The sequence below is a fragment of the Rattus norvegicus genome, chromosome 1 (genome assembly GCF_036323735.1).
Source record: "Rattus norvegicus strain BN/NHsdMcwi chromosome 1, GRCr8, whole genome shotgun sequence".
NCBI lineage: Eukaryota > Metazoa > Chordata > Mammalia > Rodentia > Muridae > Rattus > Rattus norvegicus.
Genome location: NC_086019.1, coordinates 144,341,585 through 144,485,763, shown reverse-complemented (window position 1 = coordinate 144,485,763; position 144,179 = coordinate 144,341,585). Strand labels below are relative to the sequence as shown.

Sequence of the window (144,179 nt, the reverse complement as noted above, 5' to 3'; positions counted from 1 at the left end):
AACACTCTGTCCCCATAACTGGCTGAAAGAAAACAGGAAAACAGGTCTACAGCACTCCTGACACACAGGTTATAGGACAGTCTAGCCACAGTCAGAAATAGCAGAACAAAGTAACACTAGAGATAATCTGATGACAAGAGGCAAGCACAGGAACCCAAGCAACAGAAACCAAGACTACATGGCATCATCGGAGCCCAATTCTCCCACCAAAGCAAACACGGAATATCCAAACACACCAGAAAAGCAAGACCTAGTTTCAAAATCATATTTGATCATGATGCTGGAGGACTTCAAGAAAGACATAAAGAACTCCCTTAGAGAACAAGTAGAAGCCTACAGAGAGGAATCGCAAAAATCCCTGAAAGAATTCCAGGAAAACACAATCAAACAGTTGAAGGAATTAAAAATGGAAATAGAAGCAATCAAGAAAGAACACATGGAAACAACCCTGGACATAGAAAATCAAAAGAAAAGACAAGGAGCTGTAGATACAAGCTTCACCAACAGAATTCAAGAGATGGAAGAGAGAATCTCGGGAGCAGAAGATTCCATAGAAATCATTGACTCAACTGTCAAAGATAATGTAAAGCGGAAAAAGCTACTGGTCCAAAACATACAGGAAATCCAGGACTCAATGAGAAGATCAAACCTAAGGATAATAGGTATAGAAGAGAGTGAAGACTCCCAGCTCAAAGGACCAGTAAATATCTTCAACAAAATCATAGAAGAAAACTTCCCTAACCTAAAAAAAGAGATACCCATAGGCATACAAGAAGCCTACAGAACTCCAAATAGATTGGACCAGAAAAGAAACACCTCCCGTCACATAATTGTCAAAACACCAAACGCACAAAATAAAGAAAGAATATTAAAAGCAGTAAGGGAAAAAGGTCAAGTAACATATAAAGGGAGACCTATCAGAATCACACCAGACTTTTCGCCAGAAACTATGAAGGCCAGAAGATCCTGGACAGATGTCATACAGACCCTAAGAGAACACAAATGCCAGCCCAGGTTACTGTATCCTGCAAAACTCTCAATTAACATAGATGGAGAAACCAAGATATTCCATGACAAAACCAAATTTACACAATATCTTTCTACAAATCCAGCACTACAAAGGATAATAAAGGGTAAAGCCCAACATAAGGAGGCAAGCTATACCCTAGAAGCAAGAAACTAATCATCTTGGCAACAAAACAAAGAGAATGAAAGCACACAATCATAACCTCACTTCCAAATATGAATATAACGGGAAGCAATAATCACTATTCCTTAATATCTCTCAATATCAATGGCCTCAACTCCCCAATAAAAAGACATAGATTAACAAACTGGATACGCAATGAGGACCCTGCATTCTGCTGCCTACAGGAAACACACCTCAGAGACAAAGACAGACATTACCTCAGAGTGAAAGGCTGGAAAACAATTTTCCAAGCAAATGGTCAGAAGAAGAAAGCTGGAGTAGCCATTCTAATATCAAATAAAATCAATTTTCAACTAAAAGTCATCAAAAAAGATAAGGAAGGACACTTCATATTCATCAAAGGAAAAATCCACCAAGATGAAGTCTCAATCCTAAATATCTATGCCCCAAATACAAGGGCACCTACATATGTAAAAGAAACCTTACTAAAGCTCAAAACACACATTGCACCTCACACAATAATAGTGGGAGATTTCAACACCCCACTCTCATCAATGGACAGATCATGGAAACAGAAATTAAACAGAGATGTAGACAGACTAAGAGAAGTCATGAGCCAAATGGACTTAACGGATATTTATAGAACATTCTATCCTAAAGCAAAAGGATATACCTTCTTCTCAGCTCCTCATGGTACTTTCTCCAAAATTGACCATATAATTGGTCAAAAAACGGGCCTCAACAGGTACAGAAAGATAGAAATAATCCCATGCGTGCTATCGGACCACCACGGCCTAAAACTGGTCTTCAATAACAATAAGGGAAGAATGCCCACATATACGTGGAAATTGAACAATGCTCTACTCAATGATAACCTGGTCAAGGAAGAAATAAAGAAAGAAATTAAAAACTTTTTAGAATTTAATGAAAATGAAGGTACAACATACCCAAACTTATGGGACACAATGAAAGCTGTGCTAAGAAGAAAACTCATAGCGCTGAGTGCCTGCAGAAAGAAACAGGAAAGAGCATATGTCAGCAGCTTGACAGCACACCTAAAAGCTCTAGAACAAAAAGAAGCAAATACACCCAGGAGGAGTAGAAGGCAGGAAATAATCAAACTCAGAGCTGAAATCAACCAAGTAGAAACAAAAAGGACCATAGAAAGAATCAACAGAACCAAAAGTTGGTTCTTTGAGAAAATCAACAAGATAGATAAACCCTTAGCCAGACTAACGAGAGGACACAGAGAGTGCGTCCAAATTAACAAAATCAGAAATGAAAAGGGAGACATAACTACAGATTCAGAGGAAATTCAAAAAATCATCAGATCTTACTATAAAAACCTATATTCAACAAAACTTGAAAATCTTCAGGAAATGGACAATTTCCTAGACAGATACCAGGTATCGAAGTTAAATCAGGAACAGATAAACCAGTTAAACAACCCCATAACTCCTAAGGAAATAGAAGCAGTCATTAAAGGTCTCCCAACCAAAAAGAGCCCAGGTCCAGACGGGTTTAGTGCAGAATTCTATCAAACCTTCATAGAAGACCTTATACCAATATTATCCAAACTATTCCACAAAATTGAAACAGATGGAGCCCTACCGAATTCCTTCTATGAAGCCACAATTACTCTTATACCTAAACCACACAAAGACCCAACAAAGAAAGAGAACTTCAGACCAATTTCCCTTATGAATATCGACGCAAAAATACTCAATAAAATTCTGGCAAACCGAATTCAAGAGCACATCAAAACAATCATCCACCATGATCAAGTAGGCTTCATCCCAGGCATGCAGGGATGGTTTAATATAAGGAAAACCATCAACGTGATCCATCATATAAACAAACTGAAAGAACAGAACCACATGATCATTTCATTAGATGCTGAGAAAGCATTTGACAAAATTCAACACCCCTTCATGATAAAAGTCCTGGAAAGAATAGGAATTCAAGGCCCATACCTAAACATAGTAAAAGCCATATACAGCAAACCAGTTGCTAACATTAAACTAAATGGAGAGAAACTTGAAGCAATCCCACTAAAATCAGGGACTAGACAAGGCTGCCCACTCTCTCCCTACTTATTCAATATAGTTCTTGAAGTTCTAGCCAGAGCAATCAGACAACAAAAGGAGATCAAGGGGATACAGATCGGAAAAGAAGAGGTCAAAATATCACTATTTGCAGACGACATGATAGTATATTTAAGTGATCCCAAAAGTTCCACCAGAGAACTACTAAAGCTGATAAACAACTTCAGCAAAGTGGCTGGGTATAAAATTAACTCAAATAAATCAGTTGCCTTCCTCTATACAAAAGAGAAACAAGCCGAGAAAGAAATTAGGGAAACGACACCCTTCATAATAGACCCAAACAATATAAAGTACCTCGGTGTGACTTTAACCAAGCAAGTAAAAGATCTGTACAATAAGAACTTCAAGACACTGAGGAAAGAAATTGAAGAAGACCTCAGAAGATGGAAAGATCTCCCATGCTCATGGATTGGCAGGATTAATATAGTAAAAATGGCCATTTTACCAAAAGCAATCTACAGATTCAATGCAATCCCCATCAAAATACCAATCCAATTCTTCAAAGAGTTAGACAGAACAATTTGCAAATTCATCTGGAATAACAAAAAACCCAGGATAGCTAAAGCTATCCTCAACAATAAGAGGACTTCAGGGGGAATCACTATCCCTGAACTCAAGCAGTATTACAGAGCAATAGTGATAAAAACTGCATGGTATTGGTACAGAGACAGACAGATAGACCAATGGAATAGAATTGAAGACCCAGAAATGAACCCACACACCTATGGTCACTTGATTTTTGACAAAGGAGCCAAAACCATCCAATGGAAAAAGGTAGCATTTTCAGCAAATGGTGCTGGTTCAACTGGAGGGCAACATGTAGAAGAATGCAGATCGATCCATGCTTATCACCCTGTACAAAGCTTAAGTCCAAGTGGATCAAGGACCTCCACATCAAACCAGACACACTCAAACTAATAGAAGAAAAACTAGGGAAGCATCTGGAACACATGGGCACTGGAAAAAATTTCCTGAACAAAACACCAATGGCTTATGCTCTAAGATCAAGAATCGACAAATGGGATCTCATAAAACTGCAAAGCTTCTGTAAGGCAAAGGACACTGTGGTTAGGACAAAACGGCAACCAACAGATTGGGAAAAGATCTTTACCAATCCTATAACAGATAGAGGCCTTATATCCAAAATATACAAAGAACTCAAGAAGTTAGACCGCAGGGAAACAAATAACCCTATTAAAAAATGGGGTTCAGAGCTAAACAAAGAATTCACAGCTGAGGAATGCCGAATGGCTGAGAAACACCTAAAGAAATGTTCAACATCTTTAGTCATAAGGGAAATGCAAATCAAAACAACCCTGAGATTTCACCTCACACCAGTGAGAATGGCTAAGATCAAAAACTCAGGTGACAGCAGATGCTGGCGAGGATGTGGAGAAAGAGGAACACTCCTCCATTGTTGGTGGGATTGCAGACTGGTAAAACCATTCTGGAAATCAGTCTGGAGGTTCCTCAGAAAATTGGACATTGAACTGCCTGAGGATCCAGCCATACCTCTCTTGGGCATATACCCAAAAGATGCCTCAACATATAAAAGAGACACGTGCTCCACTATGTTCATCGCAGCCTTATTTATAATAGCCAGAAACTGGAAAGAACCCAGATGCCCTTCAACAGAGGTATGGATACAGAAAATGTGGTACATCTACACAATGGAATATTACTCAGCTATCAAAAACAACGAGTTTATGAAATTCGTAGGCAAATGGTTGGAACTGGAAAATATCATCCTGAGTGAGCTAACCCAATCACAGAAAGACATACATGGTATGCACTCATTGATAAGTGGCTATTAGCCCAAATGCTTGAATTACCCTAGATCCCTAGAACAAACGAAACTCAAGACGGATGATCAAAATGTGAATGCTTCACTCTTTCTTTAAATGAGGAAAAAGAATACCCTTGGCAGGGAAGGGAGAGGCAAAGATTAAAACAGAGACTGAAGGAACACCCATTCAGAGCCTGCCCCACATGTGGCCCATACATATACAGCCACCCAATTAGACAAGATGGATGAAGCAAAGAAGTGCAGACCAACAGGAGCCGGATGTAGATCGCTCCTGAGAGACACAGCCAGAATACAGCAAATACAGAGGCGAATGCCAGCAGCAAACCACTGAACTGAGAATAGGTCCCCCGTTGAAGGAATCAGAGAAAGAACTGGAAGAGCTTGAAGGGGCTCGAGACCCCAAAAGTACAACAATGTCAAGCAACCAGAGCTTCCAGGGACTAAGCCACTACCTAAAGACTATACATGGACTGACCCTGGACTCTGTCCCCATAGGTAGCAATGAATATCCTAGTAAGAGCACCAGTGGAAGGGGAAGCCCTGGGTCCTGCTAAGACTGAACCCCCAGTGAACTAGACTATGCGGGGAGGGTGGCAATGGGGGGAGGTTTGGGAGGGGAACACCCATAAGGAAGGGGAGGGGGGAGGGTGATGTTTGTCCGGAAACCGGGAAAGGGAATAACACATGAAATGTATATAAGAAATACTCAAGTTAATAAAAAAAAAAAAAAAAAGACATGATTTTATCCCGTGGTGGCCTGGAACTCACCACGTAGCCAAGGATGACCTTGACATTTTGAACCTCCTGCCTTCAGTGCCCTAAGGCTGGGATTACAGGTCACCACCATGCCGGCCTTGTGAGGTGCAGGGGCTCAAACTCAGCCTCATCCCCGAGAGGCAAGCACTCTACCAAATCACGTGGCCCATTTGTACACACTGCCATATTCCACGTTGTCATATCTCATCACCTAATTCCCTCAGTCCCGTGACTAGGAGAGCATGTAGGTGAACCCGGCCACCTCAGGGCTAAGCGCTGGCTTGGCTTACAGGTCAGCAGGCTCCTGCAGCTCTTCCGTTAGGACAGAGCCAACTGCTTCCTCCCAGACAGACGAGAGCTGGAAAATCAATGTTCAGGATCAGGGACAGAGAAGTTTTGTTAGTTGCTGTCCTACAGGAACTGAAGAACCAGTGTGTGTGTTTGGGGGTGGGGGGTGTGGAGTGGATGGGGTGGTCCTGAGACAGATCCAGGAGATACTGACAACCTCAGAGCTCTGCCTGCAGTGTCAATGAACCCTCAGTCACAATCACTCAGTGAAGCAAGAGTTGGCCACCATCTTTCCGGCTATCCTCCACAAAGGTGTGACAGTGAACGAGTACACCAGTGGACTGACTGCTTGGAAGGGAAACAGCCTGAGGTGGACTGAGCAGGCAGCTTAGCTGGGATTCGGGGAATCTGATCTTCTCCTGAGGTATCTCCCGTGGTTCCATTTTGTCTGCTGCTTAGGGGAGGACAGGATGGATTCTGGGCCCAAACTTGGTGAGTTACAGTGTCTGCTCATAATCTGTACTGTGAAGGACATTGTGTCCTGGAATGCCTCTCCAAGCGAGCCCCAGTGTGAGTTCTACAAGGCATGACTGTACTGGGCAGTCAGCCCAATATCCTGAGTAAGAACTCAGCTACTCCAAGAACACAGTTCGCCTGGGTGACCTGTATGACATTTCTGTTCTCGAGACAATCAGTGTAGCACCATGCCAGCCAGGTCTGAGGTGTGCTCTGTCGCCTGGGATGGGGAACTGAGTGGCGCACTGGGGGGTGCTCGTGGAAGACTAGGGAGGGGTGCAGAATCTGGGGAGGGTGAGAAGCCAAAATGTACTCTCAGCTGGAGCCTGGCCCTGGTCAGACTACTCAGGGGAAATGTAGAACACATCCTGCTGCCTGTCAGACCCTCTGACAGCCATTGGCCAGCAGTAGGGGGCGGGGGTGGAACTGATATTGTCTCCCATGTGACTTTGCTTCTAGCCAGTTTCAGTGTATGCTTCAGAGAAGGGCAGATGGGAGCCACCACCTTCCCTGTCACGGTTGAGCACAGCAAAGGGGTTTGGGTTGTATGACAGCAGCTCAGACAAATGGGAACCAATTGCTTCTTTGGCATTTCTGGCTCCCTAGGAGCAAGAAGCAGAGTACAGGCTCCCATAGCATAGGCCAAGATCAGACAGTCTCTTCCCACAGGGAATCTCAGAGAGGACCTGAATCCCATCTGCTCCTTTCAGAATCTTTATCAGGAATTTGGTGGGACCAGGGTATTTAATTTGGTCAGAACTGTCAGCTAATTGAATTCATAGAAACATATTTCACTATAGGCCTGGATATATTCTATCATCATCATCATCATCATCATCATCATCATCATCATCATCATCGTCATCATCATCGGTTTTTCAAGACAGGGTTTCTCTGCGTAGCCCTGGCTGTCCACTCGAATGCAGAGATCCATCTGCCTCTGTCTCCCGAGTGCTGGGATTAAAGATGTGTACCACCACTGCCCAGCTTACTACTAAATTCCTAAAAGGCAGAATGGAGCAGTGGATGAGACCATTACCTCAGCTCAGAAATCTATATAATCTCCTATTATAATTCCACCATCTACTCCAGGCCTCAGTTCCAGGGTAAGGGTCCTTCCTCATGTGCAGTGCATCCCTGAGGCTGTGTGGAAGGGAGTAGCCACTACCTCCTCCACCATTCAGAAACTATCTGTAAACTCTAGTGATTCCAGAATCTCCAGTACCAATAGAAGGCTCTTCCTGCCCAGAGACAGTGGCAACCATGAAGCCACAAAAGGCCAGGTGACCTCAGCATGCTGCACAACAGAGCTCTCTTAATTTTATAATTGTCTGGGTTTCTGGGGGTGTGCACACACATGTATGACCCTGCGCATGTGCATGCAGAGGCCAGAGGATGGTGTTGGGCTACCTGTTCCATCACTGCCCCATCTTATTCCCCTGAGACAGGGTCTCTCACTGAACCTGGAGTAGGGCTGGAAGCCAATGAGCCCCAGTGATTCCTGTCTCTGCACCCCCCCCCCAAGAACTGAGGTAACAGATGCGTGCTTTTGACCACACCCAACTTTTTTTTGAGATTATAACTTAATTACAACATTCCTCCTATCTCTTCCCCTTCTCCAAACCCTCCCCATTCTCCTTCAAATCCATGGCCTCTTTTCTCATAAATTGTTATTGCATGCATATATGTGTATGTATATATATGTGCATATGCATATGTATATATGTGTATGTATATATGTATATGTGTGTATATGTATATGTGTGTATGTGTATATGTATATTTGTATATGTATATTTGTATATGTATATGTGTATATGTATATGTGTATATGTATATACATATATATTCTTAAATAAGACCTGTGTATTCATGTAGTGTTAGTTGTATGTTTTTTTGGGCTGACCATTGGGCACTAGACCATCAATTGGTGTGCTCTTCCCTGAGGAAGATCACCTCTCTCAGTCCCAGCTTTCCTTGGTAGCCTCAGATGCCTGGCCTACAATTCTCTCTGCAGGGTTGAGGTCTCACAGGCTTTTCCCATCCAGTTTGACACATCCACTGGTGTCATGCCTGCTCAGCTCACCTTTGGGCTGTCCTGTTAGTGAGACTTGAGGGTGTAGCTGTTGGTGTTACTAGGAGACACAATCTCATAGTAACCCCTCTGGTCCTCTCTCTCTGCCACAGCGATCCCTGTGCCTTAGACTTGGGAGCGTTTTGTAGGTGTATCCATTGCGACTGGGCTCCACAACTCTGCCCTTTGATTGGCTGTGGTTTTCTGTAGTGCTCTCGTCTGTTGCAAAGAGAATTTTCCTTGAGGGGTGAAGACACTGATCTATGGGTCTAAGGACAAATGTTTATAGATTGTCGTTAGGGAGTATGCACATTAGTGGCTGTAGATTCTCCTCCAATGACCATGGTGTCTCTAATTCTGAGTAGTTAGCTGGGGTTCCAGTACCAGGCACGGTTGCCCTCTCGTTGGGTTGGTCTTAAGTCCAATTAGGAAGTCGTTGGTTACCTCCAAGGTGTAACCATGCCATTTTGTTTTTTACATGTATGCTGGGGATTCAAACTTAGGTCCTCATGATAATACATCGAGTGCTCCTTCCTGCTGAGCCAAACCATGTGCTTAGCCCCAGATGGCTTTGTCGTATGAGATAAGCTCTTGCTCTGCAGCCTCACTATGTGTTTTAAGGTGACCTTGAAGAGTTCTCTGCTGTCTCATCCCCCTGCGTGTTGAGGCTGCAGGCGTGTACCACCATGTCACTACTCTCCAATGCTAGACAGCTTTGTTACTGTGTTTAGTTCTTCCCATGATGCCACATGTGAAACCCCTTCTTTCTTGGGACCAGCAGGACAAGCAGAAAACTGAAGAAGCCTCGGTCTCAAGGACTGCATAGGCTGTTTTGCCAGCTCTGGGTGGACCACATACAGATCTCCTCCCTCCTACAGACTCTTTTCTGAGGAGAAATAACTCGATCTTAAGACTGCCATCACCAGTGTTAGATACAGCCCGTTGTTCCTAAGGGAAGCGTGCTGCTCTTAGGATCATATCTGTCTCAGTCTTAGTCTTGGCTCTTTCTGAGCCTCTCACTGCAACACCACAGCCTTTTGATGACCGTGTCCTTGACAAATGAGCTGTCACTCCATCCCATCCTTCTAAATAGTCGTGTGCCACATAACCGCATTTCGGCCAGCAAGGGAACCGAACACATGGCAGTATGTAACATTACAGTAGAAATGGACAATTCTCACCATCCAGTTACATCACAGCTGCTGGGCTGTAACACACCTCATGCTGCGTTTGTGGCAATGCTGGTGTCAGTCACTGTCAGTTGTATGAGAACATAGCACATGCATGTCCCATACATAATACATGATGACGACTACTAAGGACCACGTGAGAATTACTGCAAAACAGCATGCTGTCTGTCACGCCAGCCACAAAGCCCTGTGCCTCGTATGACTAAGTCAAGAGGCCCCAGTGAGCCAGGCATGGTGACACATGCTTTTAATCCCAGCTCTCGGGAGGCAGAGGCATGCAGAGCAGTGAATTAGAAGCCAACCTGGGCTACACAGGGAGCTCTGGGACAGCCAGGATCACATACGAGACCTCTGATGTCCTTGTTAAGAGGCCACTGCAAGGGGCTGACATACACTAAGTTCTTTGGAGAGATGGCTGGAGGTTAAGATTGCCTGATGTTCTTCCAGGGGACCCAGGAAAAAGAAAAGCAAAACAAAACAAAAAAGCCCCACCAACCGTGACATCATCTAACAACACATGTGTCAGAACATGTCCCCTGTCAATCAAAGTGAAGCTGCAGTTCTCCCAGTGTTTACCCCTGCTCTGTTTCTTCATTGCACTTCTTAGTGTGTTTGGTAATATATGCTCTGTGATATTTTCTTTTCCTTTGAGACAGAGTATCGTGTAGCCCATGGTAGCCTCAAAGTTCTAGGTAGCCAAGGATAACTTTGAACTTCTGATCTTCCTTCCGTGTTCTGAGACCTTGGGCAGAGCCATCTTACTAGATTATTGTGCTGTGGCTTTGATTCTTCCCTCCCTTATGGGACTTAAACTTATAAACCCCTTGAGGGAGAAATTTGTATCTTTCTTGAATGCTATCATAAATGCAGCACATACAATTACCACGTAGTGTAGAGAGAATCGAGAGGCTAACAAAGACCCAAAGTCAGCAGAGCCAGGAAAGCAGGGTCTAAAGCCAGGCTTGTCTGTGTTGTTCTGAGTCCACTGGGTCTCCCAGTCATTTGGCTTCCCTTGGGCAAGCCCCCTCTATAGGGGAGAGCTCGCCTTCTGGGTAAGCACAGCGCATGACCGACTTCACTCTTCTCACTTTTGAGAACTACTGAGGGGAGTTCACCATGTGGAGGTTCTACTTCCTGGGAAACTGAATGGAATGTGGCAGCCTTCTTAAGTCTGAGTTACTACTGGGACCCAGGTACTAAGTTACAAAACTGGGCGCCTAGACTCTGCCCTGGTCAGATTTACTGAGACAAGGCCATACATCAGAGTTCTTGAGCTTAACATGAAGTCTCTCCAAGGTGATGACTCTGGGCTAAGACCACCTTGCAGATATCTAGTGGCTGCCTCTGGGGTTGTCTTACTTAGGGTTTCTATTGCTGTGAAGAGACACCATGACCACAGCAACTCTTCTGAATGGCAACATTTAACTGGGGCTGGCTTACAGCTTCTAAGGTTTAGTCCATTATCATCACAGGAGGAAGCATGGCCGTACGTGGGCAGACATGGTGCTGGAGAAGTAGCTGAGAGCTCTACATCTGGGTCCACAGGCAGCAGGAAGAGACAATCAGCCTCTAGGCCTGGCTTGAGCTTCTGAGACCTCAATGCCTATCCCCTCAGTGACACACTTCTTCCAACAAGGCCATGCCTACGGATAGTGCCCCACTTCCTTTGAGCCTATGGGGGCTGTTTTCTTTCAAACCACCGCAGGGGTGCAGAATGCTAAGACTTTGTTTTTTTTTTTTTTTTTTTTTTTTTTTTTTTTTTTTTTTTTTTTGGTTCTTTTTTTCGGAGCTGGGGGCCGAACCCAGGGCCTTGCGCTTCCTAGGCAAGCGCTCTACCGCTGAGCTAAATCCCCAGCCCCGAAGATTTATTTATTTATTTTATGTACAGCATTCTGCCTGCATATGTGACTGCAGGCCAGAAGAGGGCACCAGATCCCATTATCCCATTACAGATGGTTGTGAGCCACCATGTGGTTGCTGGGAATTGAACTCAGGACCTCTGGAAGAGCAGTCAGTGCTCTTAACCGCTGAGCCATCTCTCCAGCCCGAATGCTAAGACTTTGAAGGAAGCCCTTGTCCTTACACCTAGATGCATGCTGTGAGACTTCCTTCCAACCCCGTAAGAGATCTGTGTTACATCTGTGATTTGTAGGACAGCGGATCAGAAGGACGAGGGGATCAGCAGTTTCCCCAGATGCTTTAGTACAACGTATGATATTCACACATGTGCTTGTGTGTCAGAGACAGTAATCCATGACTTGACAATGTAGGCAGCAGACACTTGCTCCTTGAGAACGCTGGTGTGAATGTCTGTTGAGGTCAGGGCACTCCTTTGCTTCATTTCATTGTCTCATCTCTTCGTAGTGTGGATCAAACTCCTTGCTATGAAGCCCCAGCTTTTGACTGATGGATCAGGAAGGCCCCAGGTCCCGGCTGAGAAAGTGTAAGTGCAAGGTCTCTGTCTGGAAAGCTACTCGTGTAACTAGCTCTGCCACCAGGTTTCCAGATCCAACACTACTTAAGGTGACTACCTGTGGCACATTGGGAAATTACATGGAGCCTGTGCTAGGCAGCCCTAGAGAGCTTATGGTTAAGCCTTATCAAGAAAAATGTGGTAGGAGTGTCCAGAATTTGAAGCCAAGAGATGCTTTGGCCAACAGATAAATCTTATGCTTCTGAGAAAATCCTCTCTGGATGGCCACTGGGTCCCCAAGGAAGATACTAATCCTCAAAGATACAGTAATAGCTCAACTGAGAGCCAAGGCAGCCACCTGCCATTCAGGGCCCTTATACCCTGAGCACTGGGTAAAAAGCCGCAGCTAGCAGAGCTTTATAGCGGAAGAACGGTTGCTACCATGTCACGCAGGGCAGGACTAGGGGCGAAGCACTTTCATATCCACTGGCACACAGGCAAGATTTCTAAGGGGCAAGACTTGAAAACCAAGTCCAAGAGACCGAAGGAGATATATAATTATGGTTGAATTTGGTTAATCTTACCAGTTAGTTCGCAGGGTACAGGATTTCAAAGTGAGATTACGACTAAACTGAAAACCGTAGTTGTGGCTCCTGACTTCGGCAAAAGCCTCTTTGTTACCATTGGACTTAGTAGTTGGTATTGGGTATGGCCCTTTCTAAGCAGGGAATTTGGTTTGGGCTGAATGTGGGCGCCCTAACAGAATGGACGGGAAGAAGCCTTTGTGTCTGTATCTATCAGGGTGTATCTCTCAGCTTTGCCCACCCAATCCTTTATGCCCTTCTGTCTCCGTTCCTGTGAGAAGAATCACCCCGTTAGCCTGGGTGTGGGAGTATAGACTTCCGATACCAGTACATTCGAGGTTGGGGCAAGAGGGTCAGGAGCTCAGAGCTAGCCTCTCAACTATCACATCTAGTGAGTTTGAAGCTAGCCTGGGCTATTTGAGATGCCATTTCCCCAACTTTTGGAATACTGCCTCGCACACCCTGTGGGTCCCTGAGCCCCAGACTAGGAGTAATAGCAACACCTACTGGGAGCTGCCCAGGCTTCCGCCTTCCCCAAGGCTGTTTGACTATTCTTTTGGCTCTGTGAGCGAGCTACCAACATCCTTTCCAGGAAACCATTTTCTTGATTAAGTTGGTCCAAGTTATAGTTTCTGTTGCTTAGAATCTGCATCCCTGATGATGCACATTCTCTCCCTGAATGATGGGTATTGTCTTTCAAAAGCTGCCAGTCTGGGGTCTGGCACACAGTGGGTGCTTACTATTTATTGGCTGAATGATTAATGCACAAGAACGACCCAACTCTCACTGGATACGCAGGCTGATATAAGTGGGGGCTCACTGAGAGAAGAGGAAAAAGTGAGGGGTCACCTGAGCAGAGAAGGTAGAAGTTAGAAGCATCCACCTAAAGGGTCACTTTCCCTGGAAGGGGAAGTGTCAATCAAGGGAAGGGGCGGGGCGGGGTAGAAGGGGGAGGTCAGGACACTTGCTGAGGAGGAAAGGACCAGCAGGTAGGTGGAAGAAAGATGTTCTCCTGCTGGGCTCCTTGTGCTGTGGCAGTGGCAGTGACAAGGGAGTTTCTGCTTCGCCCCTAGTTCTGCTCTTCCTTCTTGGATTCCTTCCTCCCAGTTCCTCTTCCAAATCGAAGGCTTAATTCCAAAGCGGCTGAGTTCCCGGCCGCCCTGCTGTAGGACAAGAGCCTTGAGCTCAGTTGCAGGAAGCACTGACTTTCCGGTTGTGACCACAGACAACTGAGACTGAACCTCAGGCTAGGAGCCAAAATCAGATCCAGGTTACCCTAGGCCCAGGGACTACAGACTGCCTGCTTGACCCTTCTTAATCAATAATCACACCACAGGAGGGCAACAAACAGGACACACAGCTGCTGCCTTTATTGCACAGCAAGGGGAGCAGGCTAGCTCCAGACCACCCCATCCCATGTCTCAAGGAAGGGCATCTAGAAAGGGTATCCAGCACAGAGATTCCCCGGGAACTCACACCGGAGCATCTGGAGTTGAGCCCCAGGACCAAGAGCAAATGGTGGGAGGTAGGCATCAAGATAATCTTTTTCTACACAAGCATGTGAATGGATCTCGACCCTCTAAGAACACCTGTGCCCCACCGTCCCCCCTCCCCTGCATGAGGAAGAGTCCCGGTCTTCTAGTCCTTGAGGACAGAGCTGTGACATTTACTGCAACCTCACTTTTTTCAGAACAGAGGACAAGGCACCTCAAGGTCAATCCCCCGCCCCAACAGCTGCTCACAGGTTCTCATGCTGTCTCCCTCCTCCTGAGCAGAGAACCTGAGAGAACCAGGGGAGTGGGCACTAGGGTAGGGTGAAGCCAGAGAGGCTGTTCCTCACCCAGCATTGGTGGGTAGGGTGCAAGGGCAAGATGGAAGGAGCCCTTGGACAAAGAGACCAGCACAAGCCAGTGAAGGGCAGGCAGCAGACTGAATTGGGCTCAAAGCCTGTGGGGTGGGGGGGATGGGCATGTGTGCAAGGCAGCACGGGAAACAAGTAAGTGCAAAGTGACAAGAACATGTACCATCAAAAAACACTGCACAAAGACGTGACGGGCTCCAGAGAGCTCTGGGGCCCAGGGACTCAGGACAGGTTAGTGGCAGGATAAACTGTGATGAATGAAGCTGAATGGAGATGAAACCCTGAGAGTCACAAGGCTAGACCCCACAGGAAGTCTAGGGCCCTGAGGACAGGGAGAGGGGCAGGATAAAAAAGCAAGGGTAAAAAGGTAAATGCCCCAGAGTGCAACATTTGCTTGTGTGGTGACTGGGGCAAGGGCAGAGTGCAGAACTCATGCAGAGGACTCAGGAGCCCCCAGCAGTGGCAAGTGTAAACTTAAATGAGGGCCTAGGCCACCAGGCACTTGGAGGTGGGCCCCGCTTGGGGCCTGGGAGCCCTGGGTGATAAGGGAAGAAGAGGAGGCCAACAGGTCATGTGCCCAAAGCCTTCCAATGAGGTAACTACTCAGAGAGGTCCCCCAAGATAGGCCTCCTTCGGGCACCTTCTCTGGTTAGTCCTGAACTGAAACCGTCTCCATCTGGTTGAAGCTGCTTCCTGGTTGGTCTGCTCTTGGGTAGAGGCCCCCAGCCTCCTGTTGGGGCTACCGCATGCCCTGGGCCTTAGAGCTCCCCTCTTGGGCAGGGGGCTGTCCCAGTAACTGAAGAGTGGCCTCCTGGGAGGCCTGAGGCGTGGCTCTGGAGCTTGGAGCGCTCTTCCTGGAGCCCTGAGGACTGGGAAGACCTTTCTTCTGGGGCTGAGGACTCAGCTGGGAACCTTTTCTGCCAGCAGATGGACTTTTGGAGCCTTTGGCCTTGGTTTGAGGGTGGGCACCCTCAGGGCCCTTGAGGGGTTTCAGCCCCAGCATCTCACAGTAGGTGTTGCACTGGTGGGAAGAGGCAAACTGGTCCAGCAGGGCAGGAAAACAGCTCTCCTTGAGGCCTTGGTATCTGCAGCCAAACATAAGAGCTGAGTGGGCCCTACTATGTGCCACAGGCCCATGGTAGCTGGCTTTGGGTGGCTGACGTCTGAGTGTTGTGACAGATTGCACCTCAGTGGCTCCCTCCCAAACTCGAATTTAGAACACATTCATTATAGCATGATTTACACATAGGATTGATTCATCAGGTGGGCCATTCTTTGAAATGTAAATTTCTATAGTCTGCCCCTCCCAAACCCCCATCTAGGGATCAGGGGTATGGGATATGGAGGATCAGTGTCCCCAGGGTGTTACCAGTTACCACATGGCCACAGGTTCACGTGACTGGTGTCGTGCAGGCCCAGCACTTTGGGAATGAAGAGTCATTAGGAGTTGGGGTACCCCAAGGAGACTCTAAGACGTTCTAACCTCAAGAAGCACTCACCCTCGGAGTTTGGTAGCGATCTCTACATCAGTCATCTTCCAGTCAGCCCCTGGGGAAAGAAGGAGGGGTTGGTGCCAGTCTGGCAGCTCCTAGGACCCTGTATCTCCAGCACAAAAGTCACCCAAGAAAGGGACTTCCTGTAGTCAGCTATGCAAGTCCACCTTATAGGTCAGACCGCCTGAGCTGGGCTATCCTTGGGTTCTAGATTGAAACTTTCTTCTTCCTCCTAACAGGGTAGCCATCCATCCAGGACAGAGAGGTAGGAGCACAACACTGGGAGAGACGAGCTTCACATCCTCGTGAGCATAACACATGCTCTCAGAACCCAGGGAGCATTCTAGGTAAGGCAGCCTTGGAGAACACAGCATGGCACAGTGGGGATGGGGAGAGTCCACACGTGTCTCAGCATTCTGGTTCTGGCCTATGATCATCTTTCCTCACTTCTAAGCTGAGCATCTCTCTAGGGAGTTGCCTTTCTCTTGTGGGCTGGGGATCCTCATGTGCCAGAGTGGAACAAATATGGGACTCAGGCAGATCTAGACTTACACTTCAGCTCTATCTATCACTCCTGAGCTGTGTAAATGTAATAACTTCATGTCTAACCCTCAGCTGTAGAAGAGAGGACAGCAGGCCTATCCTGGTCTAATCCTCAGCTGTGAAGAGAGGACAGCAGGCCTATCCTGGTCTAACCCTCAGCTGTGAAGAGAGGACAGCAGGCCTATCCTGGTCTAACCCTCAGCTGTGAAGAGAGGACAGCAGGCCTATCCTGGTCTAACCCTCAGCTGTGAAGAGAGGACAGCAGGTCTATCCTGGTCTAACCCTCAGCTGTGAAGAGAGGACAGCAGGCCTATCCTGGTCTAACCCTCAGCTGTGAAGAGAGGACAGCAGGCTATCCCTGGACATTAAGAAGCTCCTGCATGGAGGACTCTAACTTCATGTTCTTTCAGTGCTTACTCTGTCTTGTGTTATACGAATGATCCCTTACACTTGCATGGAATGTTAATTTGCCAAAGGCCTCCCAAAATGTAGGGTCTGAGCATTATAAAGACACCGTCTGAGAGAATGAAAGGCAGCTCCAGCCAAGAAAGACTGAATGACCTGATCTGCTTGGGCTCTGGTGCTTGTTGTTTACAAGAGCGTCTGACTATATAGCGCAGGCTAATATCCTGGCTCGGTGTCCCAAGTGCTGTGAGTTAATGTATTGAATAACAATGGCTTGGTATGTCACCTAGCTACACACACACACACACACACACACACACACACACACCCCTCAGGTAGCCCAGGCTAACCACACACCTCTCAGGTAGCCCAGGCTAACTTCAAATTCACTGTGTAGCCAAAGATGACCACAAACTCCTGCTCCTTCTGTTCCTACTTGCAGATGCCGGGACAGTTGGCCTGTGTTCCAGAAGGAGTCTCACTTGTTGCCCAAGCTGACAGAAAACTCAAGACTCTTTTGGCTTCATGACTCCTCGGTTCGATGCACGTAGCACCATGTATGGCACTGACGCTCTTTGCTCTATGGTAGTGCAGAGTTTTGGAGGTTTGGGGGTGAGAAAGTCAAGAGCGGGTGGCAGGCAGTTCGGGAAAGCTGGCTGTGGGTTTACATTACATTCCACGAGGAGCCCGAGAAAACAACTTCCTTTTAAATTGTAAGCGGCCTGAACTGCACTTCTTTACGTGCAGTTGGGAACAGGGTGCCATTGGGGACCCCAGTGCTTGGAGACGGAGGCCAGTCTCGTCTACATATTAAGTTCCAGGGCAGCTGGGGTTGTACAGCAAAACATGCCCAAAAAATTAAAACTATTTTATGTAACTTTGTGTAGGGTGATGTCATACAGGTGAAGGCAAGTACAAGATAGAACGAGGTCTGTCATTGGACGAGAAGGAAGGATGGGCGGGAGAAAAGTTTTAGAGAGAGGAGGAAACTGGAGGGAGGAAGAAGAGGCAGCGGAGAGAAATGGAGGCTGAGGTTAAGACTCCTCTCTGCACATTTACAGGTTATGAATGTTCTTAAGGGATGGATGTGTACAGGGCTTTGCATGTGTAGGTGGGCAATTATATCTAATCAGTTGGATCAGAGGTTATCGTGTTGTGCGTTCTTTCATGCGGCGATTTAAACTCAAGAGAGTATGTGGTGGCTGGAGACACTGGGCCACCACGGAATTGGGATGTGTGTGTGTGGCATGGCGGCAACCTGCCTTGGGAACGAGAAATCGGGTGAGAGGCTTTGCTGCCTGAGATGAAGATATCTACCAGGTATCTTGGAGCACTATGGTGCTGGATCTAGTGTGGCATCAAAGACAGCTTTATTATAATTTTACAGTAACAACTTTGCATAATAAAAAAATCGAAATCTAAAACAAAAGAAATCTTTTAAATTTTTGGCCAGTCTGGACTCCTTTAAATGTAACTACATTACTAACTGGCTGCAAGAGACCGTGGTGTATCTCAGGGAGGCATGCAAAGTGGCCTCTGTCCAACCTTAGACACGAAATCCTCGTGGAACACACAGGAAAATAAATGCTCTGAGCTCGAGAGCATGCTCTGGGCTCTGCCTTCTCTATATGCTTCCTCACCACTCACCTGTGAGTCCCCCACCCACGTACCTGCCAGATCTGTGACAAGGAAGCTGCCGTTCGTCCACTGATACAGCCAGTGCTGGAAGGTTTGGCATTTCTGCACAGGCTCCAAGCTGCTGGATGCTGCTGGGGCCCCAGCACAGCTCCACTGCCTGGAACAGTAAGTCTGCAGGGGCTTGCCCAGATCTTCCTCCAGGGTAGCATACGGTATATTGTTTGCAGGCCGATAGATCAAGTAAAGTGGGATGATCCTAGAGAGAGCAGAGCCTATGGTAAGTGGGAAGAGTGGCCACAGGAAGTGCACCCTGTCCTCGCTTTCCCTAGAAGAAGGGACCTTCCTGGAAAGAGTTCTCAACTCTGAGTATGAAGGACTGAGGGAGGGTAGAAAATGGGCACTGACTTCAGAGTCAGTAGGGCTAAAATTAAACCCTGATGTGGCCGGGGCAGCCCGCATTTGGGTGGGAGTCCTTCAGGAAGGACTCAAGGGATGTCAGCTCGGCTTGGTGCCAGCAGGAGACCAGACACACACGGGCATTTACAGCTCATGCCACACTGACCTACCCTGCCCCCTGCCACTTCTGGATCTCACCCAGCTGCCTAGCGTACCCACCCTGTGGCTGAAGCTCTGCAATAGGCAAAATCTGGACTAAAGGTGATGGGAAGGGATGGGAGGGGCGGGGAGGGGAGGGGGAGACAGGGGGAGGGACTTTGTAAGTGGATAGTGAATCTTACGTTGTTACTTCCAAATGTGGGATCTCCAAGCTGAGTGTGGGGTGGTTACGAGGCTATTGTACCTGGGAGGAACTCTGAGATCTCTGCCTTTACACAAGCCCCCTGTGGTGTACTCACTCAGGAACCTCCCCGAAGCCAGAGGCTGCCCGGGTTTCAGCTGCAAAGATTTTGCAGTACTCTCGACTCATGTTCTGGATCTTGCATCCCTGTGGGTAAGAAGAAACCAAATCTCATTATCAAGGAGGCTCACAGTCGTCTGGTGTGCCTGTCTGAGAGAGGGGACTGCAGGGAGATTTCCAGGCGGCTGCGAAGGGGGCTGGGAGGCTCAGTTATTCAGGCTTGGCTCTCTGTGCCTAATGCTCTCTTCTGAACCACAACAGGCTGTGGGCTTTTTGTCAAATTTAGGTTTCCAAAGTGGTTTCTGAGCTAGGCTGACTGGATCGTTAATGCTAGCGAACACTGCCCAAGGGACCCTTCCACAGAACTGCAGCAGACTGGCTTCCCCGCCCACATTACTCTCTTTTACTTCACATAATAAGACTTCAGTGAGTGATCTGAAGCAGGAGAAAAGTTTCTGCTACAAAAATGGTTTCTTGGGGGCTGGAGAGATCAGTCAAATCAGTAGTCTTCCAGAGGACCTAGGTTTGATTTGAAGACTCACATGGTACCTCACAGCCAGGCTCAGGGGACCTAACACTCTTCTCTCGTGTCACATACGTGTTAAAAAAAAAAGTAATGTGTGGTGGCCCACACCTTTAATCTCAGCATTCAGGAGGCAGAGGCAGGTGGATCTCTGAGAGTTTAAGATCAGTCTGGTCTACATAGAAAATTCGAGACCAACCAGAACTACACAGAAAAAGGTAAAGTGTTCACTGGGTGAGAGCTTTGCTGTGCAAGCATGAAGACCTGAGTTCAAATCCCAAAGACCCATGTAAAAAGTCAGCCTTGGCTATGTGCAATCCTGTAGCCTGGTTGCTAGGGCTCACAGAGGCCAGCCTGGCTGCACGTTCAGTAAAACCCTGTTTCGAGTGAATAAAGCAAAGAGTGACAGAGCAGGACACCCAGTATCCTCCTGTGTCTTCTGCATGGGCACACACATGCATGCACACATGCACAGGAATTTGAAAAGTAGGTTCCAAATGGTTCGAGACTCTGTAAAGTTCTCTGAGGCCAAAGGTCTGGATTCACAGCTGTACCTCAGCCAGTCCTTGAAGCCCGCCCTAGAAGCTTCATGAGCTTGAAATGGAGGTGGCTTCTACCTGTGCATGGGGCTTCCAAAAGCCAGATGGGGAAGGGAAGAGATAGAAGAGTACATAAGGGGCAGAAGGGGCGTGAGGTAAGGAGGAAGGTGGGACAGTACCTGGATAGTGACGTCATAGTTTCTGCCCAGAAGAGAAGTCTCACTGCTGGGTCCGAACACGAGCAGGCTGGATACCTTGATGATGCACGTGCGACCAGATTCGAAGATGGGCTCCAGCCCATAGATGACCTTGGCCCGCGAAGCCTTCTGAAGGCCATGTCCACCCCCTCGAAGCTCCTCGCTCACCAATCGCCCAAAGAGCTTGTCCCCCCAGCAGCCAGAGTCAGCCAGACCCTTAGCAAATACCATGGGGGTCATCTCAATCTCTTCTCCAACTGAGAGGGAACAGGAGAAACATGGGAACTTGTATCTCCCTCACGGCGATACAGGGTCCACAGGGAAGGACAGGGCTCAAACAGTCCTATGCTGTTCATCTGCTGAACCCTTTTTTTTTTTTGGTTCTTTTTTTTTTTTTGGAGCTGGGGACCGAACCCAGGGCCTTGCGCTTCCTAGGCAAGCGCTCTACTACTGAGCTAAATCCCCAACCCCCTGAACTCACTTTTTAATCTGAGATTACTCTTGGGATGCAAAACTCCGAGACCCCCTTCACACAGTAGGGTGCTTTCCCCCTGTCCCTTAGTAGGGTGCTTGGGGCAGAAGCTACCTGATTAAATTCCTACCACTTAACAGTGTTCCTATGGTGGCCATCATACTGGGAGTGCTCAGTATGTGCCTGCAGAAGGCCTGTGTCTTCTGTGACATTTGCGGTCAACACGGATTACCAGAATTACCTCCTACAATGACATGTTTTCAGGAAACAAACCAATACCTCCTAAGCACCATTCCCCACTAACTGGAAGCAGAGCTCATTGAAGAAATGATTGGTTCCAAGGCTCAACAGGAAGTGCATGGGATGGATCCAAACCATACGGCACCAGGACACAAGGAAGTGACCATCAGCTCCTGGGAAGCCAGGCCTTTCATCCTAGGTACTTAAAGGCTGAGGCAGGAACACAGAGTCGAGGTCTAACCTAGGCTAATGTGGGTGAACTTGAGGCTAGTGTAGGCAACTTACTGAGACTCTGTCTCAAAATAAAAGGTAAGACAGAGGGGGTTTAGAGAGACAGCTCAGGAGGAGGGCACTTGCTTAGCATAGGCCAGGCCCTGGGTTCAATCCCCGCCACTGTAAGACAAAACAACAATGCAGACTACCAAAGAATTGTCAAAAGAGCATTAGAGCCAACCTAAGGGATTTCATTTGGCCAAGAATGAGGACATTTTAGCAATAAAGAGAATTAGTATAAGGTACTGAACATATCATATATGTTAAAAGCCTACTAGTTCATAATGGTGATTGTAAAGACAAAACAAAAAACCAAAAACCAAAACAAAACAAGAAAACCTCCCAGTGTCCCTAGAAAAAGAAACGAGCCTCACCAGTCACCCTAGAGGCCTCCCAGAGATAAGCTAGTTCCGAAAGTAGTAAGTATGGGGAAAGCAAGCGCTTCACTTTCACCTTCTCTTAGAAGGTCTGTGTCAAGGCGACCGATGCTCCCTTCCTCTCAGTGAGTGCAGATGGAACGGTGGGACGTTATATCTCCCAAGAGGTGAGAGGCTCGGGCACACTTGACAAAGCAGACTGGGGAAGAGTACTTTTTAACTTTACACAGGGTTGCTGAACTCAGTGTGCAGACAGCATTACTAAAAGTGGTAGATGTAACACTGCTGCCTCTGGGCGGGATGAGAAGGAAATAGACAGTATGCCGTGGACCACTGCTTCCTTTGGTGTTGGTTTTGGAGACAGTGGCTCACTATAGAGCCCAGGCAAACCTTGAACTCGTAATCCTCCTGCCTCAGCCTCCCAAGGGTTAGGGTTACAGACATGTAACCCTACATCCAGTCTGTGGATTACTCTAGCCAAGAAAAACAAAAACAAAACAAAACAAAACAAACAAACCAAAAGCATTACCTCTGTACCTGAATCTGACACAACTTCTAATGTAATTGGTTTGGAAGAAGCATATGGATGGAAGGATTTGGTATATGAGGATAGCGTGAACAAAAGCTAGACTGTGAGCGTTTCACAGGGGCTGGGAAGATGGCTCCATCCATTAAGTGCTTGCCACTAAAGCAGAAGGGCCTGACTCCGATCACTATCATGGTACACTACCGTAAATCCTGGCACTGGAGACACAAAGACAGGAAGAGCCCTAGGGTTTGCCGAGGTGGATAGACCCAGGTTTCAGTGAGTGAGCTTGTCTCAGAAAGAACAGTACTCCTGAGGAGCAATCCTCAAAGTTGATCACTAGCATCTACATACATGCATGTACAAGTATCAACTCACATATAAACATGCACACACACACACAGAGACAGACAGACAGAGAGACAGATGGACAGAGACACAGAGAGACAGATGGACACAGACAGACAGAGACAGAGAGACAGAGAGACACAGATGGACAGATGGATAGACCAACAGACAGAGACACAGAGAGACAGATGGACAGATGGACAGACCGACAGAAACAGAGACACAGAGAGACAGACGGACAGACCGACAGAGACAGAGACAGAGAGAGACAGATGGACAGATGGACAGACCGACAGAAACAGAGACAGAGACACAGAGAGACACAGAGAGACAGACAGACTGACAGAGACAGAGAGACAGAGACAGACAGAGAGACAGGGAGAGATCTATGTATTAAGTGACAAACCAATGGCCATAGAGAAAACAAAGGAGGGAGGAACAGTAATGTATACACAACACAGGACATGTATCAGACAAATTAACTAGTGGCTCCTGACTCAAACCAACACATGGACACAACTGAGGAAAGTAGACATTGGATAATATTAAAGAACTCCTACTAAGTTCTTGATTTGGTTGAGATTCTAGTTTCTTTGATTTTGTTGTTAAGACAGAGTCTCGTTCTATAGTCCAGGCTGGGTTGGAATTCACCATGCAGATCATGCTGGCCTGAAGTCTGTGATAATTCTCTAGGTTCTGGCTCCAAGTGCTGGGATTACAGGCACGCACCTCCATACCTAGCCCGGATGTGGGTTCAGTATGATAGTGATAAAATGTCACCAACACAGACTACTGAACACGGGGGCTTTACAGCAGACTCTCCCCCAATAGGCAAACCCTCGAAGTGCTTGTCAAATGTTGGGGGTAGCCAGGCATGGTGGCACACACATTTAGTCTCAGCATTTAGGAGGCAGAGGCAGGTGGATCTCTGTGAGTTTGAGACCAGCCCCGTCTATGGAGTGAGTTCCAGGGCAGCTACGGCTACAGGGTGAACTGCTAACTCTGAAACAAATGACCAACTTGAGGGTATATATCTCACAATTACCAAGGAGCTTCGTTCGGAAAATGCAAATTTCTTTCCTAGACATTTGGGATGCTTGAGCAAGGGGCTGAGAAGCTGTCGGGCTCATAGCAGACTATCTGTGACTGGACTGCACACAGAGCACTGTGGGAAACGCGGGGTCTTGGTCTTGGTGGCTGTCCTGCCCTTCAAGGACTTTGAAGAGGACAGAGCACTGCATTAACTCCTGGGAAGTGCCTGCCCTTCACCCCCGCCCCGCCCACTTCAGTTCATTTCTTCCACAGTCTTTAGAAACACCAGTCCTCCATCAGCCCTCCCAAGCCATTATCTTAAACTGGAGCCAAAGGGGAACCGCATGCAGATCTAGGAAGGATTGTAAACCCCTAAGGTCAGAAACCCTGCAAAGGGCCGGGCTGGAGATGAAGACTTGCCCTCCCCCAGAGGGCCAACATACCTTCACCTTCCTCTCTGGAGATGAAGCCAGACAATACTGTGTGGAGAAAAAGAGAGCACTGCTGTCCAGTTTGTCTGTCCAGGCAGAGCCAGACCCTGCACATCACAGTGCTGCCTCCCACAAAGCAAGACCGGGTCGGCTAAGATCCTGCCCACCAGACACTCACCTTCCGGGCTGAGGCGGAAGTCAGTGGAAGCGGAGCCATGCTCGTTTTGGATGGTACAGCGATACAGGCCACAGTCCGTAGGTGACGCCTGCACAATGGCCAAGGCCGCTGGCCCCTCGTCCCCTGCACTGCAGAGAGTGGAGACCCTTCTCGTGAGGGTCATCACCCAGGGCCTTCGACCCAACTCTCACAGGCTGCTGGGAACCCAGGCTCGGGGAGCCCTGGGAAGGTGGTGAGAGGTTCCAGGTCAGAAACTGGTCCTCAATCACACAGGTGACACTTACTTGCTGTGTGACTTTAGACCCATGATTTAAGACCTCTGAGTGAAATGAGGGGATGGGTTTATAACGTTAGTCCCCAGCATGACTGCAACTGGGGAGCCCGGTCAGGTGATGGCGGTACTTTGCAGACAGCTTACCTCCTGCTCACTTCGCCCACTAGATGCTGATCCTTCGCCCATGTCAAGACTGAGTCGCTAACGATATTGAAAAACTGACACCAAAGCTTCAGACTACCAGAAGAATCTGGAAACTGTTCTACCCGAATTTTCCGGATCACCTGTGGGGCTGAGAACAGGAGATCTGTTACAAGACAGAAGCAGACTCCTTACCTCCCTTGCCCTCTCTGGCCACGCCCATTGTATCCCAGTATCCTTAGGGAGCAACCTGAGAGAAAACAGCACATTATAAACCCAGCATTGCATAGCCCTGCCTGTCCACCACCTGTTTCTCAGGCTTCTGCTGTGCCCCTACCCTGAGGGCACACATCTTAACCAGCATGGGAGCCAGGGAGACAGGACACAGGGACTCAAGGCTAAGCACACATCACCAGTGACAAGCAGTCAAGAAGGCTTTTGCATTTGCTGCTGCTAGCTCTATGAACCTGCCTTTGAGTCTGCTCTTGACCGTGGGCTAACCTTGGAACAAGTCTTTAAAGGGGGAGATGACTGTGGGGCTAAGATGCCCGTGAAGCCGGGGCCTGTGCTGAGCGGTGCCTTTGTTTGCATGCTTTGTTCTTGTGTGATTTGGCTTTTCAGACAGGGTCTCCCTATGTGGCCCAGGCTGATCTCAGTCTCCAGCCTTAGTTTCTGGAATGCTGGGAGCAAAGAAGTCCCCCACAATAGCTCACCCGTCACTAGCTCTCTCCTAGGCCTTTATCCCTCATGGTGCCACCCTGCTGCCACCGTCATCTCCCTTCCCATCTAGCAGGGAGGTGCCCCCTCATGGTAGTGCTCACAGTAGGGGTGCTAGGTTCACTGCAGCTTCCTGGCAGCCCTCCCCTCGCAGCACTCACCTTTTAACAGGTCTTTAGCTTTCCTTGGCTTAGCCAGTGCTTCCTGCTTGCCTTCATCCACCGCAGGCTCTGATTCCAGACCACTGGCCTTGGGTCTGGTGACCAAGTCTCCCGATGCAGGCTCTTCTTCTGTCCCAGGCACCTCTAACATGCTGGCCTTCCGGGCCTGGGTAGGGGACCGTCTCTCCCGCCCTGGAGTCCCGGGTGACCCAGGTGCCAGACCCTTCCTGGGTCCCCGGGGGGAGACTGTGGGACTCTCTCTTTCTTCAGCCTTGTTCACCTCACCGTCTGACCCTGCTCTCACCTTAGGGAGGAACCTCTTCCTCCGGGCCCCTAGAGCCAGTTCCTCAGGTGTAGCTGCAGGGAGACCTGTCAAAGCCTCCCCTGGGATTGCTTCTTCTTGGCAGGGCTCCTGGGTTCTGCTCTCTACTGTTTGTCCGTCCACCTCCCCTAGCAGTCCAGCCTTGTCACTTTCCTGGGAGGTCCTCTCCCTGGAATCCTCTCCCTCACCAGTAGCAGATCCTTCCTCACCCACCACAATGGCAGGGATGGTGAGGGGGCTGGGGCTAGGGCATGGGCCCCGGGAGCACTGGGCGGCAGCCAGGGCCTGCTGGCCAGCCTGAACCTCACGGTCCAGGAGGCCAGTGAGGCGGCGGGAGGTGCAGGGGCTCAGCAGCAGGGTCTGTGCGCTCTGCACCAAGTGGTTGTTCTCCACACGGTCCAGGATGCGCCTGGACGTCCTGGGACTCAAGCCAGCCACTTCCACGGTGGGGACCAGAGCAGAGGAGGAAGTTAAGCCTCCGGTGGCAGGCACTTCCTGGGACTCTGCCCTGGCTTCGCCTGCCTCTGGACTGGATAGCTTTAGCAGCAGGAGCAAGTAGTTCTTCAGGGAGTCTATAAGGCCAGGGTCACAGCTCCGGGTACCTGAGGACCTCCCGTCCACATCTGGCTCCTTGGCACAGGCTCCCTCACTGCTAGTAGCCATGACTTCTGGTGGGTGACTCTGAGTCGGGGACCCTGGTCCCAGTTGCAGAGTGGGAGCAGAACTGGGCAGGTCCTGGTCCGGGGAGGGGAGGGGGACATCAGCGTTTGTGTGCTGAGAAGCTGTGGTGCTGGGTAGCCCCTCCTGCAGACTATTGGTTAGGTCAGTTCCAGGAAGAGAAGGCAGACTGGGCACCTCCTGACTCAAGTCCGCTGAATGTCCAATAGCGAGATCCACATACAGCGTCTCCTGGAGCTGCTCCTTCTTGGGACTCTGAAGCAGGCTGTCCTCCTGCTTGGCCTCACCTAACCACTCTGGCCTTTGGTGTGTTTCTCCTACCAGATGCTCTGAGTTGCCCTCAGTGGGCAACTGTGTTGAGTAGGTATGGTTCCCTGATGGGGGCCCTAGCAGAGTGTTCTCATGGCTTCTGAAGTCTGCCTCTTCAGATCCAAGCATCAAGCCTGACTTTTCTTGGATGTAAGATGCTTCTGTGCTCCTCTCAGAACATTCTGTAGCCTGAGGCTCTGTAGGGCACTCTGACGGCGAGAGTTTGAGGGCTCCTGGTACTGAGCTGAGACTGACCACAGACGGTTGTTCTGGTTGGGTTTCCAAAGCTGTGGGAATGCTGCCCACTGACTGTGTCTCCTTTTCCTCCTGTATCCTTGCGTCTCTCGGGTCTTGCTGCCACCTCTCACCTGCCTGTGTCTGTCCTACCTGTGTATCCACCCTTCTCTGTGTCACCAAATCCTTCTGTGAACTCCTGTCTGACTCTGGCCTTTCGCTTCCTTGTGTTACAACGTTCATCGGTGCCTTCTCATTTGTCTGTGTCCTCTGCAAAGTTTGTGCTTCGTCTCCCTGAGTCCTCCCATCCACTTGCAACTTTCCGTCTGTCTGTGTTTTCTGCCTGCCACTGGTTCTCCCATTGGCAAGTGTCCTCCCCTCTTCCTGAGTTTCTGTATCCATGGGCTCCGTGACACCTTGATTCCCAGAGGTGCTGTGACCAACAGAGATGGTATCGGAACTGCTGCTGGCAGACGTGGCAGGGGCCATGGTTGCTGGGGACTCCAGAGCCTGAGAACACATGGCCAAAAGCACAGCCTTAACTACACATGTGTTGGACTCTGAAGTATGGCCTCCCAGCTTTCTCTGATCTCATCCAGAACTGCCCTGCAGGGAATCTTGCCACTGGGTTCCTCAGGCATGCTGAAACCCAACAGAACCCAAGCCTCAGTCCTCATCCCAGAAACTAGATTAAGGAATATCTAGAACCCAGGCCCATCTGGCCTCCTGACCTCTCCCTGACCTGACCTGTTCTTGAAAGGCTCCGTTGGTGGCCAAGTGACCCCTCCTTCACTTAGAGAATATTGTCTTTGTCCTAGGGTCCCCAGAACCTCCATTTGCCTCCCCTTCTCTCTTAATCCCCCTATCTGTCTTCCTTCCTTCCTTCCTTCCTTCCTTCCTTTCTTTGGAAGGTAGAGAGCAGAGGTTCAAACAGGATCATATGCAGCACAGGCTATCCTCAAGCTCACTCTGTAGTGGAGGTAGGCCTTGACCTATGTATTGATCCTCCTGCCTCAACCTCCTGAGTGGTACTGGGATTACAGGCACAAACCACCATGCTGGCCAGTCCTCCTCACAGGTAACAAGTGACTTAGAATTACAGTAAATTGAGAGACTGTCAAAATGTATATTGAAAATAACCTCAAGGACAGCATCTGGCAGAAATACCAGGCATGTAGAAATAACAGGATGTCATTCAAACCAAGTCAGAGAACTCTGAATGACACCCTCAGGTGTCTCTCTCTACAAACGCTGCTGTGGAGCACTGCTAGGTCCCGCACACTAAGCTCCCCTCTCACCTCTCACCACAGTGTCAGCTAGCCCCACTAAAAGACAGCAGTGCTGGGGTTGGGGATTTAGCTCAGTGGTAGAGCGCTTGCCTAGGAAGCTCAAGGCCCTGGGTTCGGTCCCCAGCTCCGAAAAAAAAGAACCAAAAAAAAAAAAAAAAAACCCAACCAACGAACCAAACAAACAAACAAAAATTAAACAAGAGTGGTAGTAAATGCCTTTACTCCTAGCACTCTGGAGCAGAGACAGGTGGATCTCTATAACCAAGTCTAGCCTGGAGTGTAGAGGGAGTTCCATGCCAAGTAAGGCTACAGAGGAAGACCCTATCTAAGAATAGAATACAAATTTTTAAATTATATGTAGCCAAAATATAGTAAAATTTAGTTTCTTCACTAAAAGCAGAATTTCGAATGGGTGGTGTGAATATGGGGGAAACATTCATACTTGGTGAATATTAATAGTCCGAATGAAGACTTTTTAACTTTAACGTTCTTTAACTTCTCTTTGACAACCAAGATGTTTTGTACACGGTTATGTGCATATGAGTGGAGTGCCCAGGCCGTTCAGAAGAGGGCGTCAGAGTTACAGCAGGTGGGATGCCCAGTGTGCGTGCTGGGGTCTGAACTTGGTGCTCTGTAAGAGCACGCCTGAGCCAGTCTCCACTGAGCCGTCTCCAGCCCTCTTACGTACCTTTTCATCTTATGTGCACATGACACATACTCAACAAAAATTTAATCTAAGACGAAAACTTAAAAATTAACGTTTCAGCTGGGCACGGTGGCACACGCCTTCAATCCCAGCGTTGAGGAGGCAGAGGCAGGTGGACTGCTGTGAGTTTGAAGGCAGCCTGGTCTACATGGTGAATTCCAGGACAACCGGAGTTACACAGTCAGACCCTGTCTCAAAAAAGTAGAAATAAGATAAACTCTTATGTGATAAATGAGGTCTGACTCGAGCCAGAATCCCCAAATCCCCAGGTTCATCTCTCTGGTCCCTCCACACTCACTCACTGTGCTAACTGTAACTACTCCATGGCTTTTCTCCGCCAGACACACGGACCCTGCTCTTTGCCTACCTGGAAAACCGCTCTCGTCCCTGAATATCTCATTCATGGTTCCTCTCTCCTCTGAGGACCTTATACCTTCTCCCAACCCCCTAAAGCATTAGCGACTTTGTATCATATGCACACAGCAAACAGACATCATCACACCCTCGTACTTCGTGATGATTATTTATCCTATGTGCGCATCCATTTACTAATCTCTGGGCCCTTCTCTATAATGAGGGTCCAGCACAGGCCTAGGCTAGAGCTAGAGACCAACAAATATATGATAGATGAATGAATACTTCTCTACATGTCTACAAGGGCTGAGCCTTCCAAACAATAGAGTGTGTGCTCAAACAATATATTTCTGAGATTGGTGTGCATAGATATGTGCACAGTGTGTGTGTGTGTGTGTGTGTGTGTGTGTGTGTCTGCACACGTAGGTAAAGGCCATAAGCCAACTTAGGGTATGGTCCCTCAGGAACTTTCACCTTGATTTTTGAGATAGGGACTTTCACTTGGACCTGGGTCTCATCAATTCAGCTAGGCTGGCTGACCACTGAACCCCAAGGATCCCCCTTTCTCTGCTTCCCCAACGTTGAGATTACAAGCCTATGACCCTCTGCCCAGCTATTGTAAGCGGGTATTGGGACTTGAATTAGCGTACTCATATTTGTGTGGCAAGCAATTAGCAGCTGAGCTATTTCCCTGGTCCCCAAACCCACATTTCTTTAGACAATTATACAAGCTGGGGCTGCAGAGCGGGCTCAGCCGTTTAAGGATGCTTGTTCCTGCAGAGGAACTGGTTTGGTTCCTGACAACTACATGGTGGCTCACAACTGTCTGCAACGTACTCTTGTGCCCTCTTCTGACTCCGTGGTTATCAGGCACACACGTGGTGCAACACGAACATGTAAACACTGAATCTATTTTTTGATTACACACAGCAAGCCCAGGCGGAATCACACAAGCTTCCCCGTCACAAACAACATCGGCAGGTCTTACATTCATCCTGACTTCCCTTCCGGCTTAACTTCTCAGAGAATAAGGGTCCACTCAGTCTCCGGGCCTCTCTGCTGCAGTCTTTTCTTCCTTGTGACTCTTTCACTCTGTCTGTCTGTCTTTTTTTCTTTCTTTCTTTCTTATTCCCATGATCTCTCCATCTTCAGTGAGCCCAGGCCCGGTATCTGCCATGAGCCCCCTGGGATTGTACCTGATTTTTCTGTTGTTTTTCACTAAAGTGCCCTCTACTGTGACAATAACACAGCTTTATCCTGTTCTTGCCCAGGTACACAGGTCACCATCCTTGCCATCAAACAAGAAAGATGATTTCTCACTCTTTGGAGTATTCTAGACCTCCTCTTCCTTCAGCCGTTTTTGGGGGGAAAGTGTTAGAACTGTTGGAACCAGTATTTTTCCCCAGCAAACATTCCTCTTTCTCTGATGAAAAAAGAAAGAAACAAAAGTTCCTGTTGGTCTCCTAGCTTCTTGCAAATCTGTGTCTTCTTGTAGATCGTGGCAAGCTTTAAACTTTCTTTTTCTTTATCATAACAAGATATCCTTGTGACCTTTCTATAACAAGGTGATTTTATCTTGCGCTTCCCTTTCTAGTCAATCATGTCTACCTCTTGCTTCTGTTTGCTGCACAGACAAATTCCAGCCTTGTTTCGAGTACACTGGCATCAGAGACGTCTGGCCCAGAATAACAGAGATGGTCTGACAGACGCGTGTTTCTAGAAAGCTGACAGATTGGCAGCTTTATGGCACTTGTCAGTGGCAGTTATAACTTTTTTAACCGAAAATAATGACTGGAATTACGCTCTCTTGTGTATATATGTCTGTAAATCTCATCCAATGACTTTAATCCCCGGCTGAGCATTAAACGTTTTTCTTCTTACACCTCTTTTCCCCTAAACATCGGCAATTCTCAAGAGGACGGTGACAGAATAATCTTGCTCTTTGCTTGTTTTTTCTTTTTAATTCACAGTACCACTTAGCCCAAAATGGCCTTGAACTCACATGTAGACCAGGCTAGCCTCAAATTCACCATACCCAGCCAAGATGTATTTTATATTTCCTCACATATAATGTCTACATGTGAGTGTTATTTATCTAGGTGGTGCAGGCCTTTGATCCCAGCATTCAGGAGACAGAGGCAGGCGGATTTCTGAGGTTTTTGTTTTTTGTTAGTTAATTTGTTTGTTTGTTTTTAATGTGCATTATGGATGTCTGAGTGAGGATGTCGGATCCTGGAGTTACAGACAGTTGTAAGCTGCCACATGGGTGCTGGGAATTGAACCCCTGGAAGAGCAGTCAGTGTTCTTAACTGCTGAGCCATCTCTCTCCAGGCCCTGACTTCTGTGCTTTAAGCCAGCCTGGTCTACAGAATGAGTTCCAGGATATTCAGAGCTACATAGTGAGATCCTGTCTCAAAAAAAAAAAAAAAAAAAAAAAAAACCAAAACCAAAACAAACAAAAAAGGACCTAGGTATTAGAATCATCTGATGTGAATACACAGGCACATTGGCGGAGGGAAAGTTTCCAGAAGTTGGAGATGTGGTTTGTGATAGACGTGACCCTGGATCCCCTAGAATGGGAGTTAAAGGCAGTTCTGAGCTGGGTGCTGGAAACCAAATTTGGGTCCTCTGGAAGAGCGGCAAGAACTCTTAACTGCTAAGCCATCTCGATAGCCTTCAAATGCTGGTATTTCTGACTTAGGAAGCTATCGTTTTGATTGTGTTTAAGCCGTAAGTTCCACTCAAGCCTCTGACGTTGTAGTTTTGTGTCGGCTCATTTTTAAGGCGTTTCCTGTAGCATTTGGATCTGTCCTTTGCACGTACCACTCAAGTGTAGCCTGAGAGTGGAATGATGGTCCCAGCTACATCCTCTCAAGTAGATGTGCAGTGTTTGCGAAGTCTGGTCACTCATGAGTCTCAGCGGTCCTTCCCCGAGCCACTCTCTCTTCATGACCTCCCCTTCTACAGGTCTCTGGGATTTCCCTACCCAGCTGTGCTGTATAATTCCACTCAGGAGCCTTGCCTTGGACAAAGAAGAGACCCGAAGGAAAACCAACAAAAACCCTCCTCAGAGCTTCGTGCCATGGTCTCAGAACCACAGTCCTGTGCATACGGAGAACATTTTCCTCCCTCAAGGTTCTAGACATCTGGCTTCTGCCACTGTGTCACCATGGTCACAAGGGAGACCTAGCATCAAGTCTGACCTAGAGGGTCATGTCCTCATTTGGCAGCCAGATCTAACCAGTAAGACAGCCAAAGTGGCAGACGCCAGCAGGTCAGAGGTTGCACACTTGACACAGGCCCTCAGCCATGACCTCACTCCCCAGTAGCATGACACAGAGGTCTCAGTGTTAGGACAGGGGTCAGTATGAATGGCGAAGGCACACCCTAGAACCTAAAGAGAGTTAGCACAGAGAGAGACAGTCTCAGCCCAGCCTCTGTTCTCAACATCAGGCTGGGGAGAGAGACGGGGCTCAGGAGAAAGCTGCTCCCGGAGCTGCCTGACTTCTAACACAGTGTTTTCCCATGAGAGCCCTTTCTTTCCCCCTTAGACCCCGATCTCACAGTGGAGAAGAGTCGCAGCCGGTGCCTTTGTATTCACTTTGTAGCTTCCATTCCAGCCTCTGAGGTCATAGTTCCCTGTTAGCTCATTTTTTTCAAGGCCTTTCTAGGGGCATTTGGGTTTTCTTTTCTTTTTTGAGATGGTGTCTTACGCCTCCCAAGCGGGCCTAGAACTCTCTATGAAGTCAGAAGTCTTGAACTTCTGATCCTCCTGCTTCTACCTGCAGAGAGCTAGGATTATAGGATTAGCCACCACACCCAGTTTCTGTGGTATTGAGAATCCCACCCAGGCCTTCCTGTGTCCTGGGCAGGACAGGGCCTCTACCAACTGAGTCACATCTCAGCCCTGTGCCACTGTTTATCATAACCAGTTCTTTGTGGGGGTTTCTCACCTCACCCTTTACCTTCTTGAACTCAGAAAGTATTTTAGTTTTACTACTTCCCTTAGATTGGTGCTAAATATTATATATGAAATGCTTTTATGAAATATTTTGAAAAGGAAAAAAAAAAAAAACAGGCATCATAAGCACCCACACAATCCCACCCAGCATTTGGGAAGCTGAGACAAGAGGATTGCAGCAAGTTAGAGTCCCCGGGGCTCTGGGAGTCCCCGCTCCACCTCCTCGGTACTTGACCACAGGTGGGCAGTATGTCTGCCCTGCATCACATGAGCACCGCGGAGCCAACTCAGGTCCTCACACCGGCACAGCAAAGTTCTTTACCCATGGAGCCATCTCTCCAGCCTCTGGCCTCACCACTCTTTTTTTTTTTTTTTTTTCTTTTTTTTTTTCTTTTTTTTTTTTCTTTTTTTTTTTTTTCAGAGCTGGGGACCGAACCCAGGGCCTTGCGTTTGCTAGGCAAGCGCTCTACCACTGAGCTAAATCCCCAACCCCTGGCCTCACCACTCTTGATTTCAGTCTCCTCCTGGAGCCTGACCTTCTGCTCTGATGTCCTCGCTCTGCTGAAGCATGCGGTTGGTCTAACGGAAGCTAAGTCCCAGTTGTCTCCTCCTTGGCCTCGTCTAAACCTTAACGCTGTAGGGGCACAGAGTACAAGATGTAGGAGGGAAAGAAGCATGGAGGAGCTCCTGGTGCTCTGTGGCTTTGTGAGCATGGTGGTAAGGCCAGGTAGCTCTGCAGGGACCTGTCACCCTAGCTTCACTCTGCTCCTCCTAAAATGGAGCCCTCCTTCCTTGCATCTGGTTTCTTTGTATCTGAAGATGTTATGGGTGTTGTTTTCCATTTCAAATAATTCCATTCAGTATTTTCCTCTAACGCTGTATCGCTAGTTACAAATCCACAGGGCTAAACAAGTGTAGCCTCTTCTCAGATGTCTCTCCCATTGAAATCTGAGATGGCAGCTCTCCTGCTCATCCGCTGAATCGTCTTTGCACTTATCGTCAGGGTCAGTGTGAACCATCCCTTGCTTCAGTAGAAATCTCCCTGGCTCCACCACCCCTCAGGAGACCCATTCCTTCACACCCCGGAAGACACGGCCCCAACCTGAGGCAGGAGTTCCCACTCCTTGGGATGGGTGACCATTCCTCAAGACCTACAGGGTTTATCAGGAGATCAGCTCAGAGGACCAGAGAGATGACTGAGCAGTTAAGAGCACGTCAGTCTGCACCTACATGGTGGCTCACAGCCTCTGTAATCCCAGGTCCATGGGATCCTAAGGAAAAATATATATATAAATATTCTTTTTAATTTTTAAAGAGAGGAGAGACATGCTCAGGTCTCTCACACCTGTGCAGGTGGAGGAAGTACTTAAAATGTTCTTGCTATGGAATTAAAGAGATAATCATGTGGAATTTTATTAAACCATGGAAAAATGCTCATGAAATATATGCATATATATGTATATATACATACATATACATATATACATATGTATATATATATGTAGTAAGATGGCTGGGCAGATAAAAGAGCCTGGTGTGCAAGTTTGATGACCTGAGTTCCCACAGTGAGAGGAGAAAACCAACTCCTGAAGTTGTCTTCTGTCCTACACACACACTATGATATGGACTACTCTATACACACACACACACACACATACACAAATAATAACAATAATAACAATAATAATAGTATTAGTGGTGGCAAATGGAAATAAAGAGCTAGAGAGACAGCTCGATGATTAAAGATACTGCTTTGTTTTTGTTTTTTGAGACCGGGTCTCTCTCACTTCGTAGTCCTGGCTAGCCTCCAACTCACAGAGGTCCACCTGCCTGTCTCCCAAGTACTGAGATCAAAGGTGTTCAACGCCACACCTAGCAAGCTTGCTGCTCTTGCAGAAGACCTGGACTTGGGTTTCAGAACCATGTGGTGACTCAGAACCAGCCATAACTCTAGTTCAGGGATCTGATGTTCCCTCCTTGGGACCCACACAGCAGGAAAGAATCAACTCCTGTAAGTTGTCCTCTCACCTCCACACACACTTGGTGACAAACCCATTACACACACATGCATACTCACACCCACGCATACATGTATATGCACACAAAGAAATAAAATACATATCTATCTACATCTTGAATGTATTTTTCATACCAATATTTAATTTTTTTATCAAAAAAATATGGACATAAAATAAAAGCCCGACAGGGTTCTGTCAGAAGTAGAAGCAGATGCAGCTTCTGCGGAGCCTGGGCTGCCTGCAGCACTCCCACCCCAGGGAGGGGTGAGCTGGCACATCCACCCCAGGTCTACCAGGAGGGCAGGCACCTGGGTGTGGGGTTTCCACTGTTGAGGGCAGAGAAGCCAGGTTCACACACACACTTGGCAGCTAGCCTGATTGATCACTTCCTAAATGAGCTCCCTCGGGGCCTCCAAAGGCCATTTCTCTGGAAGGCTGTTGTGCAGCCTGTGACAGTTGGGGGACGTAGAGTAGCCCTAGCAAGACTGATGTCACCAGGAACTGAAATCAAGGTAGGCAAAGCAGTGAACAGATACAGAGCGTGGTGTGGAGTTTGAGATCGGTCCCACTCCAAAGCCCTCTGATGTACTCTTCCCACAGCCTAACCTAACACCCACTGAAATAAAACCACAGCCCAGTCACCCCTGAGCCCTCTTGAAGGCTTTCTTTGTGGGAAAGTCCATCTTCATTGTCTGACAAACTCCCTCCTCACCATCTTGCCCTAAGTTGCTGAATCGATGGTCCCTTGTGCTTCCCTCCCCTGTTCCACCCGTCTGTCTTTCCCGTATGGAAAACCTCGGCTCATGGAGGTAGCCAGGACTCCAGGCTTCCTCTATCCTGAGACACAGTCTCAGTTTAGCTTCTGCGCAAGTCAGAGGCTATCACCACTACATCTGTCAGAGAGAAATATGGACAGAGCACAGTGAAACTGGAATTTTTGATAACCGGTAAGATATTCTTACTATAAATATGCTCCGCTTATCTAATCGCACCCCCACACATCAGAATACTGTCTTCCCTCTTCCTGACCGGTATGTTTTGTAAGGCCAAGGATATGTTTTGTAGAGTGAGGCACGGTGTGGCAGAAGGGGGCGCCTTCCTCGCCCATGCTGAGTAGCCACAGAGTAGAACAGAACTCTATTCTAGTACAGAACAAGTTTATTTGGGGGGATGGGAAGGGGGTTGAGAAGGGAGTAGAGGCAGAGAAAGAGAGGGGACAGAGAAGAGAGTGTGGATGAGAGAAGATGAAGGGGCCAGCAGGGAACACATAGAGAGGGGAAAGAGGGAGGAGGAAAGAGAGAGGGGGGCGAGAAAGGGTCAGAGAGAGAGGGAGAGGCCAAATAGCCCTCTTCATTGCAAGCCTGGCTGTTGCCAGGTAACTGTTGGGCAGAGCCTAGAAGAGCTGCTAACATGCTAACACTGACCAAAGGTGGAACACTTTAACCCTAGGGGAATCTTCCCTCCCTCCACCCTGGAGCATGAGACCCTAGCCACCTCTCATCCTCTGCACCCTGACCCTGAAGCTCCACACTGCTGACCCCATCTGCCTCAGCCTCCTTCACACCAAACACATTCTCCTCTTGGCTACCTGTTCCCTGGAAACGAAGGGCTCCTGTTCCCAGCTTTCTCCCACCTGCCGCCGGAGTACGTCGCATGCCGCCCCACTGAGTCACATACACCTCTCATGCCTGCCAAGCGCACAGCTCTTGCAGTGGTCTGCACGGTGGGTATGGATTACTATTTGGACTATTACTACCAGCCTGAGATCACACCTTGCTAAGATATGCCAGATCCCAAAACCTTAAGTAAAACCAGAGTAAACCAGTACTTCTTAGACTTTTGGTTTGGGGAGTCCTGGGGGTGGTTTTGTTTTGAAACAAGGTCTTGCTATGCGTCCTAGGCCTTGACTCACTCTTTCAGACTAAGTCTCCCAAGGGCTTGGATTATAATGTACAGTATTTTTAGTTTTTCTGGTTTTTCAAGACAGGGGTTTTCTGTATAGCCCTAGCTGTTCTGGAACTCAGCGACCCACCTGCCTCTGCCTCCCAAGTGCTGGGATTAAAGGCGGTGTCACCGCTGCCCTGCCAACACAAACAACATTTTCAAGTCTTGTAGCTTCGTGTACACTGCTGCATACTTCAGAGCACTCCCGTCTCCTTCATGAAGCACTGAAGCTTCAACGTGGCTACTTATCCCTCTTCCTCCTTCCAGAGAACAGTATCTTCCCCCTCTTCCCTCAGCCAGGAATCTCTCTATTCTCTCAGACAGAAAGTGACACAGTCGGGCTATGCTGCCTGGATGCTCCTATGTGGAATACGGCCATGCCTGCGGCCCCTTGCTCCTGGCTGGTACCTCGTCCTTTCCCCACCCCTTCTATAAATAGCCCACCACTCACTAGATGCCAAGGCCTCACAGCAAGGGTTTCCATGAGGTCAGCTTCCCAGAGCAGCCTCTAAGCACTCAATAGCCACACTTACCTCTCCTGGAGTCTTGTGGCTTGTTTGTCCTTGCAAGGGGCTCTCTCGAGTGCCATGTCTCCGTCGGGCAGGGGGTGTTGGGACCTGGGCAGAGGCTGGCGGTGGGGCCTTCCCTAAGCTCTGGGCCACAGATTCTGGAGTCTGACTTGAGGAAGAGGAGGTAGTTGACTCCACTTTGGATTTAGGAGGGGCAAATCTCTTCCTGTTCAAAGGTTTAATAGGCGGGGGCACCGTGGAAGACGTGGGCTGGCCAGAGACCATAGGTACCTTCTCCCCTCTAGCCTTGACAGGTACCTTCCCTGAAGGACTTTCTCCAGCTACTCTGGTACTTGGAGGTGGAGATTTTTCCTCTTCCTGGGACCTGCCTGCCCGGGTGCTCTCCATGAACATGTCCTTCAGCGAGAAATACACCTGCTCTGAGCTGAGGCTTGGAACAGGGGCGGGTGCAGGGACTGGGACAGGAGCGGGGGCCGGGGCGGGGGCCGGGGCCAGGGCCGGGACATCCTGGACCTTGTCTTGAGTACCCAGAACAGAGGCTGTCTTCCTGGTGCTTTCTATCCCAGAAGGCCCAGGCCCCCGTGCTACCCTGTCTCTGGTCTGGTTCTGAGTTGGCTGCACATCCCTGGACTTCTTCTCCCTTCTACTGGAATTGAGTTTGTCTGAGCTAGGGATGCCATTTTCTGAAGAGCACTGGCTCCCTTCTGCCTTCCCTAACTCTGGTTTCTGCCCTCCTGGTTTAGATTCCTCATCCTTCCTTTTCTTCTTAGCCCCAGACTCCTTTGGAGGGGTGTTCTGAGGCCCCAGTTCCATGACCTCACAGATGTAGGTCAGCAGGCCGTGCTCTCCGTCCTCCCCGTTCTCTGGGGCAGGCTCCCCATTGGTGGGTGCCTCACCAGGAGCGAAACTGTTGATCATCCCCAAACCTGGGTGCTGAGTGGACTCAGCCTCTCCTTCCTGCCAAGCTGCTGAGGGCCCTTCCTCCGTTCCCCTGAGTGGCGCCGGGAGGACTGCCTCTTCCGCTCCACTCAGTCGGCGCTTTCTTTGGAAGCGGTCCGGGCTGATCTTGCGAAGTGTGTCAGCCTCCCCTGAAGCCTCTTTCCCGTGCTTCCAGCTCTGCTCAATCTCCCTCATCTTGGCCGCAGCCTTACGCTTCAACTTGGCGAACCAGCGCTGGTGAATCTTGTACTCCGTCATAGTGCCCACCTCTAGGACCCCTGAGCAAGACACGATGCCCTTGGTGTTCCGGGCAGAGGCCTGGTAGATGGCAGCATCTTCTTCCCGACACCTAGAGGTAGGAGCATGAGGCGCCATCTCTCCCGGGCCGTGGGAGGTGAGAGCCCTCCTCCCCACAGCCAGAGTCTCTGGCATTAACCACAGTCTCCCTCCCAATCCAAGTCCTGCCCTACCTTAGGCATCATGGATTTCCTCAGTTACAACGGAGGAAACTGAGGCCCACAAGAGGGTGGCAGCTGACCAAGGTCATGCTGTCCCAAGAGGGATTAGACTGGGGGCCCAGAAGAGCTCCCTTCAGAAGCAGGTGACCAACACAGCCCCAGGAGTAGTAATGACGGCACTGTTGCTTTTCCTGGCTGCTGACCTCATGGAAAAGGTTTCTGAGGGTCAGGGCCTCCTCTGGTTGCACTCACTTGTGGCTGTCAGCAGCACGTCTGCCCTGGCCTAGGGAGGTCCCAGACACTGGCAGAAAGCACAGTCCGCCAGGTAGATCACCTCAGTAGCAGAGCCCTGCCCTCTAACTCCAGAGAGCACCTGGGCATCTGCACCCAGCTGACTCCGTGTCTGATGGCAGGATCCAGGACAGGGCCCTCAGGAGGGCAGAGAGCCACGCAGGCCCCTCTCCCTCACCTGTACAGCTGCAGGGTGTGCCGGTTGCCTTGGTGAGTGATCTCGTATTTTGGCAAGCCACAGTAACGGTCCAGTTCTATGTCATCCTTGTACCAGGTCACCTCTGGCTCTGGGTATCCTGACAACAAAGCGAGAGATGGAACAACAGCAAGTGAGATCCAAAGCGATGGGAGGAGACACAGAGAGGCAAGGGCCGGACAGTACCAGTGCCCAGGCCTGGTCACAGCTCAGCTTCAGAAAGAAGGATCTGTCAAAGCAGAAAGCATTTCCCCTTCTGACTGGAAGGAAGAGAACTGGTGCGGGGGCGGGGTGGGGGTGGGGGGTGATTCTTAGCTTTCTAGTAGAAGAGAGTAAGGAATTATCAGCAATTACTAACTGGAAATAAGCGTTCTTCGACAGCGCCCCGTTCAGTACCCTCAAGTTTAGAAAAAATATAGAAAGGACTCTGCCTCATAGTCCTCCTCTGCAAACCCCACCACTACCATCACTTCTGTGACCCCTCCTTTCATTCCAAGTCCCTAAGCTGCATCCTTTGACAATGTAACTAAAACACTCATCCACCCATCCATCCATCCATCCATCCATCCATCCATCCATCCATCCATCCATTCATCCATCCATCCACCCGTCCGTCCATCCATCCATCCACCCACCCACCCATCCACCCACCCATCCACCCACCCATCCATCCATCCATCCACCCATCCATCCATCCACCCACCCATCCACCCACCCACCCATCCATCCACCCACCCACCCATCTACCTACCCACCCATCTGTCCATCCATCCATCCATCCACTCACCCATCCATCCATCCACTCACCCATCCACCCACCCACCCATCCATCCACCCACCCACCCATCTACCTACCCACCCATCCGTCCATCCATCCATCCACCCACCCACCCATCCATCCACTCACCCATCTATCCACTCACCCATCCATCCATCCACCCACCCATCCATCCATCCATCCACCCATCCACCCACCCACCCATCCACCCATCCATCCGTCCATCCATCCATCCACCCACCCACCCATCCACCCAACCACCCATCCATCCAACCATCCATCCATCCAGTCACCTTTTTTTGTTTGAGACAGGGTTTCTCTGTGTAGCCCTGGCTGTCCTGGAACTCGTCACTCTGTAGACGAGGCTGTCCTTGAACACACAGAGATCCATCTGACTCTGCCTCCAGAGTGCTGGGATTAAAAGCAGGCACCACCACCGCACAGCCATCCACTCGTTTTTGACCCACCTATCCATCCATTCACACTCACCCACCCAGTCACTGTGATGAGGCTAACTAAAGAATCTACCAGCCTCTTCCTTGGGGATTCCCTGACGACCCATGGAGCAGAGCTCCTAACTACATAGTCTCGTGCCTCTTGCTTCCCTGATTGACCCATTGATGAGACAACTAATCTAATCTAATCACTGTGTCTAGAAATGTACTTTTTATTTTTATATGTCTGTGGAGTATGCATGTACACATGTTCATGTGTGAGCATGTATGCACATATGTGTGCGAGAGTAGGTGTGCATGCATGTGAAGCCCAGAGGTGAACATTTGTCTTCCTCTAACCCTTTCCATATACTCACCAACACTCAAACTCATCAACACTCAAACTCACCAACACTCAAACTCACCAACACTCAAACTCACCAACACTCAAACTCATCAACACTCAAACTCATCAACACTCAAACTCACCAACACTCAAACTCACCAACACTCAAACTCACCAACACTCAAACTCATCAACACTCAAACTCACCAACACTCAAACTCACCAACACTCAAACTCACCAACACTCAAACTCATCAACACTCAAACTCACCAACACTCAAACTCATCAACACTCAAACTCATCAACACTCAAACTCACCAACACTCAAACTCACCAACACTCAAACTCATCAACACTCAAACTCATCAACACTCAAACTCATCAACACTCAAACTCACCAACACTCAAACTCACCAACACTCAAACTCATCAACACTCAAACTCACCAACACTCAAACTCACCAACACTCAAACTCCCCGCCCCATTTTATGTAGATTCTCTCACTGGATAGGGGTTTCCCCTAAGGTCCTCTATCTCTGCCTCCCTCCTGCCTCTCCCTCCAGGTTTTTACACTGGGGACCAGACTCAGCTCTTCATGCTTGCAGGGAAAGCACTTTATCGGCTGAGCCATTCCTCTACACCTGGAAATATAGTTCTGAAGGGTAGGTAAGAGCCCTGTTCTGACACACGACCTAAGAGGTAGAGATAGGTAAAGAAGCTGATGGGAGTCAGCGGGTAGCCAACAGACTTTCAAATCCTGCTTCTAAGCCTGGTTCACAACTACAGTTTCAGGCTAGCCTTGGCTACAGAATGAGAGGCTACCCTGTCTCAGAGGAAAATATAAAGAAAGAAGATAAAGAGCAAAGAAGAGAGATATTTTATTTATTCACTCATATGTTTATTTATTCATTTATTGGTTTCTTTGAAACTGGGTTTCTCTGTGTAGCCCTGGCTGTCCTGGAACTCACTTTGTAGACCAGGCTGACTTCAAACTCACCTGTCTCTGCCACCATCCCTTGGCCTGTTATTATTATTTTTGAGACAGGGTCTTTCTATGTAGGCCTTACTGTCCTGGAACCATGTAGCCCAGGCTGTCCTCGAGCTCATAGAGACCTGCCTGCCTCTGCCTCTGAGTGCTGGGATAAAGATGTGACCACTGCACCTAAGCCTGTAGAAACCGTTTGTGGATACGTCTCCCTCAGTCTTCCAGCTCTGCTCCTGCTTCCTCTGCGGCACCAGAACTGTTCACTAAGGTCACCTGTGACTCGCACATCCTCGAACATCGCTAAATCGATGGTCCATTCTTAGGCCTGACTGCTCATTTCCTAGACTGGCTCTAGCTGATCAAGAAGCAGCAAGGACCCTGCTGTTGTGATCTCTGGCCCAGCCCTCTCCTCTCAACTCCTGACCTGCACATTGACTTCATATCTGCACTGGAAGGCCTAACAAGCAACAGACAACAGACTCCTTATCCTTATCCCAAGCTGATTGACACAGCTCAGTAAGTGGATAATCCCCCCAGTGTGGTTCAGGCCAAAGCACCGAGCCCTTTTACCTTTCTTCTCCTCACACCCACTCTGTCAGACAGACCTACAGGCTCTCCCTGAAGAACAGATCCAGAATCTGACCGTTTCCTGTCACGGCCTAGTCCCCATCACCTTCATCCCCCACTTGGGTCACAGGGAGACCTTCCCCACTGGCCTTGCTTCCTCTGCCTCGGCCTCTCGGCCTCTCGGGAGTGGAGCTTCCCTGTCAGTCTACCCTCCCCCACACTCAGCACCCAGGAGCCCCGCCTCACACAGGCACACGTCGTCTGCACCCTATCACTGGCCCAATCCTGTCTCCCTCTCCCCTTTGTGCCTCAGTCTTGCTGGGTCACCCTAACCCAGCACAGGAGGCCACATCCTGCGCAGCTCTGCTTCCTGTCTGACTCCTCACAGGGACCTTCTGACACCCTGTGCGAGCCTGTGGCTCTCTCCCCCCAGCCTTGCCATCCCTCTTCTTGTTTCTTCCCTCCTAGAACACAGTGCCATGCGACACATTGAGCTTGCTAATTTGTGTGCGCCCTATCTGTTAAGGAATGCACACCGTGGGACATCAGCTCCATGGCAGAGGGGACTTATCAGTGTTCCACACTGCTGCGTCCCCAGTTCCGAGAATAGAGCCCGGTAATGCAATCCACAATAAATAAATATTCACCGATGAACACATCGACAGTACGAAGAGTCTGGTCCAGAGAAGGAAGTGAGCCTCTTGGCTGGGGATTTGGTCTGGGATGGAGTAACACTGAAGACACGGGTGCATCACCTGCACCTCCCCTTCCCCCCACTAATCAGGACAGGACGCTGTAAGCTTAGCTCCTTGGCCATCCCTCCTACTAGACCCCAGACCCACGTGGGCAGGAGCCATCCTTTGCTCACTGCCTTATCTCTATCACCTGCACCAGTGTCTGCATAGTGGTTACTCCATAACATGGGCAAGGAAAGGAGTGAGGCGGGAGGAAGCAAACACAAGGTGGTTGGGGAGGGCAAGGCTGACACGGGAACCCCAGCCAAGGCACACAAGGAAGAGCAAAGGGCAAGCTAGGGAACTCAAACACCAGAGGGGAGCAGGGGAGGCAGGGCTACAGCTGGCTCAGCCAGGAACAAACTGGGCCAGGCTGGCTGTAAACCGAGCCCTGTGTTTCCACTGTGCGCTAAAGCCCTTGGTTACATCACTGTGCATGTGGCCAGGGCCAGCGCAGGTGCTCTCACCATCTTGTGGGATGATCTCACCCACCAGGGCCTTGGAGCCTTCTGCCTCATGACCTGCCCGGGACACCCTCAGCCTCCAGTCCAGAGAGGCCGGAGCGGGACAAAGGCATGGTGCAAGGAGGAGAAGAACACTGAGTGGCCTACACAGCTGCGGCCTCCCCCACAGGACCTCCTTGTGATTCTGCCAATAGTGGGGATCAAGCTGTCAATTCAGGGCTTCATAGCAAGAATGGCTTTGAAAACAAGCTTGTTTGGGGAACATGCTGCTTATTTCCTGGATAATGTGAACTATATTATATAAATACTCAAAAGCCAGAGAGAGATAGGTCCTTAACTCAGCGTCACACGTACTTCTACACATGTTACACACACACAAACACACATACACACAGGCATATACACACACACAGGCATACACACACACAGGTACAGACACACACATACACAGGCATACACACACACAGGCACACAGGCATACAGGAACACACACACGCACACACACACACACACACACACACACACACACACACACACACCTCTCTGGGAGAGTTCAAAATAGAACCTAGAACCTGGGCCAGTAGCTTTCCTCTGCCCCTTCACAGTCTACGGTCTGTTTCATAGCTAGCAGGCTCACCTAGGGAACCCAGATTGGACACCCACAGTGCCCCGGCCACTCCCAATTTGAAGAAACTCTGTTAGAGTTTTAAGAGAACTTTCAGATATGGGATTTTCCCTGGTTCCTCTGAGAACTGTGTGCTAGAAGCCAAGCTGAGAGACACAGTCTCTGTGCATGTCTCGCCAACCCTCAGAATGCTCCTAAGGATGTAGTTACAATGCCCAGTGCAGGACAATGGAAACCAGCCCTGAGGTTGGGAGCTCTTGCTGTTCTTGCAGAGGACTGGGGTTCGGTTCCCAGGCCCCACCTGGCTGTGCGCAACCACCTGCAGCTCCAGTTCCAGAGACTCTGGCGCCCTCTTGGGGCCTCCTAGGGCACTGGTACACACATGCTATACACACATGCTATACACACATGCTATACACGTACTCTGGCACACAGATACAGAAAAAATGCTAAAGCCTTTTTTAAGTAAGGAAAATGAAAAGGAGATCAAGGCTCACGAACTAAGACTTCTGCGAAAGTCACCTGGTGAGGGAAGAGAAGGCCTGAGCTCAAATCCCTCTCTGCTATAAAGTGGTCTATGTGAGTCCTTCTTCACACAAGAGGAAGCAAACCCCACAGGAGCTAAGGGAATGACTACCCAGGGTCACACGGCTGGCGCAGGACACGGAGACTTCCCTTCTCCAGCATTCTTTCCAAGGAGGATTCTGGGGTCAATGTATAATTTGCTCCTAAAATTTATCATATTAGACTTATTTCCCCAAAATAGGATTCTTCCTTCCTCCCTCCTTTCCTTCCTCCCTCCCTTCCTTCCTCCCTCCCTTCCTTCCTTCCTCCCTCCCTTCCTTCCTCCCTCCCTTCCTTCCTTCCTCCCTCCCTTCCTTCCTTCCTCCCTCCCTTCCTTCCTTCCTCCCTCCCTCCCTCCCTTCCTCCCTCCCTTCCTTCTCTCTTTCCTTCCTCCCTTTCTTCCTTCTTTCCTTCCTTCCTTTCTTCCATCCTTTCTCTTTTCTTTCTTTCTAGATATGTAGCTCTTACATATCTACCTCAGATGCTTTCTTCCTCTACCTCAACATGTGAGTAAGCACATATGTTCACACAGAGAGAGAGAGAGAGAGAGAGAGAGAGAGAGAGAGAGAGAGAGAGAGAGAGAATGTACTTCAGAGCTGAGGAGAGTAAAGGAGAGAGGCCACCACACTGGGCAGAGATAAGCAGTCTCACCCAGTAGCATTCCAGCCAAAAGAGGCCTGCAGGAGCCAGGAGTCAGATTGCCCAGCCATAGGCCCACTGTCTCTATTCTCCCACTCTGAGTGAAAAGAAGGCTGCAGGTCTTGTGCTCCTGCTCTAGGTCTGCAGGGGTTTCCCTCCTGGAACAGCCAGTTCCCTGCTTCTCTGCCACAGCTGAATCTTCCTCTCCAGGACAAGGTTCCAACCAGCGGGAAAGCATCATCCTCAACCTGGCAAATTCCCAGAGTCGGGGCTGACACATACTACCTTTGTTGGGGGAAGACTGCTTCTCCCAGAGAGAAAGAGAGACTTATGTGGCCACCCTGCCTCCACTAAGGGTCAACAACAGCCTCACAGAGAGGTCAGCCTCAGCCACTGACCAGCCAGGAACACCTCCAGACTGAGACCGAGTGTCTAACACTGTCTCCCCAGTTCTTGGCACCCTCCCCTTCCCTTTCCTCCTTACACGTGGTGATACTATGGTGACCTGTGTCTAATCGGCTACAGAAAACTGAAGGAACTGAGATTTGGGGTCTGTGTGGGATAGGGAGGGGACAGCAGGGACTGAAGACGTGGATATTGTGGTTGTCCAGAGCCCTGACACCCGCACAGGAACGATTGGTAGGTGCTCCTCATGGGAGACCATGGCTGGACATTGTGAGCAGGGATTAAAAACAAACAAACAAAGACAAAAAAGCCCATTGCTCCTGAGGCCCGTGAGATGGATTTGCTAATAAAAGTGCTTCCTACCCAGCCTACCAACCAGAGTATCATCCCTGGGACTCACATAACAGAAGGACAGAACCAACTCCCAAGTCGTTCTTGACTATGACACACACGCACGTGCACACACACACTAAAATACAATGTGATTTAAAAATAATTATTCCTCTGGGCTCAGGGGTTTTAAAACACTCACTGTATGAGCCTAGCACCCTGAGCTCAAACCCTAGAATCCAGGATAAAAGGAGAGAAGTGACTCCTGAAAGTTGTCCTCTGACCTCCACACATGTGCTTCCGTATGTATGCCCCCATGCTCACACACACATTACACACATACACACACACATATACTGTATATATCATACACATATCACACACATATATGTACTGGCTGGTTATGTGTGTCAACTTAATACAAGCTGGAGTCATCACAGAGAAAGGAGCCCCAGTTGAGGAAATGCCTCCATGAGACCCAGCTGTAAGGCATTTTCTCAACTACTGATCAAGGTGGAAGGACCCAGGCCATTGTGGGTGGTGCCATCTGGGCTGGTGGTCTTGGGATTTATAAGAAAGCAAGCTGAGCAAGCTATGGTGAGCAAGCCAGTAAGAAACATCCCTCCATGGCCTCTGCATCAGCTCCTGCCTCCTGACCTGCTTGAGTTCCAGTCCTGACTTCCTTTGGTGATGAACAGGAATGTGGAAGTGTAAGCTGAATAAACCCTTTCCTCCCCAACCTGCTTCTTGGTCATGATGCTTGTGCAGGACTAGAAACCCTGACTAAGACAACACACACACACACACACACACACACACACACACACACACACATGCACGCACACGCACGCACACCCCACACATATCATATACACACATGTAAACACATACCATACAGATACCATACCACACATGTGCGCACATACACACATCATAGGCATGCATGCACCCACACACATACCACACCACACACATGCACACAGATATCATACACACACATCATACACACAGAATAATACTAATAATAATTCTTCAATTGCTTCTTTGGGTTGAGCTTGAGGCAGAAAAGGTTTACTCCCATGAGGAGATTGAGAGCATTCAATAAAACGTCCCAAGATTCTGTACACCAAGCTGGTGTCTGGCGAGTCCACATTGATTCTGAGAAGCCATGACACCCAATGCCTGCTCTTCCTGAGGCTCCTCATGCAGCAAACGCTGCCGCTGCCCCACCCAAGCTGCTGCTGAGATGAGCCAAGTGGAAAAGATACTAATTTTGTCATCAACATGGTCAGGGGTCATGGAGGTTATGTGGCAAGTGAGTACTGTGGCAGCTCCAGAGAGACACCAGCCAAGTCCACGTGCACCCTACCCTTACAGATCTCATGGTCCCGGAGAAAGAAATATGGCAAAGTAACTGAGCCACGGAGGAGAGAGCAGGGATTCTCCTGGAAGTGCCGAGGCTGGCCCAGGAGCAGGCTGGGAGAAGAAGGCATCTGCTAGGCAAAGCAGCAGTGGCCTCGAGGTAGCAGAACGAACATGCAAAACAAGAGAGAGGGAGATACATGACAACACACACACACACACACACACACACACACACACACACACACACGGGGGCGGGGGGCAGAGGGGGAGAGAGAGGGGGAGACAGGGAGAACAAGCAGCAAGAGAAATGGAACTTTGTAAAGTCCCAGAACTTTGCAAACAGGAAGTATACCGGCACATAGAAAGGGAAGCTCACTCAGAACCAAGCCTGAGTTAGAAGTGGCAGAAACTGAGAAGTAGCCAGAAAACCCCCATAGGGCACAGGATTGGTGACCAGGGGTGGAGGGGGAAGAGGGGCGGTTGAAATGTCTTTAAAACCTCAATGCTGGGCCTGGTGGTTGTGTGCATACCTATAATCCCAGCACTCAGAAGCTGGAGCAAGATCTCCAGTTGGAGTCCAGTCTAGGCTAGCTCAAGACCCTGTCCTAAAACAAAAGCAAAACCTCAGAGTGTGTGTGGAGGGGTGCACCTTTAATCTCGACACTCGGGAGGAATTAATAATTGTTAATTACTGTTAATAACAATAATTAATAACCCGGGAGGCAGAGACAGGCAGATCCTTGTGAACGCAAGACCCATCTTGTCTAACAGAGTTCAGGTCAGCAGGAGATTCACAGTGAGACCCTGTCTCAAAGAGCAGCAGCAGCAACAAACCAGATAGCTCATCCCTCCAATCCCAGATCGGTAGAAGGGATAAACTGCTGTACTTTGATAAATGTCCTTTATTATAATTTGAAATCTTCACCTACGTACATGTATAATTGAATAAAATAAAATTTTATTGTCTTGGAGCCAGGGTTTCGTGCATCCCAAGATGGGTTCACAACTGGCTGTATAACACAGGATGACCGTGAATTTATGATCCTCCTGCCTCCACCCACAGAGTGTGGGGATCACAGAAATGCCCTCCACAGGTTTACGCACCGCTAGAGGACAAGCCACAGTCTCATACGTGCTATGCAAGAGCTTGACCAACTGAACTACATCCCAGGTCCTGATTCTTTTCAAAGATAACTAAGAACATTCTACATAAAGCGGCTCATGAGAAATCATGGAGTGAAGTTCTTTTCTAAGAAACCATTGGTGCTGCAGAGCAGAAGACGCAGCCAGAGGCAGCGCCACAGAGGCTCAGCCAGGGGTGGTGCTTAAGGAAGAGCAACTAGCTCCTCACCCCTTGGGTGGCTCCTCACCCCTTGGGTGGCTCGCCTAGCCAATTCCAGCTTCCTCCTCTGCAAAGCTGACCTAACAATAGAACGTCACAGGGGTTTGGAAGAATTCAGTTGCAACACACTGTGTCACACAAAGATAAAGGACACAGGGAAGTCAGTGTCTCTCTAGCAGATTTACTGCTGGTGTCCTGGCAACTGGGACAGCTACCCACAGAAAAAACAATCCCAAAGAAGCTGTTTACCTGGCTGGGCTAACCAAGTCCCTTCAGGATCAGGTAGTGTGACACCTGGAAACCACACAAGCCTTTGACTCACTGACAAACAAACAAACAAACAAAAATCACAAACAAAACGATGTGTTCTTGGAAGCATGGGCCCTTTGAAATGGTGACTGTGCAGCTGAAGGTGAGGCCTTGAGGCACATCAAGGCACATCAGGATGGGGCAGAGGGCAGCTCTGCTGGGAAGTGTGCAAAAGGGACAGTTCTGGAGCCAGTGTCCCAGCCCTCATAACTTAGTCTCCTTAAGTCCACAGGGCCTCCGACTTAAAGGCCATGAGGGAGCTCAGTGGAAAGCAAACACATAGTCTCGCTTCCAAACAGGAGCAAGGTACCAGCAGGCTGCTGCGTGCTATTCCAATGGCTGTGCAGGCATTAACTCACCCGGCTTCATAATGCAGTGAAGGGGTAGCAACCTGTTTATCACCATATACCAGGAAAGGGGTGGGATGAGGAGTCCAAGACAGGTAGCCTCCAGGGTCTACAGTCGGAGTAACTACACACTACCTCCTCTCAGGCTGCTTACTCCCAAGTCACAAATGGTTCAACTATTCAGTGGGGTGTTTAAAAGATGGCTTCTTGGGCTGGAGAGATGGCTCAGCGGTTAAGAGCACCGACTGCTCTTCCAGAGGTCCTGAGTTCACTTCCCAGCAACCACATGGTGGCTCACAACCATCTGTAATGAGATCTGATGCCCTCTTCTGGTGTGTCTGAAGACAGCTACAGTGTACTTATATATAATAAATGAATAAATCTTAAAAAAAAAACAAAAAAAATAAAAGATGGCTTCTAAGATCAGTCATCAATACTCTGAGTATACTTGAAGGGGAAGAATCCACAGTTTGGGGGATTCATTGTCTTTATTTTCTATTTTTTTGAGGGTCTCATGTAGCCTAGGCCTACCTCAAACTCATTATGTAGCTTAGAATGACCTTAAATTTCTGATCTTCTTGTTCTCCCAAGTGCTGGGATTACAGACCTGTGCCAGGTTCGTGTGATGCTGAGAGTAAAAGCCAGGGCTTCACGTATGCTAGGTAGCACTGTACCAACTGACCAACTGAGCCACGATCTCAGCCGTAGACACAGGTTTTAAAGAAGAAAGGCAAAGCACACGAGCATGTGTGCGCACACACACACACACACACACACACACACACTCTTACACACTCATGTACTCATGCACTCACGCATGCACACACACTCACACACTCATGCATGCACGTGCGTGCAAACACACACTCACACACATACATGCGCACACACACACCACACACACTCACGCATGCACACACACACACTCACACATTCATGCATGCACACACACTCACACACTCATGCATGCATGTGTGTGCATACACACAATGCACTCACAAACTCATGCACGCACACACACTCACACTCATGGATGCATGTGCGTGCACACATACACACATACACATGCACTCACGAACTCATGCATGCACGCACGCATGCACGCACACACACACACACACACACACACACACACACACACACACACACACACACACACACAGGGTTCCAGAAGAAGAAAAAGGGACACCAACCTACACAGAGATTTAAAATGAGGGGGAAAAAAAGCTGAAGTCAACTGGTGTAGTACACGTAACCCACCTGTCCTCTACGCCTATGCTTAGCCTCCTAAGACCCTGCTCTGTGCAGGAGCCCTGATTGAGACCATATCAATCTCATCGTTCATTACCTGTGACAATGCAGGTGAACCTGACATCACTGTCTTCGGACACAGCTCGGGACTTGAGTGTGGTCTCAAACAGCGGCTGGGTCTCCTCTGTAAGCTGAGCAATGATGGAGCAGAAGGTGCTCCTAGGAGAAGCAAAGACCATTTAGAGCCCTCCCTACAAAATACACTCTGGCCTTGCCATGCCAAGTGTGAGTCTTACCACGTTTGCCAGCCACCTGTGGCCAGCGTTCGTGGGCATACCTGAGCAAATCTTTATTCAAGAACGCCTGGGCTTCCTGGCCAGGTTGGGGTGGACACTAAGGGGCTGAGCGGAATCTCAGCCCAGGGCTATTACAATAGGTAGCTGACAACGGGCCAGGCTCCTGGGCACACCAGAGTACAGCCCTATCCATGCCATCAAACCCTTACTGGGGGATGGCGGGGAGCTGGCTTCATAGTCCATTTTCACCTCCAGGGAAGCTAGCATGTAGGAGAGACATACACTAGACATACATACGTGTAGACAGGTCAGGACTCGGAGATGGAGCATGGCGCAGCCACACCCATGGGGGAAAGGCCAGCTAACCCTCAAGGATTCGGAGGTCCTGAAGGCATGGAACCCTATCCTAGAGCTCAGGTTCAGAAGAAAAGTGCCAACACAGGCTGTGGTAGATGAAGAATGAGCTGCCAGTGCCAGGGCCTTGGCCTTGAAGGAGACTCTACGGACCATCAAATGAATTTTGAGGCCACACGGAGTTATAAGCTAGTACTAGCCAGCCGGTGTGGGTCCTCTGCTCCACCTACAGACACCACGTGCTGAACTGAAAACAAACCCGGGAATCGCAGCGCTGCAGAGCCACAGACTGACTCCTGAGCAAGCCAGAGCTCCCTGTGGTCAAGTCCTTCCTGTAGAATTCAGCTGTATCTATGGGCTTGCGGTGTCTACCCCAGACTCACCAACAGTCCTCAGGGCTTACAGTCCACTCCTTTCTGAGCACAGGAAACAGACCTCGGCACCAAACCCTCCCACGGGCCAGCAAAGACAGTGCATTCCCAGGCGTGAAGCTCAACCACATAGCCAGGTCGTGTGGTGCACAAGCTGTGCCCGCCCTCCTCCCCTTCCCAGGCACACACTCTGTGAGCAGCAGTTGGGACCGTGAGGGGAAACATCAACAGAAGCAGAAGGAACCGTGGAGGACAAATCGCTCCAAGCTGCCTTTCTCTGGGCTTCCGATGATGGGGGAGGACCCCACAGCCATATGTTCTTGCCCATGACTCCCCATCAGGTACAGAGGGAGAGGTGAGGGACACAAGCAAACAGTGTATGACCCTACATATTCTGCAGAGAGAAGGCTCCATGCTCAATGCGTCTTTTCTGGAAACACTACTCTGCACTTGAGAAAGTCTGCATCTCGGGAAGTGTTTTAAATCAAGTAAGACTTTTGCATCGATGGTGTCTAGGAATGCAGGCCCTAGGTACTGAAGAGTTAGCTGAGTCCTCCCTTTAAGGTCCACCCAGGATGGGGAGCTCCCGCTCATGTACCTGAGGACTGGGCCAGGCTTACGAGTTGCATTTGGTGCATCCTCTCGCTGAGAATCAGCAGCTTTCTTTCCCTTTTACGTCATTTAGAAATAGAGCACCTCTTGGTAGCTAGACTATCAGCTCCCTGAACACTCCAATGTAATATCTAGAAATGTTTTTCGTTCTTTTTTTTCAGACAGTGGGTTGATATGTAGTCTAGAACTTGTGATCTATTTGTCTCAGCCTTCCAAGTAACCTGTGCTTTACATCCCTAAAAATGTATCAAGGGTTCTTTTGTCTTTCTTCTACTTCTTTATTCTTTCTTCTGCTCCTGTTTCCCTCCTCCTCCTCCTCCTCCTCCTCCTCCTCCTCCTCCTCTTCTCCTTCCTCCTCTACTTGTTCCTCCTCCAAGACAGGATCTCTCCATGTGGTCCTGGCTATTCCAGAACTCACTCTGTAAACCAGGCTGGCATCGAACTCACAGAGATCCACTTGTCTCTGCCTCCCAAGTGTTGGAATTAAACACATGCACCACCGCACCTGATTTGAAGATGTTTCTTGCTGCTGTCATACTAATAGCAATTTCTGGTTTTGGAGAACTTTCTAGAAAATTCTAAGCTAAATATAGCCAACTGCTGCAAATCCTTATTACATTAAATACATTGTTTGTTTGGGTTTTGGTTTGGTTTTTGCTCATCATTTGAAGCAAACTTGGGGTTTTATTAAATTTATGGATTTACTTTGTGTGAGAGAGAGCAAGTGTGTGTGTGTGTGTGTGTGTGTGTGTGTGTGTGTGTGTGTGGAGAGAGAGAGAGAGAGAGAGAGAGAGAGAGAGAGAGAGAGAGAGAATGAGAATGAGACTGTGTGAAGAGGAGGAGGGGTGGGGCCCAAGAAGGCCACAGCACACATGTGGCAGTTGGAGGCAACTTGTGGTTCTCTTTTCCTCACCTTTACATCAGTTCTAGAGATTGAGCCCCAGGCTTGAAAGTCAAGCGAGAGCCTTGACCCACTGTGGAGTCTTTCTACCTCGTCTTACTCTGGAACCTTTGTTCGTTTGTTGAGACAGGGTCTCAGTGTGTAGCTGGGGCTGCCTGGAATTTTCTATGTAGATCAGGCTGGGTCAGGAAAAGCCACCCCATATTGTCCTGTTCTTTTGACCACCTCAAGGCTTCTGGTTGCCACAGCTTTCTGTCCCTATCCTCTACTCTGTTGTGAACTAGACTCCAGGTGTTACCTCTCCAGGCGCCTGAGAAACCAGGAAATCCACACACATCTGGTAACTAACGGTCTTTACGACCATGACACTTCCAAGTCCTTCCAGTTCCATGATTTGGTATCATGGGCTAATATGTACCTTGAAAGGATCCCAGAATCGGTGGTTTCCATGATGTTAAAGGAGCCTAGCCCTGACCTGGTGTGTGTTGCTTGCCTTCTTGTGAATAACCTGTCCCCGGGCCCCAGCACTTCCACATCACTCTGAATCATGTGAGCTAGTCTCTCTTCCTCCCCCACGAAAGCTTCCTCTGTGTTCATCCCCATCAAGGACTAACCACACTAGCTAAGAACTAACTAATCATGTCTTCAGACATGAGGAATTATTCAGAAACCAGTTGGCTAGTCAGGAATCTTTCTCTGTGTGAAAAATAAATGTAGCCAACTCTTCCCGATCTCCCATTCTGGGATGGGGCCCAACTGGTGATAAGCAGCCAGGAAATGGTCCGGCTCTGATGCTGACAGTCAGTTCAGCCGGGGCAGGAGAGCAGTCCCTGTCCGCAGGTGAAAGGGCAGCTCCTCCCCCAGCAAACCTTGACCAGAGACTCCCTCAGGCTCTGAGCTGGCTCCTGAGTGCCAGAGAAAGCACAGGACAGTAAGGTCGCCTCTGATCTTGCAGAGTTCTGGGTCGCTGAGGGTGGGGAGGGGCCGATGAAAAGGAAAATGTAAAGGAAGAGAAGGTGGCAGGTGAAATTACAGGATGGCAGGGCAACGTGTAAAGACAGGGTCGCTATCACAGGAAGATGGTAAGGTATCCAAAGCTAGGCACCGGGCTCCGGCCTGTTCCATCCCCTCGGTGTCTGTTCAGAGGGCAGAGGGCAGCCCATGCAAGCATCAACGCTGGTCCCTGTGCGACCCCGGCCCATGTGAGTACCCTCTTACGCCCTCCCCTGCACCATCCAGACCTCCCTTCACCCCATGCAGCCTGGTTAGTGAACAGAGCAGTCATCCAGTGGCCTCTCAAAAGCAGTCGGAGAATGGAATGCAATGTGCGTTTACCTTCCAGAGCTGGGGTGAGACAACCGGTTGCTTGATAAGCTAAGCAAAAACAGTAAATGGAATCATTAGGCCCAAAAGCAAGGAGAGGAGGAGGAGGCAAAATCAACAACAGTCACAAAGTATTAATCAGCCACCATCTGAGACCCAAAGGCCTTTCTATTAAAAGGGACCAGCTGTCTTAGTTGGCGGCTCCTGTTAGCAGCAAGTGTCCTCACTGCTGGACACCAATATATCTGAAACCAAGAGCTCGTTAAGTGCAGCGGAGTCCAGGAAATCTGTTAGGCAGGACGGAGGTCCCTGGGGGCTGTACTATGAGAGAAAGGTGTACATCGGGCGTGAGTCTCTCTCCTAAGAGGGATGCCTACGTCTATCCCCCGCCCGCCCACAGCATACCAGCCTTCGGGTAGCTGAGGCTTCAATTCTTGCCTTTGAGAAAGAGCAGCAGCATTCCTGGAAATCCAGCACAGACAGGTGGCTTGGAGATCACCCACCATTAATAGGTTAAAGTCTGGTTAAAGAGCAAGGCAAACCAGCTGGGAGAGCGAAGAGGAGGGGACACCAAGCAGTTAATTCAGCGGGAGCCAGAGTCACCAGCTCCCTCTATCCGGCATCCCATCCTGCTTAGAGACCAGGCACACACTAGAGCCAGCATCCTCCTTTGGGGGAAGGAGACTCATGTGTAAGTGGGGCACCAGCCCTTTGGTGTGAGCCATCTTTGACCTCTTCCTCCAGTAGATCTCAGGTCTTTGGGAGATGGCAAGAGCCACCCCACCCATGCTCACCCCTTCACTCTTCAGAGCCCCCTAAGTCTGCTCACTGGCACTCAGGAGAGCCCACAATCCGATCTCCCCATAACCCATCCTCCTCCATTGCATGTGGGGTTTCTTTGGATGCCACAGCATTCCTCCAAATTCCTACGCTCCAGGCCCGCCATCTTGACCTCTTCCTTCTGTCCCACAAATCCAAGCATCACTTCTTTCTCCTTTTCTAACACTCTCTTGTTGTTACTGTGCTCGGATCTAAATGCAGACAGCTCCACACTTAACAGCCCTCGTTATCAATAATCCCCTCATTGTTGGGTTTGTCTTATTTTTGTTACCCCGTTTGCTTGCCTGGTTAGTTTTGGGGGGACAAGGCCTCATGAAAACCCAGGCTGGCTTCAAACCTACCGCGTAGCCAAAACTAGTTTTGAATTCACAGTGATCCTTCTGCCTCAGCCTCCTGGGGTTACAGGCAAACACCACCACAGTTGGCGTCACATGCTACTCTGTAGAAAATGTCGCAGCAGTATGCCCACTGCAAGTGTGTGCAGACTCAGCTCAATGTCAGCAAGTAAGATCCTCAGTGGTCTTCTTACCATCCCTGCCAACATCCAGGCTCTACTACAGCCAAACCCTAACTGGCAAGGCCACACCGAAGGCTACCATTTCTTGCCTCCCTTCTGCTCAGTTAACTCTTGCCCACACAGCCTTCAAATCTAGGTCCTTTTGCAGCTGTAGAAGCTACAAAACACAGTGCTACCCATGCAATGGGTAGTCGGGATTGTTTTTATGAGAGGAGGTGGGAGGAGAAAAGCAACAGCATTTTGAACAGGATGACCCCCCTCCCCACCGAGGGAGCTGCTGTTGCAGAAGGGTCAGGAAAAGGGCACACACACCACAGGCACCTTTGTTTGGAGCCTTAAAAATCTGTATGGGCACAACTCCCTTAGTTCTGAGGTACTGGCTAACTCTAGCCTTCCCTGACCACACCACCTTTGTCCCTCTCCTTGGAACTGAGAGATTTCCCCTTGAGTCTGGACCTCCTCCCTGGAAGGAGAGGCATTGGGCCAGTTTTCTAATTTACAACGGAAAATGGCAGGTTCCACCTCCACGTGGGCAAGAGGCTGAGCCGGAGACAGGGAGTCCTCTCCGTTCCTCCTGCAGCTTTGCTTCCTCGCTCGGCCGTCAGTCAAGCCTCACCTTGCATGTTTGTTTGTTAAGGCTTATTTAAGGTGTTTTGAACTTATTCGACTAATTAATTAATGCAGGGTTTTCAAGACGGGGCTTCTCTGTGTAGCCCTGGCTGTCCTGGAACTAGTTCTATAGGCCAGGCTGGTTTTGAACTCACAAAGGTTCACCTGCCCCTATCTCCTGGGTGCTGGAGGCATGCACCACCATTGTCTGGTCTGTTTTTATTATTTTTAAGTTTTGAGCGTGCGTGCGTGTATGTGTGTGTGTGTGTGTGTATGTGTGTGTGCGTGTGTATGTGTGTGTGCGTGTGTGTATATGTGTGTATGTGTGTATGTGTGTGTGTGTGAATGTGTGTGTGCGTGCGTCTGTGTGTGGGTGTGGGTGTGTATGTGTGCACGTGTCTCCCATGTGCAGGTGCCCCACAAGGACAGAGGCATCAGATCCTCTAGAGCTGGAGTTACAGGTGGTTGCGAGCCATCAAGTGTGGGTGCTGGCAACTGAGACCAGGTCCTCTGAAAGAGCAGCATATGCTCTGAAGTGCAGAGCCATCACTCTAGCCTGATTTGTATTATTTTTAGTTATGTGTATGGGGTGGGGAGGATGCCCAAATGTGTGCAGATGCCATCAGAGGCCAGAGGATGGTGTCAGATCCCTTGAGCTGTAGTTACAGTTGTGAGGCTCGTCCTGGATCTTGGGAACCAGATCTTGTGTCCTTGGGAAAAGCAAGTAAGCTCTCTTAGAGCCATTGTATAGGGCTTTTACCTTACATGTTAATCAGGCCAGAGAATCTGAGGGGCATATAGGCACCTGGTCACCTCAGCCCCAGGCTGGTCTGGGGCTATAGAACTGGCTCAGTGGCTAAGAGCACTGACTGCCCTTCCAGAGGTCCTGAGTTCAAATCCCAGCAACCACATGGTAGCTCACAACCATCTGTAATGAGATCCTATACCCTCTTCTGGTGTGTCTGAAGACAGCTACAGTGTGCTCATATATAACAAATAGATAAATCTTTAAAAAAGGGGTGGAGTGGGTCTGTTGAGGCCGACTAATCTGGAGCAGTGGAGCTTCTGGGTTTGTGGAGGATGGGGTGGGTCAGGGAGCATCAGAGACAGCTAACATTGGAGCTGAAGGGTTTTAGAGTTCTTGTCATGCTTCTGTTGTAGAATAGGAATTCAGGGCTCAAACAGAATAAACCTAGAAGAACGGGACAGGCATGGAAGCTGGGGGTCTCCCATCTGGCTACTTTCCTTCTATGCTGGGACATAAAAGATTTCCAGAAATTTCTGACCCAATGCCTTAGTTTCCCTAACACCCTAGACACCTGCCTTACCCAAGGGGAATGGCAGAGGTTGTTTCAAAGTGGTCGGGAGCAATGTCTCAGCCCTTCTGTTCCTATGAAGCCAACAGGATCAGGGCCTTCGTGAAACAAGAGGCCAGGGACATGACAACTTCTGAGGTCACACAGAAGCTGATCAGTCAGTACGCTTATTCTCAGCTTCAATTCTTTAAAGTACCATAGCCTACCTACAAGCTGCCCTCCTTGAGGGGTGAGCTCCTCACAGCTGGGTGAGATTGTCTATCAGATAGGACAGCCACGTGGGAATATCTGCCTTGGACCTACGAGAGCACTGAACATCCTTGAACTGAAATGAAACTAGAAACGCCTCTAAAGACCATGGGGCAGGCAGGAAGTGTGGGGCGCATAGACTCTGGAGTCCCAGCCACGTGGCTCCCAGGGAAAGCCCTGCCTCAGAGCCCATGGAAAGGACCCCTTAAGAGCTTCACAGCAAGCCAGATGGTGGTGACATATACCCGTAATCCCGGCCAGCCTGGTCTACAGAGTGAGTTCTGGGATAGCCAGAGCTACACAGAGAAACCCTGCTCCTCAAAACAAACAAAATAGCAGCAGCAACAGCGACAAAACCAAAAAGAGCTCTGCAGACCCAGACTATGTTGGATCCAAAATGAAGGAGGGCAGAACTCGCCTCTCGGCCAGGACCCTGGGATGGAGCTGGGCAGAGCTAGCGAAGTCCTCAAGGGACCCCTTTTCTTCTTTGTTTCTCCGGCTTTCTCCACCTCCACAGGTGGTCAGTCATTTGAGGGGCAGCCTACCGCGCAGCTCCCTCCTCCAATACACGTCAGGCCTTTCCATAGTTGGGGGAACCGTCCCTCCCCCATTTCACAATCCTTTTAGGCCACAGGCTCTTCCAGAAGCCAAGCAAACCTGGCTGCTCTTGTCGGGACCCATTGGGGTCTGTAGCCAGTTGGCAGGACGTGGAAAAGTACAGAGGAACCTGTCCCAAGTCCAAGATGAGAAAATCCTCTCCCACTGCTCCCGTCTCGAGCCTTCAGATACCCAACAAGAACAGTCTTCTAACCGTGCCCCTATTAAGGTCCAAGGACTCAAGCCACACAAACTTTTCTTACTTCCCGCCCTCTGGCTGGCACACCATAAAAACAAGCTTAGCCAGGAAGCAGCCTCCAGCCTTGTTCCTAACAGCCCAGAACCCAGTCCCCTCTGCCTGGCTTTCAAACCATCCTTCCTTCCCTTCCTCTGCTGCTCCATCTCCAAGAAGAATCCCGCTTCCTCTCCTTCTCCTTGTTCTCTGCTATTGACAAAGGCCAGATGCAGGAAGAAGCAATGCCTAGATAAGTCACAGTGACAAGTGAGATAAGCGATAAGTCACAGCCACAAGGCTGTCTCTGGGCAGGCAGCTCCACCAAGGACTACAATAAATGTCCACATCTCCCTGCAATGTCCCGCAGGGCCAACAGTTGAGGAAATGGTGCCCCATCACAACCCCCAGCAACCCAGGAACCCAGTTGAGTCTGACTTAGTCACAGTACCAGCCCTCAGTCCTGCCCCAAACACGTGACGCCATGGTGCTGGGTTTTATGCAGAAACAGGTTCCGGTTACACTTGAACTTTTCCAACTCCAAGGTCAATAGGACTCAGTCGATCCAGGAGGAAGTGCCCAGGGCTTTTCCTGACTGTGCTTACTGCCTGTATTTGTGCTTTTTGTTTGTTTGTTTGTTTGTTTGTTTTAAGCAGAGAGCAGAAGTCTGTAGACAGTGTCTCAGAGAATGGCATTGCACAAGCCAAAGTCTGGTGCTAAGCTTTAGCCTATTGTAGGACCCACCCTGTTACATTTCCTCTTGGAGAATGGGCTCAAGAGAAGAGGGAAGCTGAGCTGCCCGCAAAGGGCAGGGAGTTTCTGTCTCGGTGTGTGTGTGTGTGTGTGTGTGTGTGTGTGTGTGTGTGCGCGCGCGCGCTTGTTTTACAGCCTCTGCGTCTTAGAGCGTCTGGTGGAGGGAGAGCTTGTCTATTGTCTGTGTCTCGGGTGTGTGTGTGTGTGTGTGTGTGTGTGTGTGTGTGTGTGTGCTTGTTTTACAGCATCTGCGTCTTAGAGCGTCTGGTGGAGGGAGAGCTTGTCTATTGTCTGTGTAGCCTCAGCGACTAGGAATAACCTAACTCCTAAAACAAAGCCTCCAGACGTCTTCACTGCAAGGCCAGCAAAAGGCTCATCCGCCCCACCCCTCCTGTGGCAGCCCAATCCCTACTGGGTCCCCTCTGGGCAGGGCAGTTGACTCCCTCAGAGTTTATCCCTCCCTGGTTCCTCCGACAGGGCCAACAGCCACCACCTGACACCCCTTCCTCTCAACCAGACACAACACAGAGCTGGAAGGCCAAAGCCCTGGGCCTAGGGGAGGAACTTCAGTTATCACAAGGCTGATCTCTAACTCTGAGCTAAACAGTCTCCACTGGCGCCCCCCACCCCCACCCCCACCCATCAGCAGCTTCCCCTCCTTTGAAGCCTGAGGAATTTCAGCCACCCTGGATCTCTTTATCACTCGCTGTGGAATTCAGCCCTGGGAGTAGCTTGGTGTGGGTGAGGGAGATAAGGAAAGTCTTCAGGCCCCTGTAAAATCACCCCGAACGGGGGCTTTCTTCTCTCGGGCCACACATTTGAGGCCCTCAGGCCCTCAAGCCCTCCAGGGGTCAAAAGGGTACCACGAGGGTCACTTCTAGCCTGGTTCTGTTCCCAGACCTCAGGACCTTAGGGTTGAAAAAGTTAGAAGGCACAGGTTTCACCCAGGCCTCCAGGTTTCAGAGCTCTTTTGAGAGCCTGACCACACCCGGCCACCACCCAAGGGAGAGAGCAGCCTGGGGCAACCCAGGGCCCAAAGCGACTCACCTAGCCTCCGGCCGCACGCTGAGCAAGTAGCTGCGACTGGCTGGGCCAGGAGTCCACACCGGCCCGTCGTCCTCGCCATCTCCACCGGTTCCTGCTCGACCACCCAGGCCCCAGCCCCGGCCCAAGGCCCTCCGCGACCCCATGGCACCGCAGCCCCTGCCTCCAGCCCCGGCTCCTGCCCGACGCTGACGCGCACCCCTATTTATAACCCGGGGCTGCTGTCACCTGCTGCTGTCCCTCCCCCGGTCTAGGGCGGCTACTCGGCTTGACCAGGGAGCCAGGGAGGCCTGCAGAGAAACGCTGTGAATGCAGACTCTGAGAAAGAAAGGGTTCCTAGAGCCCCGGCCTCCCTTTAACTTTTTTTCTGGTTCCCTCCCAGTTTTCAGAGAAACATGTAGAAAGGAGGGTAGCATAGATCGTAGCTCTCCTAGGGGAGGAGGGCTTAAAATAGATCCTGAAAGGAGCCACACTGACGACCACCGGCCAGTGGTCCTTGGGCCACTACTTAGACATATTCTGTCACCTCTATCAGTGACCTGCTTCTATCCAAAGGATCCCAAGATTCCTGTGGACACATTCTGTGTCTCCCCAAAACCCTTACCAGTATCTAGCATATATTAGTGGCTCATCAAAGGCTTCGAGAATAATCCAACATCTTCAACCCCTTCAGGCTCCATTTCCTAAGGTCAGAAGAGGGAAATGGGCCAAGTCCTAATGCTTAGAAAAACAATTCTATCTTTCAACCTTTCCAGAGCAAGCTGCTAAGCACAGCTTAAACCTGGTGCTTATATTTTGGGAGTGACCACAGTGGGCTTATCTGTCTCTGACCACAGACCCAGCTGTGCCAATTAAAGATCTTCACCAAAATATTTGTTTGTCTTCTCTCTGTCCTGGCTTCAAGCAAGTGCTGGGACTACAGGTGTGTGCCTTCATTCCTGACTTACCAAAACGTTCTTTAAAAAAAAAAAATGCATTTAACCAGTTGGGAGGAGTGGCTGACTAGTTGGGTGAGGGTCCCATGACCCTCTGCACCCCTCCTTTTCTGAGCCCAGCTGAGAGGATCTTTTGTAAGTAGACATGGCTGAGCTTAGGAAGATGGTGTCAGTTTGGTTTGGAAAACAGTCCTGGACAACAAGACAGCATTTGAGAGTTTCTCCCTCTTTCTGCTATACAGGGCCTGAGGATCAAACTGGGGTTATCAGATCTGCTTCGAAGCAGACGCTTTTTTTAAAAATTAACATTATTTCCCCTATATTTTCTTTTCTTTCCTGACTCTAAACTCTCCCTTGCTCTCCTGCTTGCTCTATTTCAAATTCATAGCCTCTTTAATTGTTGCTACAAATATTTAATTGTTGCTACACACCCCTTCCCACCCAACCACCCCCACACACATGTATGTATGCATTCCTAAATACATGAATACAACCTGGTCTGTCTGTATAATGTTACTTGTGTGTACATTTTCAGGGCTGATCATTCGGTACTGGATAACCAGTTGGTGTGCTCTTCCCTGGGGAAGACTATCCCTCCGGCTCTTGGCATTCCTTAGTTGCCTATAGTTCTTTGTCTAGGGTTGAGGCCCTGTGAGCCTTCTCTGTTTCATGATAGCATGTTTACTTGTATCATCCCTGTTCCCTTCATGTTTAGGCAGCCATGCTGGTGAGACCTCACGGGTATAATTTCTGACATTTTTAGGAGATACAATGTTACAGAAACTTCTTGTTACTACAATTTTTCCACTCCCCCTTCAACAAGGATCCCTAAGCCTTAGGTAGAGGGTTGTGCTGTGAGCACACGCCCCTGTTCATCTTCGTTCTTGGGTCTCTGGAGATGCGTGTGTTAAGAGCCCTCCAGCCACAATGCCAGCCTTTTAATCTTTGCCAGCTGGGGTCACATGATCTTAGACCTCAAAGAGGTTACAATATAACTAGATAGACCAACACATTAGACACTGCAAGGGGCAACAAGCAAGGGGCAGAAGTAGAGAGAGGGGCATAGAAGTGTAAAGAAATAGAGCGATTAGTTTTATCTGGGGATTTGGTTAGGAAGGAATTAGAGCTTGAACATGATTTTAAAAATAGGTGCTCACCAAGTAGACTATGGAGGGAGACGCTATTCCAGATGGAGGAAGGCGTGTGTGTAAATACAAGAGACATGCATGTCACTCAAGTGTAAAGGAGACAGAGAAGCACAGAAGCAGTCACTGGACATGGCCTAGTTTATTTAGCACACCGTGGGGCTAGACATGAGTCACTGTTTCTCTACCTTTTCTAAACGTCTAAAGTCCTCTCCATGCAAAAGGCAAAATGGGGGGGGGGGATTTTTTATTTTATATATATTGGTGTATAAACATAGTATGTCTGTAGGTATGTCTGTGTACTACATGAATGTTCCCATGAAGGCCAGAAGGGGACCTTGGATACCCTGAAAGTAGAGTTATAGATGGTTATTAGCTGCCATGTAGGCTTTGGAGATGGAACCCAGGTCCTCATGAACATCAGTCAGTTTTTAACCACTAAGGCCAGCCCAGAAAGGCAAAAATCTCTCTCTCTCTCTCACACACACACACACATTTTTTGGTTTGGTTTGGTTTGGTTTAGTTAAAACTCATTTTTCTCATGCTCCCTTTCCTTCTTGTTTAGTCTTTTCCCAGCTTCTGTGATCTGACAATCTAATCAGTCTTTTTACTGAAGTCCCTGGTGATGGGGTAAAGCTAAGGAAGGGGTGTCAGAGAACTCAGGGATGGAGAGATACGAAATGTCTTTCCTCTTAGGTTTGCAGCGCAGCAACAGAAGAGGGATCATGGAAAGTGTTGTCCAGTGTGGACCAGCTTAGCAATCCAGACACTCATGCAACTTCCCGGAGCAGTTGTGTGACCTTGGGCCCTTGGTCTTTAGATTTTATTCTGTAAAGGGGAATAGGCGTTCTGTTTATAATCCTTGAGCTTATGGCTGCTCATTTAGAACACAAGGAGGTTTTGTTTGTTTTTATTTGGTTGTGTCGTGTGTGTGTGTGTGTGTGTGTGTGTGTGTGTGTGTGTGTGTGTGTGTTTATGGGTATTTTGCCTGCATGAATTCCATGCCTGGGTATCATGTGCATGCAGTGCCCATGGAGGCCAGAAGAGGGCATCGACTTTCCCAGAACAGGAGTTACAGTTAAAGTTAGGCTGCCATGTGGATGCTGGGAATCAAACCAAGGTCCTGTGGAAGAGTAGCCAATACTCTTATCTGCTAAGCTATCCCTCCTGCCCATTTGTTTTCTGAGAAGGTCTCACTGCATACCTCTGGCTGGCCTGGAATTCATGGGTCACCCATTGCAGCCTTCCAGGAATCACACTTGTTCACCACCACCATGGCTCTCCAGCACATTTTCATTAAATAACCATAATTACCATGTGTCAGGCTTCATGCCAGATGCTGAGGGAACAGAAATGAATGTGTTGTAGTCTCTGCCCTCATGAGACTCTCACACCTGAAGAAAAACCAGTCTCCACAAATCCATTGCTAGAACTTTGGAGGCGGTGCTGAGAGCTGAGAGGAACAGAGGTCCAGCTTTGCAGGAGGAAGCAGTACTGTGGAAGGCAGTCAGGGCCTGCTGTTAGGTATGAATGCTGATAGAGGACAAATGGACTTTATTGTGGGGGATCCTGCTTCCCAGTGTCGCTGTAAGAGTGCACATGTACATATAGATATGCTATGCTGGGAAACCAAAAGTCAACATTGGGTGTCTTCCTCAACTGCGCTCCACGTTTTTGTCATTGTTGGTTTTTCGGGACAGGGTCTCTCTGGGTAGCCCTGGTTGTCCTGAAACTCACTCTGTACACCAGACTGGCCTTGAACTCACAGAGATCCACCTGCCTCTGCCTCCTGAGTGCACCACCATCCATGGTCTCCTCACTTTAGATTTTCAAGATCAGGTCTCTCACTGAGCCTAGAGCTCTCTGATTCAGCTCGACAGTGCCCCACAGAGATCCTGCTCTCTCTACCTCTGTGGCACTGGGATGGCAGAGACATGGATGCCTACAATCAGCATTCTGGAGGTTGTGGCAAGAAGACTAGGAGCTCATGGGCATTCTCAGCTACATATCAAGTCTGAGGCCAGCCTGGTTACAAGAGACCCTGTCTCAAAAAGAAAAGAGAAGGGGGCTGGAATGATGGCTCAACAGTGACAAACACTTGCTGCTCTAAAGGGACAGCCTTCAGTTCCTAGCACCTACATGGTGTCCTACAACCACTTGCAACTCCAGTTTCAGAGATCTGATGTTTTGTTTTATACCAGCAACAAGCACGTACATTGTGCACACACATGGTGCGCACATACAAGGTACACACATGGTGCACACAGTGCACATACATGGTACACATAGTGCACACATATAGGACACACATAGTGCAAACACAGTGCACATACATCGTGTACATACATGGTGCACACACATAGTACACACACATGGGCACACACATAGTATACACACATGGTGCACACACACGAGGTGCACACACATGGTGCACATACATCGTGTACACACAGTGCACATGGTACACACACGTGATACACATAAATATAAATATATGCAGGCAAACATTCACACACAAAATAAAAATAAACAAATATTTAAAAAATACAAAAACTCCAAAACAAAATAATAATGGTCATGCACATCGAACGCTGTGTATACCAGGCTCTGGTCTCTCTGCTGTCCTCTCTGGTGATTCAGCCAGCATCCTAGTGGCCAGTACATTGACCTCTTCCTCTCAGAGATTTCACCCTTCCTCCCTTGAGAAATGCAATCAAACGCTTGCCATTCCAACATTGTCACCACGAATTCCTCTACCTCTAAAGTTCGAGCCCATTATCCTTCCCCTCCCAGGCCTACACTTGTCTTTGGGGACAGCTCTGGACCTCCCTCCCCCAGTCCCTACACCCGCTCTTTCCCTTAATTTTTATCCAGCCCACCCCTCTCCACACACAGGAACATAATCTTCAGTGGACAGTAACTTCACCTGTGTGTGGCTTGTTTTTTGTCAACCTGACACAAGCTAAAAGTCATCTGAGAGGAGGGACTTCAATTAAGAAAATGCCTCCATCAGATCAGGCTGTAGACAACCCTGTAGGCCACTTTCTTAATTGGTGATTGATGGGGGAAGGCCCAGCCCACTGTGGGTGGGGCCACCTCTGGGCTGCTGGTTCTGGCCTCTGTAAGAAAGCAATAAACCATGTAGGCCGTGGGAAGCAAGCCAGTAAGCAGCACCCTTCCATGGCCTGTATATCAGCTCCTGCCTCCAGATTCCTGCCCTGAGCTCCTGTCCTGACTTCCTTTTTCTATGATGAACAGTGCTGTGGAAGTGTAAGTCAAATAAACCCTTTCCTCCCCAGCTGGCTTTTTGGTCACAGTGTCTCATTGCAGCCATAGAAGCCCTGACTAAGATAAACTATTTGACTCAGGAATCTTGTGGCCCTGGTCCTGACCTTCTTAAATCCATCTTGTATCTAACCTAGAATCTGGCTACGGACTCCCTCTTACTCAGGGCAAGAGCACTATTTATGGTGCCCAACCTGAATCTAGTTTTTGGCAGCTTGACCATCCATTCACATTCTACTAAACTGACCCTTTTCCTTTCTTTCTTCTTGTCTAACTCTTCAAACAAGACCCAGGGAAGTGAGGTACAATGGCTCCCATCTGTCATCTCAGCACTTGAAAGGCTGAAGCAAGAGGATTGCCACAAATCCAAGTGCAGCCTGGGCTACATAGTGAGTTTTGGTTGTACTAAAACGGAAGACCATGTCTCCAAACACACAAACAGACAAACAAACACAAAAGCCCAGGGTCTGGGGAAGGGGCAGCAGCAGGTAATTTTCAAGATGAAGCAAGACCTCGGACCAGGAGATACACCAGGAACACAAGGCTTTCCAGCAGAGACAAGCAAGGAGCAAAAGACAAGCAACAAACAAACACCGGGAGGAGCCAAAAGCCGTGGGGATGCCCTCCTGCCACGGGAGGAGGAGCCAAAAGCCGTGGGGATGCCCTCCTGCCACGGGAGGAGGAGCCAAAAGCCGTGGGGGATGCCCTCCTGCCACGGGAGGAGGAGCCAAAAGCCGTGGGGATGCCCTCCTGCAACGGGAGGAGTTCCAAAATCTGGCAAGAGAACTGGAGAAATGACGCAATTAAGCAATTAAGGCTGAATCTTGCAGATGACCCAGGTTGAATCTGCAGCACCCACATGGTGACTCACAACATCTATAACTCTAGTTTCAGGGGATCTGACAGCCTCTCTGAGCACCAGCATAGACAAAACACTCACAATCATAAAATTATAAATCTATTAATTAAAAAAGAAATCCAGCTCTTGCTCCTTGTTCTTTCCCTTTTCCCTTCTTCCCATCCCCGCTTCCCTCCACGTGCTCATGGCCGGCCTCTACTCCTCTTCTCTTCTACTCTTCTTCTCTCATTAAACCTTTCCACGTGGAGAAAAAAAAAAAGAAAGAAAGAAAGAAAGAAAAGAAATCCAGCAAAAAGGGAGCTGTTTCTTGTGGCTGAGATGGTGATTCCTTCCAAACTCTCCTTTTCCATCTATGACTAGAATGAAGTGTTGTCTTAGGATGGCCCTCCAATGTAGCAAACTTTGGTAAATAGCAATAATTAAAAACCCCAGAAATCAGGGCTGGAGGGATGGCTCAGTGGTTAAGAGCACTGACTGCTCTTCCAGAGGTCCTGAGTTCAAATACCAGCAACCACATGGTGGCTCACAGCCATCTCTAATGAGATCTGATGCCCTCTTCTGGTGTGTCTGAAGACAGTTACAGTGTACTCATATATAATAAAAAACAAAAAACAGAAATCAAGATTCTACCTTCTCCTTCACCTTTTTTCCTTCCAAGCCTGGGGTGTGGGGAGCAGGGGCAGTAGAGACGCTGGGTATGGTGACTCATACCTGTAATCCCAGTACCTTGGAGGCTTTGGATGACTGTTATGAGCTAGGGGCTAGCCTGAGCTACATACTGAGACCCTGTCACAGAAAACAAAAGGGAAAAAGCTAAGTAAGAGAACTGCTATGAGTTCAGGGTGAGCTTGGGTTACACAGGGAGTCCTTGTCTCAGAAAACTAAACAGACAGACAAACAAACCCCTCAGGACAAAGCGAGGTTATTGGGCAATAACACCAGCTTTGAGGAACAGGCTGCCATTATCACCCTGCCACATGGCCTCTGCTTCAGAGTGGATCATAGTTCCCTTCCAAGGCCCCCAAAATCTGAGGCCTTCTCAGCAGTCAGCTCTCAGCTTCCTGTCCTTCCTGCTGGGCTTCTCTCCCTACAGACTATGAAGGCTATCAAGTGCTTGCTTTTCCCTGAGATATTAACCCTTCCTTTCACTACTGAACTTCTCAGAAGACACCAAAGGGAACCCACCCCATCGAGCTGTGATGGAGCAGTTAGCCAGCCTGGGTTTCAAAGCACAGACAATGCCTTCTGAATAAAGGCAAAGCAATCCCATGGCTATGCCCAATAAGAATGGCAGGATGCCAGGTTCTGAGGGCTGACTGGATCTCCTAGAGACCATAGCGCCCCAAACTGGGACGGGGGTAAGTTGAGGGCAGAATATACAGCCACAGGATCCAAAGAGGGTTGGCAAGAAGGGAACTTGGCATCATTAAATATCCCTCTACCTTGATCTTTATGCTGCCATCATATGTTCTCAGCTCAAGCTAGAATGTTGGTCCTGGGGATGCCCAGTCCCCGTACACAGCTCCAGTCTGTCCACTCTGAGACAGCTCAATTCTGGGACGACAGAAGCCCCGCAAATGTGCAGACACAGCACCCATGGGATATCGTTTCATTGTTCTTGAGACAGGGTCTCACTCTGTGGTGTCTGAATAACATGGACTTTGTAATATAGACCAGGCTGGCCTCAAAAGGTGTGTGCTGTCATGTCTGCTCTTTTTCTTTTTAAATGTGTGAGGAGCATGTGTGCATACTTGGCCTCGTGGGACATGTGGAGGCTGGGGGTTGTCTTTCCATGACTGTTCTTTGAGCTAAGTCTCTTAGTGAACCAGAAACTCACTGTGCTGACTGGCTAATGAGACCTCAAGACCCTCTTGTCAAAACACACACACACACACACACACACACACACACACACACACACACCCTCACTGGGACTCCTTTCTCTTTGTTCTTATCCAAAAGCCAAGTCCGAGCATGAGAATTCAACAAAACCCAGAACCCTGTTGTTCTATCCATGAGATTCTTTTATCTCACACTGCAGGCTAGCTATCCTTCCTTCAAGCTGATCTGCAGTGGTGTGTGTGTGTGTGTGTGTGTGTGTGTGTGTGCACGCGCGCGTGCTAGGCAAGCATACCAGCATTGAGTTACTGAGTTATCTCTGGCCTGTTTCTTACTCTCTTTCTTGGGACAGGGTCTTACTAAGCTATACAGACTACCTTTGAACTCATTCTTGGGCTTGGCAGGCCTTGAACTTTCCATCCTCCTGCCTCAGCCTCTGAGTGACTGAGATTGTGGGCCTGTGCCACTGGGCCACATCACAGTACTCTCAAATGCTTGTCTGATCTTTCTCCAAGAGCTTAAGTAGCCCTCAGCTCTGGCAGCTGAACCTCTGTTCCAAGAGGGCGGAGCCTCTGTGTCCTGCCCTTGTGGGATGATCCAGGAAGTCTGGGATGTTCCTGCAGGGACTGGAGATGCAGCCACAGCACTTAGAGGATTACTGCTAACAAGAAGGCACTCTCATTCTAGTTTGAGTGGAAGGGGAATTTAGGTCCCCAAAGTAGGGCTCCCAGCTGGGTGTTCTCTCTAGCCTACATGCTCTGATTGAGCTCCACACTGCCCCAGGTCTAGTCACTTTCCAGAGAAAAGGGTACCCAGGGTCACAGGGCAGCAGTTAGTTAAGTCCAGAAAACCAACTCATCTTCAACTGAGCCTAGAAAGACCTCCCAACCTTGACTCCTCCTTTTAGGGCAAACTAGCCTGTTGTCTCCCCATCAAGTCTTCCCTTTGCTCTTCCTACCCCGCACTGAGGAAAAATGCAGTGTCCCCAAGCTGTAACCCCAGCCTTTCCCTCTGTTCTCATCTGGAGATAGAGTTTTCTCATTCCCTCAAGTTAGCCAAGCTGGTCTCAAACTTGACCCCGCTTCCCGCAGGCCCCTGGGTGCCAGGCTTACAGACTTGAGCTACCAAAGCTTCTCAAGGCAATCTTTAATGGCCCTAGCTCTCATCTCCTAAGCATCTCCTCGTCCTTCTGAATGTTTGAATGCCTCTCAGTAACAACTGCTACCACTTCTACCCACGCAAGTGACAGTACTAACAAATCCAGCCACCACCTGTCCCATCTGCCTCCTACTCCATCATTGACCCCACCACCACACCCCCCAGTGTTAGGGGTTGAACACAGAACCTCCAGGCAAATGTCTCACCACTGAGCCACACACCCAAACCTAGCAGAGTTTCCAGGCCAGGCGAGACTTGAGCATGCAGCCCTCCTCCCTGCTGCTGGTTTGGACCAGCAGACCTGGCCTTCTACAGCATTCCTTCACTTCCATCATTTCCCCACAGGTTTTGAGACAGAGTCTTACCTATGTAGCTGTAGTTGGCCCAGAACTCACTCTGTAGACCAGGCTAGCTCAAACTCAGAGAGATCTTTCTGCCTCTGACTCCCAAGTACTGGAATTACAACACTTGCTGGGACACCATACCTGACTTCCTTCTTTGTTTCTTTCTTTTTGTGAATCACTACAGGCTGGCCTCCACTCACTGTGCAGAGATGCATGACCATGAATTCCTGATCTCCTTGTCTCGGCCTCTCTGGTGCTGTGGTTAAGGTGTGTGACAGACACCTAGCTTTGGCTGCATTTTAAAGATCATATCCAAAAGCCTCTTCAGTATTAGCCTAGGAGCAAATCGTGAAATTCCCACAAGCAGAGCTTCTTAGACAGTAGCACACCTTTATCACTAGCACTAGAAGTCGAGGCTGGAGAATCTGTGGGTTCAAAACCAGCCTGACCTACAGAGTGAGTTCCACAACAGCCAGGAGCACAGATAGACTCAGTCTCAACACACACACACACACACACACACACACACACACACACACACACAGAGCCACACCCACGGGCTTGACTTTAGGTCTAGTACAAGAGGACAGTGGCTATCTATGTGACAGCACTGTGACCCTTGAAGCTAGTGATATTACACGTCTACAGTCACTTGAACACTCACTCCTCCCAGATGTAATTGGCACAAAAAACTTTCTTATTTTTATGAGCCAGTTCCCACATAGCCAATAACATATGTATTGATTTGTAGTATTCTTGTACCTAACACAATTTAAATTTGAAAATAATTAAAAAAAAATACAGGCATAGTTGGATCCTCATGAGTTTAAGGCCAGTTTGGACTACATAATGAATTTCAGGCTAGCCTGTGCTAGAGACTAAAACTGTCTTTATACACATACATTTTTTTATTTTTATTTTTTATTTATTTATTTTTTAAAATATTTTATTTATTTATTATATATTATGATTACACTGTCACTATCTTCAGACACACCAGAAGAGGGCATCAGATCTCATTTCAGATGGTTGTGAGCCACCATGTGGTTGCTGGGATTTGAACTCAGGACCTCGGGAAGAGCAGTCGGTGCTCTTAACCACTGAGCCATCTCTCCAGCCCTACCATTCTTCTCAGGGTCATAAAAGCACATTTAAAGGCCAATACACTATACAATGAATGAGTTCAAGAATTCATCTGGATGCAGGCCCCTAAAGAGCTGAGATGAAGGATTAAAGATGCCTGAGAACTATCAACAGGCAGAAAGCCCGATTTGGAAAGGCTCAACAAAAGGCAAAAGTAACAGGAAAGAACTCAGTATGTAAAAACAGAAACCCCGGTACAAACTGAAAAAGAAATAAATGTACTTGCAGAGAAAGATCTTTTCTATTTTGCATAGATCTTTGCATAGATCATAGAGTAAATGGATAAGGAGAATACTGTAAGGATTCTTGTCTTTGAGACAGTCTTTTCTACTCTGATCATAAACATCAATAGAAGGAGTAGAATTGAGAGACCCAAAGACACAAAGAAAGCCCATCCTCATCAGGAGAGGAGAGGACCTGAGACCAAATGATTGTCAAACAACAGGGATCGAGGACTGGCATTTCTGTGAGGGTTTTTTGTTTGTTTTTAACGACAGGGTTTCTATGTCTAGCCCTGGTTGTCTTGGAACTAACGCTGTAGACCAGGCTGGCCTCAAGAGCTGCCTGTCTCTGCTGGGACTAAAGGCGTGGACCAACACTGCCACCACTGCCTAGGCTGCATTTCTGATTTTTAATTATTGTCTTTCTCCATTACCCTGCTCCTGAGATCACCCAAGGAAAATTAGAAAGTCTGTATGGTGGTACAAGCCTATATATAATCTTATTATTCAGGAAGCTAAGGCAGGATTTAGGGCCAACCTGGGATATAAAACAAGACTCTATATTAATAAAAAGAAAAAAAAAAGGACTGGGAGGCTCCTCAGTGTTAGAGCACTTGTCTAGTATGCCCAAAACCCTACCTAGGACATTCACCACCTTGACCATAATTATAATTCTACCATAAATTCAATTAGGAATGTATCAAAGGACTGGAAGGTGATGCAAAACTGATAACTGCCTTGCTAAAAGGTGGGCTTATAGATACATTTTATAAATATTACATTTCTCTATTAGTGGTCTGCCATTTTACAATAAAGAATCATTTTAAACAGGGACCTGGAAAAAAAAATTATGTTATTTGGAAGTCATGCCCCAAGGCATTCTGTGCTCCCTGCTTAAGCTGCTGTGTGTGTGTGTGTGTATGTGTGTGTGTGTGTGTGTATGTGTGTGTGTGTGTGTGTATATGTGTGTGTATGTGTGTGTGTATGTGTGTGTATGTGTGTGTATGTGTGTGTGTGTGTGTGTGTGTGTGTGTGTGTGCGTTCTTGGAGAAGATAAAGGACATGGTCCGGAAGCTCGAAGGTCCAGTACTGTTTAGGCCAGCCCTGGGCGCTCTGTGCTTATATTACTAATTGAATCCAATGTATTCATTCACACATTCACGCTCTCAGCCATACACCTGGATGCAAATCACCGATGGATGAGAAAACCTGAACTCTTAAAGGGTTGTACTGACCCACTGTCTTCAGTTTTGAACAACCTCTGTAACACTAAGTAAGTGGAAAAAAAGCAAGCTTCAGAACATGACGGATAGAATGCTACTGTTTGTATTAAAAATAGATATATAAATATACATATTTATAAACTCATAAATGCATAGAATTGCTCTGAAAGGATACACAAGATAGAGATAACAGCGAGGAACTCTGGCAAGGGCACTGGAAGCCGACCTCCACCAAGAACTTTACTTTTTATTGTATGTTCATTTGTACTGTAGAATGCCTTATGTGGTCAATGTTTACGTATCTATTTTTCCAAACCAAAAGAGGTTTCTTTAAATTACCTGGTGTTGAATGTACAATGGCATCCAGGACAGAAGTTCCTCAGCCTGGGGCAAGGCAAAATGTGGAAATTCTAGGGTGGGCCACAACACAACCATTAAAATTTTAAAACCCAGACTGTTTACATAAGAGGCAAAATCTTTATAACAATTAGTCCACGGTAATTCAGCATATAGTTTTACAGAGACAAAGCAGTTAAAGAGTAAATACTAGTCATTTGTCAAGCCTCAGGGTATCCAGATGGTAGTTTCTAGAGGGTAGCAAATCTCATCTAGCTTGGTCAGGAGAGCATCCGCTGCAGGGGTTACAGCAAGCATCCTCAGATGACAAATAGTGCACTAAAAAACTGTCATGAGCAATCAGGAGATACTCTGAGGGAACCGTGTGTGTCCCAGAAGTTAGGTAACCTCTTCTAGAGATGGTGGGTCTTCAGATGGAAAGGAAACCCCAGTGAGAGCCAACATCAAGGACACCGCATGTGCAAACGCAGGGCTCTCCTTGGGGTGACAAGGCACTGGAGGATCTGGCATTAAGGGGCACCCTGCCTTTTTGGAAACTAGAGGGGTGGGCTTTGGGTGGCTCCACACTGCTGACAGGCTGGCAGCAGCCAGAGCAGCCCTGTCACTAAGGCAGCACAGGTTTGACTCAGCACCATCATCCCAGGTAGCCCAGCGTTCTAACCTAAGACCGTTTTTGTTGTTGTTTGGTTTTGCCTCTGTAAAATAGAAGGGTAGCTGAGAGCCTTGTGAGGATTAAGTAAAAGAGTTAAACAAGATGCCTGACAGAAGCAGGGCTGGAGACGTGATCTTCACCATCACTGAATAATAGATAAGCAGACTGGCCGATTCCTAACTGAACCCCACCTCCAGTGAGATGTGCTCCATCTCCCTGTGCCCCCGGTCCACAAGCACAGAACCCCCTGTCCACGTGGTAGCCTGGAAACTACAGTGCTTGCACACTCGTGACCTCACGAAAGTCTTGAAGGAGCTGGATAGGGATTCCTAATTCTGCTTTGAATGAGAGGAGCCCATGAGGATGAGGGGTGCTAGGAACTGGTTGAGGGCAGCAAGAACCCAGCTCATGGCTCAGGCTTCCCATAGCAGGTCCTATTCTACTACTCCAAGAGGCTGCATCTGATATGAGGCCAGCTATTCTACCCTTAGTTTCTCCACCTTCTTTGTTCCAGCAGCTCCCATGGTTTCTGAGTGGGAAGAAATGCAGAAATACAGCTCAAAGTCCTCTCTTCAGCCCCTTAAGAATGATCTGGGGTGCAGAGGCTCCCAAAACTGGGAGATTAGCATGAGGTGAAGGTTGAAGGATCTGAAGAGAATGCAGGGTATGTGAAGGAACTGGGAGAGGGACAGTGGCTGGCTTGGGACCTGCTCAGCAGGGCTTGTTTTCCTTCACTGCCAGCTGGGAAGCAGGGAAGTGGAGGACTGGCCAGGAAGAATGCTCATTAAAATGGTGTGTACAGTAGAGCCGCTCTGCAACTGAGGCAAGCACTAACTTTTCCCACTGCCATTAGCCTTTCACGAAAAATTTGGCATTTGCTAGAGCAAGGAAAAAAGTCTTCAATTGTGAAAAGGTCATGCATATTTATCCAACTTGATTCCTAATTGGTATTCATGCCTCCCTTGAAAGATCAAGCGAGGAACTCAGCCAAGCTTCCCTGTGCTACAGGGCCTAACCCAGGCCTATTGGGTCCAAGAACACCTTCCCACAGCTTGTCCCTTGTACTTGGACAAGCCTAATCTCATCTAATCCCAATTCTACCAAGTCTGGATTTGCTGTGGCAATAGCAGTCTCTGAATGTTGTATGAATGTCACAGAATCCCTTCTCTTAATCTCTCACCAAGAATCTCTCGGGTTGAAAACCCTTTGATGGAAAGATGCCCAGAGAATATCAATAGACCTTAAGGCTAATGCTGCCAGGCCAGAGACCTTGGAGTGGCTCTTGGCCAGTACTGACACCCCCACCACCACCCTGCTCCTTTAGAACTCTTCAGAGAACCAAGATGTATATATAGGACTCCTGGTTTTCCAAGCAAAAGCTCCAGAACCCAGAGCTCCCATGGGCAGCAGGAAATGCTGTTTTCCTTCAGATGGGGTAGTCAGGACTGTCTGGGAAGAGTCTCAGGTGGATCAGGGAAGCGCTAGCTTACCAGAAGAGGAATACAAGAGCCTACCTGCATGGTAAGAAGATTTTTTTTATTGAAATATAGTCTGAGCAACAAGATGTAGCCGAGAGGAGGAGGGGCTGGCCTGCCTGAGGCAGCAGCATCTAATGGCACAGGAACAAAAAAATACAAATACCCCAATGTCTGTGTGCCCCACACCCCACCTGCCAGGGATTGTAGGACAGCAGCAGAAGGAAGACCCACCACAGCCCCAAAGAGGATCTGGCTCTTGGCACCTGCCTGCCTTGGCCATATTTCGTGCTTCTCTCAGGTCCAAACAGGAGTGTACTGCCATTTCTCCCACCCACAGAGACATGGTCAGAGTGACAGGTGAAGTCCTCGGGATGTTTCTGGGGGGAAGAATCAGAAAAAGAAGACAGGAGGGAAAGGGTGAGCAAGGGACCTCACCAAGCCAGGCTGGGGAGAGTTCCCAGAGGAATGGCCAGCACCCTTCATTCCCTTCCTTCTTGGGCTCTGAAGGCAAGAAGGAGAGCTCTGAGGTGTCTCCAGATGAACACAGCAGGTAGGGAGCCCAGAGCACAGCTACTGAGGGGTTGCAAGCTGAGTTGACAGCATTGGGGCTGCACTACCTAAGTAGCCTGGGGCTGGAAGGACATGGATGAGAATTGGGGTATCAAGAAGCAGCATTAAGCCATAAATAACAGAAGCAAATTCAGAGCTGTGAGGAATTCTCGGTGGCCCCACATTTTCTGGGGCTGGGGACATCCAGAACCCACAGCTCAGAACAGACACTGCTCCAGAGCACAGTGGCCACACAAACACTGGGTAGAGCCTTTATTTCCCACAGTCTGCACAGCAGGTGCAGGGTGCCACAGCCTGCCTGATGGCTCCGGAGCCTCTGGTCACACCTGAGGAGATAGTGCATGGCTGTTCTGGTCCTGAGAGGCCTGTGGTTGATTCTGAGGGTCTTGGGCACTGTCTTCATCCACAGCCAGGCCTAGTGACCTCCTTGGCTCTATGTCAGCCACCAAAGGCTCACTGACACATTCTTCCAGTCCATTCTCTCCAGTCTTCACAGCCACCTCCTCTCCAGAGCATGCCTCTGGGTCTGTGGCTTCCACCTTCACCTGCACGATTTCTTCCCCACCCTCTTCTTGGCCCCTCACTTTGTGGACTATGAACAGGTGGCGGCTGAGGGAGCGGGCAGATGTGTAGCACAGGCCACAGAGGGGACACTGGGCTGTGGAGCTGTCCACTTGGTGCTGAGGTATGTGGCTCTGGAACTCCAGCTCCGAGTCTGTGGAGAAGGTGCACCTTGCACACTGAAACAGGGGCTTGTGCCTCTTGGTGGAGGAAGCAGTCGCACCATTGCTCGTGCCTGGAGCATCTGCCATTCTGCTGACAGGTCTTTTCAGATGGTTCACCTGAAAGACAAGCATGAGCAGAGATGAGGCCAAGCTCACCTGCACCTTCTGCTCATCAAGTGCCATGGAACTCAGGTGGAGGGCAGCGTTTGGGAGTCGTCTTTTCTTCACTTTCCTCATGTGTGAAGTGTTTTACCTGCGTGTATGTACATGTGCATGTTTGGTACCTGAGAATGCCAGAAGAGGGTACTGGATTCTCTGGAGCTGCACTTATGGGTAGTTCTGATTCCCACATGGCTGCTGGGAATCTAATTGGGGTCCTCTGCCACAGTTACAAAAGAGTTCTTAACTGCTGAGGCATCTCTCCAGCCCCGGTCCTTTATCTTTACTGTTAGGCACACGGACCTAACAGGAAGGTCCCGCCCAGCCCACGTCTCAGGTCTGCTCATCCCAGGACGGATCACCTCTGTGCTTAGTGTCTGTCAGCCTCACACAGCCAGGGTCATCTGGGTAGAGGGAACCGCGCCTCCTTCGCACTGACCCATAGACAAGTCTACAGGGCATTTTCTTAGACTGATAGGTTTCATTAGACTTAGCATGGTAGGTCCCAGCTTACTGTTGGCCGTGTCACTCCTAGACAGGTGGTTTTGGCTATATAAGAAAGCAGGCTTACTTAGCAAGACAGAGAGCAAGCCAATAAACACTGTTCCTCCATGGTCTCTGCTTCAGTTCCTGCCCTCGGGTTCCTGTCTTGAATTTTGACCCTGATCTTCCTCCATGATGGACTGTAAGCTGCAGTAAAGACTTTTCCCTCCAAATTGTTTTTGCCCATAGTCTTTATCATACCAATAAGAGAGCAAACTAGAAATTCTGGGTTTTATAATTCTTCTAAGAAACATCTCATGCAAGTTCAAGAAATACAAGAAAGCTTTGAAATGATTGCATGTCATTGCATGTGTGCACACCTCTCCCCTACACTTCTGTACTTAATAACATACACTGAATGCATGTCATTGTGTGTGCCGTCCCTCACCCTACTTAATAACATATACTGAAACTTGTCCCCATGTGAACAAACACAGAAGCTTCTCTCTTCTAGTGGCAGCGCACTAACCTACTGTGGGCTGAGTGTCCTCCAGCAGATACCCAAGTTTCCTCTTTGTCACTCAACACTCCACAATGCCTAAGGCCCAAAGCTCTCTAGCCAAAGTCTAGAACAGAACTGCTGTGTGGAAGGGCACGCGCAGCATTTGAAGGAAGGGAAATTGTATATGTTCTCATGTATTGGTGCTGACCAAAAAAAAAAAAAAGATTTGATATTCTACCTATCCTGTGTGTAAAGGCTTCTGCTACTAGCACCATTCTCTGAATAGCCAAAAAAGCTTCAAGATAGCCCATGGCCTCGTGGTAGCTCTCAGACCTACTGAGTCCTCCTCAGAGCACTTGGCCCTTTGCCATGATGTGGGAGAATCTGTAGCACAGGGGCAGTCAGGCTCTTCTAGAAGCTCACCGCAATTGGAGAAGGAGCATGCAACAGGAACGAGGCAAGGAAACAAGGGGCCAGCAGAGAGAGAGAGAGAGAGAGAGAGAGAGAGAGAGAGAGAGAGAGAGAGAGAGAGAGAGTTCTAGACCAGATTCTTGCCACAGCTAGTGTACAGGGAAGCAATAATCCTTCCTTGACAAGGTAGCTTTGCCTGCCTGACTCACTGGATTTTGAAGAAGCAGAAGTCAGGTTACAGCAGCAAAAGACTGATGGATTTCCCCACAGATCTTTGCTCCTGTTTCCTTCTTATGTTCAGTGCCCTAATGGGACATACAAAAATAGTGACCACATTAGGTGTTACTCTGCTTGCTCCATGGTCACAACTACTACTGGGCTCTTGAAGCCCTTCTAATGCCTTTCCAGTCCCAGGCTCACTAGGCAGCCAGTTCACAGCAGTGATCCCACACTCACCTGAGGGGAATGTCCACCTGCATGTTTGACTTTGGACGTCTGGCTCAAATCAGGGTTTCTGATACCGTGCATAAGGCTGATGTGGCTCTCCAGGAGGGAGGGCCGAGGAAAGCTGGGGCTATCCTCACTGCAGTACCTGCAAGAGCACATTTGAGGAGGTAAACACAGGTTCCCCAGTGTTCCTCACAAATACCAAGACTGAAAACCACGTGAGCAGGTAGACCTGCTAATCAAACCAGTACAGATGGATAAGGGAGCAGACACCAGCAGGTAAGGAGGCTTGCACACTTGACACTAAGTCCTCATCCCAACACAATCCAGAGGGCCCAGTGCTAGGCCAGAGCACTGTCATCTGTCACATCAGCATCTCTATTCTCAGACATTAGGCCACAGTGAGAAAGTCCAGGGCTGGAAATGGAAAGCAATAGTCAGCTGCCAGCCCTGGAGCTGGCTCCTGGCTTGCCTGATTTCTCACTTAGTCGGTGTTTTCTTGCTTTAGGACCTTGATCTCATAGCACAGAAGAGCACTAGTGACGCCACAGGCAAAGCTTTTTGATTTTCAGGCTTTTCTCCTTCCCCTTCCAGACTCACCCACAAGTGTAGACCTTCTTTACTGTGTCATGGTTGTTGCGAATGTGTTTGCGCAGGCTGCTAGGGTTGTGGAAGGACTGTTCACACTGCCGGCATGGGTACCGCCTCAGTGTCTACGGGAAGAGAAAACAAGTCCCAAAGCATCAGAATCCTAAGTTCGTTTTAGACGGTGTGACCAGATAGATAGAACACCCTCAAGACCGTCAGATCTATGGTACCCAGCCTGCCCAGAGCACCAGGAACCTGAGAGATTAGCCACAAAAGGGCCTCACAGGACAAAGTCCAAGAATCCCAGGGCTGCAGGGTGGCACATGCAGCTGTACTTACCCGACCATGGCTCTTTTTCATGTGGGATACATAGCTCTCTCGATCCGGAACCCACTCCTGGCACTCCTGGCAGGTCCAACCAGTGTTCCTCATCCGGGGCCTTGCTTCAGCCCTGCGGTGAGCGTCCGGCCGGCCCCAACGGCCAGCAGTCAGGGAGCTGCCTCTAGTGGCTACATTTGTAGCTGGGGGCTCAGTGGGAGCTCGAGAACCAGGGCGGTTAGAAGATGTGTCTGTTGAAGACTGGAGGCTTGACAGTTCCTCCACATTCCGGGGAACACCGTGGGTATTCTGGGGATTGGGAGAGGGATTACTGACTAGGCAAGGGAAAAAGATGCCCTGAGTCACACCCCTGGCCGAAGCACATCACTTCTTCCCAAGGTACCTCACCTTGACGTGCTGCATTAATTCTGGCTTCTGCAGAAACAGGAGTGGGCACTCAGGGCACTTGAAGACCGCCGCCTGTGTCTTGCTGACATTCTGGTAAAAATGTTGTTGAATGTGCCTCTTCTTATTGAAGATCATTTCACAGGAGCACTTATAAATTAGCCTGACAAGACAAGCCCCGGAGGTGTGAGGTAACCAGGGCTCTGCTGGAAGAAGCAAACAGCCCCTCTCCCCTGTCTGTGCTCTCTCTGAACCAGAGTGAAGTTTGAGGATCTACTAGCCTGAGCCAGTGTTCGTCTTTCCTGCCTTGGGATGTCCTCAGGAGACTCCATAGATCTCTCCACATCTCCACAGCATCAGCTCCCCAGCCCCTCCTTGGACCACCCTTAGAGCATCCAAGCCACCCTCTCTGCCCCACAGGACTAGTCCTGCAGCTGCACTCACTGGGAGGGTTTGTGGGGCTGGGTGGGGTGCTGGGTGGTACTGTGGTCCATCGTACTACTGGCAGTCTTGAAGGCCATGGGGCAGAATGCACATTTGTGGAAAACCTGGCAGTGTCGCTCCTGGATGTGGCTTTTCAGCAAGGCCAAAGTCAGGTGGATGACACCACAGTGGATGCACCTGGACAACAAAGGTGGGGGTGTGTTAGACTCGGGCAGCTCAGGGCTCTCCTCCCTCATTCCAGCCCATAGGCTGCAGCCTCTGCACATACATCCTAATATTGTGCTTGTTACTATCTGTACAAAGTGAATGCACAAGACTCCTTGAACCCAAGGTCACACCTGGTAGAGAAGGGAGGATAACCCTTAACCCTCCCCAGATTGGCCATCCTATAAACCAAAGCTCTGAGCCTCCTGAGAGAAGCTGACAGGAACAGAGAGGAAGGAGAATGTTACCCACTGGAAGGATGACAACACAGAAGGACAAGGAGAAGTTCAAAGGGAATTTGTAGAAATCCTTTCCCTTCCCGTGTGCTACCACTGAGAAATTAGGGATGGGTCCCTAACCAGTGCAACAGGGGCATGACACCACTGCAGTGACCGCTGTATTCAAATAGTCAGCACTGAGACCAGGAAATGCTCTCAAGAGCACTGTGCTGGGGACTGCTGGGAGCAAGGGCTGCTCTGCGGCTGCAACTCAGTGTGGCTAACCGTTAGCTTGCTTACGTATGTATGTGTGTATGTGTGTGTGTATATATGTGTGTATGTATGTATGTATGTATGTATGTATGTATGTATGTATGTATGTGTCTTTGAGGCAGGGTTTCTCTGTGCAGCTCTAGGTGTGAAAGCTGTTAAATTTTAAATCAATGAAATTATATTACAAATTCAGTTCGATGCCAGCAAGAGGACTCAGCAGGTCTAGGTTTCTACTGCCAACTCTTGACCTGAGTTCGACTCTTAGAACCCAAGTGTCAGGAAACTACCAACTTCCAAAAGTTGTACACAGGCCTCTACACACATATACCATGCATGCAAGCACATATACACAAAGTAAAATCAACTTCTGGCATAGAATAGTATTTCCATTCTATAGCCACATTTTAAAAATAAAGAGAGACAGTTTTATAATTATATGTTGTGAAAATATAAATTTTTAAAAGAAATAAGTGTATATTATTTAACTATTTCTATTATCAGCAATAAGAAAATAATAAATTGTTTAAATAATGTAATCTTGCTTTCTTATAACATCATAAACCACATTTCAACAATTTTTTTAAAAGGTCATTTTTTAAAAATGTTTTAAAATTCTAAAACATTTTTGGAAGAGGGGACAGAAAGGTTAAAATATGTCTAGAGAGATGATTCAGCACTTAAGAGCACTGGCTGCTTTTCCAGAGGACAGGGTTTGATCCCCAGCACCTACATGATGGCTAACAACCATCTATAACTCTAGTTCCAGGGGATCTGACACCTTCCTCTGGTCTCTGTGGATAACAGGCATACACATAGTTCAGAAACATACATGCAGACAAACTCCCACAATAAATAAATTTTTAAAATAATAAAACTAAATTTTAAAAGGGAGAATTTTCTAAGAGTTAAAAATAGGGAAAGGGGCTGTGAAATGCCACCCCCTGAGCAAGACACAGCCACTGCCCGCCATTAGGAACTCCCATGGGCTCCTCTATACAGGCATGGAGGGAGGAGTGGTGGTGGTGGGGAGGGCATGTCTCTCACTGCTGAACTATTGCTCACTGAGAAATTCAGGGAGAGGGGAAGTCATTGCCTTTAGCTGAGTACTGGTGATTTTACCAGACAGAATCAATGGACAGTTCCATCCCAATGCTCATACAGACAACCCTGGTTAAACTAAATAGGTCATGGGATGAAACCAAGTCATGTGAATCTGGGAGACTTGGAAGGATGGTGTGTAGACACTGACAGATATAGGAGAAAAGGCCAGGGAGTGATGGCATATATCGTTGATCCCAACACTTAGGCAGAGGCAGAAGGATCTCTGAGTTTGAGGCTAGCCTGGTCTACAGAGTGAGTTCCAGAAAAAAAGAAAAGAAAAAAGGAGAAATGGGAAGAAAGAAAGGATTAATTAAAACACACATATACACATATGAAATTATCAAAAAAATTTCAATTTCTTAAAACATATGAACATTATATAAAATGTAATTATATGATACATTATACAATGTATAAGAATTTTAGCACTGTCCTTAAAAAAATAACATTTGTACCAAAAGAATGGGAAGAAATATCTGCAAATCTGTATCTAGCAAGAAACTTAGTAACGAATGTTGGCAAAGACTTCACACTCTGCATGTACAGTAGCTTTGGAAAACAATCTGTCAGGGCTGCAGAGAGGTAAGCAGAGAGTTAGGATTTGGCATTTGCATTTACTCCTGTGTGCTCACTAAAAAAAGAGGACAAAGCCAGGTGTGCAGCATTCAGAAACCTAAGAAAAAAGAGTGCAGAACTGACAATTCAAAGACAGAGACTGAGAGGCATCTCTGTAACAGAGTACCCTTGACTAGCACTTGAAGCCTTGGGTTCAATCTCTAGAATTTAAGGGAAAAAAGATTAAAATAAAGTATCTTGGTGCTGACCATGGTTGCACACACCTTTAGTCCCAGCACTTGGGAGGGGGAGGGGAGGGCCAGGCAGACTCAGACACAGGAAGATCTTTTTTAGTTCAAGGTTAGCCTGGTCTACATATCAAGTTCCAGGCCAGTCAGAGCCATATAACAAGACCCTGTCTCAAAACAACAGCAAAAACCCAAGATGAAGAAAAAATAAAAGACATTTCCCTAAATATTTTAGTATTGAATGAATTGCTATTAGATGGGATTTGATCTTAGAATTGGCTGTATAAACTTAAGTCAACATTTAAAAGGTTCTGGGAGCTTTTATTTTAGTTTGCTTTAAAAAAGAAGGACTTCTTTGTTGTTTATTCACTTGTTTTTTGAGACAGGGTAGTTAGTCCTGGCTGTCCTGGGATTCACTATGTAGACCAGGCTCGCCTGGAACTCCCAGAGATCCACCTGTCTCTGGCTCTTGAGTGGTGGGATTAAAGGTATGTGCCACTACCAACCAGCAAGGATTGTATCTATTTTTAAATTATTTATTTATTTATTTATTTATTTATTTATTTATTTATTTATTTATTTATTTTTGATTCTTTTTTTCGGAGCTGGGGACCGAACCCAGGGCCTTGCGCTTCCTAGGCAAACGCTCTACCACTGAGCTAAATCCCCAACCCCTTTAAATAATTTATTTAATGTATATGAATACACTGTAGCTGTCTACTGACATACCAGAAGAGGGCATCAGATCCCATTATAGATGGTTGTGAGTCACCATGTGGTTGCTAGGAATTGAACTCAGGACCTCTGGAAGAGCAGTCAGTGCTCTTAACCGCTGAGCCATCTCTGCAGGCCAAGGGTTTTACTTTTAATTATGTGTATATGTATATGTTGTGTATGGGTTTGTTCATATAAGTTCAATGTCCATAGAGGTTAGGAGAGGGAGTTGGATCTCCAGAAGCTAAAGTTATAGGTGGTAGTTGTCCAATGTGAACTCTAGGACCCAATCTTGGATCCTCTGCGAGAGCAGTATACACCCTTACCTGCTGAGCCATCTCATAGAGAGGGCCAGGATTCAGTTCCCAAGGCCCACATGGCAGAACTGATTCCTGCACGTTGTTCTCTACAGGCACACTGGCATGCACTCTCCCTCACAAATAAATAAATCATTACTATTTTTAATCCAAAATACTGATGAATCACATTATACTCTTGTTGCAAGCCTTTCTGTAACTCTTCACTGCCTTGACTAAAGTCCACAAGTTTGTCAAGGAACATAAGGTGTGGTGGCCTGGCCTGACCCTGCCAGCTCCCCAGGTCATATTCACATGCCTTTTCCATACACTGGCTATCCCCCTGGCCATCCCTTTTGTGTTTGCTATCTCCCTGTCTCTACTCTGCCATATGTACTCTCTCTCCCTTATCCTTCTGCTTGAAAACCTCCTAAGATCCCTGTGGAGGTTTGAGTGAGACTGGCTACCACAAGCTCACCGTTGAATGTTTAGTCCCCACTTAGTAGAACTGCTTGAGAAGGGTTAGGTGGTGTGACCTTGTTGGAATAGGTCTGGCCTTGTTAGATGTGTCACCAGGGGTGGGCTTTGAGGTTTTAAAAGCCTAAGGCAGGCCAGTCCCTCTCTCTGCCTGTAATTTGCAGAACAGATGTGAGCTCTCAGCTATTGTTGTAGTGCTATGTCTGCCTGCCTGCCTGCCTGCCTGCCTGCCTGCCTGCCGCCTTGCTCCCTGACATGATGACTCACCCTCTGAAACTGTGAGCAAACCTTCAATTAAATATTTCTTCTGCAAGTTAACCTGGTCATGGTGTTTCATCTCAGCAATACAACAGTAACTAGGACAATCTTGTTTCAGAAATTCTCCTGACCATTCTACTCTGAGTGTGTGTGTGTGTGTGTGTGTGTGTGTGTGTGTGTGTGTGTGTGTATGTAAGTAACCCTGGCTGTCCTAGAACTCACTCACTCTGGAGACAGGCTGTCTCCAACTCTGCCTGCTTCTGGAATTAAAGGTATGCACCACTACTGCCCAACTTTGAACTTTGTGTATAAAGTTTATTTTTATTTTATCTGTAGGGGGTTTTGTCAGTGTATATGACTATACGCCATGTGTGTCCAGTACTTGTAGAAGGCAGAAGAGGGCATCAATCCCCGGGGACTAGAGTTAAGGTAGCAGTTAGCTGCCCTGTGAGTGTTGAGCACTGAACCCGAGTCCTCTGGAAGACCTGCAAAAGGTCTTAACTGCTGCTCCATTCCTCCAGCTTCTGGCCTTCAATTCCTCTTGATCTTCATGCTTCTGGTCCCTGGATTCTGAGATTATAATCAAGTGCCTCCAGTGCTCCGCTTTTTTCTTTCTTTTTTTTTTTCAGAGCTGGGGACCGAACCCAGGGCCTTGCGCTTGCTAGGCAAGCACTCTACCACTGAGCTAAATCCCCACCCTCAGTGCTCCACTTTTAAAAAACCAAACTGACAAGCTGGGCATGATAGTGGCACTTGTAATCCCAGCATTTGTCTAAGGCAAGGTGATTGTGAATTTGAAGCTAGCATGAGTAACATAGAGGTCTAGGCCAACATGGACTATACACAGAAATCTTGCCTCAAAAAACAAACAACAAACAAACAAAAATGCCAGGTATAGGGGTTGGGGATTTAGCTCAGCGGTAGAGCACTTGCCTAGCAAGCGCAAGGCCCTGGGTTCGGTCCCCAGCTCCGAAAAAAAAAAAAAAAAAAATGCCAGGTATGGTTACATATGCATGCAATATATATATATGTGTGTGTGTGTGTGTGTATATATATATATATATATATATATATATATATATATATATATATATATATGCATGTGAACGTATGTTCATGTGTACACATACTCAGGGAACAAAGGAAAGAAGAATGCAATTTTAGGTCAGTCAGGCCTACAGAATAAGAAAGGCAAAAAGAAAAAACAAACAAAAAAGACAATGAGGAAGTTACATAAATTGACATGTGACTAAATATAAACAAAATGACTAAATATTTTCTTCCCCTTCAAGGTTCTTTACTCTGGTATTTAATTGTATTTTTGTGTTTTGGGGTTTTGTAAATGTATTCCTTTCAGATGTAGGTAGCGTATGTACACACTTAGGTGTGCGGATATATACATATATCCAGCTGAACATATATAGGGAGCTGAGGCTGATATTGGGGATCCTCCTCTAACACTCTTCACTTTACTCGCTGAACCCAGAGCATGCCGATTCCACTACTCTTGCTAGGATGTTTGCCCTGGGGATCATCCACTGTCACTGCTTCTTATGCTGAAGTTACAGGTGACTGCCAAGCCTGCATGGCTTTTGTATGGGTTCTGGGTTCTAAAGCCAGTCCTCAAGCCATCTACCCAGCCATGTTTTGAATTTGAAGAAAAGGTCTCCTGTGGTATGGGCTACCCTTGAATTTGCTAAGTACCCAGAGATGACCACAGCACCTGACCCTCCTGCCTCTACCTTACAAATTCCAGGATTACAAGAATGTGCCACCACTCTTGGTTCAATATTTAACTTTTTTCTCCTTTGGTTTTTTGAAACAGGGTTTCTCTGTATAATCTTGGCTATCCTGTAGCTCATTTTTGTAGACCAGGCTGGCCTTGAACTCAGAGATCCAAGTACTTCTGCCTTGAGCTCTGGAGGATGAAAGGCATAGACCAACATGCCCGGCTATAATATTTAACTTCTAAAAAACTAATTTTCTCGCTTGTGCCTTCCTTTCCTCTATAAAACAGAAATGTCTATCCACCTGCCAGCCACCACTGCTTTCACATGTTTTTTGAGGCAAGGTCTCTGGTAGCCCAGGCTGGCCTTGAACTCTTGATCGTCCTATCTCTACTTCCTATTATGGTGTTAGGAATCAAATCTAGGGCATCTAAGCATGCTAGGCAAGCACTCTACTAACTCAACTACATCTTATGCCTACTAGCCAACATGCTTGTCCTATTGAGGTGTGTGTGTGTGTGTGTGTGTGTGTGTGTGTGTGTGTGTGTGTGTGTGTGTGGTGTGTACGCGTGCATTTGTCTGTCAGTATGAAAGTGTGCATGTGTCATGGTGTGATCATGTAAAAGTGTAAGTGTAGAGATTGGAAAGGAACATGGGTGTCAGTCTTTGCTTTCTACCTTGAGATAGGGTTTCTTTGTGGTTCATTGTTCTGTATACCAAACTATCTTGCTGCCAGCTTCCAGGGCTTCTCCTATCCCCACCAATCTCACCACAAAAGCAATGGAATTACAAACACATGCTATACTATGCCCAATTTTACAGCGGTCTTGGAGTTTGAACTTAAGTCCTCACAGTTGTGTGACAAATGATCTATCCAGTAACCCATCTTCCCATTTAAAAGAATCCCTACAGGATTCTTTTAAAAGAAAAACTAATGGCATTTATTGATTGATTGACTGTGCATATTTGTTTATATACGTTAGTGCATATGCTATGATTTGGGAGTACAGGTCAGAGAAGCCATCCACAGGAGTTGTTTCCTTATAGCATGTGGGTAATGTGTATGGAACTCAGGTCAACAGGCTCATTGGTGGGTAACACTGAGCCACCTCACCAGCAACCCCCCAACCCCAACACACACATTGGGTTCTCAGTATAAAACAAGTTTCAGCCTAGTAAAAGGACCTGCCATTGGGCAATACCAGGACAGTAAGCCAGGTAGCACCCACCTGTAGCCCACTTTTCGGGCATAGTGCAGGCAATTCTCCTTTACATGAGTCTGGAAGTAAGCAGAGCGACAGAGGACACCACACTCCGGGCAGCAGTAGGGGGACTTGTGTGCATGGATCCGCTGGTGTGCACAGAAACTACATTGGTTGGGCAGCAGCATCTGGCATACCTGGCAAGTCTAGGAAAGAACACCAAGAAAGCAAATGACACGGGTGGGGGACTGGGAAGCATACGATCATAGACTGTTACAGTCAGGTAGTTGACGTCTAGGTGCCAGAACCTGGGAGGTTGAGGCAGAAGGATTGCCACAAATTCCAGGACAGTCTTGGTTACACACTGAGTGATACCCTGTTTCAACAAGACCAAACAATAGCATGGGAAAAGGGAAGAAAGAGGAGCAATGCAGGATGTGATTTGTGTAAATAGCCCTGAGTAGAATACAGTTCAGGCTTAGGCCAGAGGCATAGCTCAGAGGTTGAGAGCTTGCCTTGCATGCTTGAGGTTCTACACTAGAAGCACTGCACTAGAAACACAAACAAACAAAAGTTAAACAAGCAAGCTAGCAAAAAAATAAGGCAAACACGGTGACACATATCTCTGACCCTAGTGCTTGGCAAGGAGGGTCACGAGTTTGAGGCCAGCCAGTGTAACTTAGAGAAACACAGATGTGTGTTTGTTAAAAAGCTAGACATAGTGGGGTGGGTATACCTGTATTCCTAGCACTTGGGCAGTAGAAGCAAGAAGATCAGGAATTCAAGGCCAGCCTTGGCTATAAAGTGAATTAGAGGCTAGCCAGAGCTATATGAGACATTGCTTCAACATAATAAAAATAAGAGACACACTGTAAGACTTTCTAATACAATTAGGAAAGCTTGAACATAGATTTGTATTGGGTAAGATTAACGAGTGTCATTAATTTTATGAGGTGTGATGACAGCATGGTTAAATAAAAGTTTAAGAACAAGAAGGTACACTCTACCTTGTAAAGGCCTTAAATCCTAGCACTTGGGAGGCAGAGAGAAGGTGGAATCTGAGTTCAAGGCCAGTCTGGTCTGTGAGTTTCACAGAGTTATGTACAGAGGCCCTGTCACAAAAAAATCAAGGAAGAGGAGGGAGATGATGATGATGATGATGATGATGATGATGATGATGATGATGATGATGATGATATAGACCTCTTTGCTGACATTCTACCCCAATTATATGGCTTAAAATGCAAAGGAAAGGATGAACAACACCCACCCCACCTATACCAGTCAGTGCAGGGGAAGGCAGTTTTGCTTCAGGTGCAGACTTCCAGGAGGAAGACATAAATCCAAGCATGCTGTTCCTGCTGTGGTGGGGAGCTGTACCCTACCTATTTCAACACCCTTTGCTCTGGCTATGTGGCTAGACACTGGTATTGTCATGGAAACCCAAGCCCAGTGGCCATCAAGGCTAATTCCTGATCTCAAGTCTCCTTCCCTACAAAGCACATTTAGCAACAGGAGATACTGTGAATGATTCAAACTGGGCTGAGAGAAGCCCAACAGCCTCCAGAGTGGTCTCTCCCATTATGTCTGGTTGTGCTTTTCTGTAGCTCCCACAAGGACAGAGTGACACAAGGAAGATGTGTGCCAGCCCTGATACTATGCCAATTCTACCTACAAACAACTTTAGAATTTGGGTAAAAAGCAATGTGGAAAATGTCATAGACCCAGGCACCAGACCTCCATGGCCAAAGAACTTCAAAAACCAAATTCAGAAAAAACAGTCCTAGCCCAACTCAAGCACGCTAGGATAAACAAGAACATGGAAGCCCCTAGGAGAGGGTGCTGACTCTGCTCCACTCGACTCATTACAAGAAGAATGGAACAGAGAAGGTAAAGGTAAGAAGCAGAAGTGACTGATGGTGTGAACGAGAATGGCCGACGGGTCATAGATTTGAATGTTTGGTCCTCAGGCAGAGGCCCTACTTGAGCGGGATTAGGATGTGTGTTGAAGTAGATGTGGTCTAAATAGAGAAAGTGTGTCACGGGGGTAGGGGTAGGAGCTTTATGGTTCCAAAAGCCCAAAGCAGTTCCAATGGCTCTCTCTTCCTGCTATATGCTGGTCCAGATGCAGCCCTCAGCTATGTGTCCAGCACCATGTCGGCCTGCCTCATGTCATGCTCGCCCATGATGATAATGGATTAAGCAGCTGACTGTAAGCCAGTTTAACTGTACAGTTAAATGCTTTTCTTCTGAGTTGCTGTGGTTATGGTGTCTCTTCACAGCAATAAAACCCAATCTAAGACACTTCCTCTTGGGTAAGTTCTGTATCCTTCTCGCTGTTCTTCTGTCAACCTGATACAAGCTAGACTTGTCAGGGAAGAAACTCAATTGATCAAATACCTCCATCAGATTGCTATCAGACTGCCTATAGGCAAGACTACAGGGCATTTTCTTATTACTGATTGGCATGGAAGGGCCCAGCCCTGGTAGACCAGACTAGACTGTCTCTGCTTCTCAACTGCTAGGATTAAGCACATGCACCACTACATGTCTCCTTTTTTAAGAAAAACAAAACAAATCAAATCAAAAAAACCAACAACAAAAAAACCAACTATTTATTTTTATATATGTGAGTGTTTTGCCTGTGTGTATATGTATATATGTGTGTAGCATGTGCATGTCTGGTGCTTCTGGAGGTCAGAGGAGGATGTCAGATCCCCTGAAATCGAAGTTATGGGTGTGTGTGAGCTACCATGTAGATGCCATATCAAACCTGGGTGCTCTACAAGAACAGCAACTGGAGCCACCACTCTAATTGCTGATTAGTCTTCGTTATGAAATGAAGAACAAACTAATACACCCTGACTCGGAACCAAGTAAAGGAGTATTTAGCCAAGTCACGAAAGGAGCCCTGGAGATGGCTCACTGGGTAAGGGCACTTGCTACACAAGCATTAAGGAAGGACCTGAGTTAGACAGACACCTCAGCACCTATGTAAAAATGCTGTGCATGGCTGTGCATGAATGGAACCCCAGTGTAGAAATGGGCAGATGCTGGAAGTTTGCTGACCAGCCAACCTAAGCCAAACAGTGAGCTTCTAAACCAAGAAGACCCTGTCTCAAGAAAATAAGAAATTATAAGCTCTTTGTAATCTGATACACAGATCTCTCTCTCTCGATCTCTCTCTCTCTCTCTCTCTCTCTCTCTCTCTCTCTCTCTCACACACACACACACACACACACACACACACACACACACACACACACACACCAGTCTGAAGGCCTTTCTGTTTTTAAAGATGAAGTCTTACTACATAGCCCTCCTGCCTCCAGCCCCAAAATATTTCAACCACAACTGTACTAACACAGCTCGAGGCTGCCTTCTTAGAGAATCTGCTAGCAATACCAATAGGGCAGTAAAGGTAAGCACCAAGTCCCTTTAAAACAAACCACGTATCTCACCAATATGACCAGGAAGCAGAGTACACAGAAAGAGTAAGAATAAAGTAACTCACTCCTCGTCTAGAGTTGGGATAACATGGATGAAGGAGAGAGACCTCGGAACCTCTGCATGGGGCCTACATGCCTACCCACTCTCCTTTCCTCCTCAGCTTTGCCTCTAGCCTTATCTCCAGAGAGGTTTTGCTCAACAGTTCTGTCTACTGAGGAGTAGAATGCTCTCAGAAAACAGACTAAGGGACAAACATAGGGATTCATGTACCCCATCCCCAGGTTCTCTGGGCACTTGCCAAAACCATGTTACCATCTTCAAGAGGCCTGAAAAAGACCACTCACCTAAGCCCTAACAGGCCTGAATTTGGACCAAACTAACTGCCAGTCTGAGTACAAGTGGAACATGGAGCATGCCCAGAGAGACAGAAACTGTTTGTCTGTTGAGAGTCTTGCTCTGGTCTCAAATTCACGATCCTTCTGCTTTAGCCTTCTAAGGACTACAATTACAGCAAGTACCACGGTCCCCCGGCTACACTTGCTGGGTCTTCAGGCTTTCCCCACGGGTATGGGTAGGATTATCTTCCCAAATAAGAAACCAAGCACTCTGTATTCAGGTAGGATGCTAACCATTAAGCCAGATATCCTCTTCTAAGACTATGAGTCTACCTCTACTCCCATACCAATGGGTTCTCTCCCGTCCCCATCATGGGACCAGTCCCCAGATGAGCCTGAGGCGCAACACCTAACAGTGTGATGATCTACTTACTAGCCCCTCGGTTTCCTCTGTTGTCCTCTGGAAATGTGTAGCCAGGACCATATAATCTCTCATCTGCTTGTGACATTCAGGACATTTGGTTCCATACCGGATGAGCCTCACTGGGTCTGGGTAAAGTGGCAAGGCTGGAATTACAGGGCTGGCATTGTCCAAAGTGGGGCTGGGTTTGGGGGAGGAAGAAGCAGCTGGGGTTGCTGGTGCAGTGGAGTTCACAGGAGCCGCCACAAACATCTGGTCCGCAGAGATGGGCTTCACAAGCAGCTGAGAACACTGCATGACGAGTCCCTTGCTCTTGTGGTCACGGGCATGCCGAAGCAGGCTGCACTTGTTGAAGAAGAGCAGTGTCTTAGAGCACAGTGTGCACAGCACCTCGATGTGGACACTCCGCCGGCTGTAGTGCTGGCTCAGGCTCTTCTCTAAGGCAAACGCGTCTCCACACTCCAGGCAGCAGTACCCACTGGCCGGCACATGGATTCTGCTGTCTGCGGGTGGGCTGAGATTTGGCGCATAGAGGGGCACAGGGTTAGAGCTGTGAAGGACCTTGTTGAAGACCTCCACAATTAGAGGGGCGGCCTTTTTCACCTGGTGGACCAGGGGCACTGTCATTTGCGTGACCTGAGGCTGGCTCCGTCTCTGTGCTGAAGACTTGGCAGTCACAGAAGCAGCAACACTGTGGGGGACCAGGTTCAAGTTGGCCAAGTGCACAGCTTTCGGCAAGAGACTGGCAGGGGCCGGAGTTGATGCCTGAAGTGCTGTGCTCTGTTGCTTCTTGCTTGCCTGTGAGTTCAGGGCAGATCCTTTTGGGACCCGGGGCCCAGAGGTGCGGCAGGGAGACAAAGAGTCACTGGTCTTGTTGATCATATTCTCACCCCCTTTTCTGTCACCCTGGGGGCTCCCTGAATCTATGCCTGCCTCAGAAAAGTGCTCTTCCACAGGCATGGCTGAACCTTCATCCCCTGGCACCTCACTTGGAACCTCAGCACTTGTGCCCCCTGCAGGTGACTCACTTGGGTCATCAGGGTCTGGCAGGACCCTTGTAACAGTCCGTTTGATTTCCCCTGATGATGTCTTAATTGTTTTGATTCTGACTTTGGGAATTGCTGGTGGGGAGCTGGCAGCCACAGAAGGGGACCCTTTGCTGCTGCTGTCACTGCAGATGCTCCGAGGGCTATCTGATGGCTTGATATTTTTTCTAGTGGCCTCTAGAGGGCTCCGGGGACTCTTTGGTGACTTGGGCATTTTGGGGCTGCCTTTAGAACCCTCTTTAGTGGGCCCTGAGGAATCCTTTATGTGACCAGGCTGATCCTCCTTGGTGACATTGGCCACCCTTTTGGCCTGTAAGGCCACCAAGGCTGCAACACAAGAGGATAGCTTGGAATGAGCTGGTTTCAGACGCTGCCTAGGGGGGACAGAGGAGCAAGCACTAAGCTCTGGAACAAGCTTCTTGGGCTCTCCAATACTGTTGCTAGGGTGACTATTGAACTCTAAAGCTTCCCCAAAGAACCGACTGGAATCCAGATCTTTGTGAGGCTCCACCACCTTCTGCCCACCCTGTTCATGCTCCTGCTGGCTCTCTAAAGGCAAGGGTTCTGGTTTGGGTTCTTTCTTACAAAAGTGATCAAACATGTGTAGCTCTGGGACTGGGAACTTTGCCAGAGCTTCCAGGACTGGGCCTCCCACAGTCCCAGGAGGAGGTGGGAAATAACTGTCAGAGTGCTTGGACTTTATCCCAAACCCATTATCTTTGACAGGATCCTCAGGTTCTGGGCTAGAGATTGGGCTGAACTGGTTGAAGGTGGGTAATGGCTCCGACTTGGAAGGCTCTAGCTTACTCGTGAAACTCCTAGCACTGTCTCCATTTATAAAAGTAGAATCAAACTTTCCACAATGGTGGGAGTCTGGGGGCAGGTCTGAACCCCGGAATCCATTATGTAGGAGACTGGGAGTAATGTGGTCTTTCTCTGCTTCAAATGACTCTTGGCGGCTGGTGTTCTTGACAATGACACTCACAGCCGGCACATCTGGGACTGATCCTGAGTGAGACAAGGACACATTCTCATCCATGCACATGCCTGAGGACTTCAGGGGACTCTCATTCTCCTCACTAGGAGTCTGGATGGCCTCCTTTGCATCAAGACTTGTGGGATCTGGGATGTCAAAGGCCGCCAGAAGATCATCAAAATCTGGGGTTTTCATATCCCCCATGGCTGGATGCTGGCAAGTGCTATAAGAAAAACAAAGAACAGAGTCAATGACCACCAGGGCCTCTTTGCATTGTCTTACATCATCTGTGTTGAACACCCATGCTACTAATGCATGCCTGCAGCTGGCTCAGCCCTGCAAAACCCCACCTTCCATGATAAGAAGCCACATACCTGAGTCTCACCCTAAGGTTTCCTGCCTGCTGAAGAGTAGAAAAGGCTAAAGAGAGAAGCTTCTACGCAGTGACAAGCTTGCCTGGAAGGTCCTCATTTCTGGGTGGCCCCACGACCAAACAAGAGGATAGGATGTCCTTCTATCCAATAGGCCATCCCCCAGGTCTCCCCATCACAACTGCCCTCACTACCTGTATCTTACTAGCATGTTCTCCTTCTAGGTGGCTCACATATTTCTCACACACACACACACACACACACACACACACACACACACACAAATATCAGGAACAAATGGTGCCTAGAGCTCTCTGCAACTGCTGCCAAGAGTCTCTGAGAATCTTTACTGAATATATATATACAGATTCTCATATTCATATACATTCTCTCTCTTCTCTCTCCTCTTCCTCTCTCCATGCTTTCTGCCTCCTCTTCCTCCTCCTCTGTCTTTTTCTTCTGATTTTTGAGACAGAGTCTCTCTCTATAGCACTGGCTGTTATGGAACTCAATATGTAAACTAGGCTGGTCTTGAATTCACAAAGATTCACCTGCCTCTGTCTCCCAAAAGCTGGAATCAAAAGTGTGGGCCAGCACACCCAGCTGCTGCTGGTGCCGCTTCTATTAAAACAAGTTTATGGGGGTTGGGGATTTAGCTCAGTGGTAGAGCGCTTGCCTAGGAAGCGCAAGGCCCTGGGTTCGGTCCCCAGCTCCGAAAAACAAAACAAAAAACAAAAAAACAAAAAAAAAACCAAGTTTATGTATATGAATGCTTTGCTCCCATGTACGGCTGCACACCATGTGTGAGCCTAGTGCTTCTGTAAGTAAGAAGGGGACATAAGATCCCATTATGGAAGGTTGTGAGCCACTCTGTGGATGCTAGGAATCAACTGGGATCCTTTGCAAGGACAACTGCCATTAACTGTTGAGCCATCGCTACAGCCTTTCATTTTAACGACAATGAAATAAAAATAGAAAACATCACGAGATAAAGATCTATCATCTAGGGGTTGGGGATTTAGCTCAGTGGTAGAGCGCTTGCCTAGGAAGCGCAAGGCCCTGGGTTCGATCCCCAGCTCCAAAAAAAAAAAAAAAAAAAAAAAAAAAGATCTATCATCTATAGTCTTAGAGAATTAACCTCAAGGCTGAGGGGATGGATGCTTCCACCTGGGTGCTAGAATCCACAGAAGGACTTTGTCAGTCTGATTCCAGGACCACATACAGTGGGAGGGCCATGTGAAGCAGACGTGTGGGGAATACTGATAATCCTAGCACTTCAGAGGAGGATCAGAAGTTCAAGGTCATCCTTTCTCACATAGAAGATTCAAGGCCTAGGGAGAATGGTTAAATATTTGACTATTACTTAATCAACAACAACATGGTCGATAATCTACACAGCAACAAAGAAAATTATTTGTAACTTAAAAAAGACTAATACATGTATCACATGATAACAATATATATAACATTAAGTATCTGTTGGAGTTATGATTGAAAAGAGAAAACTTTAGAGTAATGAAATTACTAGCAAGTTATTTCAGTTATTATGCACATATGTTGCACTAATAAATTGCTTCTCTAAAACTTAAAAGGGAGAAAAAGAAGAGAAGGATTAGAAGCACAGGGGAGGCAGGCGGCATGGTGAAAGTGTATCTCCTACAGGTCTGCAGGTTTGCTTTCTCATCACAACCACTCACGCTCCAAACCACCACAAAGTGCATCTCCCTGCCTAGAGTTCTCATGGAAACGAGAAAAGCATATCCCTCCCTTTGGGAAGATATCCAGTTATGGATAAGTAATATAGCAATTATAAACAGGGTCAGCAGACTGCCTCACTAGAGTGAGATTAGTTTTAAACTGAACAGATATTTATCTCCTGGACTAGGTGTTGGAGTCCATAAACAACAGGCCGATACCAGCATCCCAATGCCAAGTGAACTGATGTGCCTGCTGGGCAGCATTACTATGCCTCGGGGACCCTTGCTTCAGATGCCCCCTCCCTCCCTTTCTTCTGCCTTCCAATGCCTGAGGGGAGAAAGCTGAAGAAAGGTAGGACAGATTGGTCCTTCTGCAGTGCATGTGGGAGAGGGCAAACAGTGGTTGATATTAAAACATTTGCTGGAGCCCAGTGTCCTCCAGAAAAGGACAGGGATTTGATGAAGAGATATTACATCAGAACAAGTAATATTCTCTGTAACTTTAATTTTTTAATGGCTATTTTTAATGATTTTTTAAAATACTTTAACTTCTCTTTTAGCCCAACACCCACCAGTGGAAAAGACAGGATATGGGGTGTGGACCTGTTTAGAAATGGTTCTTTGGAGCAACTCCAATATGTGTTGTCTGAAAATAGGCAGTTTAGTTCACAGGATAGCAGCAGCAGCTCGATCCCCTCATAAACACTAACGGAAATGTTAGCAGTCCAGATTGGTAGAGTGGGGTTAGCATCAGGGGTGGCACAACCTAGCAGAAATAGCCAGGCCTCAGCCTGGGCTTGAGTCGGCAGGAAGGACCAGTGCCAGTAAGAATGCTGGGAGAAAACAGTTCTCGGCTGTGCCTCCCTTTGCTTAGGGGGCAAAGATCAGTGAAGATGTGAGAGCAGTAAGCGTTCAGCTATGTAAGTAAGCCAAGCTCAGCCCTCATCACTGTCTGTCCCTTTTATGTGCCCTCCAAACATCACATGTCCTCTATGGGGCTTGTCTCAACATGTAACTTGTCTCAGCTGACTTGACTCTGCCAATCAGCAGGCGTCTGAGGAAGCAGTGAGAAACCGTAGCACACCTTAGCACAGTTCGTTGATGGGTTTTTACAATGTGTGTTGTTAGTGAAGAACCTTTCATCACGTGTCCTTTTACGTGCTTGTTTTAGTAGAACATCCTTTTACCTGTGTTTTAGTGAAACATTCTTTCACGAGTCTGTCTTAATTAGCCTTTCATCTGTGTCCACTCTAGCTAAACATCCCTTCCCTTGTTTGCCCGAGCAAAACACCATCCAACACAAGTGACTTTCCAAAGAACCCTTAAGTTTCTACTTTAGTTTCCCCACAGAAACTCATCACAGGTTTGCACAAAATGATCAGACATAAAATATTTGCTAGAGAGTCAGCTAGTGCAGGAGCGCTGGTGCACACCTACAGTCTCACCTCTTGGAAAGACTGAGGCAGGAGGATGGAGAGAAGGCTGAGCTACATAGCAAGACTTTGTCTTAAAAAAGAAGAAAACAAAGATAGGTATGGTGGCAAATACCTGCAACCGTAGCACTCTGGGAAGTGGAGGCTGGAGGGTCAGGAGTTCAAGGCCAGTCTCAGTTATATATATATTTTTTTCTTAGCAGGGCAGTGGTATTGTCTTGAGTCAAAGACAGCATGATCTACAAAGTGAGTTCTGGGATGGCCAAGAGAAACCATGTCTCATCTTGAAATAAAAAAGTGATACTCCCAAGTGTTATAGAGTTATAGTAAAAATAAGTGGTAAAAATCATGTAAGTAATAATTTATATGACCTGTTAGAAGAGCTATTTAACAATGCATAAGCTACAATTAAAACTTCCTCTAGGATCTGCTAGTTTTTTTAGGAAATTTTACCAAATACTTCAGTAAGGAATAAGAAACATCTTAATTTTGAATGGGGTCTCACCAAGTCTAACTGACCAATTAGAATTCTTTGAGAGGTAAAAATAATATATAATTTTATGACTATAGCAAAATAAGCCATGAGCAAAATCCTACCTAAACACAGCAACTGAGCACCACAGAATCCGAGGGAATGTGCACCATGTGTCATTTGTCCACATGGGTGTGACTGTTGTTTTTCTAGGCAACTACCAAAAAAAAAAAAAAAAAAAAAAAAGATGACAATTCTAGTTTAATGCTTTCATAAGCTCCCTAGAGCGATGGATCTCAACTCATGGGATTATCTGCTATAGTTTGGATCTTAAATGTCTCCCAAAGACTGCTGTTTTGAAGGCTTGGCTGCCAGCCATGACTGTACTGAAAGATGATGCAGCTGAGGAGAAGGAAGTCAACTAGCTTTTGAAGGGGATATTGCATTCCCAGCCCCTTCTTTTTGTTTCACAGAGGCCATGAGTCTCTACCACAGGTTGTCTGAGGCCCAAAGCAACAAGACAAACTGATCATGGACTGAAATCTCAGAAAGTATAAACCTAGAAAAAACAACAATAATTTAAAAAAAAAAAAAAGACAAAACCCAAAACACTGATTTTTTTTTGAACCATGGTCTAACATTATACATTTAGAATATTTAGAATAATGAGTTTGAACAAAGCTGTTCATAAATAAAGAGGTCTCACGTACTGACTCGTTTTATGTCAACTTGGCACAAGCTAGAATATTATAGGAGAGGGTACCTCAATTGAGAAAATGCCCCCACTAGATTGGTGTATGGGCCAGCCTTGTGGTACATTTTTTTGACTGATGATTGATGTAGGAGGGCCCAGCTCACTGTGGATGGTGTCATCCCTGGGCTGATGTCCTGGGTGCCATAAGAAAGCAGGCTGAGGGCTGGGGATTTAGCTCAGTGGTAGAGCGCTTACCTAGGAAGCGCAAGGCCCTGGGTTCGGTTCCCAGCTCCGGAAAAAAAGAACCAAAAAGAAAAAAAAAAAAAAAAAAAAAAAAGAAAGAAAGAAAGCAGGCTGAGCAAGCCATGAGAAGGCAGTAAACAGCACCCCTCCATGGCCTCTGCATTAGCTCTTGTCCTGACTTCCTTCTGTAATAGACTTATAAGCTATATGGGGGAATAACTTTCTTCCTCAAGTTGCTTTTGGTCATGGTGTTTACCACAGAAATAGAAACCCTAATTAAGACAACTGTATATCAGTTTAGAATAGCCCCTTAAAACACAGCATCGCTTTTTCATTGCAAGTTCAAGGCTTGCCCAGACAACTTAGTAAGGCTTTATCTCAAAATAAAAAGCAGAAAAGGGGCTTAGGGTGGTATTCAGTGGTAAAATATTTGCCTAGCATGTGCAAAGCTCTAATTCAATCTCCAGTACTACAGCACACACGGAAGGGAAGGTGGGCGGGAGGCAAGCCAGTAGAAGGAAAAGGTCCTGAGAAATGAGCCTAGAGTTACAAAACACACGTGAAGGGCCACCAAAATGATTCAGCAGGCAAAGGCACTTGCAGCCAAACATGCCCATGTGCACACACAAAACAGACAGAGAATGGAAGCCAGAGATTAGAACAATTTCAATTTAGAGAAATAAAGATTTGGGGGAAAAAAGACTATATAACAAAAATGGAAGTCTGTTCATCCAAATAACAGGAAAGGACAGCATTTTGCTTTTAAAATAAAACATGTAGACAACTACAAGATGACTCAATAATCAGAAAATACATTTGAGTTCTATATAAGTAAAACATATACAGGGTTAAGTACCTGAACAGAAGAGGACATGCCTAGCATGGATAATGGGTTCAATCCCAAGCAATATACACACAAAAAGCCATGTGTGTGGGGTGTGTGTGTGTGTGTGTGTGTGTGTGTGTGTGTGTGTGTGTGTGTATGTGTAAACAAACATTAAAATCCAGAAGGGAAAAGAAAAAGAAAAAGAAAGGCTCTAAATAGTTAAGAATAGACTTGACACTGAATGCATGGAATTTTTTTCTTCCCTTTGCACCAAAATGTTCAAATTAAAAACAAACAAACAAACAAACAAAAAACAATCTTATTGAGGTTTGGTCTTTTGCTTGTATTGTAATGCTAAATACTGGCCCCCAGTGCCCGATTACACACAGGGATGAGAGAGTCTGCACGTACCCAAGTGACACACCCGAGTGAAGCTATGTAACCTTCTACCCCAAGTTAACCCTGATTGGTGAATTAAGATGCCTACAGCTAATAGCTGGGCAGAAGAGAGATAGGTGGGGTTCGTGGGTTCCCAGGCTTTGGGTCTGAGAAGACCAAGAAGCCCAAAAAAAAAAAAAAAAAAGGGAGAGAGGAGGAAGCTGCCAAGGAGTAAGCTAGAAATACATGACTAGGAGAGCTAGCCAATTGGAATGAAGAGCAGTCCAGATAGAACATAGCAAGTCATAATTCAGGGTTATTGATGGGAAAATAGATTATAATGGTATAGAGGGTAGATGTCTGCCCAGCTCTATGCTGATTAAGATTTATTATAAAGAATGAGGGGCTGGGGATTTAGCTCAGTGGTAGAGCGCTTACCTAGGAAGCGCAACGCCCTGGGTTCGGTCCCCAGCTCCGAAAAAAAGAACCAAAAAAAAAAAAAAAAAGAATGAAAGTTGTGTGTTTTTTGCCTGGTAACTGAATGATCAAACATAGGATAGAAACCCTCATTTGAGATGAAATAGTTTCAACAACAATTTCAGGTAAAATGACTCAGCAGGTTAGGACACTTGCTGTCATACCCGACAACCTTGATTTTATTCCTAGGACCCACAGAATCAATACCTACAAGTTGTCATCTGACCTCTACATACACACTAAGTGCCTAAGCGTACATTCACAAAGTAAATAAATAGAACAAATTTAAACCAGACTGTGGTGGAACATGACTTAATCCCAGCACTCAGGAGGCAGAGGCAGGTGGATCTCTGAGTTCAAGGTTAACCTACCTGATCCGCCTAAATTTGCCCAGCTCTTTTGTGCATCTAATAACTTTCTATTTAAGTATTGACTCCTAAGGTAGATAAACAGACCCTTCCATATACAATTTGCAAGTCTCCTAGACAGAATCTAGACTTGCTTACAGGTCAAGTAACCCAAAATCACAGATGTTCTGAATGATGGGAGTTTCATTCATGAGACACCTGTTGCTCAACCAACTTTAAAATAAAATAAAACAAAAACCCAAGAAGTCTCAGCCTTAGATTGGTAGATAAGAAACAGCTGTTTCTATAGACACAGACAGGCATGGGCATTACACAGGATGTGAACATTGAAGAGGACCTCCAATAGCCACTGTAGACTGCTGCTGCTCTGCCTGTAAAGCATAAAATTAACAGGGGCCAGCAAAATAGCTGAGCAGGCAAAGGCACCAACCGCCAAGCTCAAGGCCCAGAGTTCAAGCTCCAGAACCCACATGGTGGGGGGTGAGAAGCAACTCCTACAAGTTGATCTATGCCTTCCGTACAAGTACCATGGCATGTGTGCACATACACACAAATAAAATGTAATGCACGTAAAATAATAATAGTAGCAGTGATATTAACAACATGCAAACGACGGAAACAGATGCTCAGGCTCCAGGCACAGCAATTCTGACTCAAAGCTTCCTAGTTTCTAGAACATTGTCCTAGTCCAACACTTAATGCTTAAAAAAACTAAGACTCAGAGAGGGGAGTTTATCCACAGGTTACAAAGGCTTATTTATATTTATGGAGACATAAAGCTGAAGGCCAGGACTCTACTGTAGAGCTCATACCAGCACTAAGGGCACAGAGTTCTTACACACGTCACCCTAGCTCCAGTGCTTTCCTTACTGCCTCTCATGGCATATTCTCTACCTTTATCACTCTTGTTTTCAGTAACGTGTTTGCTTTCCTGCCTTCACAAGCCCTTGGTAGGAACTCATTAAATTATTAATTGGCACTTTTAGATTTGGCCCTATACTTGGATGTCTGACAGAGACCTCACATCTAATAGATCTAATAGCAACTTTTGATTTCCTCTTACACGCATCCTTACTCAGAAAATGATACTGCCAACCTTCCAGGTGCTGTAGCCAATTTTTTTCCTTCTTACCTCCCACCTAACCCACAAGCAAATACCATGCACCATACTTCAGCAACAAACAGCATCCATCACTTTCCCTGGATTCTGCCTGGCCTGTAACAGCCATGGTCAACAGAACAGCCAAATGCTGCTGTGAAAATATAAGTCAGATGATGGCCTCTCAACCTGCTCCAACAGCATCTTGTCTCATCCTGAGTTGATCCAGTCTTCTTGAAGCCCACACAGCCTGCTGGACCTCACTGGCACGTCTTCCCCATAAGATTCTCTCATACCACGTCTGCCATAGCACCTACAGATCTCCTTACCATTCTTCCAGCATTCTGGTCATGCTCCTGCCTCAGAACTTGTACCCTTCCTACTTTCTCTAATCTATAAGACTTTGCCCACCTGATGCATACCAATAATTCCATAATCAGGAGGCTGAGTTGGAAGCCAGCCTGGGCTACACAGAGATTCAAGATGAAAAGACAATGAAGAGAAGAAAAGAAAGATTCTTGTTATGGGTCTCTGTGGGCTTCCTCGTGTCCTACCAATCGTTGATCTATGTATATGCTCTTCATGATCTCCTCATCCCTAATCTCCAGCCCTTTATTCTGCTGTTTTCCATAGCACTTATGACCACTGAATATATGGAACATATATCTATTTCCTTATTTGTTTAAAAACCCTACTGTGTTTACTAGAAGGTGACCCACCATTAGAATGTCACTAGATCATTTGTCCAGAGTTAAATTATTCAGGGATAGTCAGAAACTCTCAAGCTTAATATTTGACAAATATGCAACATGTTTGTGTGTGGTTTCTAAGACTAGAGGTGGGGGCTGGAGACTAAAGGCAGGGTACTATGCATACTGAAAATATGCTTTACTACTTCTCTACCCTAGCTTCTGAAACTCTCATAAAGAAAGACTCATAAGGAAAGGATCTACCTGGAGTAGCCTTTGTGAATCGTGGATCCCTACAGAAACTGATTAAGTCTAAGTATTTCATCAGTGAAAAATACCTCCTGGTCTAGTCCCAGGATCATCCCAGACATCTGAGGGTGAGAACAGTGAGAAGCCAATGGAGATGAAAGACTAGCTCTAAGACTAGGACCTAGGACCCAAGAGGAAGATGCAGGTTGATCCTGAATCATAACAGGATACAGATCTATGAAAAGACTAAGTCCCATTAAATTATGTATTGTAAAGGTGCTGCATGCTGTGTGAGCCTTACCACAATAACGCTGGTGTGTTACAAGAAAATGGAGAAGGGACTGAAGAGAGTGCTCAGTGTAAAAGCACTGGCTTTCAGAGGACCCAGGTTTGATTTCTATTTGACCCAGGCTCACAACTGCCTGTAACTCTAGTTCCAAAGGATAGAACACTTTCTTCTGGAGTCAGAGGATACCACATATGGTATAGAGATACACACACAGACAAAACACCCATGCATATAATAGAATAATAATCAAAATTTAAAAGAAAACAAAATAGAGGTGGAGGGAATAAGAATTATCCAGACTATAAAGAAGACTGAGAAGCAGAAAGGAGGCAGGCAACAGAGTCATAGAGCTGGGGTGCAGATAAGATCTGATACATTGTAATCTGCACTTACTCTACCTTGCCTTACTTGCAGTGGTCAGTAATACCTGGGCCTCCACTTGTGAGAACAGAATCCAGACACTTGAGAGAAAGGAGACAGTACTCTTTGCTCACACACTGCCTTAAGGAATCCCTCCCACTGAACTTTATAAAGCATCGTGCCTTGGTTGTAAAAACTCCTCAAAATTAAGCAGGAAACAAAGAACCTCAAACTTGCTAGAAACAAAATCGCCATTCCTGGGAGGAGAAAGTAGCCATTCTACAGGACCACTGAATCCTGTATCTCTAGTGTCACTGGTGGTTCAGAAGCTGTCCCTTATCGACCATAAGCAAACAAGAATTGCAAAGATTTGAAAGCTGAAATGTTACAGGAACACAAAGACACACTGCTAGCTTTGAGATCTCTGTGGCTGGCACCAGTGAAAGTAGGGGCTTTTCTCAGCTGCCCCGACACACACACAGATGGTCCTAGCTTACAATGGGATTACGCCACAGGAAACCCATTTATTTTAAGTTGGGAATATAAATAAAAGATGTAACCCTAGGGTTGGTAAGACAGTCTCTTGGGTGAAGACTGCCAAGCCTAACAACCTGACTTTACTCCTCTGAACCCACATGATTAAAAGAACCAACTTCTCCAAAATTGTCCTCGTCGTCTTCATATACACACTATGAGAAGTACAAGCACACAAATTAAATAATATTAAATTTTTTTAAATTTTATAAATGACCAATCATCTTGGTCATTTATACACTGTCAGTGTCTTCAAACACACCAGAAGAGGGCATCAGATCCCATTACAAATGGTTGTGAGCGGTGCTCTTAACCACTGAGCCATCTCTCCAGCCCCTTGCTTTGTTTTTAGTAAGCCTGATGTGGAGGTACATGCCTCTAACTCCTTGTGGGATGGAAGCAGTATTTACTTTAAGCCCAGCTTGGACTGTGTGAGACCGTGTCTCAAAAACAAACAAAATATATGATACCTAGCCTACTTATCTGGTTTGAATGTATCCTTTACAACTCTTTTTTTTTTAAAGATTTATTCATTTATTATATATAAGTACACTGTAGCTGTCTTCAGACACACCAGAAGAGGGCATTGGATCCCATTACAGATGGTTGTGAGCCACCATGTGGTTGCTGGGAATTGAACTCAGGACCTCTGGAAGAGCAGTCAGTGCTCTTAACCACTGAGCCATCTCTCCAGCCCCCTTTACAACTCATATTTAAATTTAATGACCATGATGACAGTATTAAGCAGGTAGGACTTGATTTTTCTTCCTTTGAGGTTCAGAAAATGATAGAAGATCTCACATAGCCAAAAATGACCTTGAACTCCTCCTAACTCTTGCTTCTACCCTCTAAGGGCTAGGAATATATGAAGTCTAGGGGGGGTCTCTTGAGAGGAGACTAGGCCTTAAGGGTTCTGCTCTCATGAATGGAAAAATGGAGGCAGGAATGGTTCTTAGTAAAAATGGGGTTCAGCCAGAGTTCTTTGTCTCACATACATGCCTTCTAGTTCATATCATACAGCACAGAGGCTCCCAAAAGAGATGGGATGTGGCTCTTTGACTTTGGAATTCCCAGCCCCAAGAACATGAGCCAAATAAATTCTTGCCTACACGATTCAGTCCATGGTATTTCTCTTACAGCAACAGAAAACAAGATGGAAAACAGCCCCGCCAAGCAGCATGGACTGACCACACAATACATTGTACCGTATGGGTAGTTAATCTATGTGACCTCATGGCTAGCTACCAGAAACTGTGGCACACTGCCACTGCCCAGCAAACAGCCAGAGGACAATGAGAATCCAAATTACAAGTTGTGTCTCTACTGAATGCATATCACTTCCATTCAGACCAGAAAGTTAGGCACTCAATGTACCCTTCCCTTTCCTATCCTTCCCTATTCCCTACTCCATGTGCTATCAATCATATCCCTCCCTCCCTCCCTCTTTCAATCATCTCTCTTCTCTCTAGAGACCTAGATGGTCTCTTCTTATTACTGTTCAGCCCTAAGGGCAGTCAGCCTCTGCTCTAGCCTTAATCTGTAGCAAATCGGCCCCAGCTAAAGGAGCCTCTCACCAACATCCAGCTGTATTCACCAGTGTGCCCCTGTAATGTGCCTGTTGCTCTAAGACAGTGGTTTTTGACCTGTGGGTCCCAATCCCTTTGGGAGTTGAACAACCCTTTCACACGTGTCACATATCAGAAATCCTACATATCAGATATTTACATTATGATTCATAACAATAGCAAAATTAGTTATGGAGTAGCAATGAAAATAATTTTATGGTTGAGGTCACAACAACATGAGGAACTGTATTTAACAACCACAGCATTAGGAAGGTTGAGAACCACTGCTCTAAGGAAATACCAGGAAATATGTCCAATAGTATATCACTATGTACCTTTCTAACATCAGACAAAATGGAACAGTCAGGGTTCTTATGCTGGCTGGCTGCCTAGACATGAACCCTGTGGCCCCTGCTAATAAGGAAACTGAGGCAAGAGTACTTGAACCCAGGAGCTTGCAGCTAGCCTTAGTAAAACAGTAAAAGCCTATCTCAAAAAGAGGGGAAAAGCCCTTATCTTACATATTTTTTCAAACACATAAAGTGAAACACTATATTACAAGTATAATGATATGATACATGGGATTTGCCTCAAGAATAACAAAAACAGGAGAATGACACAGGAGGGCACATATGAAACAAGATTGGCCATTAACTGAATGATGCTTTTAATCAAATTATTTTCTACAACACATAGGTTTCAAGAAAATAGTCCTTTGCCTCCATGGGTCAAACCAGATAATCCTGAAAATTATATCCATCAGGACAGATTGTAATAGTAATAATAAAGGGAAAATAACAACTCTTGGTAAGAATGTGTGAAACTAGAATCCTCGTGCATTGCTAGAAAGAATATAAAATGGCATTGCTTGCTGCTGGGTGGTGGTGCAGGCCTTTGATCCCAGCACTCAGGAGGCAGAGGCAGGATCTCTCTGATTTTGAGTCCAGCCTGGTCTATAGAGGTAGTTCCAGGACAGCCAGGCTACGCAGAGAAAGGGTCTTGAAAAACTGAATGAATGAATGAATGAAATGAATGGAATGAATGGATGGTATTGCCACTATGGAAAATTCCTCAAAATTTTTTTTAAAAGAATGCCAAATGACCCAGAAATCCATTTCTAGGCGTATGAGCCAAGCATAAGAACACAGACCGTTAATATCACTATCAAGGGGCTAAAGCAGGAAAGTCAAGTTCAAGGCTAGCTTAGGCTATACAGCAAGATCCTGCCTCGAAATAAACACATTCATTCTCCCCCTCCAAGGCCTCAAAATATTTACATGTTCCTTCACAGCACCCACATTTACAATATCCAAAGGTAGGGCAAACTCACGCATCTATCAATGAATGAACTGATAAACAAAATGCCAAATACATAAAAGTGGAATGGTATCAGCCTGAGAACCAGGGATTTAATAACTCAGTGGTAGAATGCTTGCCTAGCTTAGAGACAGAAAGGAGAGGAGGAGGGCAGGAGTGGGAGAAGACAAGAAGATTCAGACACACCACAATATGAACAAATCTGGAAGACATGATATTAGGGACAATAAACAAAGACAAATATTGAGTGATTCTATTTACATGACATCCCTAAGGCAGGCAAATCCATACAAAGAAAGTAGAATGAAGGTCGCCTAGAGCGGAGGGACAGACAGGTGTTGTCCAAAGGAACAGAGCTGGGTGGTGGTGGTGGTGATGGCTGCATGACTGCAAGTTACTTAATACCACGGTACATTTAAAACTAGGAGACTTTGTAGTATTTTACCACCAAACAAAAACCAATGAACAATAAAAGCGTTCTTGTAGCCAAATTCAGCTCTTCAAGGCCAGCTCAGGTCAACCTAAACATCATACCTTAGTGAGGTTCTCAAAACAAGGGTGTGGTGAGCGTTGCTGGGGAAGTATAGCTGCGGAGAAAGGACAAACTACCTACGCACATCGTCTAGAGTCCAATCACCACCTATGGAAAGAAGAAAAACAAAATCTTTGTAAATGGGTTTAAAGATAAATGTTAAAAGGAAGGAAGGAACTTAAGAAAACTAGTAACTAGTAACAACTACCCCAACAAGCCTGAGGAAAAACCTCTAAGTTCAAAGCCGGTCCCAAAGGCTTAACTTCCAGCCCCAGACCTGCTCCCCTCTACCTAGCCCAGCACGGTGGTGAGAATCATTAGGGGAACTTGTATAAAACTTACTTGCCACCAAGAACTGCCTGTAGCTGCCTATGTCCTTGCCTATATCCTGTTACCTACCTTTCCTGAAAGGTTTAAGAGCTTGAATCACTACCAAATTTAGTCATGTTTTCTTATTAAAGGGTTTCATTGCTCTTGTTGGGTTTTTTTTGTTTGTTTTCTTTTTTTTTTTTTTTTTTGGTTCTTTTTTCTGGAGCTGGGGACCGAACCCAGGGCCTTGCGCTTCCTAGGCAAGCGCTCTACCACTGAGCTAAATCCCCAACCCCTTGTTTTCTTTTTTAATAAGACACGTCAGTCTAGGGAGTAAAAATGTAACAGTAGTTTCCAACCCCAATAAGCCTGTAGAAAGCTATATGTCAAGACTGGGCAGATAGCGTTGTACAAGCTTATTCCCCAGCTATGAAACCCTTTGCTACTTGTAGTTTCTTCTGGCCACATGGTTTTGTTCCATCTTGCTTCCTCCTCCGCTTCCACCATCCCTTTCCCCCTTCCTCTCTCCACCTGCCCCCATTTCCTAAGACCTCCCAGCCCACTTTTCTCCTCCACTATTCAATCACAGCCTTTATTTGATCAGTTAAAATGGAGAAAAGGTTCACATGAGATCACCAGAGTACGTGACCAATCGAATGTTCATTTGGGGTGGGGGATGGGAGGAGAAACACCTCTAGAGGAAGCAGAATTAACATCAGAATACAAACATCAGGCAATCCATAACCGAAAGAGGAAGGAAAAGGTTTCATCTCTTTAATTTCTTTTTTTGTTTTCTTCCAGGCCTGACCAGGAAGTCGCTAAGTAGCCGGGCTGGCCTCAAACCCATAGAGATCCTCCTACCTCTGCCTCTCAAGTGCTAGAACTAAAGGCATGCATCACTATGCCTGGCTTTTTCTTTTTTTTCTCTTTCTTTTTTTTTCTTTTCTTTTTTCTTTTTCTTTTCTTTTCTTTTTTTTTTTTTTTTTGAGATTTTATTTATGTATGAGTAGACTGTAGCTGTCTTCAGACACACAAGAAGAGAGCACTGGATCCAATTACTGATGGTTGTGAGCCACCATGTGGTTTCTGGGAATTGAACTAGGATCTCTGGAAGAGCAACCAGTGCTCTTAACCACTGAGCCAGCTCTCCAGCCCTGGCTTTTTCTTTAAATATGCTCCTTCTGCCCTTTGCTGTCTCAAACAAACAAAACATGAACTAAAAGAAAGTGTAACATCAAAATTAGGACAAAAGCTAGAGGCTGAGAGCTGAAAAGGTAAGAGTAGGTGCTGGGTTATTGTCCGGTGGCAAATAAGTTCTGAATGCACCTGGTTATTCACTCCAAGTGAACCTTAGTGCCTCGAGCCATGGGTCTCTGGCCTATTAACCAGAGCGCCTCTGGTGTGAATAAACAACCTGGCTGCAGAGAAGGGGCTAACAGACTCACGGCCTTACTGACCCAGGTTGGCTGTTTCTCCCAAGTCACTGAAATCGTAGACTCTGAGTTTGATGTAATAACTCTGCCCTCATCCAACAAGAAACTTAGCAGTAGGTGGACCACAACTAGCACTCAAAGCTCTCAGGCTCCTGCCTGCTTCCAAGACCAAGGTGCCCTTGGACTAAAAGCTCTGAAGCTTCTAGGCATTTTTCCCACTTCCCAACATTGCATAAATTTTCCTTCAGTTTGGTATTGAGACATTGATGCTCTTGTCATAATTATGACACACCTTAGTGTTGTAAGACCAGGATTAGAAATCATTGTTCTAGTATATCTTTCTAGATTAGAGGGTTTTTTTTTTTCAACATCAGAAACATAAAAGCCTGTCAGAGATTCCAGGAACTCATTACATTTAAGCCACTCTACAAATAAAGAAGTAGAGGTCCAGAGGTGAGGTAATCAGATCGGAAAAGGTAGACAAATTGAAAAGAATTTTTGTTACCTGAAAGGTTCCCAGCATCCCTGACAAGATCACAAGACCCTGACCTAAGGCCTTCCATCACAGGGCCTTCCAACACCTGCTCACACTAACGACTGCACTCCACCCAGTGTACTCACCTAGCCACTGGATCTCTATTCAGTGCTAAAGAAAGGGCTTATCTAACCTTTAATCAGTAATTCTCATCCTGGATGAACTCCTGACTCCAGTTCAGACCAATTGTGCCTCAGTCTCTAAGGGCCTGCACTCACCTTTCTGTCTTCTTAAGCACTCGGACCTGCAAGGTGTTTCCATTTGCTTTTCTCTCCATGTTGATTACCTCAGACATATGCACAGCAAGTTCTCCATCAGATCTCTTTCCTCATCCACTAACCATCTAAATTCACTCACTCTGTCTGTGTGTGTGTGTGTGTGACAGAGAGAGAGAGAGAGAGAGAGAGAGAGAGAGAGAGTGAGTGTATAAATGGAGGTCTGAGTAGGGTACCTGGGAGTCCGCTCTCTTCCTTTATCACATGATCCCAGGAAGGAAACTCAGGTCATTAGGCTTGTCTGCAATTCTTACCCACTGAGCCATCTCACCAGCCCTAACTTCTTCATTTAAAACAGAAATCTGATGGGCAGTGGTTCAACACCTTTGATTCCAGCACTCAGGAGGCAGAGGCAGACAATTTTTGAGTTTGACACCAGCCTGACTTACAGAGTAGAGTCCCAGGATAACACAAAGAAACTGTCTCAAAAAAAAAAAAATTAATGAATTAAAATAAGAAAGTGAGGGACTGGAGCGATGGTTCAGTGATTAAGAGCACTAGCTACTCTCTCAGAGGATCCAAATTCAAGCACCCATTGCGGCTCACAGCCACCTATAACTCTAATTCTAGGAGATCCAATCCCATCTTCTTGCCTCTGCAGGCATCAGGGTCATATATAGTGCATAAACATATACACAGGCAAATATCCATGTATAACAGAAAAAAAAAAGAAAGAAAGAAACTCAGAGCTGGAAATGTAGCTCAATAGTATAGGCTTTGTCTAGTACATGGGAGACCCCACGTTCAACACCCAGTATTATCAAAGACAGAAATCTCTCCTTAAATCCACCAACCCACTTGATTTCCTTTTTGTACTTTTCACCACTTCTCATATTCAGTACTTTCTTGTTTATTGACAATAAGTCCCTAAATTCCTAGGAAATAAGATCTATAAAGGGAAGAGTTTAATCATGTTCTCTGCTACGTTCCCAGTGCTTAGAATAGTGCCTGGTATACAGCCAATCTGCACATCAGAACCACCAACCTCAAACCATGACTTGCACTCAGGAGCCTGAGACAGGACAGGGGCCTTCCAAGTTTGAAGGCAGCTGCAACATAGAGACTCTATCTTTAATTTAAAAAAAAAAAAAGCCTAATAAAACAGAAACTATTTGGAAATAAGTGTTTCTAGTCAAATTAATCCCTTTAAAGGGCTTGTGAGTCAGATAATCTGTCCTGAGAAACAGAGCCATAGAGACTGAAAGGAAGCAATGGAACGAGTGGATTTCAGATAGAACCCTAGTGTACCCAGAGCCATAAGATAAAGGATTGCTCGACCAGGCAGGGACCTGTTCTCAGCAGACCAGAAAGAACAAACAGGATCTTCTCTGGGGTGACAGTCCGAGAAGAGACCACCGAGGAGGTGACCCCTACTCACCACCCCCCATCCACCTAAGGCAGCCTCTGGCTTCCTACTTCCTCTTCACACCTCAACTGCTTCAGAGGCTTGTTTGATACCATGAAGATGTCCCAAGGTTGGGGCACTGCGAGCCTTTGTCAGTGGCTATGGTGCAGATGTACCCCTGTCATCATCGAGTCTCAGTGACACCATTTGTTCCCTCCCAAATCTGCCTTCTGACCTGTTGTCTCACTCCTGACCACCTCTGGTCTTTCCCTATGGCATCACTTTGTGTGACTCTGAGACTAATTCCCCTCAAAACTACATCATCACGTGATTACTAAGCTCAAACAAAACAAACCTAAAATAGTTTCTTTCTGCCTACCACCTCAGATTTCACCAAGGCGAGGCTTTCCAGAAGCCTCAGAATCTAGGCCTAGACCAAGTCCTCTGATCTGATACTGCAGCAGCTGCTGCTTCACCTCCTCAGGACACCTAGCCACTGCCTTCCCTGTTACATCGCTAGTAAGAGACCAGACTGGAGACTAAACAGACTAAATCATGTCCAACGTCTACTCCTACCAAGAGCAATCTCCTTCTCCTCAGAGAATCTCTTCTTCCTTCTTTTCATCTTCCAGCTTCCAACTCTATTCCCACGCCATCTACATCATATGTACACTGCATACATATGCACATACATTCATTCATTCTGCAATGGTATTGCCAGTTGTAGTAGTTCATCAAGGTAACCTAACACCCAGGAGACAAGGCAAAAAGGCTGCAGTAAGCTTACGGAAAGAGACACTGGGTCATGACAGGGATTCAGAAAGTCTTTTTCAACTGTAATTCCTATTCCCAAATCAGAAATTGGAGAGAATATATCTTCAGTTCTGAAACAAATGGAAGAGCAGTGTGGATAAGGAGAAGTTTTAGGCAGATGAGCAAACAGAAAAGTCCTGAAGCAGGAGCAGAGGGAACGGATGAACAGGAGGTAGATGATGAAAGGCCACTGCAAAGACTTCTGCTTTTAGCATTTATGCTATTTTTAATTATGTGTATGTGTAGGTGTCTCTGTAGGTAGGTGCACATGTGTACAGGAACCTGAGGAAGCCAGAAAGGTATCATGCAGTCTGGAGCTGGAGTATGAGTGTTTGTCAGGTGCTTGTCCTTTGCAAGAGCAATATGCACTCTAACCACTGAGCAATCCTCCAGCCCCTAGGACTCAGGGCAAGGGATGATACAGTCTATACTTTATGAGAGATCTGTTTTCTCCTTAAATAATCCTCAAATCCTTCAACTGAACAGTTATTAAAAAGGGGGTGGAGAAATAATCAAATTCCACCTCTATTCCAAAGCCTTCAAATCTAATGTCAAATACAGTTTACCCTTTGACCCTGCCAATAATATCAGATAGGCCAGGTATCAGAAGAAAAGGTGGCTTAGAAGCCTGGGACAGGGAGGCAGTACTGGCTCACACCTTTAATCCCAGAATTTGAGAGTCAGAGGCAGGTGGATCTCTGAGATTGAGGCCAGCCTGGTCTACAGAGCTAGTTCCAAAACTTCCAGGCTACAAAGAGAAACCTTGTCTCACAAAACAAACAAGCAAACAAACAAAAAACTACAACATAAGATAGCCATGAAAGTTTCTAGCTGAGTATAGTAACCTTATTTCTATATTAGGTACCCACTATGTGCCAGACTTTGCTTCAAAACAGACTGTTCCTGTCCATGTTTGGGAAACTATAGTCCTAGCACGTGAAGGTAGAAGCAGAAGAATCTGGAATTCAAGGCCAGACTCAGCTACATAGAAAGTTTAAGGCTGACCTGCTCTACAGGTTACCCTATCTCAATACCAAAATCAAAAAAGTTTCTTTTAGGGCCCAGAAGATGGCTCAGTAGATGAGAACACTGACTGCTCTTCTAGAGGATCCAGGTTCAATTTCCAGACCCCAAATGGCAGCTCACAACCATCTGATTTCCAGTTCTACCCTACCCAACTCCCAGGTAGTTTACTCTTTAATGATAAACTACTAGGAGTATAACATGTCCCAGGAGGTGTAAATAATTTTTAAATTCTCTCTAGGTTAGAAATGCGAAAGTAACGGCATATAATCCTGGAGTGCAATGAAGTAGGCTTTTATTTTGTGAGTGGGGCTCCCAGTCAGAGAGCACAGGGTCAAAGAACGGCGACTGAGTATGTAGCTCAGTGATAGAGTGCTATCCTAATGTCCAAAAGGCCATGGATTGAATCCACAGCACCAAAACCAATTAGAATTGGGTGTGATGGGGGAGCAAGTAATGAAAATGAAGTTATACGACTGCCACCATGTCCTTCCAAATGGTGTCACTCTATTCTGGTGCCAGAGGTAACCAGCCACCTCAAATGAGTGGCACATAATCACCTTCAGAAAGAAAAGCTCATGCAAGAAACCTCAGGTCTAGAAATAAAGTGTTCTGTCTGTAATTGCTTGCAGAGAAAGCTCCTAAGCAAAGTTCATCTCACATGATTTCTTTATTCCTATGAAACACAGTGCTCTGGGCTGGGCCATTGGTAACACTTGACTGTACCTAGACTAGCAATGATGTGCAGGTGCAAAAAAAGCTTCTACCGGTCTTGAGATACGAGTAAAATAATCTTGTGCTAGGTATGATCAGAGAGGCTGAGGCATGAGGACTGTGAATTCAAGGACTCAGAGTTGCACTAGGGACACATGGTGAAAGTTGGTCTCAAAACAAACAAGGAGCTTGGCGTGTGATGTATGAATATAATGCCAGCACAGAGGCAAAAGAACCAAACATTCAAGACTGGCATATACTACAGAGAGATTTGAGGCTAGCCCAGGCTATACGAGACCCTGTCTCAAAAAATAAAAAAGTAAAAAACTAACCAGTTATGCTGGTACAAGTTTTTAATCCCAGCACGAAGAGGCAGAGGCAGGTAGATCTGGATCTCTATGAGTTTGAGGCCTACCTGGTCTACATAGCAAGTTCCAGGCCAGCCAGGACTATATAGATTGACTCAGTCTCAAAACAAAAACAAAAACAAAAGCAACACACACACACACACACACACACACACACACACACACACACACACACATGCATACACGTACAAGGTTAAGACAGAGAGCCTTTCCTGACCAATCTAAACAGCTGTTTGGTACCCATTCCAAGGCTTCTCTCTCCTCTGGAATGACAAAGCTGGGGCTTAGTTTTGTTTTCAGACTTTGGGATAGGATGGGCTGTAGTTATGACCAACCCATACTTTCTAAATTGATTGTTACAATCAATTTGTAACATGATTGTACAATCACCTTGTCCTTTGCCTTGTACAAGTTAACACCTCTGACTTGATTAACTGAATTGGCAGAAAGGGGAATGTTGTAAACTTCAGCAAGTGAGGGTGTAAACATGAAGCCACAACCAACCCCGCTGGCTCCCACTCAGATAGTCCATGATATCCCTGCATCCAAAGACACAAAGGAAAGACAGTTCCACCCCACCCAAAGGGTCTAAAAGCCCCCAGAAAGGCAGAGATCCTAGGAATGCATGCTAAACTTACACATGAACCCAACTCTCTTCCTTTGCAGAGTCTTACATTCCAAGACTCTATACCCTCAAGACTTCTGGCATCTTGTGTGAAAAGGAGAGTGAGCCCAGGAGTCTAAGCAGAAGACAGCCCAGACCACAGTGGAAACCAGGTCACATCAGAAACAAACGTATCTTTTTTTTTTTTCTTCTTTTTCTTTTTCTTGGTTCTTTTTTTCGGAGCTGGGGACCAAACCCAGGGCCTTGCACTTCCTAGGCAAGCGCTCTACCACTGAACTAAATCCCCAACCCCGAAACAAATGTATCTTTAAAAGCTTTCATAAGAAAGCACTCAAGCCAAGGGTGGTAGTGCACTTAGAAGGCAGAGAGGCATGTGGATCTCTTGAGTTCGAGGCCAGTGTGGTCTACAGGCTTCCACAAGGCCTTCAGTGTTTGTTTCCAAAATTCCAGGATAACCAGAGCTACACAGAGAAACCCTGTCTTGAAAAACAAAGAAACCGGGGTTGGGGATTTAGCTCAGTGGTAGAGCGCTCGCCTAACAAGCGCAAGGCCCTGGGTTCGGTCCTCAGCTCCGGAGGGGGGGGGGGGGGGGAACACATAAAGGAAGGAAGGAAGGAAGGAAGGAAGGAAGCCAAGGAAGGAAGCCAAACCGGGTAACTATGTGGTGGTGCCTGCCTGTCATTCTAGCAGTGGGGGGTGGGGGGAGTGGGATTTTATAATTCCAGATTAATCTGTAATCCCCTGGGCAGCTAAGACAGAATGATTTTGAGTTGAAGCTACACTAAAGATCCTCAACCACCACCTCTATGAACACCCCCCAAAAGAGACCCAAGTTAGGCTCACACTCTACTCACTACACCAGGTTCTCTGGATTCAAGGACTATTTCAGTCAGAGGTGCTAGCCTACTAACAAGGCAAGCCACCTCAATGCACATCTAAAAGCACTTCCCTTCATGGCAGCCCAGGAGATGCAGTCAATTCCAACATCAGATTTCTTTTACAAGACACAGCTCAGTTTCAATTTTTGTTTCCCTACCTTCAATGTTTGTCTCCAAAATGAAAGTAGACCTACTGAGTACTTATTTTTTTTATGATGATGAGATATTAAAGCCTTTATAAAATTCAAATGATAGGAAAAAATACAAAGCATAAAATTGAAAACTATACACTCAGAGGCAATACCTCATAGAAAACTGTTCTCCAGGGGAGACACCAGCACGCAGGTTAGGCTTGGTGCCTTCTTCAGATGAGTCTACTTTGTGTGAAAGATCCTTAGAGCTACCTCTGGACTACTCAAAATGTTCAATTAAAAAAAAAAAAAAAAGCCAGATGTGGTAGCCCTTTCCTTTAATCTCACCAGGTAAAAGGCAGAAACAGACAGATCTCTGAGTATAAGGGCAGCCTGGTCTATATGAGTTCTAAGACAGCCAGGGCTATGGAAAGATATTCTTCCTCAAAAAATTAGAATAAAATTCAGCAAACATTTTAAAGTTTCAGAATCTTTCAGGAGTCCCAATAACTCTGGAAGTTTTAAAACTAAATATAGGCTAAAGCCATGTGGACTTCATACACACATCGACTTGAGACAGGGAATCACTTGGCTCCTGGCCACACGCACACATATTCACTCCTCTTCATTCAACCTTGTGAATCTTTTCACAGCCACAAATAGACATTACATCCTGTCTTGTCTACTGGAGTATGTAATCAGAATGAGGGGCCACCGTTACCTCTTGATAGAACACCCACAGATTCTGAAATGCACAGTGTAAAGGACTTAACTAAAGTCACACAGTAGGATAATCCAAACATTGATGGCAACATCAAACTTGAAACTCAGTCTTTTACTTCTCTGGGATGCATATGCTTTGGATAAGTTATAACAAAGTACACTTTTCTATTGTCAAAATAAAAGCAAATTTGTCTGAAAAAAGAAAAACCTTTCTTAAACGTAATGACCTAGGGTTGGGGATTTAGCTCAGTGGTAGAGCGCTTGCCTAGGAAGCGCAAGGCCCTGGGTTGGTCCCCAGCTCCGAAAAAAACAAAACAAAACAAAACAAAACAAAACATAATGACCTAATGAATATTACATCCTACATTCCTAGGGCACGCAACAGACTAGATGCTCACAAACAGAAAGACATAGGTTTTAGGTACATGCAATTATTCTACCTCATACGCACCAATTTTCAGAATTCTTTACCATTCAGAATGTTCCTATTTTTATAGAAAAAGGAAAAGTTAAACAAACGAACATAGAAAAAGAGATGTAAATAAAATATCTAATGCAAATACCAAAAGGACTGGGAGATGAAACAGTGGTAAAACACTTGTTTATCATACACAAAGAATCTAGGTTCAATCCACAGCACAGCAAATTACAACAAAACAAATATCAAATAACAAACTGGGCGTGGTAACCCATGCTTGTAATTCTAGCACTTGAGCATTTGGGAGGCAGAAGAATTAGTTCAAGGCTAGCCTGGTCTACAAAGTAAGTTCCAGGACAGCCAGGGCTACACAGAAAAACTGTCTCAAAGAAAACTAATAAATAGATGGCTATTATATAGTTCTGAATACAGGATTTATCAGCAACCTTTAGTTCCTTTGTATTCCATTCGCATATCTCTTTTACATGTATATATTTTAGAGATTTTTTTATAAAGATTTTATTTTAAGCATGTGTGATATATGAATATACATTCATCCAAGTGTAGGTGTGTGCACAAGTCAGGTACCCACAAAAGCTGGACAAGCCCATCGGATCTGCTGAAGCTGGAGTCACAGGTGTTGTGAGTCTCCTCATATGGACAAGAAACTGAACTCAGGGCCTCTGCTAAGCAGCAAGTGTCCTTAACTGCTGAGCCCTCTCTGCAGCCTAAATTTTTATAGAGTTTTAAAAAGAAAAAAATTCTACAGCCTGGGTTACTTCCTGAACAACTCCAATACATATGCCCATACTGTTACATAGCCAAAACTACCCACACCGCGCAGAACGTGCATATACTTTCTCTGTTAGCCTAGTTAGAAGAACCTTTCTCAGGGTATTTCCTTTCTTTCTAAAATTTATTTATTTTTCTTTTTTAGCTAAGAAAAGATCTCTTATGTCATAGCCTCAAACTTGGTATAACCCAGAACTTGTCAACATTTCATTTTTTAAAGTTATTCTTCCTCTTTCTTAAGTTTCATAAGTGTAAGATCCCATCCAAATAATACAGCACTGTTCACTCTATTAATAATTATTACCAACTATATAGAGCAGTGCTTGAAGAAAGGCTAACATAGAAAGATCGTTCATGTCCATGAAGCCTGAGAAAAGCAATGGGAATTGAGGAGGGAGTTTGTTAGCTGCCTAGCCCTAAGCAGAAAGGGGAAGTGAGCTGGGAATGATGGCCAGAGGACAGAAACATCTGTCACTCTACAGTTCCATTTTCATGGTCAGTGAGGAGTTTAGTTTACTCATCAGTCTCCACGTTTTCTTAATGAGTCAGTCTCCCTGACCTGAATGAGCTGAAAATCTTACTAAACTCAAGTTCTGGTCTCAAAGCTAGGAACAGATACTGAATGAAGCCCAGGGTTCCGAAAAGACAAAGCTGCCCCAAGCTGACAGAGATCATTGCTCTCTAGCTACAACACCAATCATGGAATGCATGTGCTGTATCTAATATTCTCTGACACTTCACCATAGCTTGCAAATAAAATACAAACTTCTTAACCTGTCTCTCGCATAGCCCAGTTATCTAGCCTTATCTCCAGACAATGAGGTCTCTAATAACTGCAATTCCGTGTTCAGGATTCTTTACCTAGAATGTCCCTCACAATCTTACTAACCTGAAAAATTCTTATTCCTCCTCCAAGACCCACTTCAGAAGCCACCTTTTCTTTTAAGTCTTCTCTCTCCCCTTCCCCCCAAACATTTTTAGAACCTCATGTATCCCAGGCTGGCTTCAAACACTGTGCATAGCTCAGCTACTGATCTTCCTCCCACCTTCCTCTACTCTCCAGGTGCTAGTACTACAGGCCTGGCTACCACAATTGGTTCTCAATAGCTCATTAACCACCACCAAATCAGAGAATTTAAATAGAAGTTATAATTCACTGTTAAAATAATTGACTTTTCTTAGATACACTACTGAAAAAAAAAATGGTACCTAACAGTTCTCACCTTGTACGTTCTAGCATAGTATCAAAACCCAAAATGAGATGTCAATGTTAAATGATCGATCTTGGGGACTGGAGAGATGGCTCAGCAGTTATAAGCACTAACTATTCTTCCAGAGGTCCTGAGTTCAACTCCCAGCAACCACATGGTGATTCACAACCATCTGTAATGGGATCTGATGCCCTATTCTGCTGTGTCTGAAGACACTGACAGTGTGCTCACATACATACAATAAATAAATCTAAAAAAACGCCCTAAATAAAGTAGGTTTTAAAAAAATAATTGATTTATGGAGCACAGCATTGGCGTTAAGAGAAAAAAGAAGGAGTTGGGGATTTAGCTCAGTGGTAGAGCGCTTGCCTAGCAAGCGCAAGGCCCTGGGTTGGGTCCCCAGCTCTGAAAAAAAGAAGAAAGAAAAAAAAAGAGTAAAAAGAAAGGAGCTAGTTACACAAAATTCAACAATTGGATTAGCACAAGGTGTAGGTGGTACTCAACTTTAATCACAGCACTCAGGAGGCAGAGGCAGTTGGATCTCTTGAGTTCAAGGCCAGTCAGAGCTACACCTAGAAACCCTGTCTCAAAATAAAACAAAACTGATTTGTCTGTTTAATCTTTTCCAAAATAGTCCCAGTATAGCTAAGAAACAGCATTTTTTTTTTTTTAGTTATGGCAACTAATATTTGAACAAGTAATTCTATAGCTCAATCTAATCTACATAACTCTGTGAAATACATACTTGCATTGAAGATGAGGAAACTGGAGCATAGGAAGGCTAGATGGTTTAAGCCTATGGAGTAAAATGTAAAGTCCTGGGGTGGTGCTGGAGAGATGGCTCAGTGGTTAAGAGCACTGACTGCTCTTCCAGAGGTCCTGAGTTCAGATCCCAGCAATCACATGGTGGCTCCCAACCATCTGTAATGAGATCTGATGCCCTCTTCTGGTGTGTCTGAAGACAGCTACAGTGTACTTACATATAATAAATAAATAAATCTTTAAAGTCCTGGGGTTGGAGATGGCTCAGTGGGTAAGAGTACTGACTGTTCTTCCAAAGGACTTGGCTTTGGAAACACCCACAGGGCAGCTCACAGCACATCTTTTAACATTCAGATCTGACACCCTCACACAAGCATACACACAGATAAAACACTAGTGCACCTAAATAAAAATAAATCTAAAAAGAAGTAAAGTCCTGTAGTGTGACTCCAAAGCCAGAGTGCACTGGAATCAGGCGGGCCGGGTTTAAATTTGGCCATGTTTCAGTTGCACAGTGGACACATCATCTCACCCCTGGGCTTGTTGCCTAGTAAATGGATGCGAGAGCCTCCTAGGGAGTACAGGAGTAAGGTAGCACTAGCTACCCACCTAGCAGACACTCAGAAAGGCTACTGCATTCTCCCTTCCTAAAAGCTGCAAAGACCTTACAGAGGACAGGATGTGCGCTATACTCGAGATCTTTTAAACAGAAGAAATCCTTGCCTTATCTAAGTCAGAACAGAGCTGGGGCCAGAGGCCTTATAAAATGCAAATACTCTTAATTACCCTAAGTTACAATTCAAACTAAAGAGGAAAAGTGTCCCTCCCTACACCCCAGGCCTGGGTGATCAGACAGGCCCAGCTCTCCACAGACTTTTATCTCCTTTCTTTCCTCTCTTTCTTCTTCTAGCCCCATGAACCTCTTTCACTTCCTCCAAGTTGCCAAACTGAGTGCTGTTCCCCACATGGTTACCACTTAAACCTTCTTTGGGTCGTGACCTAATGTATGGTGCTTCTTCAGGGCCCCCAATTCAAATAATTCTCTTCCTCATCTTTTTTTTCCCTCCTTGAACTCAGGGTTTATAAATTTTATGTTGCTATTTCCTTCAGAGTATTGTTCTAAAAACTATCTGGGGCTAGGACTCAAAGGCAGAGTCTGTGCTTAGCAGGAAAGCCAGAGGATTGATTTCCCCCACTGCAAAAACAAACCAACCTGAAACATACTGGGGGGGGGGGGGACAGAGTGACAGAGACAGAGAGACAGAGGGAGCCCTTCATAGACACTTTGCCATTGTAATATTAACTAAATCCTCACTGAATCCACGAGTGCTGGTGTCTAGTTATCCCAGCATTCAGAGGCTGAGGCAGGAAGATCTAGCTATCTAGCTGGGCCAGTCTGGAAGACATGCCACCCCTTTACCTCAGATTCTCTTTCTCTCTTTCCCCCTTTCCCCTTAGTATTTGGTGCTTCGTAACATGCATGTTTATTAGACACTGTACTTCTCACACATTAAAAGGAAAACTCTCCAAGGGCAGTTATTTTTCATTGCTCGCCACATGGAAAACATTTATTTGCTGACAAATATATATACTTTTTTCTGGAGCTGGGGACCGAACACAGGGCCTTGCGCTTGCTAGGCAAGCGCTCTACCACTGAGCTAAATCCCCAACCCCCAAACATTTTCTTATTACTGGACTTTGTCTCTAGGCCAAGATCTCCAACACTAAAATAGAGGTGTCTTTCTGGTGGACACAGTATCTCCAAAACCTAGTTCTGTCATGACACATACTACAAATGCTCAGGAAAAAAAAAAAAATGTTTACAGTCAGGCATGGTTGCTTGAAGTCCCAACTAATGGGGAGGTTTAAGACAGGAGCTCAGTGGCCAACCTGGTTAAAAGTGGAAATGGGGGAGGGGTAATGAATCAAAGCCATCTTCAGTGGAGCAGTAGAAATGGTCAAAAAAAAAAAAAAAAAAAAAAAAAATAGCACCAGGCTTCCCTTCTCTTTCAGTGTAATGTACCTGTCAGTTTAGCAAACAGACTTCTGAAATCGCACTCAGTACCATCAGGCCAAGCACATTGTGTGCTCAGCCAGTGTACACCCGACACAAGCACACTCTAGCTCCTACACGAACACAGGCCACAGGCAAATCCTGGTCCAAACCCATTTTACCGACCCAAGTCCCACTCTCCTAAAGCAGAAACTATCTAGGCTTGTCCTGAATACAAAACATGTTCCCTGGGTGGGCCTGTAGGTTTATTCCAACCCTGGACTTTTAATGTCACCTCCGGCCTGCTCATAAAAATAGTTAAAAATCCCTGACCACCTCCAATAATCCTACGGTTCTCAAGAGCAAGCATACCTAAGGTCATATGGACCCCTCCCCCTCACAAAAGCTGATTCAAGGCCAGGAGGCCATCTGTCCAGCAGACGCTCTCCTGTGCTCCCCCCCAGGTCACACGGAGCCTTTTCCCCCCAGCCCCTCAGTTGGCAGGAAGAGTCCCCGCAGAGAAATAAATCTAACCCTGATCAACAGGCCTGGTCACCCCCCTAAGAACCCTAACTCTGGAGGAGGAAGACCTGTCTGCCCCGGAGAAGGATCCCCCGGGGTCAGAACTTGGGCGAGGCTGAGGGGAGATTGAGGGGCGCCGAGGAGGGCCGACGTTCCAAGCGTCTGCCCGGTGACGGCACCCGGTCCTCGCGCGGCGGAGACCGTGGAGCTGACAGGGCGTCCCAGCCGGGTGAAGTGCACCGTTATCCTTGCCCGGGCCGGGGGCTCGGCGGGCGGCCGCCTGTCGCGCGCGGGACGACAGCAGAGTGCCCGGGCCGCCCCGGATCGGCGGGCGGCGGCGGCGGAAGGGGTCCGGGCCGGGGGCGGGGTAGGGTGGTGGCCAGGGCCCGCCTGGCGGCGGTCGGGGGAAGTGGCTGCCGCCTGGGGCGGCGAGCAGGGTCCACCAGGCTACAGGGCCGGGCCGGGGCGCGGGCAGAGCTCGCTCTCCTCAGACTCCCCTGCCCGAGCTGGAGCGGCCCTGGTGGTGGCCTCGCCCTGTCCGGGCGGCGGGGGGCGCTTACCTGGCGGCGGCGGCCGCAGAGGCAGGCCCGGGGCTCGGCCGCGCGCGTCCCCAGCGCCGGCTGCGGGAGCCACAACATGGCGACGGCGGTGGCGGGCGGGGCTGCGGCTCCGGGGGCGGAGCGGGGGCGGGAGCCGGGCTGGCGGCGGGACCTGGCTGAGGCCGCGGGTGGGAAGGGCGGGCGGAAGGCGACTCGGGCCTGGGCACCGGCCAGGGCAGTGCGGCTGAGGAGCTGCCCCGGCCCGGCCCGGCCCGGCCTGGCCCAGCGCCGCTCTGTGCCTTCCGCCTCCCGCCTTAGGCTGGCGCGACCCTGGCGACGCTGACTGCGGGGAGGGGGTGGGGAGGACGGCGCGGCGCTGAGCTCGACCGGGACTCCGACCTGGGCTGGCTCCCGCCGCCGTCAGCGCGGCCTCTCTCGCTGTGAAGCGCTGACGCGCCTCTGAGGCCTCGGTGCGGCCCAGGCCGCCCGCCTGAGGAACGAGTTGTGCCTTCGAGACTGCGGGCCGACGGGACGCCGAGCGCCTCAAGAGCTCGGATAATGTCTTCGCTTAGACTTGGGCGAGCCGGGCCTAATCACCACTGTTGAGTGAAAGGAAGCAGGAGTGGAGTGGGCCGGGGCACTCAGGTGCGCCTTAAATGGCTGATCATCGCAGGCTCTAAGGACTTGCTTGCAGGCGCCGGGCGCTCAGACTCTGGGGGAGCCAAGGGACGCTCGGAGAGTAGAATGGGGGCGGGAGACTGATAACCTCTCAGGGTGGACTGGCAATTCGGGGTTCATCAGGGAAGCTATGACTGCAGGGCAAGAACTCGGGGAGGCGGACAAAAAATTACGAGGTTGACCCGCAGGACTTTCCAAGAACCTGGATTAGCTGTGCACGCAGTATTAAGGCAGCAAGGTCGGACTGTGGGAGCTGTTCTGGCTGCCAGGCAAGATTGCTAAGCATGAACAAATTCCTTCTGAAGACCACCAGGAAACCAGGAAAGAGCCCACACTTTGCAAAAGGGCCGGAACTGACATTTAGCTGGGTACTGAGTTTGCTGAGTGCCAGGACTTGACAGAACAGAACACTTGGATGAGGAGTTTGTTAGCGATGAAGTAATGAAGGCAGTTAAGAGAAATGATTCTTTCCAGAAGTTTGGGAGGGAAAACTAGGCCTCAGACTTAAGGAGGAGTAAAAAAAAAAAGTTTCTTTTTTTTCCAATTTCAAAGAGAGTGAGAGCTCAAGTAAAGGAGCCAAAGGTAGATAGAATAATTTATAGTTTATATCCCAGAAAAGATGGGAAGGAGGAAGTCCAAGGAAAAGGCGTTTTGTCCAACAAGTCTTAAGGGTGAATAAAGATAGAAATATGTGTCCCGTGTGGTAGTGCATGTGTGTAATCCCAGCTCTTGGGAAAACGAGGCAAAAAGATCTTGAGTTCAAGACCAGCTGGGATTACACTGTCTTAAAAGCCAAGAAAGGAAGGATTTTATTTATTTGAGGCAGGGTTTCTCTGTGTAGCCCTGGCTGACCTAAGACTCCGCTCTGTAGACCAAGTTGCCTTCAACTCATGATACCCGCCTACCTCTACTTTTGAGGTGCTAGGATTGAAGGTATGCACTGCGCCACTATACCCAGCAGGACTTTTAAGTTGGGGAAGCATGCACGTTTCCACAGATGAGCTACCAGGATGACCCTAGATAGTATTCATAGGCAGGTAAATTCTGTCTTTAAACCTTAGCTACAGTTGGTTCAAACTCCCATACCACGGTGGCAGGGATCCCTGTAATCTCAGCATTCTGCCCCTGAGATAGAAGACAGGATAATCAGGATTTTAAGGCTCCACTTTGAGACCAGCTTGAGCTTATAGGAGACCTTGCCCCGCTGCAGCCTCCCAAACAAACAAGAACAAAAGCTATACCATTTAATAGAGAAAATGGCATACTCAAGCATAGCTGGTATCAGTAGAAATTTGTGAAGCATTTTTCCCCTAAAAATTTGTAGTCCCAACTTGTTTGTTTTGTGTGCATTCCTGTGTGTGAGTGGAAGTTAGACAGCAGCTCGGGAGAGCCAGTGTCCTGCTTCCAACATTGGAGTGCCAAAGATTGAACTCGAGTCACAAGACTTGACAGCAAGAATCCTTGCCCACTGAGCCATCTTACCAGCCCTATCCCTAAACTTTTGTTGTTTTTTTTTTTTTTTAAAAAGCCCTTTTCCTTTCAGAAAATTTGTCTCCATTCCCTGATATCACTCCATTTATCCCTCCTCCACCCCAATAATGCACTGTACCTGTGAACAAAATGCCTCAAATTACAAACTGTTAAATAAATTAGAGTTTATTTATAGCCATTAAACCATGTTGAAGGTTGGGGCTGGAGGGATGGCTCAGTGGTTAAGAGCACTGACTGCTCTTCCAGAGGTCCTCAGTTCAATTCCCAACAACCACATGGTGGCTTACAGCCATCTGTAATGGAATCTAATGCCCTCTTCTGGTGTGTCTGAAGACAGCTACAGTGTACTCATATACATAAAATAAATCTTTTTAAAAAAAATGTTGAGGGGCTGGAGATGACTCCGCTGCTCTTGCACAAGTCCTGAGTTTGATTCCCAACATTCAGGTCAAGAAGCTTGCTCTTGGCCTTTTTGGGCACTGGTGTTTGTGTGCATAGATAGATAGATAGATAGATAGATAGATAGATAGATAGATAGAATTAAAATTAATCTTAGCCAAGCAATAGTGGCCCATGCCTTTAATCCCAGCACCCAGGAAGCAGAGGCAGGTGGATCTCTGAGTTGGTCCACAGAGTGAGTTCCAGATTTATGGCTACACAGAGAAACCCTTCTCAAAAAACCACTAAGTCTTTAAAATAACTGAGTAAAGACCATGTCGAGGGGCAATGAGCTGGCTCAGGAGATAAAGGTGAGTACAAGTATGAAGACTTGAGTTTGACTTCCCACAATCCAGGCACACAGGCTGAATATTTGTAATCCTAACCATCCTGTGGGGAGGTGAGAGGCTGAGCAAAGAGAATCCTTGAAAGCTCCGGGGCCAACTACCCTGGTAAACAGGAGAAAACCTACAAGGGATCCCATTTCAAATGAGGAAGGGTGGTGAGGGAACAGTACCTGAGGTTGTCCTCTGACCCCCACATGCATACCATGTTATAAACTTGCCCACGTTATCACACACCATACACACGTGAATGTGTCCAGTTATACATACAGATATTGCACATGCATATAACTGAGTATATGAATTTGTAAGGCTTCAAAGAATTCAGATTTCAAAAAGGGTATTGAAATTAAATCTTTGAAGTGTTTGTAAGACTTTATCAAAAATGGCCAAGGTTAGGAGACTATCCCAGGTAAAGGGAACATATAGTATAAATACTCAGCATACCCAGCAAGAGAGCTGTGTGGCCAGAGCCCAGGACTCTAGAACAGTAGGAGAGCCTGTCTGGAAGGTCGGGGGCACTGAAGCACAAGTGAATCAGGCTGAACGCTAAACCTCACAGACCTGAATGAACCACTGGAGCTTGAACTGTGCTGGCAATACAGTTTAAAGTGGACTTTCCCATTGTCTCTTACTCAACGATGTTGCAGGTTTTGGCCCTTTCTTCCTAATAATTAGATGTTTGGTTGATCCAGAACAATGAGGCAGGGAGAACAGTGTATCCTATTTCTTTATACAATGAAAACTGGGCATTGTTTCTCTGATTATTAACTATAATTTTTTTCACTATAGAGTTTTGTGTAGAGAGAAAATTACCAAAGAGCTAAAAAAAGAAAGAAGCATACACTTTAAACTAGGGTACAAAAATGACTTCTTTTTTGGTTAAATTTTAAGATTTTCTTTATGTGTTTGTGTGAGTATATGGCATATTTGCATAGCTGACCTCAGGATTCCAGAAGATAGTATATAGAGACATGGGCTACTAGATAACCCTGAAGCTGAGAGTTGTAGGTGGTTGTGAGCGTCCTGATGTAGATCCTTGGAACCAGTTGGAGAACTGAACTTGGTTCCTCTGAAGGAGCAGCAGGTACTATTAACTGCTGAGTCATTCCTCTACTGAGTGTTCTTTCCACTCACTATTTGATTTCTGTCTTTGCTCTCAGGCTGTCCTGGAACCTAACTCCAGAGCCCAGCCTGGCTTTGAACTCCTGATCATCTTCCCTTTCCCCCCAAAGCTAAGATTACAAGTATGTACCACCACACCCAATTTATGCAGTGTTGGGGACCAAACTCAAGGACTCATAGGTGGTAGGTAAGAGTTGTACTAGCTGAGCTATATTCCCAGTGCCTTGAATTTTGTTTTTGAGGAAGTCTAGGTACAGTTCAAGCTGATCTTAAACTTCCACTTTCCTCCTCAGCCTCCTGATCCTTTCTCCCTACCTCCCGTCCTTCTTTCTGTAGTACTGGTGATTGAACCTAGGGTCTCCCAAGGCTTCATGCATACTTAGCATCCCAAGACTTTAAATATTTTAGGACTGGGGTAACTATCAGAGAAGTCAAATAAGCTGTGCTTGCACACCCCTGTAACCCTGCTGGCACTTGAAAATTGGAAGCAGGAAAAGCTCCACAAGTTTGAGAAAGTTTCAGACTAGCCAGAACTACATATTGAGATTATGTCACAAAACCAGAAAGTGATACCCACACTCTTCAAATGAGAAGATTACCTAGTACATTAGCAAAATGTAGATGTACTTTTCAGTACTCATCCATGCTGCAATGGCTACATTCAGAAAAAGTTATGGCAAGGTAAATTAGAATAATAATCTTTTAAAAGTAATTCAAAGAGCTTTAGTAAAAATGTAGGTTCCAAGCTGGGCAGTGGTGGTACAGGCCTTTAATCCCAGAATTTGGGAGGCAGAGGCAGGAGATCTTTATGAGTTCTAGGCCAGCCTGATCTACAGAGCAAGTTCAGGACAGCGGTGGCTACAAAGAAGAACCCATCTCAAAAACCACACAAAAGCCTATATGCACAACAATGTTTACTATAATCTTATTTGTGATAAATTGTAAACATAGTAAATGGTTAAGTAACTGGTGTGTGCAACATTGTATAACACAGAGAAGAGGGTGACTTGGAAACATTTGATTACAAAAAGATACACTTCTCTAGTGTTTCTAGAACTATTGAACTACATACTATAAAACTGTTTTTCTTAACAAAATAAAAATGTATATTTTCTGCTTTTGTATCAGCTAAGAGCAGCAGGAAACAGAAGGACCACTCAAACTGTGTAACTGAAGAGAAACAATGTACAAAGATAGGGAAACTGACAAGAAGTTGTGAACCGCCCTAAGTCTGTGAGGAAGCCACTATCATTCATCAGCCTGAAAGGCCAAAGACATGAGATGGTTACCAATGCGGTGTTAGCTCTAAGGGAGGAAGAACCAACAAGATCTTAGAGGCACACATACTTGCTTTCTTTCAACTCTCCTATAGTATCTCACACTGTTTGAACCCAAAAGGACACCTAAGACCAATAGAGCCCAGGTGAACTGTTTTTCAAGGTCAGCCTCTCTAAAGAGCAGAGTGGAGCAGGGTGAGGAATGGGTCAAGGTGCAAAGGCAAACTGTCTAATCATATGCAAACTGGGATTGCAGATTTAGCTCAGTGTAGACACTTATCTAGCATATACAAGGTCCTGCGTTCAACTACATAAGAAAAAAAAAAGAATTAGAAGGAAAAATAAAAAACTAAGTATGTAACCAAGGACCTCAAGGGAACCTGGGAAAGCAAGTTTTCTAGAGCTTGAAAGCACAGGTAGCCAGGAAGCAGATGGGACAGATAAAAGGACAGGAAAGGCGAATTCACACTGAAGCAAGCGTGGTGGCCCTAAGTAAGGCCATCCCATTGTTTGTTATATTACTGTACTGGAGTCTAAGCTGGGGTGGGGGGGAATCAGAAATATACATATATATATATGAAAATGTTGGAGAGATAGCTCACTTGGTGCCAAGTGCTTGCTACACAAGCATAAGGGCCTGGGTCTGTTCCCCAGCATAGAGGAGGCTGGGTATGAAGCCAGATGTGGCAATGCACGCCTTTAATCCTAGCATTCAGAAGGCAGAGGCAGGTGGGTCTCATTCAAAACCAGCCTGGTCTACAGAGAGAATTCCAGGACAGCCAGAGCTACACAGAGAAACCATGTCTTGAAAAACAGAGACAAAAAGTCTGGGTGTGGTGCCACACACTTGTAATGAAAGTGTGAAGGCTGAACGGACTGGCAGATTCCTGGGGCTCACTGGCTTGCAGCCTAACCTAATCAGTGAGCCCAGGTCCCAGTGACAAATATCTCCAAAAGCGTGGTGGACACACCTGAGGGACCACACTAAAGGTTGAATTCCATCCTCTGTATACGCATTCACAGGCATGCAAAGAACCTGCCCACACATACAGGTCTAAATTTAAAAACATTTTAAAAGATGTATATAAGTTTAAATGGAGTTAAATAATCTATCATCTACTGCTACAGACTAAGGTGTAGATTTCTCTTTCCTAGCAAAACTTCATGCAGTCAACAGATAATTATGTGGTACCTATCCTGTGCCAGGAACTGTGAGGCCCTGGGGATTGAAGCGGAAACAAAATTAACCTCTTTGCTCTGTGGAGTTTCCATCCTGGTGGGGGTGGGCAGACAATGCTTGAGTGGTGATAAGAGGCTAGAGGAAAGCAGGCGAGCATTCTGCCCACTCTCCTACCTATGGTAAACCTCCTCATCTGAACCGCATAGCTCTTTATGTGCCAAACTCTCCAGGCAAACAGCCCTTAGTGTCTCTCAGACTAAGACCGTAATGTCCACAATTGACCTTCCTGCCTCCCACATCCTCCAACTGTGTTGTGGGGCTCACTCTGAAACAAATCATTTCAGTATCCTGATTCAGCTCTTCAGTACTTCCCCACCTATAACAGTAACAGCTAACCTGCTTATACCACCCTTTCTTATCTCCTGGCTCCATCCTCTGTTTCTGCCTTCCTCCTTCTCCTTTCCACCCGACCATCATCTGCTGTTTATTGAACATGTCATGTTGTCTCTAATTTCCGGCGCATTCCACAGCCTGTGCACTCTTTGGGCTTGAAGCCAGGGCTTGGCACGTGCTAGACAAGGACCTACCACTAGTTCTTTCATTTTTATCTTATTTTAATATGTATATGTGTTTTCCATGCATGCGTGTGTGTGTGTGTGTGTGTGTGTGTGTCTGTGTGTGTCTGTGTGTGTGTCTGTGTCTGTGTCTGTGTCTGTGTGTCTGTGTGTGTACATACGGAGGCTAGAGGACAACCTTGAATGTTGTTTCTTACTTTCTGTCCACCTTGTTTTTTGAGATGAGTTCTCTCATTGGCCTGAAGCTCTGCAGCTCACAGGTAAGAGGCTGTCTGGCCGGTTAACCACAAGGATTCTCTTCTCTCTGCTTCCCCAGTGCTAGGGTTTCAAATACAAATGACCACTCCGTACATTTTTACATGGGGATCAAACTGACAGCTACTGCCCCAGATCAATTTTTTACATTTTTATTATTTATTTATTTATTTACTTTTTTGTTTTTTTGTTTTTTGTTTTGTTTTTGTTTTTTTGAGACAGGGTTTTTGTGTGTAGCCTTGACTCACCTGGAACTCGATTTATAGACCAGGCTGGCCTCAAACTCAGAGGTCTGCCTGCTATTCCTCCCGAGTGCTAGGATTAAAATCGTGTGCAACTGCAACTATCCCTTGGCTTCAAATTTTATTTTTACTGAAACAGTTTTTTACATTTTGTTTTGTGGGCATATGGGAACTACACCTACACCATAAGTATGCTAGGCCTCTTTCTGTGACCCCAGCAAGCCACCTGCCCCTCCCTAGCAGGTGCAGTTCATTATGGCTTTTCTGCTTGCATTCTAGGGATCTCCTGCTTGGAAGGCAGGCCGAACCATCTTCCCAGACTGCCCTCAAATAAATAAAATCCATATTTTTTAAATTAAAACTGGATTATTACAAACAAAGCTGAGTGCAGTGATACTTTTTGTTGCAATATACAGGAGGCAGAGGCAGGAGAATCCCTGGAAGTTTGAGACCAGTCTTGGCTACACAGGGAGTTCCAGTCCAGCCTAGGAGGCGGAGCCTGGAAAAAAATAAGGTTAAAAAATTAACCCCAGTGTGATGGTGTCTGCCTAAATCACACTTGAAAGGTTGGGGCAGAGGAAGTATTAATTTAGTGCTTGCTTGGGCTACATAGTGAGTTCTAGGATTTCCAGGACTACATAACAGTGTAAATGAATTAACTTTAAGTGTTACAGTGAATTAATCCAGCAGCTGTATGTCTTTATGCTAGTCCCCAGTAATTACTCAGAGAAGCAATATTTATTTAAAACTGTACCTCAATAGCTGAGCAGTTAAATGATCTTTCCTTTTTTATGCTAATCTGGCTTCCTCCCAGCCCCATCCCATGATGTTTGCATATTTTTATTGATCTGACTCTTTGGGCTTCAGGTGTGTTTTCATGATCTCTCTCTGGACCCCTTCCTTTTGGCTCCTAATCCTCCATCCTCCTCCCTGATCTGAAACTCCCTCCCCCTTCTCTCCTTCCTTTGGTTGGTGGACACCCTGCCTTATTCTCTATTCTGCCCAGCCATTGGGTGATCAGCACTTATTGACAAGGTAGAGAATAAATGGTAAGAACTGTTTATACAAACTTAAAACAGGAGATGCTTGGTATAAGCATTACAGTGCCGTGTGTGGATTGAAACAAGATATGAGGGCAGAGAAAGAATAACACAATGGTAAACTTGATACAGTGTACAAAAACATTATGCCTACAAACAAGACCCTATATCAAACAAACGAACATCAGAATTACAAGCTAAGTGTGGTAGTACACTTCTATGATAACATTCAGAAGGCAAAGGCAGAAGGATCACTGTAAGTTCAAGGCCAGCCTAGTCCACATAGTGAATTCCATACTAGCTAGGTTTATATAAGGAGATGCCTTAAAAAAAAAGTTAATGTTGAATATATTTTTGTATACTTACTGGTGTTGGTTTACAGACAATTCCACTATCTCTGCCCAACAGCTACCTAGCAACTGTTAAGTAGCTGTCCTCCAGGTGTGAGCCAAGCGCATAAAGAGGGACTGCTTGCTACCCCAGCTCTCTCCCTCTTCCTCCCTCTCCCTCTCCCTCTCCCCTCCCCCTTCCCCCTTCCCCTCCCCCTCTCCCTCCTCCCTCTGTGTGCCTCTGTTTCCCTCTGTCTCCCTGTCTTTCTCTCTGTCTTTCTCTCTCTTTGTCTTTCTCTGTCTCTGTCTCTCTCTCCCCACCCCCCGCCCCCAACTGTTCCAGTGGGCCTCTCTTCCTCTCTTTCTGTTCCCACACCCTTCTCTGCCTCTAGCCCTTCCCAACTTGCTTCTCGGTCATCCTGTTTCATCACAGCAATAGTTACCCTAACTAAGACAGCAAAGTAGCCTCAAATTTCCAATCCAGTTTCCCAAACACGATGATCACAGGCATATAGCACCACATGTAGTTCCTTCCACATACTTTAAAACTTGTTTTATTATTTATTTATATTGTATGTGTATATTGTGTTCTGCCGGGGTCGGGGGGTGAGGGGACTCACATGCCACAACACTTGTGTGTGGGTCCGAAGACAACTTTCCAAAGGCAGTTCTTCCTTCTCCCATGTGGGGCACATCTCAGTGACCATGTTCTGATATATCTCTCTCTCTCTCATTCTCCCCCATCATTTTAGAAGATTATCTTTAAGAGTAAGAACTTTAAAATATCATATTTCCTTGTATTTTAGCCTTTTTCAAGGCAGCTGGTGCAGATCATGGTAGGACTGTCACTGGTGACTGATCTGCTGGAAGATTGGTGGAGCAGCAGAGCTTTCCGAAAATGGCTGTGTGAACAGAGTAGATTGTCCAAGCTGGGAAAGGTGGACCAAAGCCTCTAGCCCTTCCCAACCAAAAGCCCACCAAAGCCTTGGCTGTTGCGCTGAAGGATTTTTGTTTGTGTTTGTCCTGCTGGAGTTCAAGCTCAGTGCTTTTCGAGCTGCACAGGTGCTCTGCCACTGAGTTAGACCCAGAACCCTAAAGCATTTGATTTATATCGTGGAGGTGGTGGGAGAAGGCATTCAAGACTTTTAGGTGGATAAAATGATTTGCTTTTACATTTTCCCCACAGAGACGGAGACATCGACAGCCTGGTCACCTAATGGCTTTGTGCAGGATGCTAGGGGGGAGAGGCAGGACAACAAAACTGGAGACTGAATCAATAAGCTCATGTGTTTTCAAGAAGGGCTGGTTAGTGGGCTGCTTAGGAAGTGGTAAGAACGAACTTACCGTCTGTATTCATTCATCCAGAGACACTTAGGGGCCTCCTCACACAAACCCAGGCTGAATGCTGGGAACAGACACCACCCACCATTAGACTAAGGTGCAGAGGGGTACCTTGGTCAAAGGCACATTTAGCCAGCCCTCTGGCTTCCAACTCCTGCCCAGTGACCTTGGCTAACTTACTCAAACCACCATCTGTAGCCCACGGGTGTTCTAAGATCTCCTAGGTTCAACAAATTCTCCACCCCCCAAAAAAATCGCTTAAAATTCAGGGCTTGCTAGGGAGCCCTGGCAGTGCCTTGAGGCAAATAAGAAAAAAAGAAAGAGGTTGGGGATTTAGCTCAGTGGTAGAGCGCTTGCCTAGGAAGCGCAAGGCCCTGGGTTCGGTCCCCAGCTCCGAAAAAAAAAAAAAAAAAAAAAGAAAAAAAGAAGGAGCCTGGGCTGGAGTTTCACAACACAGGCTAAAGTGAGAGTAGAGAGGGACCAGAAGGGAAGTGAGTGCAAGGAAGGATTCTTTTTTTGGTTTTTGGAAAGTTTTTTGATTTGTCTTTCTTTCTTTCTTTTTTTCTTTCTTTCTTCCTTCCTTCCTTCCTTCCTTTCTTCTTTCTTTTAACCCTTTGCTGCTTGGTTATTGTGAAGTTCTAAGACATCTCTCTATTTTTTAAGTGCTTCATGTATTCACACTTTCAACCACAGATTGGGAAAACTGCCATCACCTTCTTACCAAGGTGTCTGCTCATTTGAATTCAGGGCTCTCTGGCTAATATGACAGTTCTGGTGGAGCTGTAAGGACGAAATTTCTTCAATGCCACCAACTTCCTCTACCAGAAGACACAGCCTTTCCTTCTTGTGCAGTGAATCTGCCTCCTAGAGGAAAGAAGAAACAATGTCAAGGATGATGGTGGCCTTCATGTCTGGGGAGTGAGCAGGTGCAGCGGGGGTCCAAGACTCCAGAGTGGGCAAGCACAGTCGCCCAGCCTCAAGAGGCCCCAGTCGCCAAGTTAGCCATGGTCCACACAGCTTCTCCCTGGACTCTGACTTCTCCATTCTTTGGTAGAACTACCAACGGAGGCAGCAAGTTACACACAACCGGCTGCTGGATGTGCTGTCTGGGTCCAGCGGTCACATTGCTCATGGTTCAGGCAGTCTCCTTCTGGATAAAGGACTTTGGGTGCTTCCGGAGCTGCACCAATGCCTTCAGCGTGCCAGCATCGGTGGCCATCTGGGTCTGTTGGTCTGTTCCTGAGGCATTGTTGGGCATAGTACAGAGATCTCGAATATGTCAGGCATTGAGATCCCAGTTGGTCATGAACTCTCGGAGCCTGTACAGGACCCCTATGGTCGTCACGTGATGACTGTGCTATTGCCTCCTTCAGTGAGGTGTCTGAGAGGGATCTCATTATCACAGTGCCACAGGAGCTGAGAGTGTATAAACACCATCTGCCTCACTCCCTCACGTGCGGGGGAGACAGGAGTTCAGTCAGGGGCTGGATGGCACCCCCTTTCACAACAGCTCTGGTCTGCTCTGAAAGTCCATGCTACATCAAACTTCAAGTGGGGGAGAAGTACCTCCTTCAGGCACAATACCAAACTGGGAACAAGCCCTGCCTCAACAATCAGTTTTGGTGAGGGGCTCCTTTCCTGAGGTAGCACTTTCTTGGCAGTCTGGGTGGCCACCAGACACAGGATTGGATCTTTTGACTACGTCTTTCAGAGTGAGGTTGGCCACTTTGACAGGTACTTGAGAAATCAGGTCATTGGAGAATTGACTAATATTTCTTTTCTCTGAAGTAAGGCCCATTCATCTTCCCTGGCCTTTGGGGGTCGAGGCTGGCAGGAATCCTCTGTTGTTACCTCACAGACACATCTTTGCCTCAGTTCTAACTTTTTTCAGCCTCTCTTTGGGAGCTTCTAAGGTATATGTTGATTGGAGGGAAAAAAAATACCTCCACAGAGCTGCTCTGGTTTGTCTGTTTTAAAGCAAGGTCTTAAAACACAGGTCATAGACATAGCCTAGGCTGGTTCCTGATTCTCCTGCCTTTACTGTTGTTTTTAGCAAAATCTCAATTATTTGATTTTGCCAATAAATACTAGGGAGCCAGAAGCTGGGGTGAAAATAGGCTCAGAGAGACAGAGAAAGGACCAACTGACCTTCTTCCTCAGACCATATCCCAAAAGGAAAAGTCCACTTCTCCTCCTCCATGATGTCTCAAAAATCTTCAACTCAATGTCCCTCCCTTCTACTTCCTGTGTATCTCTCTATCCAACCTTCTGACTTCCTTTTAGTCTCTTTTTTCTTCTTCTCTTTTTCTTTCTTTCTTTTTTTTTTTTTGGAGCTGGGGACCGAACCCAGGACCTTGCGCTTCCTAGGCAAGCACTCTACCACTGAGCTAAATCCCCAACCCCTTCTTTTTTCTTCTTATGTTTTTATAATAATGTGTTGTCTTTGTTGGGGTTTTATTACTGTAAAGAGACACTATGACCAAGGCAACTTTATGAAGGACAACATTTAATTGGGGCTGACTTACAGTTTCAGATGTTCAATCCATTATCATCATGGCAGGAAGCATGGCAGCATGCAGGCAGATATGATGCTGAGAGGAGCTAAGAGTTCTACATCTTGGTCCAGAGGAAGCCAGGAAGAGTCTCTGTCTGTACTGGGTGGAATTTGAGCATGAGACCTCAAAGACAATGCTCACAAGTGATACACTTCCTCCAACAAGGTAACACCTACTTCAACAAGGTCATACATCCTAATAGTGCAACTTCCCTTGGGTCAATCATATTCAAACTACCACATCTGTAAATATGGAATGTGATTTCTCTAGTGTGCAAACATACCAATTAGGAACTGTATTTGAGTTTTGTCCCTGGGTGGTGGGATTAAAAGTGTGGACCACCATCATATTGTTTACTGTGCTAAAAATATCCATTCTAAGAGGTTACCTTTTCTCTCCATAAGAATTTCTGTGAGAGAATGAGTAGAAGGCAAAATAGAATACAGTCAAGCTTTGGATCCAAGAGATCCACATTTGCATCTTGTGATTTCTTCTCTACCAGAGCCAATTCCCTCTCAGTGTCAGCTGATTTTTTTTTTTGACTATTTGAGACCTTATCACCTTGTAATGTTTGAAATAAATTACTTAGCAATTGAATAGTTAATCCAATTGTGGGCTGTAGCCAGTTAATATCTCCCAGCAATTTTTTTTTTTTCGGAGCTGAGGACGGAACCCAGGGCCTTGCACTTGCTAGGCAAGCGCTCTACCACTGAGCTAAATCCCCAACCCCTCCCAGCAATCTTTTAAAACCATTGAGCATTTGTAATTGATCTCTCCTGACTTATACTTTCTGTGGTCAAACTTCTGGAAACCTATCTTATATCATAAATGATTTGATAGAATCTCCCCTTTGTATTTTTTTCAAGAGCAATTTGTAATCCCCAGGAAGGCAAAATTCTTTTTACTTTATCAAATTTTTTCTAGGATATCTGTGTTTGACTCAGCTAGTAAGATATCATCCATATAATGGTAAATTAAAGATTAAGGAAACTGAATTATTTTTAATGGCTGTGTACAAAATATTTGCACAGGGAAGGACTGTGTAACATTCCTTGTGGTAAAACTTTCCAATGATCTCTCTTTATTGCTATAAGTAGATACTAAAAATGCAAACCCTTTCCCTACCATGCTCATGCAAATGGATTGTGGAAAAGCAATCTTTTAAATCAATTACTACCAAAGGCCATGACTTAGGTAACAAAGAAGGCAATGGAATTCCTGGCTGTAAAGAGCCCATTGGCTGAATCATCTTATTTACAGTTCTTTTTTTTTTTTTTTGGTTCTTTTTTTCGGAGCTAGGGATCGAACCCAGGGCCTTGCGCTTCCTAGGCAAGCGCTCTACCACTGAGCTAAATCCCCAACCCCTACAGTTCTTAAATCTGTTAACATCCTCCATTTTCCTAATTTCATTTTTTAAGCAAGCACAGGAGGATTCCAAATGCTGGTAGATTCTTCAGTGTTGAGCATTTAGCTGTCCCCATACCAGCTGTCCTAGTACTTGCAATTTTTTTTCTATAATAGGTCATTGTTCCACCATATAGGTTTGTCAGTTAGCTATTTTAAAGGTACGGTGATTGATATCTTCAAAAGACCTGTTGTGTCCTGCTTATGTACACCCTGAACAGTCTGTGACCATTCTTCATAATACCGTTTAATATTTTTCTCATAAGCATTCTTTATTTTATGCTTTATTAATCTGTGTTTTTCGTTGCTGCAGCAAATCACCTCTCTATAAATGTATGACTGTATTATTCACATATGACTTTTATGTACCTATATGTCCTTCTGGCCCTATGCGCCTGACCCATCTTGCACTTTGTTTTACCTGAGATAAAGTTCCAATCCTTAGAAGCTGAGTATTTATCTCCTGGAGAGTTCAATCTAAATACCAAGATTTTGATGAAATTACTATTGCATCTATGCTCCTATGTCTACTAAACCTTCAGTTTCTATACCATTCAATTGTATTTTTACCTTTGGTCTCTCATCATTTATAGCAATTTGTCAAATTTTTTGTTTTCTTTTTTTTCCTTAATGTTTTCTTTTATCTGCTCTGTCCTTGATTATATCCACAGACATGTTGGTTTTTTTAACAGCAGGTATTAATTCCTTTTGTTGCTCTGTAGATGAGTTTCCCATATAGTGACAGGGAACAATTAAATCACATTTGAAGTCAGGGATGATGGGAGGACCCTCGGGTGTTTCCCAATGGCAAAGGGTTACATTGCCTATCCCTAGTTGATCTGCATTCATTAAACCAATGGTGGCCTTTGCCTACCTTCTGCATTATTCCAGAAGGCTGGGTCCTTCTTTTTGGATTACCTCTAGGAAAAAAAATTATTTCTTCCCTACAATCCCTTTTCAAATGACCTGGTTTACCACAATTAATTGTGATATTTATTTTTTCTAAAACTTTAAAAATTACTTCTATCAGAGTAACATTATAAACATGAGCTACCCTTATTTCTAATCCATTCCTTTATTGGTGTTAATCTTGCATTTAAAAGCCCAATCACCCATTCCCATTTCAAATTAGCATTTTCAAAAGCAAAGGTTTCATTCATATTTGTCTGACTTCTGAATCTGAGATTTCTCTATTTACAGATAAAGTCAATCTTTGCAGGGGTAAAAAAAAAAATAAAAAACAGTGAAGTCTTCTTTTGGGCCTTGTAAAATTTTAGCAAATGACTCAGAGCTGTTTAATGATTCTTGTATCTTTTCCCAAACATTTATAGCTGCTAAACCACATAGCACCAAGGTGTGATCATCAAATTCAAGCTGTTTTGTAACTCAGCATATTTGACCTTCACCTAGCAACTGATCTTGGGAAATATTCATATCTTGACTTTATGTTGTTGTTCTATGACCCCATCTCCCTGTTTCCACTATGTTCACCATTGTAACTGCGGACCAACTTCCAAAATTTCTCACACCTCAGTGAAGTACTAAAGAAGAAAGTATCTCAACTAGGGGTGGTAGGGATGGTTCTATTTCCTTCATATTTATGCTGCATTACCTCCAGAAAGGAATTGAGAGGTTACAAGATGAATCCCCCAAAGAGAATAGAACTGTAATGATTCAATTAAATAACTATATAATAATGTCCCAAAAATTAGTTGCTAAATTAGGTTTTAAAACCCATAAGGTTTATTAGTACAAAGATAGGGATGAAAACAAGGTGGGAAAAAAATTTCAGTGCTATCACAGATGAGACTATACAGGAACTGCCTCGCAAACTACACAAACACCAGTCTCAGTCAGACAAGGATAGTTTATTGAGCATTTGCCCCAGGACTTGTCGGCCAGGACTATGGTCTGCTCTTGGGAACAGAACCGTGAACCTGAGTTAAGGTACTACAGGGTTTTTAAGCCCCAAATCCACAAACATCTGTGCCCACGTTATTTCACCAATCAGGATTGAGGGATAGGGGATTTTCATAGGAGTATGCCTTTGTTGTACATTTATCCTGCCCTCATTGGTTAGGATATTCATCTGTGGCAGGGGACTTGCCTTGTCTAATAATCATGTTCTAACCCGGATGGGACTTGTGTAACATTCATGTCTTAACTTGCCAACCTGGAGGTCAGTTACCTACTACATGGCTCTCTCTGCCAAGTACAATGTCAGTTTCCAGGAAGGTCTTGGGAAGTTAAACTTTACTAGATCCCTACTCAAAATGGAAGTCTTATTCCAAATACTTTCTTATATTGGTGCAGGTATCTCTCTTATATTAGGGTTAATCCCACGAGTAGCTGATACCGTAAAAATTTATATACAGGTGCAGGGTGTGCTGTTGGGCAGGTGGATCAGGTCCAAACTTATTGTGACTAACTATACAAAACAGATCTGTTGGCTTTTATCATGATTGCTTTCCAAGGACACAGAACAAAAACAGAATATGTAATCAATCTTGGCATTAGAAAGTTTCCTAATAACAACAGAAATGTATGGGGAAATTTCCTTATAATAGTTGGCTAGCATGATGAGTCCAGGCCCACCTCAGCCAGAGATCTGTTGTCATCGTTGTCATCATCATCATCATCATCATCATCATCATCATCATCATCATCATCATAATTAAAGCTAAGGAAGAAAATAAAAACAAAGTGCCACACCATCAAACTAAGACAATGAATAAATGTGAAGAAAAAAATATTTAATTTTCAAATAATTAGCATGGCATCTCAGGCTACGATTCCAATCTACAATTCCAGCCAGTACTATGTGAATTTGAGGCCAATTTAGCCTACATGGTGGATTCTAAGAGCACCTGATTAAAGTGTGAGCCCTGGTCTCAAAACAAAGGTAGCACCACTCTGACTGCTGAAGCCCTGAGACATTTTCCTTGAAGTAGTAACTAATGTAGCTCACTAAGTAACGGAAGCTACCCTTGAACTCCAGACCCTCTGCCTCCATCTCCCAAGGGCTGCCACTGTAGGCATCTGATACCAGAACATGGCCACCATTTTGTTGAGACATTCTTTAAAGTAAAACTTAAAGCTAACCTCCCAAAAGGGATCTCCTCTCAAAGCATCTTTCTGAATTCTGTTTGCTAAAACAATCTGCTTCTCAACCTCTCTTGTCTACTGTCTGTCTTTCTTAATTACTATGGAATATTTAACATTTATCACAACCATATACCTGTTTCTCCTCCTCCTCCTTCTCCTCCTCCTCCTTACCTCCTTCTCCCTTCCCCTTCCCCCTCCCCTTCCTCCTCCTCCCCCTCTTCTTCCTTTTCTTCTTTGTTTGGATGATTGGTTGATTGTGTATACTCCTGCCTGTCCTGGTACTCACTCTGTAGACCAGGCTGGCCTAGAACTCATTCATTTTAGAGTTGGAAAATCTTCATCTCACCATGAGACATTATCAGAGTCCTGCTTGTCATTCAGAGTCAAGAACTGATCTGGTCTGGTGGTGCACACCTTTAATCCTAGCATTTGGGAGACAGAGCAGGTGGATCTCTGGGTTTGAGCCCAGCCTAGTGTACAGAGTTCCAGGACAGCCAGTGTGACACAGAGAAACACTGTCTCAAAAACACAAAAGAAAAAAAATTATTTGTAACAACCAAGACTGAAGGTTTGAAGCTAGAGAAATAATTCAGCAGTTAAGAGCACTTGCTATTCCAGAGGACCAGAATTCACTTCCTAGCACCACATGGTGGCTCACAACCACCTGTAACTCCAGGTTCTGGATATCAGATGCCCTCTTCTGGCCTCCGTAGGCACCAGACACATATACATGCACACTCATACACACATGCAGGCAAAACACTCACACATAAAATAAAGTTTTAAAAAAGAAAAACTTGTTTAAAAGAATGGAGATTTATGTTTCTGTAAGAAGTTACTCTGTTTGCATGGGTCTGCCCCTTCCGTTAGACACACGACACCACACTGACTACAGCAGCTCACTCTGAGATTGATTCAGCTAGTCAACATCACCTTCACTTTTAGCAGAGTGTGTCAGTTTCTTTTCCCGATTATGATGAAATGAAAACAACAACTTAGAGTCTAAAAGGAAAGGTTTATTAGCGCTCCCAGTTCAAATGAACAGTCCTTCATGGTGGGGAACTCAAAAGAGCAGGAGCCTGAAGGAGCTGGTTATATTCCATTCACAGCCAGGAAACAGACAGACAAACAACACATACTCTCTCCATTTTGTGTAGTGGATGATCCTCTGGCTGGGGAACGGTCCCACCATAATTAAAAAGGCGTTTTCCACATGAACTAACTCAGTCAAGACAATCCCCAACAGGCATATCCTCAGGTAAGTCTAGATTCAGTCAAGCTGACAAGCAGCACCAAGCAACCCATACACAGAGGTTAAAGTCCCTTGAGGTGTATTTGTGTAGCTGCTAGTTCCTTGAAAAGGACTAGTAAGCTGGTCTTGGGGCACAATGTAGACAAGAGCACACCATGCTAAGCAAACATCCTGTCTGATGGTCTTACTCTTTCACTCCTTGTCTTCTTTTCCTGCCAAGAGATTTTACTCAGAAGTCAAATAGACAGCTTCTCCTTCCTGCCGCTTTTCCCTGCATGCGAATGCTTAGGAACATAAATCACCACCACCAACAAAGCCATTTTTATCTGTTTAGTATTGGCAGAAATGAGTAACCCAACCTCATTCCATTTGACCACATCAAGCTATTAGGATGAAACGGTGACATGGGTACAAGAACAGCCACACACTTGAATTGCCCTTTCTAAGAAGTGACCAGACAGTAAGTTCCTAGTCTTTCAAGGTCAAACTCTAAAAGAATATCATTAAGCCCAATGAAGCCCTGACCATTCCACACACCTGCTATTCCTGCACTGGGAAGCTGAAGGGAGAGAGGATCACCAATGGAAGGGTTACTCTGGGCTTCATGAGACTCTCTGAGAGAGAGGGGAGGGGGGTAGAGTCAACTTGTGAGCTCCTTTCAGACAGGCAAGGCAGAGCATGTCTGTACCTTAGCATTTGGGAGGCTAAAGCAGGGAGAATGCCAACTCCAGGTCAGTCTGGACTGTACAGTGAGACTGTCTCAAAAACTAAGGGCTGGGCTCCCTTGGTAAAGCACTTACCTAGCATGCACAAAGCCCTGGGTTAGATGACAGCTATGCATAAATTGGGTGTGATAACACACCCAGCACTGGGGAGATGATAGCAGGAGGATCAGAAGTTCAAATCCATCCCCACTACAGACTGTTCCTCAGTGACTCTTGCACCTTATTCTTTGGGGCAATGTCTCCCAGTCAAATCCACAGCTCACTGACATGGCTACTCATACTCGCAAGCTGTCCAGGGGATCTCCTCAGCTCTCCACCTCCAACACTGGGATCACAAAGCCCATGGCTACATTTACCCAGCATCCAGCATTTTGTGAGTACTGGGAATCCTGGATCCGGCCCTGTTGTTTGCCTCACATGCACTTTAACCATCCAGCCATTTCACCAGAAAGTACTTAACCCTGAATGAGAATAAAACTACAACACAAAAATGTGTAGGCTCCACCTACAAAAGTAATCCATACAATGGGTCTTGTAACTGCAAATGCTGACGCTGTTAAGAAGTCGTCATGGTCTCTGCACTTTGGAGGTAGGGCACCAGCTCTATGGCACCTAGTTCTGTGCAGCTGGAGTAATGTTTACTATTCTCCAGAGAGTCACATGTACTGACTCAGTGACCAGCACATTCTGTGGCTAGAATTCAGTAGATCAGTGCCCAGTGAGACGTCTCAACTCACTGCTGTGCTGCTAACTCGAGGACCAGAGTTCAATCCTGGGGACTCACAGTGTAA

The 144,179-nt window shown here is 46.7% G+C and overlaps 2 protein-coding genes across 7 annotated transcripts; both read right to left on the bottom strand.

Moving 5' to 3' along the window:
* Positions 1-14,229: 14,229 nt before the first annotated feature.
* Positions 14,230-62,074, bottom strand: Alpk3 (alpha-kinase 3). 3 transcript variants are annotated; one of them, NM_001191895.2, is made up of 14 exons: positions 61,842-62,018; positions 55,694-55,732; positions 51,922-52,043; positions 40,320-40,437; positions 38,457-39,741; positions 26,109-28,161; positions 25,234-25,381; positions 24,816-24,943; positions 24,650-24,685; positions 20,921-21,195; positions 19,678-19,766; positions 18,856-19,079; positions 16,244-16,292; positions 14,230-15,829 (listed from the first exon to the last, which is right to left on the bottom strand). In NM_001191895.2, exons 1-14 carry the CDS (start codon positions 61,982-61,984, stop codon positions 15,484-15,486), a joined length of 5,055 nt encoding a protein of 1,684 aa, NP_001178824.1. In that variant the 5' UTR covers positions 61,985-62,018; the 3' UTR covers positions 14,230-15,483. The 3 variants fall into 3 exon arrangements, with proteins under 3 accessions (NP_001178824.1, XP_008757768.1, XP_038940952.1); XM_008759546.4 differs by lacking the exon at positions 55,694-55,732 and having other exon boundaries at positions 61,842-62,061; XM_039085024.2 differs by lacking the exons at positions 14,230-15,829; positions 16,244-16,292; positions 18,856-19,079; ... (1 more) ...; positions 20,921-21,195; positions 24,650-24,685 and having other exon boundaries at positions 24,899-25,036; positions 61,842-62,074.
* Positions 62,075-74,077: 12,003 nt separating this feature from the next.
* Zfp592 (zinc finger protein 592) lies at positions 74,078-130,537 on the bottom strand. Of its 4 annotated transcripts, XM_039105592.2 has the most exons (10): positions 124,054-130,537; positions 108,626-108,731; positions 93,021-95,253; positions 88,830-89,008; positions 81,530-81,706; positions 81,089-81,248; positions 80,702-80,989; positions 80,375-80,487; positions 79,784-79,919; positions 74,078-77,889 (listed from the first exon to the last, which is right to left on the bottom strand). In XM_039105592.2, exons 3-10 carry the CDS (start codon positions 95,232-95,234, stop codon positions 77,368-77,370), a joined length of 3,789 nt encoding a protein of 1,262 aa, XP_038961520.1. In that variant the 5' UTR covers positions 95,235-95,253; positions 108,626-108,731; positions 124,054-130,537; the 3' UTR covers positions 74,078-77,367. The 4 variants fall into 4 exon arrangements, 3 of the variants coding, with proteins under 3 accessions (XP_038961520.1, XP_038961526.1, NP_001099742.1); XM_039105598.2 differs by lacking the exon at positions 108,626-108,731; NM_001106272.1 differs by lacking the exon at positions 124,054-130,537 and having other exon boundaries at positions 74,080-77,889; positions 108,626-108,737.
* Positions 130,538-144,179: the final 13,642 nt, after the last annotated feature.

What these genes read in the sequence shown, in the direction of transcription:
- Zfp592 (XM_039105592.2), bottom strand. Translation starts at nt 95,234, where the DNA reads ATGGGGGATATGAAAACCCCAGATTTTGATGATCTTCTGGCGGCCTTT. An exon ending in AATTAATGCAGCACGTCAAG is followed by an intron (nt 80,990 to 81,088) that starts GTGAGGTACCTT and finishes CCCAATCCCCAG; the next exon opens with AATACCCACGGTGTTCCCCG. An exon ending in AAGAAGGTCTACACTTGTGG is followed by an intron (nt 79,920 to 80,374) that starts GTGAGTCTGGAA and finishes GTGCTCTTGCAG; the next exon opens with GTACTGCAGTGAGGATAGCC.
- Alpk3 (NM_001191895.2), bottom strand. Translation starts at nt 61,984, where the DNA reads ATGGGGTCGCGGAGGGCCTTGGGCCGGGGCTGGGGCCTGGGTGGTCGA. An exon ending in GCCACAAGACTCCAGGAGAG is followed by an intron (nt 28,162 to 38,456) that starts GTAAGTGTGGCT and finishes ATGTGTTCTCAG; the next exon opens with GCTCTGGAGTCCCCAGCAAC. An exon ending in GGCTTCGGGGAGGTTCCTGA is followed by an intron (nt 19,080 to 19,677) that starts GTGAGTACACCA and finishes TGCTCTCTCTAG; the next exon opens with GATCATCCCACTTTACTTGA.